Source organism: Gallinula chloropus, assembly GCF_964237585.1.
Source record: "Gallinula chloropus genome assembly, chromosome: 4".
NCBI lineage: Eukaryota > Metazoa > Chordata > Aves > Gruiformes > Rallidae > Gallinula > Gallinula chloropus.
The window spans coordinates 38,172,486-38,298,593 of NC_140088.1; the positions used below are offsets into that span (position 1 = coordinate 38,172,486).

Sequence of the window (126,108 nt, forward strand, 5' to 3'; positions counted from 1 at the left end):
AACAGTGTAAAGAACTCCTGACTTGCTTGCTGTGGAAATGCAGAATCCAGAGTTTCCAATTGCTCCTAATGAATGGCTCACTGCAGGATTTCATTGCACTGTTTTCCTGAAGTCACTTTATTTAGCTCGCTCAGAGCAGCACAAAATAAGCAATGTCGTAGGGTCAGTGTAATTAAAGACAACTCTTCATGGGGGAAAATGGGAAACAAAGTTAAGTGGTGGGTGCTTGAGGAGACTTCTCCTGCTTACTAGTCAAGAGTACTTGAAACACAGCCTTTACTAGGCAGTTCTGAGCTGAAGACAAGTCTTGCCTGTACTGGCACCTTTGCCTCATTTCTGAGGTCATACCCATTGCCTACCTGCATAGCCAGATGTTGAAGCCTCTAGATTGTAACGGGAGGAGGAAGAAAGTATCTCTGGTAGCTGTTGTGCTTACTGAAGCTCAGAGAAGATAATAGGAGGGGAACTTGGGGAACCCAGATCCTAGGTCTGGGTCTTGAAACATGCATTCAATTCTGTTTGGTGGACACTCCCAAGTTTTTGAGGGTACCTAAATGCTTGGTTATTTGGCTTGAAGAGGCTTTGAGACTGATCTAAAGGACTTTGCTCCCTAATGGCCTTCAGGTATTTACAGCCAATCTGGTCATGTGCTTTCCCCTTGTAGAAGCCAGATCGTGATGACTGGGAGAATGGACTGACTGCAATGGAGTGTGCTCTGCACCTGGAGAAGAACGTGAACCAGTCACTCTTGGAGCTGCACAAACTGGCAACTGAAAAGAATGACCCACACGTAAGTAGATACTGAAGCTGAGGGTGTGTGTCTGCCATTCCTAAGGATGAAAAAAGGGTTTGAGCTGGTGGTGCAGCCCTTCTGAAGAGAAGGTCAAGGTGTCAGACACTACCCTTTTTTCCAGGAGCATTGCTTGTGACATGTTAGGGTGGCTGAGGCCTGCCTTGCAGAACAGTGGGTGCATCGCTCTGTTCAAACCCTTCTGTGGCTGTCATGTGAACAGCACTTTGGAGAGAAGAGGAGATTAAATGTATTAAGGTCTATGGAGAAGGCTGCCTTCTGTGGGGGATGAGGTCTAGTTTTAGACCAGTGTGTGTCTGGAAGGCTTTTGGCCTAAAATTTTCAGGGTTGCTTCCTCCAAATGTTAAAAACCGTCACACCACTGAGGGCTGAGACTTCTTAGTATCAGAAAGAGATGAGCAGGTGTCTGAATCTAAAGACTCTTGGAAGTGTCTCACAGAAGTTAGGGACTCTTACTAACACCACAACTGGACCCTTCTGGAATAGTGCTGTGCAATGGGGTTCCAGATACGTTAGAAACTTTCCCATAATGAGAAAGAGGGGAAGCTGCTTGAGTTGATGATGTACTGCAAGGTTCTGTAGCAAGTGTGCCTTGTTTTGGTCTTGTTCTGGCATCCCTGAGGTAAAACTAGAGGCTTCTTCCTCCAAAGTCTTTGCTGCAGCTGTACAATTGTCATTGCACATCTCCTCCTTTCCCTACCAGGGATTTGTGGGATTTCAGGTCCCAGATAAGCTGTGAACTTGAATTCCTTGTCTCCCTTTTCAGTTGTGTGACTTCATCGAGACCCACTACCTGGATGAACAGGTTAAATCCATCAAAGAGCTGGGTGACCACGTGACCAACCTGCGGAAGATGGGGGCACCAAAATACGGCATGGCAGAGTACCTCTTTGACAAGCACACCCTCGGGGACAGTGACAATGAGAGCTGAAGCCTTGCTGCCAGCCACCCCCTGGGTTTCAGTGGGACTCCTACTTTACTGTCCAGCCATGCATGCATCTTCAGCTATCTAGATAAACAGTTCTCATGTTCTGTACTGAGATCACCCCTCTTTTCTCTTGTGTTTTGTGTATTGCCCTCCATCCAATAAAGTGACTTGGTTCAAGCTGGCTTTTCCTGTTTCTCTGAGGAGCAAGAGGGCTCTGCTTGCAGGGCTGTGCTTCAGTCTCTTGTGACAGCCAAACTGGGCACAGATGAAGGAATACACCAGAGGGGATAGATTCTACTTGATGTGTTTACAAAACCCAGTGTTGTTCAGATCCCTCTGGATCAGCTGCAGGAATTGTTCAGTGACTGAAGTGTTTAAATGGCTTTGCCACTGAAGCTGTTCCTGCAAGGAAAGGCTTGAGTACCTGGGCTTGTGGAACTGGTCCCTGTGAGTTTGGATGAGGCTACTAAGGGGAGAATTAGTGTGCTGTGCCTGTCTTTAGTGGCACTGCCCTTGTGGGTGGAGACCATGTACCAGAATCAAGCCTTCAGAGCTGTGTACTGTAACTGGGCTGAATGGCAGCAGCAGTGCTGCAGGAACTGCCTTGAGGAGGCTGTCAGGAGTTGCAGGGGATGGTGGTGATGAGCAGCAATATTTGGAGGGGAGAGAGGGTAGGCAGCTGTTAGGAAAGGGAAGTGGGAGGGAAACTTGTCTTGTGCTGCCTGCAGTATGGGTGTGTTTGCAGGGTTTTTTACATACAAGTAGCAAAACTACTGTGGCTTCTCTAAATTCTAATTGCATGGAGACTAAAATGAGGAAACAAAACAGGTGGTCCTGGACTTCAGCCTTGCTTTTATTTTCTTAGGGAAGACAGTAAAACCTAATAGCTGTAATGGTGCCTGCTACCATCCAGAGGACTTCTCTGAACACTCTAATCAGTGGCAAGTGTGATGTGGGGAATAAAACAAATACATTAGCTGCGGCACTGGTTTGAGTGGACTGGTGCTTAGTCCATTATTTTTCCAGTGCTGGAAAACAGCAGCTAGATGTGACTTCAGCAGCACTATGGGTCTGCATCACGAATGATGCCAGTCCCTCATTTTCCCTGGGGTATCTTGTTAGTAGTGCAAGTCCTACCTGAGACTTGTAATGGGGTTTGTGACTAAATGGTAACAAAAGGCTCAAGTTGGAATTCTTGCTGTGATGAGGAAGGGAGAAGTATCCTTATTAACCAGATTCCTCTTCTGTTTGGGGATCTTGAGGCTGGTACCTGCTGAGCTACTGCTGTTTGGCACCTGCAATACTTAATGCTCAAAGTGTTACTTGTTCTTTTGCTACAAATACAGAGGGGGTTTGGTTGGGTGGTGGCTGTTACAACACTGAAGTTGTGCCTGCTACTGTGCCCAAGGCAGGTACCAGTGTGTCCTTAGTGCTGGCTTTAGCCTAGGCTGGGCTCTAGCTGTATGTTCCAGCGGGAGGTGGGTGAGTGCTGCTGTGGCCAGGTGTAAAGATACCTGCGGTATAGAGATACTGCAGTATCTCAATAGAACCGTGTCTTTCTTGGTCTCCTCTAGCTGTACTGGTTTGTCTGCTCTTCACATGTGCTCTCACTGGTCTCCATGATGACCTCCATCAGCCCCACGTAGTCACCTTCAGCTAGGGAGATGCCAGAGTCATTGGGGGATGGACTCTCTGCCCGTCTTGGCTCTTTTATAGGGGGACCGTTAGTGCTTCCACTTCCAGTATCTCTCGTGGTCCTGGAAGCTTCTGCTGAATGCTGCTCTGGAGGGATGGCTGTATCTTCTAAGCTTAGGCTGTGAGTGTCGGAGCCCATGTTCCCCATGTGGGATCTCGCCAGCACTGGAGATGTTACGGGGGTGAACGAGAAGCAGAGGGTGGCACTGCTGCCGGGGGTCTTGTTGCTGGGGGTGTGAAAGGCGCTTGAATGCTCAGAATTGGGGGTGGCTGAGGCAGAGTTCTCCAGGGTTAGCCAGGGAAGGTAGGAACCTTTCAAGCTCTTCAGGCTCTTGAAGCTATCCTGCTTCTCATGGTCTGGGGACTCTGCCAAGAAGGGGAATTTAGGGCTGTCTGACGCTGCGGACTGAGCTCCTGGGCTTCCTGTGGTGGCAGCTTCTCTGCTTTTGCTGTTAGAGTTGCTCTTTTCTCCTACTGTTACAAGCAGTGAGTCAGGACCTTTGCTCCGATCTGTTGGCCAAATAAATGTTTCCTTTGCACCTGAGCCAAGGGAGCTCTGGCTTTTATCCATGTCACTGACTCTGGAAGGTGAGGAGTTGACGATGACATCCCTAAGAGAGGTCGAGCATGCAGCGATGCTGGAGAGCGCTGGGGGCTTCTTGCGGCCTTGGCGTCTAGAAGGGAAGATCATGGGGATAGAGCTGATGGGGGTCTGTGGAGCACTGTAGAAACCGGGTCTCTCATAAAACGGTGTTGACATGAAGGCATCAAACTCCCTCAGTTTCCCATCTTCACTGTCCCACTGCTCCTGTGAGCTGGAGTCTCCCCTTGGCTGATTGATGCTGCAAGGGCTGCCAGACTTGCCCATGTCTTGGTATATATAATGGGCGAAGGGGGACGTGGGGTCTCCTCTCCTGCGTAGCAGGTTCATCCGGGAAGAGGACCTGGAGAAGCTTGGTGACTGGACACCGAGGAGGCGGCCCAGGTGTCCCAGTAATGGTGTGGAGTGCTTGGCCTCCTCATTCTCTTTAATTTGCTCCAGGGGCTGGAACTCCATCTCTTCTTTCTGCATGCTGGGGGAAAGCAAAAGGGACGGTTACACCGCTCTGACTGCTCAGGTACTCAGTCCTCCTGTGGTTGCACTCACCTGATATCAAAAGTTGAGCCAAGGAATGACGGGCGCTTGTACTCAGCGGTGGCTGCGGTGTAGGGTGGCTGAGGATCAGGCTCGTTCCAGTATAGGTCCTTCTCCAGAATGGGTAAATCCTGATGCATCTCATCCACTGCCATAAGGGAGACCTGCAGGGGACATCAGGAATGTGACACAAGGTAAGCAGCATTATCACTTAATTAATATGTTGTTACTATGTGTGCCTGCTATCAGTGAGCAAAGGGGTGAACACAGGGCAGGAGGAAGCAATGCAGCACAGGAGTGAGGTGAGTGGCTGGGTTTGCTGTGTGGTTTCCTGTTGCTTGGGTTGTTTTTCACACAGGGAAATCTGATGAGTTGGAAAGAAAGTGATGCTGAAGGGGATGGGAGAGCAATACAGTCCCTAGGACAAAAGGGCTCAGTGCTGGGGAGGGCTGAAGGTGGAGAGTTACTGTGTGACAGAAAGTGGAGGTAGCAGTTTTAGATGGGTGGAGAAAGCTGGGGAGAGTCAGGAATGATGTCATCAAAAGGTGGGAAAGGAGCAGCCTGGATCCATCCTGTGTGCCAGAGCACAGACTAAAGCTGTAATCGCTCTCTGTGTACAGAGACGTGCCAAAACCCCCGTCTGCTCTGGTGTGCAGGCTGCTTCCTGGCACAGGTCTTGTCACACGTTTTTCTTGGAGCCTGGCATATCTCCTTGGCTGCTGAGAGGAGGCCACCTTCCCTCTCATGTTTGTTGGGAAGCCTTGTGCTCTCTTCCTGCTTTTTTAGCCGTCTCCCTTGGGAGATTCTGGGCCCCTTCTTAACGTGCAGCCGTGGACACCTCAGGAGAGCACAAGGATAACAGGGACAGCTGCTCGGCCCCATTGCAGGCAGGGAGGTGGGTGACTGAGATACTGCAGGAGAACTTTGTGACTGCACAGACCAAGCTTGCTAAAGCCTCAGGTGCAGTCCTGCCTTAGTGATCCTCTGCAGGTTAGGCTTGTCTGGAGACTCCTGCCTTCAATGTACCTGCAGGTTCCTGTCGATCAGCCAGTTGGTTTCAAAGTCATCATCGTCCTCCCCAAAAGGGTTGATGAGTTGCTCAGCCACCTGCATGTGGAGAGCAGACAGCAAGGGTCATCACGGTCATAGCTGCCCCTTTCCCTGCAAGAAGGAGGCCTGTGGGACAGGGGCATTGGGTGTGGTGTCTCTTGAATTCAGAGCAATGCTGTTCCTCCCCAAAAGGGATGGATTAGCAGAGGCTTGCAGTGGCTGGGAGACTTTGGTACCCACAGAAACCCACCCTCCTCACCATTGCTGTAGAGGAAAGTGTAGCCCGCTGCCCCTCTCTTTCCCCAAAGTAGTTAGGACCAAAGCTTTTAGAAAAGGTGAAGCTGATCTCCAGGGAGAGATGTTGAGAAAGTCTTGGCATTACACTCAGCCCCCTTTGGCCCCATTTTTTGTCTGCCAGCATCTGGCATGTTGCCCATAGGCTGCAGCTGGGTCCCTGGTGAGCACACAACTGGGCAAAACCCTTGGCTGGGTCAGTTGCCAGCTCCTGGCGTATTTTCTTGAACTTACCTTTAACCAGCCAGCATAGAAGAAGAATTGCAAAAACGTAAAGACAGGCACGAAGAGATCCAGTTCATGGCCAGGATATGCTTTTTCTGGATCCAGGAACTGTCGCCCGATGAGACAGGCCAGGAAGAAGCTGTAAACAGCCACGGTCACCACCTGGGAAAGACGCCAGGGGACACAAGAGGAGCTTGAGTTCCCAGCATCTCCCTTCAGTTCCACCCCACACATCTCCAAACAAAGTCGCTGGAGCCTTTTGAAAGCCTTGGATTGAATTTATGAGAGGCTTCTCCCCTGTTTTTTGCAGGAAGGTACATTTTCACTGCAGAAAGCTTTAGGTGTGCCCTTTGCCCGTAACGTGCGCAGCATTTCATTCCATGCTGTCCCTGGAATCGCATCTGTGTAGGGGTCACGGAGTGACAGAAGAAAGCACGTGACATCCTGGATTGAAAGAGCTTAAACAACTGACATGTGGCTGAGTGGGGGTTCTGTTGCTGAAGGAAGGGGTGCTGTCAGCTCATTTTAAGCTAGTCCTTGCCTCTCCTGAAAGCTGTCTTGAGCCCCTTCTGGCTCAGTCCACCCTGGCAGGCCACTTCCAAGTCAGAAGAGACTGCCTAGGAGTGCTTCCTGCTCCTCCTCATATTAGACCTTTTTTATATCTGCCTTCTTGCTCATCCAGGTTTCAGGCCATAAAGAGCTTGGTGCTTTCTCTGTCACCATGGAACTGGAAACTTCCCCTTTTCTACCTAAAAGCAGCTGCGAATCTCACATGGTTTCTTGATGCAACTTGCAGAAGGGTTCAAAACAAACACCCAGCATCACAAGACTATCGAGCCAACCGCGCAGCTCCTTGCAGGGAGCGGCGCTGGGCTGCTCTGTGCTGGGCAGGATACGGAGTGTGTGGAAGGACAGACTTGGCATGGTGGATATTAAGATAAAAAAAAGGGTGGGATACTGCAGAGGGGGCACAGACAGGCTGTGGTGCTGCTTTTGCTCCTAGTGCATGGGACACCAGTCTGTGTGGGAATAGAGTTTCCCACTAACCTTCAGCGCTGCCTGAAGGGAAGCAGTTCCCATTTCACAGAGGAGGGCATTAGTGTTACCTGAGCAGCTGGGTTGCGTGAGGCATAGGAGCGAGCTGGTGCCGAGGTGTCTGTCTGGGTTTGCATTGAGAGAGCTGTTCATCAGCTGAGTACGCTGCACAGCTCGCTCTCCTGCACATGGCACATCTCCGCCAGAGAGGCTCTGCCTGCCGCAGCCGTGCTGGCAGAGACATCCCAGCTCTGCTGAGGAGCAAGAAGCTGCTTCAGGGACACGTGGCGCAGGGCACGGATCCGTGTGGGTCTCCGTGTCGTGGTTAGTTACCCCTGGAGAGCGTGAGTCTGTGTTTCGGAGAGGCGGCTTCTGTTGGAGCTATGGAAATAATGCTGGGCTGGGTTGCGTGTGCGTTGCTGAGCTACGTCTGTGTAGGTGAGGACAAGGGGTCCAAGTGTCCCTCGTGTCAGTATGGGCTGTGTGTGGGTCAGGTGTAATGGGGGTACCCCTTGTAGCGTGGGGCGGTGCGTGCAGGCGGGCAGCAGAGCCCAGTGTAGGGGATCCCTTCTCACCTGAGTGTAGACCAGGGGGATGCTGATCCAGTCGTACCCGTAGAGTCGCCCGCACTGGCTGCGTAAGGTGTTGAGCTCCTGCAGTGAGGAAAAAGAGTGGTCTGTCTGCATAACTTTATGTCTCCTTGCTGAGGGTCTGCGGCCCCATTTGTTGCTCCAGTCCATGCTGCTCACACCTCAGCTGGGGGTGGACAGGGGGATGACAACACAGCCCCCCTCAGCCAGGACTCCTGCTCTCTTAGTACCCAGCCTCACCACAGCAGAGCACCAGCAGAGTCTCACGCTTGCCCTGGAGTTGCTCCTTGCTGCCTGGGTGTCTCCATTTGAGCCCAAGATCCTCTCCTGGCTCACTTCATAGCAGAGTTTTTCCTCCTCACAAAATGAGCAGCCAACAGGTTCGACAAAGACTGTCTCAAGGGCATCAGCTTCTCTCTCCTGACTGTATGTTGTCTAGATAAATAGCCCAGAGGGAGATCTCAATCTCATTCCAGGCAACAAATGCACTGGGACTTTCTCTGCACATGAGTACCAGGAAGAATGGGCTGCTCCTGGACCTTTTTTCTCTACAGCTGGGTGTGGATCATTGCCAGGTCCCTCCTGTGGAGCATAAGCCTCCTTCCCAGGACTATCTAAGAGGTTTCAATAGTGAAGTTTTCTACAGGGACCTTGGCTGTTGGGATGCTTTTGACCTCTCCTGGTCTCTTCCAGATACAGGCTTCCTGGTGATCCCATCACTTTCCATCTGTACCCTAGAGATCTTCATTGGCTTCTCTGGAAAGCATGAAGGCTGGAGGAAGGCTGATCAGGGAGCTGTCTCCTATTACCACACCTAGATGTAAGTCCCGTGGTTCCTCCCAGTCCCACATTTGAGAGACATGTCACATTCCCCGCGCTTCTAATATATATGACATCACTCCCACATCAGCAGGCCATGAAAAGCTCTGTTCTGTCATGACCTGGAGTGTGGCAGTGGGCGTATTTCCCATCAGAGTTAACCTAATATCCCTAGGGACAACCTTGGCTTACTGTCCTACCTCACCGTGCCTATTCCTTGTCTGACCCCTGGAAATCCCTGTAGTTTCACTCAGAGGATGGGATGAGGGTTTCAATCAGTTGCCTATTGCCTCTGTCACTCACATTCAGGATGCCTTGGAGCAGCACGCTGTCCCGGATCCTCCCTTCGTTCCTCGCCTTCACAGCCAGGTTGGAGAACCACACGCATGGGATCCAAAACTTGTTGTGGGGGGAATTCAGGCTCTCAAATTTCTTGTGTTCTTCTGGTGTCATAAGGCCTGGGTGGAAAAGAGCAGGTGGGAGAGCAGTGGCCACAGAGGGCAGAAAGGAATTGATCTGGTCTGAAATGAAAGCATCTATATGGTCACCTTAGCTGTCCATAAAATTCAGAGGACAGACTCAGGCACTCAGCCTTTGGAAGACACACAGGAGGGAGAGCAAGTCATCTTGTTAAAGCATTGAGTCATAGAAGTGTGAGAAGCAGCTTTATCTTGTTACCCTTGAGTTCTCTGCAGTGTATCTGATCAGATCATGGTCAGTAGGAACATAAAGTACTGAGGGTGCAGCTGCCAGGTGTACCTGGACGCCTATCTGAGTGATATGTCCTAGGGAGCCTGCTTTGGCAGGGGGGTTGGACCCGATGATCTCTTGAGGTCCCTTCCAACCCCTACAATTCTATGATTCTATGATCTGTTGAGCACAGGAGAATGTATGTCCTCAAAGTGCCTGCTTCTCCCTCTTAGATTGCAAAGGGAACCTGGTTGAGCAGGGCCGGTGCAGACCTTTCCTTTTGGGCAGACTGGGAGATGTTATACCTCAGGGAGAATCTTCAGAGGGGATTCAGGGAACCCAGCAGGTAAGGTCAGAGGTTCCAAGTCCCAGTTGCCCACTGGAAAGCTGTTGTCCTGAGGGAGGACAGACATACCACTTGGCAGGGTTCTGCTTGTGCTCTGCCACAGATCTGTGTACAGGGTCATCTAGTACAGAGAGCTCTTATCTTCCCATGCACAGTTCCAGTGCAGGGCGAGCAGCTCCCAGTGAAGTCACTGCACCACAGTTACCCTAATCTGATCAGCCAGGGCTGCCCTGTGACCTGCAGTGTAGCTGTGCTCACGATCGCATCTTGGCGCTCTCCTTACCTAAGAAATTTGGGCAGAGACCCTTCATCTTTCAAACAAGCCTGCCAGCTGCTATAGGAACAAGCATGCTGCGCCACGGGGAAACAAACAGTTGGTTATCTCAGAAGAGCAGAGCCAGGGTGTGAGCAGATGCACTGCAGACATCAGCTGAGCACATTGCAGCACTGTCCCGTCTCCAATCTGGAGGTCGTGTGCCTATTTCCAGGGCTTGTTACCCCCCCGAAACAGCAGCAAGATGCTGCTGCCAGCTTGGTGCCAGAGCTGCGCAGAAGGCAGCACCGGTACTGACCTGCCCTCACGACGTGCTCCATGCTGGGGAAGCGCTTGTAGACAGCGGTGCTGACTGAGCGCAGGATCAGCACGCTGCAGAGGTTGCTGTAGCGCATGAGGGTGCGGCGCAGGAGCCGTCCGTACTCGTCCTCCCCATCCACGTTGCAGGAGACCAAGTTCATGATGCGGTCAGGCCAGGGAATGCTCTCATACTGAGCCCACCAGCGGGACACCACCAGAGCCACGTAGAAACCTAGAGGTGAGCTGAGCAAATTAGCTGTCCTAAAGGAGTGGGAGATGTAAATGCTCCTGTGTAGGAAGGCTGGTACTGCTCATAGGGGGATGCAGGCCTGCCTGGAGGACAATTTAGCTCCTCATGCTGAAGTTAGAGTCAGGATTTCATGGTTTATGTGGTGCTACTGCCCTCCTGGCAGAACACACTGGTACATCTGGCCACTGCAAGGTGCGTGCTGGGGGCATACCTCACAGCTGCAACGTGGCATGATGTATTGTCGTAGATGTATTTTGCTTGAGGAGTTATACAAAGGCAGAAGAAGGGATCTGCTCAGCAAGTCATGCCTGCCTGCAGAGCTATATTGGTCCAGGGAGATGCTTCCCTTCACTTCCCTTCCCTGTGTGTTCCCAGACAGAGCTCCTTACCCAGCACGAAGGACACGGGGATTAGCTCAGCGTAGCTGTTGCAGTAGAGCGCCAGCTTCTCAAACATCAGCCTTTGGCTCTCACTCAGGATCAGCCTAAAAGGGAGAAACAGAGGCATAGCTGCAAAAGTAGAGTCTGTGCCTTGTTTGGAGGGCTGGGTTAGGAGACCGGTGAGGGAAGCCAAGGATGGGTAGTCGTGACACTGCCACGCTGTCAGTCTGGGCATGATGTGAGCAAACAGCCCTCGCAAGCCTGGGACATCAGCCCACCTCCCCAAAATGTCCTGCTGACCAGTCCAGAAGAGCCAGAAGAAGTCACAGACAGGGGTTTAGTACCTGATGCAGTCTGACACCAGGGACCACCCCTATTGTTCTCAAGACAGTGCAATATGGTATTGAGGTGTTGCCACAGAGTTTGGATGCTCACCACACTTCTCTCAATAGCCAGTCAGTCCCAGCTCTGCTCTCATGTGAGCTTCTGCCCCTTTCCTAGAGCCACTCTTACCACTGTGCTGCATCTGTGCTTGAACCAGCTAAGGGAGCTCCCTGCCTTCCCTCACCGGAGCCAGACCAGCCACCGAATACAGTTGCATTATCAAAGACATGTGGTTCCAGAGGTGATGTCTGCTCTAAAAATGTACCTAAGGCATCACCTGTTGTGTGACAAGCTATCTCCTAAAGCTCCAGTACTAGCTCAGCCTTGAGCTCCACTGACGTGTGTAATGCATATCATCATCAAATACGACTCTCGGTCCCAGGGAATAGAAACTCTGTTACTTCTCAGGACAGAAAAAGATTTGTCAGATGCTAAGCCATACTGGAACAGTGAGGAAGGACCTTTCCTTCCAACTCCTCTTTACCAGGAACACTGTCCCAGTCCTGTGTTGCTCAGTTGTCCTGGTCTGGGCCAAGCTGAAGGCTGTGTTAGTGGCATGGTGTAAGGATGCTCACCTGTAGACAAGACTGATGGTGAAATAGAGGGAGATGAAAATCAGAAACTCAGAGTAGAGAAGTTTGTAGATACTTCCTTTCCATTGGAGTAGGAGCTGTGAGAAGGTGCCTAGGCGGGCATCAGCCACACGGTTGGTGTATGTCACTGTCATCACAGATCCTGGTGGAGACACAAAATGAGCAGATGTTGAAGCTGCCAACAGGCTTAGAATCATAAAATGTGTAAGGTTGGAAGAGACCTTTAAAGGGGACACCGTAAATGTTCAGCAAGCAAGGTGGAAGGAAGAGAGAAAGAAAACTAATAGAGATCAAAAGACAGGTAAAATGAAGTTGGTAACATAGAGAACCAGGAGAGAATTTATGGTAGGCAATAAATTCAATGAGCTTGCCATCTTTTCCCTGTCTTTGAGCTGCAGGTGAGCTGGTTACAATGAAAAAGGTTATACAATGAAAAGGTTATACTTTCTGGTGGAACCCTTGGTTTCTAGTGTTTGATTGTCAGCATTCAAGTGAGGTCGGTTGGTTGGAGTGGACAGAGCCCACGTTCTGCTCCCTGCTCCTTCCCACAGCAACATTATTAAATTCTCAGAGTCTGAAGTCGCTTCCCTATCCCACTCCCCCTCCCCCCCTTTTTTTTCTTTTATTTTTTCCTTCAAATACATTATTTCTGACAATCTGTGTGTTGGGAAGTGGTTTCCTGGAATACTGATGGATAAAAACCACCCCACCCCACAAAGCAAAGGAAAGCAAAGTGCGGCCACCCACAAGGAGAGATTTCCTGATGCTGATCCTGGTGAAGGTACCCCTGCCCATTGTCAGGTTTGCTAACCCTTGCCCAACAAGTATAGCTGCCTTTAACTTTGGGCTGAGGGTCTGGACTACGCTGGTCCTAGTCAGGCAGGGAAAACAGCCCTCCCTGTTAGAGAACTGAGGGATGGAGTTTGGCCACAGTGCACAAATTCCAGGAACTCCACCTCCCCTATCCTTCAACCATACATTGCACAATAAATCACACTGGATGAAAACAGGCATTCAGGCTTGTGAAATGCTTCCCAGCCATGCAGCGTCCCGATTGCACTGTTCCCAGACTAACCCGGGATAAGTAGTTCTTTATCATCTATTCCTAATCAGACTCACACTCTGATAAACCTGAATTTGTCACAAACAACCCCAAAAACCAAAATACCGAACAGACAGACCAGTGTAATCTAGGCCAGTCAGAGAGGTAGGTGACCTTTTGGTTAGGAAATAATTACCCAGTGTGAAACTATTGGTGTTTCCAGATCTGAACATGTTACTAGGATGTTACTAGACATTGCACTCTAACAGGCAATAATGTTAATAGTTACTGGGTTTGGGGCTCTTCCCTGAATGATGGAGGTAAAGACACTTCCAAGGGCAATTCAGACCTTACTGCTCTGTAGCAGAATCTGGAGGCAGGTAAGTTTGTGTCCGTCCTCCTCATTTAAGAGTCTCAGCAAAAGATTTACACTTAGGTGGGGACAACTCAGGTCTCAGTAAGAAGACAAACAACAAACTGTTTTGCTGGCTTCTTCAACCAAATAGCATCTTTGTCTTGGGTCTGGCTTTTCTGCCCTGCTCCTCCTTTGGTTTTTCCTATCCCAACTCCCCTCTCAAGGTTGTATCGGAGGAGCAGAGCTGGAACCTGCCCTGCCAATAGCTTCCCAGATGCACAAATGCCCCATTCACTACAGCCTCGTGGACATTCTCATGCTGTTTCCGCAGTGCTGAGGACTCAGGAGAGCAGTTTTTACCTGCACACACATGGGCTGTACAGCTGAGAAACATCTGCAAGCACACGTAGATTCATCGGGGGCTGCTCACAGAAAGCTGCCTGTTTTCTCTGCGCCTTCAGGTCCTGAAACTGCTCAGGGAGGTTTCGTTGCGTAATTCAAATACAGATTCACTTTTTACCAAACATGGAAAACTTCAGCTCGTGGCCATGTAAATAATGGATGTCACCCACATCTATGAAATTCTGCTCCAGCACGGGATATGGGGTTTTTCCCACTGCTTTTTCCTCCAGCCCTGAATGGTTAAGGCACTTTCCTGCCAGCCTGTGCGGGACTGCCCCGGGGTGTCACTCAGCAGCTGGCACGCTCAGAGTACCATTTGGGGGTTGAGGTTGGTGATGGGAGGTGACTCACCACAGCACCAGCACTGCCACACTGGAGTTGGTATGGGGAGGAAGAGACATCCCTTGTGCCGTGTCTACACAGCCCATTCCCCAGGGAGCTGCTGCCTGCATCCGTCTGCCTGATCCATCCGGACTAACCACTGCAGATGGAGGTCGACTGATGCTAATCAGACTGTGGGAGTCCACAGCAACCAAGATCCCGCAACAGCAAACCTGCGTGGGGTGTGTCACCCACCGCGTGAGACGGCAGACAGGCGCGAGCATCTATCGCGAAGACGAAGAACCAAGCAGGTAGAGTGGACAGGTGGAATGAGAGGAGGTCACAGGCAGGAAGATAGACCCTTTGAAGGAATCTCTCTGCTCTTGGGAGGGCTGGATACTTACAGTCATGGGCTCCTGAGCTGCACCGGAGGCTGTGGAGGTTTGGTCCTGCACGTGTCCTTGCTGGGTCCTTTGTGGCCCACGCCACCGCCCGCCTCCTCGTGCCCCCTCGGCTCATGGGGGGGATTGAACCTGACAGACACAGCGTGCTAAGGAGCCTGAAACCCACTTGGGAGCTGCAGCCGGTCACTTGATGCCGTAATCCTTCCTCATTACAAAAGAGACTTTGTTGTCTTTTGCCCTGTTCCCTTCTAATCTTCTGAGTAAGCCCTGAGTGTTTATAGAGGCGGCCGGAGGAGGGGGAGGCAGGGCTGGCTGCTCCGCAGCCGCTGCTGCGAACTCCTGGCACAGCCATGGCAGCTGCCAGGACAGAGGCATTTTTCCTCTAATTCTTTCCTGTTTGGTCCCTTTCTCCATGTCACAATCTTACAGGAGCCCTAGGAGATTAAGTAGGGCTGGAATTTTCCACAAAGGCTGTAAAATGTGTCACCCGTGGGAGCTGCGCAGCCCCCTCTTCCCTGGCGCAGGTCCGAGCTCCTTGGGTCAGTGAAAGACCTGGCCCGTGCTCTGCCTGGCTCTCACCAGGTGTTCCTCTCAAACTCCTTGCTGTCTCTTTTGCCCTTGGATAAGTTGGCCACTTCTTGGGTTGGATGCTGGGGACCTCCACTCTGCTGCCAGCTCCCTGAGACCCTTTCTGTGTCTCCGCCTCCTGTGTGCTTGGGGCTATCGCTGCTCCTGCTTACGTGCTGCACTGGGAAGTACATTTCCTTGCTGTTGTCCTCAAGCCTCCACCAAGGCAGAGAACTCTTTGTCTCTCCAGGGTCTTCAGTCCCTTTTCTGCTCCCAAGCTGTCCCTCACAGTTGTGACCATCAGTCTCTTCCAGCATCTCCTGCAATCTCTCCTGTCAAGTCCTTAAGACATTCCCCTTCCATGAGGCTCTGAATCCAGGTTCTTTCTCACCAAATTAACCTTGCTGTGGCACACACTTTTCCCTGTCAGCAGGCTCCTGGGTGGCAAACATACCAAGAGGCACAGGACTTCACACAGCTCACAGCTCTTGAGGCGGACCTCCATGTCTTCCCATCTCCTTTCTGCTCACTCATTTCGGGAGCTGTATCTGTCACCCAAGGTAATAGCATCTGTCTCCTAAACACCAATATCTCCTCCAGTCAGGTCTTGCTGAGCTGCTTCAGCGTTCAGTGTCCTGGAGGCAAGAAGTCTCCTGGCTTCCATCACTTGGCCAGCTGTGGGACACTGTGGAGGAGGACGGTAGGTCTGATCCCTGCTGGTCAGAGCAGCTGAAGATCCAGGCTGCCCAGTGAGGCTCTGTGGATTTGCCATGTGTGTTTTTTCACTGCTCTTCCCAGCAAGCAGGCAACAAAGTCTCCACTGAAATGAAATAAGGAGTTAGTTCTTGTTTTCTAGCTGGCTTTCTCTTGTGCTGGTCCCTGAGCCTGTGTCTTTGACGCTTGTTTAACATCAGTGGTGGGGATGAATTTGTCCAGACTGTAGGTTTCTTCTTTCTGTGTGACTGAACACAGGGAAGGTGTTTTTCTTTCATTCTCCTCTGAAGCAGGTGCCTGGCATCTGTGGAATGTGGGGGTTCTGTCACGGCCCTGGGAATTGCTGTCAGTGGTGGGGAATTGGTAGTTAGAACATGGGAATTGGTGCCAGCATCTGAGTGAGGTTTTAGTTCTGGTGTGGGCTGTAGTGCGTTGTATGACCTCTGGTCTGGATTCCTTTCCAATAGAGACAGAGGGAATGATCCTTGCTTCTTCTGCCTGGCACCAAAATGATGGAGTTCTCCTCACTTCTCATCTCTGTACTGAATTGTGTGATATGTGGAAGGACACAGGCACACATCTGGTGGGAGTAAGTTACCACATCTGGCCATGCAACTGGGAGGCTGCCACCCTATGTGTTCGGAGAATAGGTTTAATTGCAGGGGAAAGGGATGGACTTGGAACACTTGGCCTTCCCAGAGTCTCTCCTGCATGAACTCATGAACATATGTCCCTGGGTATGCTGCAGGCTCTGGCCCTAGACCCCCCCAAACAGGGATGTCTTGATCGGAGTAGATGGGAGGGCAGTGCTGAGGAGAAAAGGCAGTACAATGCTTCTGCAGCATGAGATACAGAGCTGGCAGGAGAAGCAGGGGCACATGGAGGGCTGCAGGGAGAGCCCCACATTCAAGGTGTGGAACTAGATAAGAGCTTTTATCAGCAGCCAGAGGCAAGTGAGTATGGGGTTGTCTCACTGGCCCAACCACAGCAAACTCATCATAATGATGAAGGAGCGTGTAGGTTTGTACCTCCCATCATGAGGAGCTCAGGGTGGGTAAGAAAAGTGTCCACCGGGGCCAAAACATGCCAGCTGCCCTCCTTTCCTGCATCCCTGCATCTCTGCCCTGGGTGAGTGGTGAGGCTGGGGTGCTGTTTCAGACCCTGGCGTGGTTGCCCCTGTGGACAGGGATGGGAGGTGGGGTGCCCCAGTTTTGCTGATGCTCTGGGACAGACTTGTCCTTCAGAGGTGAACTTACTCTGTCACTTGCTCTGTAATGGGGCTGGGTGTGCTATGAGGTCCCTGGCATTTTGCTCCTAGGTTGCAGCTACTCCCAAAAGCCTTTTTTGTGACCAAGATCACAGGGTTGGGACAGAGTCCCCAAGTCATTCAGGATCGTGACAATGTCTTGAAACACCAAAGAGCACTGTGAATGGGGGTAAGCACAGGGGTGGGCCCTCTCCAAAGGCAAGATCATCCATTCAGGGTACCTTTGGGGAGGCATTCGGAGAGAAGGAATTAGCGGACAGGCAGGCGGAGACAGTTCCCAGTGCCCGAACCTCATCCTCAGGCATGGCAGCGGGATGAAAATGCTTCAGGTGAGACATTTGCTGGAGCTGCTGGGAGTGGTTTTGGGTGCTCCTGGGCACTCTAAGACCAAACAGCGGAACCTGAAGTGCCCTGCTCTTTGTGGAAGGGTGTGCTGGCATTTGGGGGACTTTGCTGCCCTCCTCTGAGAGTAGCTGGCAGCTCTGTGGTTCATAGCTGCAGGAAATATTTCTGGAATTTAATACGAAGCAGCGTGGCAGCGCTGCTCGGATCTTTTTCCATGTCCCCCGTGGCCTCAGGCCTTGAGGAAGATGCCGGTCTGAAAGCCTGCTTGACACGAAAGCAGAGGGGAAGCAAGGGGGTGCTGGCATCCGCCCTCAGTCTTGCAGCCCTGGCACTGTTTTCATTTTCTCCATTTTACAGATGCAGAGGTTTCATTACTGTGACTGGAAGTGAATCCCGACTTTGGGAACCCCGAAGAGCCACTCTGTGTGCTGAGTTAGCTCAGCTGTCTGGGAGAGGCACAGTGCCCTCCTTTCAGTCTCCTTTCAGTCTCCCATGGAGTGGTTTTCTCAGAAGGCCGCTGTGGTTCCCGAAGCTTGGTGAAATCCCTTTCCCTCCTCTGTACAGACACACTGGCTGTACCTCCCTGGAGTTTTATTTTTACCATCACTCCCTGATGCACCTAGGTACCTCTTTGCCCAGAAGACATCAGCAGTAGGTGAGAATGACATCTCTCCATTGCTTTGAGGCTTCTTTTCCACGCCTTGTATCTCCCTGCAAATCCTGTATCTCCCTGCAAATCTGTATCTCCCTGCATATCTCCCCATCTCTGCTGGACCCTCTACACTTCAGGGGCCTGGAGGGTGATGTGCCTTCCCCTCTGACGTGACAATGAGTTTCCAGGTCAGTTTGTACAGATGTGAAAAGGACGGAGAGGTCCTTAGCCAGGTCCCCCCTTTTCTTGCCTTTGTCACCACGGTGGGGATTAGGTTTCAATGGGGGAACCAAATGTGTTGGTCTTGGGGGTCACTTCTAGGGACTGCCTGCTGCCTCCTTGCAGATGCTGTGGGGAGGATGCAGGACTGAGAAGTTTCTGGTTGGATAAACAGCGTCCAAAACACAGTGGACCAAAACAGCCAGAAGAAAGGAAGACCTTACTAAAAAGCTGAGGGATGTTCCTCCTTTCTCTCCGAGTTTCCCAGCAGCTCTTCTTCTTTTCTTCTTCTTTTTCTGCCTGCTGTCTCCTTCCCCAGATTCAGGCTGAATCCTTCCTTCGAGAGGTACTGCTGAGCGTGAGGTTGCTCTGTCAGCTGCCTGCAGCTGCCACCCAGCAGGAACAGGAGTGTTTTTGCTCAGTGCCACAGTGTGACTGCTCTTAGCAGCATCTATCCGAGCACTGTGGCACTGCTGCCCCAGATGCTCCCCCTCACTCCCCCCCACCTCTTCTGTTGCCCCAGAACAGGGGCTGCACTTTGGTGGGTGGTCAAGGCAGCTCCTGTCTGTGAAATGGGAGATCGCAGACCCAGAGATCCCGGAGGAGCTCTGCTGAGGCCCTTCCAGCCAGTTGAGCAAACACGCCACACAGCTGGCTGGGCCAGGCAAGAGGGAGGGAGGGGAGGGAGTGGGTGGAGGAAGCCTGGAGTTTCAGGCCATTTGTTTTCATTCTCATGGCAATAACATCCAGGCTGGGTTTGCTGGGTCAGGGTTGTAGTCCTGCTTTCCAAGCTTGAAGATAATTCTTGTCCCTCCTCCTTTCCTTCCCAGCCTGGAGCTGTGGTTGGTTTATTGTTTTGGGTTAGGTTTGGTTTGGGTTTTTTTTTTTATTGCAGTGGGATCTGAATCCATGAGGAAAGCAGCCCAGAGGAGGCTCGAGCCCACTCCCACAACCGGGAAGCGTCTGTGGAGGGCAGATTGTCATAGCTGAGAGCTGCTTTTGGTCTGCAGGTCAGTCTTGCACTTTGTTCGAACCAAACTTGGGATTTTGAGTCCTGTTTTTCATTTCTCACCCATTTAGAGGAAGCTGCAGGCACTTTGGAAGGGATTATGAATGCTGTGGAGGCAGAGAGCTTGCTGTGTACAGAAGGCAATTAGGAACACCAGAAACATGTCCCACTAAATGGGAGTCTCTGCTTTGCTTTGGTGGTTCCCCAGTTGCTCAGTACACAGTCTGGGCTGGAGGAGGTCACTGTAGAACGGTCTGGGGGAGCTCCAGAAGTGACAGGGGGCTGCTCGGGGTGCCAGAGGAGATGCAGAACTGGGTGTGGGGACCAGATGAACTGCCACCAGTGTACTCCCGTGTCTGAGAAACCCAGGGGAAGGGTTTGGGGTGGTGGTGGGGTGGTCTTTTCCTTTGCGAAAGAGCTGTGGGGAGCAAGGACCTTGGCTGGACCTGACTCTCAAGAAGACATAGACAGCATTAGCTTCTTTGCCTGGAGGAGGTGGGAGGATGAGAGACAAAAGGTGGGGGGGGCAGTAGCTTGGCAAGGTGGCTCTGCAGGAGGGATGCGAGGGGAGTGGGGCAAGTGGTAGAAGTGATAGAGCAAAGGCAGTGGAGGTGGGGAAGATTCGGAGGGGATAAAGCATGTGGCTGTGTCAGGGCCTGCACAAAGGGTACGTGCCGTGCTGGGAGACTCTCAGGGGGCAAAGTGGGTTTATGACACTTCATTACCAAGGGTCTGTGATTTATCCAGCTTCCATGAACCGTAAATGGGAAATAACGTGGGAGAGAGCAAGGTACTCCCATGGTGTGAGATGAGGGTGCTGGGTTAGAGCTTCCTACTGCACTGAGACTTGAAGGTTGGCTAGTGGTTTGTTGTCTCTTTAAACCAGGGGTGGGAGATGGGTCTCTGCCTCACCAGCTGCTGGGATGGACACTTTGGGGCACTTCACAACACAGCCTGGGGGACAGCTAGCCTTGTGCAGCGGGCAGGGAGAAGGCAGCAGCTTTTCCTGTCTCAGGGCAGCTTGCTTGATAACCTTCAGCTTGGGACTGATATGTGCTGAGCTTTGCTCTGCTGGGCCAGCCCTTTTGCCTGGTGATGGAGAAATCTCAGGGTCCCTCTGTAGCTCTGTCTGTCCTTTGAAAAGAATTCCCACTCTCACCTTGTGACAACTTGTATTTGCAAGTGGTTGGGATTCAGCATCCCCAGGACATCCCCTCTTAACACATCCTGTCTGCATTATCAGTTCTCATTCTTCCTGCCATTGTTGGATCCTGGAAGTTCTACCTTTCTAATCTGAGGACCCTCTGTCCCAGCCAGCCAGGCCTTGTGAGTTAATTATTACAAAGACTAATTACTCCTGGTGCTGCCTTGCAAAGCTGAAAATCTTTCCCCTCCTCCCAAAAGCTCCCTGGAGATAACAAAGGTTACAGCCATCGGCACAGATCCCTTGGACACTTTGGTCTGAGGCTTCAGTGCATGGGGTCAGCCTCTGCTGTCGCCATGGATCCTGGCTACGAGGCAGGGCAGGTCTGTAGATAACATGGACACCCAGGAGAAGCTGGGACAGGGAGTTTCTCCCTGTGTCGTATCTACAGGAGGTACCAGGATCACCATGTCTAACCTGCCTGCCTTTGGTGGTATGTCTGGCAGAGAGGCAGAGGATAGGGCAGCTGAGACCAGGGGGAGAGCTAGGCCTGTGTTCGAAGGCTCAGAGGAGATACCACTGCCTGAAGGAAAGCTCGGGGCAAGGTAGGACACGATGGGAAATGTGATGGGAAGACCAACCTGGAGAACATACTCTGAGCTTGGCCTGGGAGGGCAGGGGCAGTTTTTGTCCAACAGAGGCACTGTTCCAAAAATTGCGGCGCTGCCAATCCAGAGGTGGCTGTGGGATCAACCGTGGGACTGGGGTAACAGCAGGAGTGGTTTGCCCTCTTTGTTTCCAGCAGGCAGACATGTCTGTCCCCAGGTGTTAACAGGGGCAATGGGCTGCGCACGCCCTGGAGCACTTTCTGGGGAGGTGGGAACCCCACAGTGCTGTTAGTGGCAGTTGTCTCTCTAGCTCCTCTTGGTATGAGTGGTGGGCTGTGGAGTGGATCGGTCATCACCCAGGGCTGTCCCTTTCAGCCCCTTTGTGCTAGCAGAGCAAGCAAGAAAAAAGCTTTTGAGATGAATATGTCCTGGACAATGGGGCTTCTCCGTGTGGAAGTGGTGAGGCAGCAGGGAGGAGAGTGGGTGGGCAGAGAATGGTGCTCTACAGAGAGGATGTAAATCTACTGGGAGAGCTGCCCTGCTCCCTCAGCCTCCTGGAAGCAGCAAGTGCCAGGATGAGCTTGCTAAAAAATGGGACCACAGCATCCAAAGCTCAGTAACAGTGAGACCAAGCTGTATCCTGCGCAGAAGGGTATGGAAAGGCCAGGGCTTTCCCTGAATGCTGAGTTTAAAAATCCTGGTCCAGAGCCTCTGCTGCCTGAGCAGAGCCCTTTCCCTGCCCAGCCAGACTTCCCCTACCCTCGCACTCTCCTGTGCCATATAATTTCTTCACATCCTGGCTTCCCCGGGCAGCTGCTTCAGCATCGGCGGGAAGGATGATGTGTTTATGGGAAGCAGAAGGGCCCTGTCAGCTGTGTGTACCGGCCTGGATCCCAGCTGTGCAGGCGGGAAACCCACCAGGACATGGCAGTGTTGGGGACATGGCAAGGGCAGGGACACGACAGGGACACAGACACGGACACGGACACAGCAGGTACAGGGCACAGTAGGGACACAGACAGGGCAGGGACACGGACAGGGCAATGGCAGGGACACGGACGGGGCACGGCAGGGACAGGGCAGGACAGGGCAGTGGCAGGGAGAGGGACACGGACAGGACACAACAGGGAGAGGGCAGTGGCAGGGAGAGGGACACAGGGCACGGCAGGGACAGGGACAGGGCAGTGGCAGGGAGAGGGACACGGACCGGACACGCCACGCACACGGCAGCGGCACTATCCCGCTCGGCACCTTCCCCCCCCTCCCGGCGGGGCGCAGTGCGCAGTCGCGCCCCCTGCCGCGCGAGCCGCGACAGGATCACGTGGTGTCCCCGCTGTTCCCCCGCCGTCCTTCAGGCGGTGAGGCGCCTTCGGGCTCGGCTCCGGGCATGGGGGCGGCGGCGGAGGAGGGCGCGCCTCCGCCTCCGCCGTGAGCAGCAGCGGCAACACCGGTGGCAGCGCCGGCGGGACCAAGCATGCCGCGGGGGTAGGTCCGGGAGCCCGGCGGCGGGGCCCGGCTGGAGGCGGGGGGCGGGCGGCCGGACCTCAGCCCCGAGCGAGCAGGGGGTGGGAACCGGCGGCTCCGCGGGGGCTGCGGCGAGGGCGCCTCGGTGGGGGCGGCCGGGCCGAGCTTGCCCTGGGGGCTGGCTGGGTCGGTTTGCTGCGGTGGTGGCACCTCGCAGCCGAAAACCTGACGGGGAGGGTAGCGTGGAGGCGGGGCGGCGGCGTCCCAGCGACCCGCCGAGACGGGGACGCGGCGGGTGACCGAGGCGAGGAGCGCAGGCGGCGTGTTAGGGTAAATCAGAGCTCTGCGGGGACCTTCTGGGGGTGGCGGGCGGGCTGCGTGCCCGCAGCGCCCAGGCTCCCGTCCCGCTCGGGGAGAGGGGGAAGCCGAGGCCTCCTCACCAGCCCCAGGAGAAGCGGGACCCGCAGCCCCTGCACGGGAAATGACCCCGCCGGATCGGCGCTGCGGGAAGCTGCAAAAACTGCGGACCCGGCACATTTTTTTTTTTTGCTGCTTCTACAGAATCCAACTTTAGAAACTTGCGGGGTGCTTCCCCCCCCTTCCCCCTCTCTCTCCTCTGTCCGTTCGCTTTCCTCCTGTCTGCACAGCACCTTTTATATACGGTGCGTTTGACTCCGAGGAAAACAGGCACCGGCCAGGCCGGCGAGAGCCAGCGGGTGTCCGCGGGGGTCCCCTGGTCCCTCGGGGGTGTCCTTTGAACCCCCAGCTTTGGAGAGCTCTGGGCCTGGCAGGGCAGAAGTGAGCACGGCCAAAGCTGTCGTGAGGAGTCTGGTTTTGCAGTGTGGGGAATGCGCGGGGCTGGCGCGGAAGACAAGGGTGATTTCTTCGGGATGGGTTTTTCGGTCCCGTGGCATGTCCACGGGGCTGTTCCGTCCCTCTGTGTGCTCCGGTTTCCCTCTGTAGCAGGGGGGACACGCTGGCATCCCTGCCTCTCAGGACAAACAACTTGAGAGACATAAAGAAAAGGATTTTGGGTTTTTTTGTTTGTTTGGATTTGGGTTTTTTTTCTTCCTGATACATACAGGTTATGTTGGCTGTTTAGCAGTCTGGCAGAGTGCTGATTGTCCCTTTTCCTGGCTTTTTTTCTTTTTTTCCCCTTTTTTTTTTCCCTGCCAGCTGCTTGAATCCAGCTTTTCCTTTTTTCCCCTGTGTTGCTGGTTTTTCCCCTTCTGATCACAGTAGCTGGAGGCTCTTGAACTGCCTGAGGCCCTTCTGGCCTGTTTCCTCTCTGATGCAGGAGAACCTGGAGAGATGTCTTCTCTGCAGCTCACCCTGTGTAATCTCAAAAGCCTGCAGGAGACCGGCTTCCACTGTGCCACCTGAAAAAGGGTTTAGCTGTTGAACAGACCTCTCTGGCAAGCTTCTGCTGTGCCGTGGCAAATGCCCTACAAAGAGAGGAGCACCTCCCCTATGGAGAGAGGCTGAGTGAGCTGGGCTGGTTCAGCCTGGAGAAGAGAAGGCTGCTGGGGGAACCTCACTGCAGCCTTCCCGTTCCTGAAGGGAGCAGAGAAACAGGAGGGGAAGCAGCTTGTTAAAGGGCAGACACTGGCAGGACAAGGGGGATGGAGTGAAGCTGAAGGAGGGAAGGGTGATACGAGATATTAAGGGGAAGCTCTTTACAGAGAGAGTGGTAAGGGGCTGGAACAGACTGCCCAGAGAGGGGGTGGGTGCCCCATCCCTGGGACTGTTCAAGGCCAGGTTGGATGGGGCCCTGGGCAACCTTGTGTAGATCCAGGCTTGAAGGTTGGTGGCTCTGCCTGTGGCAGGGGCGCTGGAGCTCTGTGTTCCTTGGAGTCCCTTCCAACCCAGATCAGTCTGTGATTGTATGAAATCCATTGCAGAGGACCTCCCCTATCTCTGGGAACAATTGATCTTATTAAGTGTCTGCCTTCCTGTAATGGGTCTTATTCCTTCCTTTGGGTCATTTTCTTGCTTGATCCTTCCTCTTCCTTCGCATTTGGAGTCTTCAGAGATCTCATCCTGTTAATGATGTCACTGTTTAGGTAATTGATCCATGCAAGCTAATCTTCACCTTTCTTAACCAATTTTTTTTTTGACTCTCTGCAGTTCTGCTTTTCCTCTGATTAACCAGAGCAGCCTGGCAGGATGGAGCAGGCGCTGCATGCTCAGGACACCACACAGTTTGCACTCGTGCTCTCTTGCACCTCAGGCTGCTCAGGCTGAGAGCTCCTGCTGGTTGTGGCTCACTCAGGCGTATCCCTCCATGTTTCTGCATATCTCATTTTATCAACAGTCCCAGTGTGCTGAATAATCTTTGCTTGGAGGCACTGTCTGTCCTTTCTCCTTTGGCCCAAGCTCGTTTAATTTTCTTGCCCTTTCCCCAGGCACCCTTTTAGATTTCCCACACTTCCCAGGACAAGCCTCCCCTTCTAGATCTTCCTAGTGAACGTTCAGTAAAACCAGGTGAAGTTGATGGGATGCCAGTTTGTTCCTTTCCTACCCTATGAGTGCTGCTGCCTGCCCATCCTTCTGGTGCTTTTGCTTGTTCTTCCCAAACAGGTCAGCAAAATGTATGATACTCACTGCATCTCCTCCTCCTAACCAGTTCCATAGGCACAGTGATGCCATGGCATGATGGTAGGGATGATCCTGTGCTTTTTGTCTTCCAAGGATCCAGAGAATTTTCCATGTGTTCTTTTCCACGTGTTCTTTTCCACATGCTTCCCTGTGGTACCTGAACTGAATTAGCTGGTGGCTGCTGCTTCTTTCCCTGTTTGGAAAATGGCTGTGGACACGAAACAGCAGCCAGAAAGAGTGTGTAGGAGGTAGGATTGGCACTGTATGTGGAAGGGGATAGTACCACAGCTCAGCTAAGGCTTGTGACCCAGAGATAACTGGCAGCAGGTTAATCTGTAGCACAGTGTGTCTGTCCTGCTGCGTGGCTGGGCGTGATACAGATCCCATGTGTGCAGGGCTTGGTTATGCTCCTGCTGCCTTCAAATGGCAAGTGACTGTGTGAAGACAACTCAGTGCATGAAGAAGAGGTGATGCACAGGCTCTTGGCATTGCTGTGATTGCAGTGCCCTACCACTCAGACCTACATTTTGCTCTTGCAGGATGCCAGCAGCTGCAAAACCTCCTAAATTCATCCTCTTCCAGGGTTGTGCTAGGCTGCCCAGTTAGGCTGTTCAAAGAAAAAGTTAGAAATAGGGATTCCTCTCTGATCAGTGGGAATACAGAGCTCTGCCTTTGGGTTTTAGTGGGAAACCAGGAGGTTTCCCCTCTGAAGCTGAGGTGGAGGAGGGAGAGGAGGGCTGGGAGGGGATTAGGGGCTCTACTGGCTTTTCTTGCTTCTCTCCTTCAGCTGGGGAAACGGTGTCTCTGAACTTAGATTTCCTGGCATCCTGAACAAGCCAGCTGAGTCTGTTCCTCTGGAAGCAGGCAAGAACAGGATTCCTACAGCAGCTGTCTGTAGTTCTCCTGCTTCCTCCTGAGTTAATAGCATGTGGGATATGCTGGTTGAGAAGGGTAAACCCTCGAATTACTAAGAGCTTTGCTCTGCATACTAATTTCTGCTTATCCAGAGTCAGCTAACTGAGTACTCACTGCGGAGTGACCAGCCCTCCTTAAAAGGGGTGCAAGCTGGGCATCTCAAACTAGAGTTGGTGTGGTTCTAAAAGATCCCAACATAGAAGCAGAGATTTCCCCCAAAGTCTTTATTTTAGACTGTCATCTCTTCTGTTGCTGGTCTGGAAGTGATCCATGCCAAAAGGGTGGAGCGCTTCAGTAGGGAGGTGGTAGCTGCCTGGAGGGTAAAGGAACTGATGTTGCTGGACACAAAGTGGGTCCTCTGAGCTATTCCTAGCCTCTTCATACCCTGTCACCCTCCCTGCCTCACTTCAGAGGTGAGAGGCTGGAGGTGGATGAGCAGCCAGTGTTAGAGGAAGTCTGTAAATCACCCCCTTAAAGTTTCGCTGTGCTGGTACCCCACAGCCAGGCCAATTTTGAGGAAGACAGCCAGGAGCAACCCGCTGTGGGACATTGGAAGCCACTAATGCCATCCAAAGGCAGCAAGGAGGAACCAGAGACTGAATGCCAGGATGCTGGAGGTGTGGACGAGACCCAGTCCGCCGAGCAGCTCAACGTGTCTCGTCTGCGCAGCTCTTCAGTGGAGATCCGTGAGAAGGGCTCTGAATTCCTGAAGGAAGAGCTGCACAAGGCACAGAAGGTAAGGCCCAGAGTTGGTGAGTACACCTGAGGATGGTGGCAGCAGGGGTTTTCCTAGAGGAGGTGCTGAGAGGAGCAGGGTTTGAATGTGGCTGTGTCGCAGTCTGAAGCAGGCAGAAGAGGGGAGAGATCGAGCTGTGGTGGCCATGAAGCACTTTGGAGCAGCACATCAATTGCTAGGTGGACCTGAAGCCTCTGTGCCAACTTCCAAAACAATTAGCTGAAGGAAGCAGCTTCAGGCAAGCAGTGGAGCCTCCTTGCTGATGGCAAATGAGCAATTCCAGTCTGAAAAGCCTGGTACAACTTGTGGAGGGGTTCCTTTGGTGACACAGATCCTAGTGACAGGAGTCAGGCAGGCATCAGCACTACTGGTGCATTCTGTGAACTCAATTATCCCTCTCCCATTTTCTCAACAGGAGCTGAAGCTGAAGGACAAAGAATGTGAGAGATTGTCAAAAGTCAGGGAACAACTGGAGCAAGAACTGGAGGAGTTAACAGCTAGCCTGTTTGAGGTATTGCCTTCTTTCTTTTCCAATAATTTCTGAAGCTAAGCTTACAGCCAGCTCCTTTAAGGCAGGCTCTCCCTGAACTTCCAGCCACCTCCTCCCACAGTGTCCCCGTTTCCCCTGTTGTTCTTTCCCACTTGGAGAAACAGAGCCTCAGAGCAGGGGCTTGTACCTCCTGGGAAGCGTTTGCCTGTGTTTCTTTCCCCTTCTCGCAGCTGTGGGGTGGCATGAAGAGCACAGTAGTTATGGGTCTCTACATCTTGATAGCAAAGCTGGATGTGGGGGTGGCTGTAGCTGGAGGTAGGCATGGCTCGCTCTCCTTTTCCTGTGCCTGCTCTCTAGTCTGGACAGCACCTGCTGTGCAATAAAGATGATTCCCTGGCTTGTGGCAGCCCTTGCTTGGGGTGGGAACAAGCCAGATGTCCTCATGTACTCTGCTCCAGTGGCTGTTCAGAAGGCCTGTTGGTTGCTGTGTTGGGGGTTTTTTTGTTACATGATTTAAACTGCCAAGTTCTGTCCTGGCAAAATCCCATTTACCAGAAGCTCTGATGTTGGGATCTGACTGGGCAGTGTGGAAAGGCAGAGTCCATCTGTACTTTTGAAACACCGGCTGGTGCTGAGCATGAGGGCCAAGAGAGCATCCCCCTCCTGGAGATTGGGCTGCTGGGGCTCAGGGAGAACTTGGAGATAGCGAAGTTGGCGGCTGCCCCTTCCTTTGGTGGCTGTGGGCAGTGTGCTTCCAGGCAGGGCTGCAGGGAGGCATCTCCCTGTGGGAGATGATGCTTTTAAGCTAAGCTACTACCATGTCTGAGCTGCAGCCCTGGCTGTGTTACAGCCATGCCCAGGGCACTGAGGGCTGGCAGCTCAGCAAGGGAAGTGGGAGCAAAGTGCAATAACAAGTCTGGCAAGAGATGTGACCTCCAAGACGTGGAGCAGCAATCTGGATCAGGATCTGTGCTGTAGACAGTGATTGGGGTCAGAAAACAGTCCAGTGATCAACCAGCACATCTGTGGTGACAGTGCAGGCCTGGGGTCAAGTGAGGATGCCAGCCCAGTGAGCCCAAAGCAAGGTCAGAGTCACAGAAGTGGCTGGACTGGGTGCAGACACAACTGTGATGTAGCACAGGTGGGTGTTGATGTTAAAGCCTCAGTTTAAAGCGATTTCTAAGGGTGAGGAGGGGCAGGCCCTTGTTTCTAGCTTTCTTCCCAGCAGCCCGTATCAGTGGAGCAGGTAACCTTGGAGGCTGCCACCTAAACGCTTTAATTTAGCCAACTACACCCGTAGAAGGGGGATGCGCTCCAGGCCCTGGCACCAAGAGCCTTCTCTGGGAATTCTCAGGGAAGGCTCTTCACAGCTGGCAGTGAAACTCTCAGATTTGGCAGTGACGTCTGTCCCTCCTGCTTGCTTGTGCAGAGCATGTGGTATGGCAGAGCTCTGGCTTGCCCTGGTGGCTTTAGGAATTGGAGCTGGGACAAGCAGACTAAAATTCTCTCTGGTCCAGGAAGCGCACAAGATGGTGAGAGAAGCAAACACCAAACAGGCGGCGTCGGAGAAGCAGCTGAGGGAGGCACGGGGGAAGGTGAGAACTGCGCTCTGCAACTCCCATCTCTGCTCGGTTGGTGCCATCCCTGCCCGGGCTGCCCATCCTGCTGTTTGGTTGGAGGAGAGTAAAGTGCTGGCAGTTGAGTCTCTCTGAGATGCTGCATTAACTCCCTTCCCTCTCCAGCAGACTCTGACTGAGGAGAGAAAAGGCATCTGAGCAGACAGAGAGCAGTCTGCTGCTGGTCCAGCTCCCCTTAGAGAAATGGATGATGCTAGAGGAACCACAGGGTGGTGATACGCTGTTTAATTGCCACAGTGTGGGGATGGTTAGAGCAGGGAGCTGGGGGGGGGCTGGGATTTCCTATAAAGCTGCATCACAGGGCTGCTCAACTGGTCGCCTCTTGAGGACAGAGACGTTTCTTCTGGGTTACTGGGTCTAAAAAAAGCCCAAGTTAAAATGTACTCAGACTGAGGAGCAGAGGGCTGGGTTCTCAAATAGCTGCGCTTTAACCCTCTGTAAAATTCTGGTTGCTGGTGGGTGTTTGGGAGAAGAGGGAGGCAGTTTTGTGAGCGGGCTTGTAGTTGGTTCCCTGTTGCTGTTCCCCTGTGCTTGGTGGGGTGGGGCAAGCTGGAACTCAGGAGGTGCTGAAGGTGCTGTTGGCTCTTGCCTTCTCTCCTCAGATCGACATGCTGCAGGCAGAGGTGACAGCCCTGAAGACTCTGGTGATCACATCCACACCCTCTTCTCCTAACCGGGAGCTGCACCCTCAGCTCCAGAGCCCCTCTAAAGCTGTCTTCAGGAAGGGCCACGGGAGAAACAAGAGCACCAGCAGCGCCATGGTCTCTGCTGCCAGTCAGAATGTGACTCCAGAGCCAGTCAGTCATGAGTGCAAGGAGGTGGGTGAGGGCTGTTCGCTGCATCGCCCTTGGAGCCACTGCCATCGCTGTGCTCTGGGAGCTGTGGGGCTTCTGAGTTGGGCTTCCTGGGGAGCTCTGTGGTTTTGGCATTGGGAGCAGCTGTCTGTGCAGTAATCTGTCTTGTTCCCTAAATTTGTGCTGAGGCAAGCTCTGGAGGATTGCCATTTGCGGAGATTTCCCCTTCTGGGGAGCAGCATGTTCAGGGCTGTGTTGGGACAGCTGCTGGAGGAAGTGTTTGAGGGATCCCTGGAGGGCATGGATGGATCCAGGAGTTACCAGTGCTGAGGGTGGATGTGTCAGGAGTTCCTGAGCCAGTTGTTTGCTGTGTCTTGGCAGTTGATTCCACTACCTCTTCTGGTGTGATTTGCTGTTGTTTCTTCTCTTAACCTACTCTGTCTTGAACACCAGGACACCTCTATCAAATTGTAGTCTCTGTCACATGTGTTCTTGGGCATGTCAACCATTCTTCCTCTTTTTTGCAGAGGATACATTTGATGAATTCTGTTTATTTCTTTTCTCACTGGAAGTAGCTGGGCAGAGGAGCTTACAAAGCATTTGTGAATATTTTCCAACAAACCCTGTTTAATTCCTTTTGGTGATCCTTTGATAGTTCCCCACCTGCTGTAACCATGAGTCTAAGTACTGCTTCTTCCTGCTAGCAGGACCTTTCCATCTGGGAACTTTCCACTAGCCAGATGTGTACACAGCTGTCCCAGGGAGCAAAAAACGAGGGAGTTTATGGTACTTGGTCAGGAAGAATGAAAATAACTCCTGCTGGAGTTTGGATGAGATGCTTCAGGCAGCACTGGCTACAGCCATTGCCCTGGGACAGCAATAGCAAAGAGAAGTGAAGATTTTTAACTGGCCACAAGCAGAGACAAAAAAAGGTGGTGTCAGAAAGAAAGCCAGAGGAGAAAATCAGTTTGGTAATGCTGCAGACCTGATGCACTGGTTTCTCTGGGTCAAACAGGGAACAGGCCAAATGTACTGGAAGCTGAGGTCCAATGCAGTTACCTAGAAATTGCTTTGAGGGCCAGGAATAAAAAGGTTTTAATTTTTTTAAGGTTCCTGTGGCCTCTCCCAATATTAAACGTTCCTTCTGTCACAACAGAGGAGCTCCAAGCTGAGAGCCCACTTTGGTGAACCACCAGCTACCCTGCAGAAGTTGCCCTCTGCCTAAACTAAGCAGAGAGGGCTTTCCCTACTGCCTGGCTGGTTTTGGGGTGCTGGGCTCAGCCTCAGAACGCCTGTGCTGATGACCTTCAGAGGAATGTTAGCTCTTGTGATTTGCTTGTGAAAGCCTTGGACCTGATAGTTCTTTGTGTAGGTCACTTCCACGTGGTGCAGATATCCTGGGGCTTAAAATCCCAGGGCTGCAGCTTCCAAAGTGACTGATAATTGTACGTGTCAAGCTGGAATATTTTTGTTGTTGTTGTTAACTAGTTGATTTCTCTCTCTCAAACTGCGTAGTGCCCTATGTGAGGGGTGATAAAGGGGAACCTGGCATTCAGAGAGTCAGTGCTCGGTGCTCTACAGGAAAAACATGCCCCATCTTAAGTTGAGCCTAAAAATGACAGAATTTCTCTTTCTTTTGCCCCCACAAGCTGAAGTCAAAAGGGGTGACTTGTGGCCCTGTGATGTTTTGAACAGCATGTGTAGTTCCCTGGAAGGGAGGACCTGAGCCTTTCTTTGTATCTTCTGTTTTGTCTCATGGGTTGTGTTGGGGTTTACCTCCCTTTCTCACTTGTCTCTAAACCTTTTCCTTCACTGTCTGTCTCTTCCTCTGCCCTCAAAGTCTGGGTTACCTGCTCTCCTCTCTCTGCTCCTTTGTATCATCCCTGGGAAGGCTATCCACTTCACCTATGAACCAGGCTGGCAGGCCTTGGGGACAGATCCTTCCTCATCCTTGCAGCAGGTAACCTTTCTGGGCAGCACTGGGGAGGGGTGGGGCCCATCTGCCTCTTCCATTTCCAGCCTTTCAGTTCTAGCTTCCTTTTATGCTGACTTCCATGTTATTTTTTTTTCCCTCACTGTTTTTCCATCCTGTGGCTCTGAAGCTTTCTCCTGCTACCAGATGAGCAGTCCCTGTAGCACAGAGTGAGTGTGCTAGAACCCAGAAATCTTTCAGCTTTGTTCATTCATGTTCTTTGTGTTGCTCAGCAGGGTTTCTTTAGTTGTGTTTTTCCTTTTGGCAGCTTTAACAGAATTTGCTGCCTTCTTAAGGAGGTGCCCTGTCAGTCAGGTTGGTGGTTTGGCTAATGGTCCATCTGGGATTTGAATGCCAAGTCCCAGAGAACCTCCATGACTGCAGTATTTCCAGCCAGAGATGGAGAGAGTGACCTTCCTGCTGGCTCAGGGGATGGGAAGCAGGTCTGTCCTGGGTTGCTTTCTGCTGAGCATGTGATGGTGATGCTTGTGGCCCACCTGTAAAAGGCACTGTGCAGACATTAGCTTGGGGAAAGCTGTCCTTACTCTTAGACTCTCTTTGAAGGACCTCCTTTTCTACACACAGCTCACCTCTGCAAGCCTGTGGGGCCTCCCAGTGTTCCCGTTACTTCTGCAGCTCCCTGAGAACCAACATTATGGGCTTGGAGTGGCCTTTAGAAGGCTGGCCTACCCTGTGACCTCATACCAGGGCTCACTGAACAGAGTCCTGCTCCTGGCTGTTGATTAACAGCTTTTCCCAGTTCACCATTCTCTGTGGCAGTCCTTTCCTTGCAGAAGGGTTCTACCTTCTGCGTCGTGGGTGCCGCTGTCGCTGTGCTTTGCCATTCAGCAGCTCTCATCCTTCCTGCCGTGGGCCGAGTGTGAGCTTTGTTCCATGGTGGTGTGGTGGCTTTCCTGCTGTGGAGGTGTTGAACGGTCCTGGAGGAAGGTGGGATAGAGAGATGCCAGTATAAGCCCAGTCTGACTGAGAGTCTGGCATAGGCCTGCTGATGGATGGGAGATGAAAGGTCCTTGGAGGAAGCCAGCTCTCCTCAGACGTTTCTGTGATGTCTGAGCCTTTCTAGCCACAGAAGCAGATGTTCCATAGTTAGGTTACCTGCATAGTAACAGCCACCTTCTGATATGGCATCTTTCCCACCACCTGCCTTCCCGCTCTTCCTGGACGCTTGCCGCAGGTCGACTCCATTTTGTTCGCTGAGTTCCAGGCCTGGAAAGAATCTCCAACTTTGGATAAATCCTGCTCCTTCCTGGAGAGAATTTACCGAGAAGACGTCAGGCCTTGTCTGGACTTCACTAAGCAGGAGGTGAGTGCTGGGAAAGAAGGGCAAAAGCTGCGTGGCCGGTGCGCGCCGGCGTCACAGCCTTGCGGAGGTGACCGCCGCGCGCTGATGCCTCCCTCCCTTCTCTCTGCCGCAGCTGTCGGAGCTGGTGCGGGTGGCTGTGGAGCAGAACACACTCACCATCGAGCCGGCTGCCTCCCAGGCGCTGCCTGCGGTCAAGGTGGCAGCAGAAGAGTGCGGTGGGCCGAAGTAAGGAGCTGTGCTTGCGCTCTTGTCCCCTCCTTGCTGCTGTTTGTACCCTCCAGCGGAGTCTGACCGGGCCTTGTTCGCTCAGTTGGATGTTCAAAGGGCTGAGCCCAGAGCTTCCCGAGCCTGTGGCCGGTGGTAGCTCAGCTCGGTCCTGCGTGAGAACGGGGCTCGGCTCAGCTCATGTTTGGGGGATAACCTAGTGATGTGTTAGTGGCTGTGGCTTGGGAAAGGTTTGGGGTTTGGTGGGGTTTTGGCTCGTTGGGTCTTTTTTTCCCTCCTTAAGGTAGCAGTTTGTTTAATGGACGTTCTCTGAAGGCATAACCTAGGGTGACAGGATCAAGTCAGAGCTGTGTTGTCTCATGTTGTTACATCTTGCAAGGCTTGAACTTTCCCTTGCTGGTGGACTGGGAGGGTTGGAGCCTAGGTCAGAAGAGGTCTCGTGCTGCATATCATCTTCCCCGTCCGCTGCTGTCACCTTGCCACCAGAATTGGGGCTACGGCTGCTCCAGAGCTTGTGTGATTGTATCTGGTGTGCCAGACAACTTGAGATTGCCTCAAAGAAGAGGAGCTCTAGGGCTCTAGGAGGACTAACAGCTAAGACAGGAGATTTTACTCAGCTTCTGAATTCAAGTTCAGTCAAGGCTCTCTTTGTTTCTCTCTCCCTTGCCTTCAAGCAGAGCACCTTCTAAGCACATGTGTTCCCATAACAGTAAGTGCTGGTCGTGTGCAGGTTTCCTGCCACTCTGTCCTGCGTTTTCTGTCATCTCTAGGCAAATGTTCCATGAGTGTGTGTCAGGCCTGTTCCAAGAACAGCCCATCCTGTGTTTATCCTTACCAGTTTCCTTTTGGTGTTGTGTGTGTGTGTGTGTGCGTGTGTCCTCACAGAGGGTTCCAGTCACAAGTTGTAATGCAAGTGAAGTGTTCATTTTTTAATCAGTGATCAAAGCTCTCTAACCCATTAACAAGTTACTAACTTAGTATGACTTAGCAGCTTTGAGGCTGGAGCTGAAATAAGCTGTTTAACCCTGTGTGATTTCCACCCAGACAGCAATGAATCTTGCTATTGGCAGTGAAGGACCCAAAGGAATTTGTTCCCCTTTGCTTCCCAGATGCAAAACAGTGATTATCACAGAATCACAAGGTTGGAAAAGACCTTTAATATCAAGTCCAACCGTTCCTGTTCTATGCGAAACCATATCCCTAAGTACCTCATCTATCCATCTGTTAAACACACCCAGGGGTGGTGACTCAGCCCCCTCCCTGGGCAGCCTGTTCCACATCCCCAGGGAAGAACTTTTCCCTAACATCTGATCTGACCCTGCCCTGGTGCAGCTTGAGCCCATTTCCCCTTGTCCCATCTCCTGTCCCCTGGGTGAAGAGACCATCACCCACCTCTCTACAACCTCCCTTCAGGTATTTGTAGGTGGTGATAAGGTCTCCCCTTAGCCTTCTCTTCTCCAGGCTAAAAATTTTTTATGGCAACTTTGGATATGCTGTGGACCAGAAAGGAGAAAGCCAGGGGTCCCTGCCCAAGCTGGGACCCACCAGACCTGTAACCCACTGTACAGACCTCAGTGACGCAGGTGGAAGAGTTGAGACAGGCAGGGACTGAGTTTGCCACTAAGTGATGTTGCCTGTGTAGCATTAGAGCAAAATGCTGGCCAGAAGGTGCTGAAGGCCACTGGCTTTCATGATGGCATGTCTGGCAAAGTGCCCTGGGGTCTCCAAATGCTGTGGTTTATGTTCCTTCTAGCTATCTGTGATAGCTGGGGTTGCACCCAGTGGTACCAACCAAGCCAAGAGTCACCACCAGCATGAGTCTCTTTTTCTTTTCCAGTGTGCTGCAATGCTTGAATTTAGGACCTTTAAAAGTATCTCACTTACAAATCTCATTCTGTACCTTCTAAAGGTTTGATCCCTGTAAATCGTGTTACTGTTTGGGCTTGGATTGCTTCTTGTATCTGAACACTCAGAGCCCATGTTTCTGCTCTTAGCTAGGAGTTTGCCTTGCTAGCAGTGGAAAGCAAGCAGAGGAACATACTTGGAAGCTGTCTGGAACATCTACTCCCCTGTGTTATAATCCTCTGTGGCCCCCAGAGGAATTTTTTGCAGCTGGGTGGTGATGTCCCACTTCCCACCATGCAGGCATGAAGTCTTTGGGGAATGTGATGATGACTCTGCAGCAGAAAATTCTGCTTTCCCACATTAAGTGCTGGTGAAGGAAGGGTACTGGCTGGTGCTGGTGAAGGAAGGGTACTGGCTGGTGCTGGGAACCACGAGTCTTGCAAATAACAGAAGGACATGGTAAGAAAATAGAGGCATACTGCACCTTTGCTGATTAGATCTTTTGGTGGTCACCCTGGGAGCTGAGCTGTCTCAAAAAGACTTATTTTCTTCGCTTGGTCTGAAGTTTTCTTAAAACTGAAGCCAAGCTTCTTCCCTGCTTGCAGAAGAAGGGATTGGTTTGTTCTTAGGAACTGCAAGCCTCACCCTAAGTAACTCCATGTGGCTTCAACTAGAGTAGCTTCGAATCAGGAACAAATTCATTAACAGGTGCCCAGGATAAAGACTATTGTGGCTTATTTTGAGTTCTCAGCACGAGCAAATTCTGCTCAAATGCTGGATTTACCTGTTGTGAGCCCAGGTTTGGTCCTCAGCCATCAGGAAAGCTGAATCACCTAAGCAGAGCTCCTTCAGCAAAAGCCTTGCCTGGATCATGGAGGAGATGTGCAGAGACCAGGTGACATTTATTACACTGCTGCAGACTCATTTCTTCAGCATTCTCTGTGGTGGTGGTGTGGGCTGTCTGCCAGGGAAAGGGTACAGCCTTGGTTTGCTTGGGCATGGAATAATTTTGGTTCCAGTTATTTAGCCAGAGGTCTTCTGAACTTGCCATTTATGGAATCTTTCTGGGAGCAAAAGGCTCCTAACAGGCCTGGTTTGTTTGGGATGGGGTTTTTTTGGTTTGTTTCCTTTTTTTTTCTTCTCCTTTTTTCCTCTTCACTCTGACACAGGTCTGGCTTCTGAGCTGCTTCTGAGCTCCCACTTCCATCTGCTTGGGATAGTCCTGAAGTGCTGTGCTTTGCTGTTCCACTAGATTGTTGAAGGCTGAAGTGTTTTTTTCCTTGCCTGCAGGAAATGTGCCCTGAGTGGCCTCTCCAGGACCTGCAAGCACCGCATCATGCTGGGGGATTCTGGGAGTTACTACTACATTTCACCATCCTGCAGGGCCAGGGTGAGTCCTTCACCTTCCCACTCCAAAACTGTTCCAAGCCCTGAGGTGGAGGTCTTGGGGGTCAGCCCTCAAACTGACAACGACCTGTGGGGCTTGAGTTTGTTTTGAGCTTGAGCCTAGCTCTTGGTGGAGGGTGCAGGTCCCCAGCCCTGCCTCAGGCCCCAGTGCTCTGCCTTATGTTCCTTCAGGCAACCTGTCTTCAGTGTGCTTGCTGTCTGTGGTTTGGTTCAGGGCTTTGATTGGTTTGCTTTATTATTGTTTTTTTTAATTCTCCTGTGTAAATGACGGTAATTTTCTGCTCTTTAAATGCTGGCTCTGGTTACAGTTCCAGTACACACCAGTGACTCAGATGGGTATGAGAACAAGCTGCCCTTTCTTTTGAGGGAAGGGAGAAGGTGAATGATTTGTTAATGTTGCTGCTGGGGCTTCAATTCAGTGGAGCAGTTCAGAAGTTTATTCTGTCCCCAGCTGCATATCAGAAAAGCTGGTCCTGCAGCATGGAGGGCTGCTGAGACAGAGTTGGGTGTATGCGTGGACTTAAGTTGACTTAATTTTTGTCACTTGCACCAAAGTACCCCCAGTGTGTCACGAGCACACTCACCTCCCTACACCCACGCTTTCTGCCCAGGCTGTGGTTTTCATTCAGTCAGAGAACAGTGCTCTTTGAAGGAAGATTGTGGACTTTGCTGCCACGTCAAGTAGCGACTAGTTATGTCTCAAAAAAGCAGTAGACTGGAGTTTTTCCACAGTGCCTCTCATGGGTAGTATGGTATCTTGGGATGGGATTGCAGATGCCCAGGATTTTGGGTTTTTTTTTAACCAGCTTGCTTTCCTATCTCTTTCCATCTCTTGGTTTGTGGTACAAGTTCTTGTGTGCTGAACACCAAGACCTCTCCAGCTGGGTGCTGTGTGAACTTCTTGGCAGGCCAAGCAGTTCTGTGGCTGACTTCTTTTTTTTTTCCTCTTGTTCTTCTCTCCCTCAGATCACAGCGGTGTGCAACTTCTTCACATACATTCGCTATATCCAGCAGGGCTTGGTGAGGCAGGATGGTAAGAGTGGGAGAGTAGCTGGCTGCGGTGGGGGTGCCTTCTGTGGGTCACTGGGACAGGAATGGGGCCAGCTTGGGGTACCCTGAATTCCCTGTGTCTTTGGATGAGAGGAATAGACGGATCTTTTCCTTGCTTATCAGCTTGTTGGGAGCTTTGCCCTGGGGTGGAGCTGGTAAGGGGTGACCTGATGGGTCTGTCCTGCTGCACCCTGTAGCAATGTCTGCTTCCCTTGCTCTGGGGATGAGCCTGCTGGGGCTGCACTCTCAGTGCATGACTCCCAGTACAGCATAACGTGAGGTGGTGTCCAGTTGTGCCTTGCTTACAGACTTCTGGTCTTTTTTTTTCTTTTATTTCCTTTTTTCCCCCCTCTCCTGTTTTGCCTTGCAGTGGAACTGATGTATTGGGAGGTCATGCGGCTCCGGAGAGAGATGTCTCTGGCTAAACTGGGCTTTTATCCCAGTGACATGTAAGCAGATGCCCGAGCATGGAAGGAAGCCGCTGCTGTGTGGATGCCTGTGAGATGTAGTCTGCTGAACAGAGGAGTGCAGTGCCTCTCTTGCAGTGGGCCTTGCTGTGTCCCCACATGAAGCTGATGAAGGAGCAAGACGCACAAGTTCCGCCTTCAGCTGTCGCGCTTCTCCAGCTGTGACTGGAACGCAGCTGCCAAGCTACCCCCTCAGAGCTGGGCTGGCCCTGGCTGCTCTGGGGTGGCCACCGATGGGCTGTCCTCTGTGGAGTCTCCTATATGCAGTGTATATCCATTACTTGTTTTTAAACTCTTGGTTTTATATGCAGTCTGCTTTGGCGTAGTCTGAGGCCAACCCTGTGTGAGGCAGGAGCCCTGGACCTTCTTTGTAAGCACGTCTTTGAGGACAGATGCTGGCTGTCTGTCCATCTGCTCCATTCATTGGGGTGGAGGGTGCTGTGCCCAGCCGTGGGCCCTGCTGAGCGCTTACTCCCCTGACGGCCCTGTAAATGCCAGCAGCACACAGTAATCTTATGGAGAGCCATGAGCAGCCTGTTTCCAAGTACTTCCTCCTCAAGGAGCCTGCAAGAGAAGCTTCCTGCCAGCTGAGTCACAAAGAGGGATTTGTGTTTGTGATTTGGCACCGGGTGATCCAGGCTGGGGAATGGCCGGAGCAGAGGCCAGAGCTGTGCACCTGAGGCATTGGGCAGAAGAAAGTGAGCAGGGAAATAGCATAACTCACAGCTGCAGGGTGTTTTCTCCTAATCCAGAGAACTTCTTGTGGTTGTCACAGATAGATACGGACCTTGGTGTGTGGTCCCCTGTGACAATATTTGGTGCAGAAGCCCACCATGGTGCTCTTGGATACAAACCTTACTCCCAGACAGATGCCTCTGCGCTGTTCCTGCACTCAGGGTGGCTTTGGGTGGTGCTGGCCCCACTGTTCAGATAGAAGCCATGGTCCTGTGCTGGGTTCTTACTGTCTCCAGGAGGAGCATGCTCAGGCTGGGTACAGTCCAGATGCCCCTGGATTTTACTCCCCAGTATTTCTCAGACCTAGAGATGCATGGCCACTGGGAAACCCACCTTCCTCTGGGCTGCCATCCCCAGTGAGATCTGAGACCTCTTTGTGTGCATGAGGGATGTGGTTACTGTTCCTGTATGCCTCAGATGTGCTGGGAGGGCTGTCACTAAAGCTGTTGTCAAGTGGAGGTGCTCTGCAGTGCAAGCTCAGGCCCAGGTTTGCACAGAACGGCATTAAAGCCATGGCAGTTTTTTGTAGCCAGTTTAGCCACTGTGGATTCAGCTCAGTCACCACCCACCCTGGGGGCTTCATCTCGTGTGGTCTGGCTTGTCACCCTGTTCTTCTGCCATCATTGTAACCCCCATCTTAAGCTGGTGCCCAGAACTGGATCACTATCAACTCCCAATTTTCATCCTCTCCTGGGAGATGCTATAGTAGGACCTCTGTCTTCAGTGGAAGAAAATTAACTCAGCTGCTGTAGCTTTCTCCAGGAGAGGGAGGACTAGCCAGGTAAGACAAAAGGGTTTGGTTTGTACCTTAACACAAGGACAGCCTCACAGCAGGTCTGAGAACCCTCTGGGGAAGACCCCTGTGAGCACAAGCTTTCCTGCCCCTGAGCACATTGGCAGTAAGTTGCTCCTCAGGGGACTCCTTTCCTCACAGCTATACTGGCCTATGGTACTGTTTGCCAAGGGTTAGTAGCTATGTGAAACCCGAGTCCTCATCTCCAGAGCTGGGAGAACGTGTTCCTGACAATACCTACGGCCTTCGACTTGGGAAGGGCTGATCTGTTCAGTCCAGGTTGTTAACCCCACCCAGCTGGGTGTCCAAACTCATGCTGCTCAGCTTAGCCACAAGAGTGTGTACATCTGCTACTCTTCACCAAAGGAGTATGTTTCAAATGTGGAGTAAAAGCTTACAAAGCACATGTTTGGTCAGGAGTCAGTCTGGGTCTTGAGCTAGCGATACATCTGCATCTCTTGGTGGTGTCTGCAGATTTTTTGATACCAACTTTTCTAGAGGAGAAAACAAAATGTCTTTTCCCAGCTGCAGGTTTCAGCTCAGGTAAATTCTGTCCTTGGCAGTGTCTCCTTGTATCTGTTACCCCTCAGCTTTTGATCTCTTAAGTGTCACCCTGTGCCACCAGCTGCTACATTGCATAACAGATGTGGCTGCATTGCAGCACTGGGAATGAGGTGATCTCTCTGTGTAGGAGATGGGTTGGTGTGTGGGGTTCCCTCTCCCCCAGTGTCACTTTGTAAAGCACTTTGGAGATGGAAGGAGTTGGGGAAATGCATTGTATAAGCTTGTCTTACATACAGAACAAAGCAGAGAGAACAATGTGTAATTGAGTATCAGTCACTCCGTTACCGGCGGGATGGTTGCACCCTGCTCTTTAATAATGGAAAATAAACATTTGCTATTAACCTCTGCCAAGGTGTGGAGCAGTTCTAGGGTTGGGTCAGGTGGGGGAGTGCACAGTAGCCAAGAGGAAAAAACACGGCTGGCATTGTGCTCTGTGCTTCTCTTACTGCTGCTCGGTGTCCTGGGGGCCCTGAGGCTTCATGTTCTGCTTCTTGATCTGCCCCCCCTGCAGCTGGCTGCTCCCTGGGCACTCAGCCACACTTCTCACACAGGTTTTTCTTGTGACAAGGCCTGTGTGGTTCTTGCTGAGTGATGCCTCTTCCTGCTCACTTCTGGTCTCCTTCAGTTTGCTGCCTTGAAGCGTTGCCTGGGACATGCTGGCTGTCCCAAAGGCAGGGCAAGTCAAGGATCTTTTTCCTTCCTTTCCACTTGCAGGGCTGAGCAGTCTCCTGCTTTTCCTGTTGGCAGGTGGAGGCAGAACTCTGGTGGGAGTCTTTCCAAAGCTTCTGTTGCCAAAGGGTCTTTAGTGGTGTAGAGTGAGTGTCTCTTTTCTGGAGACTTCTGAATCGTGGAGCCGCCTTTGGCAGGTCTCTTCTTGGCTGCTTGGGGCCCTGGCGCTTTGGATGCGAAGGCAGGAGCTGGCAGGTGTGAGTCCAGCAGAGCTGGGTGCTGAACAAGCTCCTGCTCCTCAGGTAGCTCCCCCTGCTTTTAGCTGCAGCTGGATTTGAAAACAGAACACCTTATCTTATTGAAAGGGAGGTCCAGCTCCTGCAGGCCCCTTCTTGAACTTTACTGAAGGAGAAGGGGGACTCTGGCTGGCTTCCCCTGGCCTCAGCCCATGCCCAGCTCCATGCCAGAGCAGAGGCAAACACAAGTGAGTGATGGCAGCTGGTTGTGGGTACAGTATGTGCCTGCCCTGCTGTGATAGCTGCTCTCCAGCTCTTCCAGGTGGGAAACGGGGTCAGTCTGGCTTCACTCACTGTTTTTCTCTCCTCCACGAACTCCTACAACATGAGCCCTTTCTCACAGGGATTCAGCTTTTCCTCAGCTGCCCCAGCATTGATCCCTTCCCTGGGGTGCTGACCTCCAGGACCTGACTGCTCCATCCTGATTCCCCACGGAGTCACAAGTCCCCTCAGGAAACCTGCTGGCTTGGTGTCTCCACAGGCTGCCAGTCCTGCTACCAGGATGTTGCTTCCCACAGAGTCACAGCATCCTTCAGGTGTCTCTACCTGCTCCAGTGTGGGGTCCTCCATGGGCTGTGGATGGGATCTCTGCTCCCTGTTACCATGGGCTGCTGGGGAACAGCTTGCTCCACCATGGCCTTCTCCATGTCTCTTCTCCCCAGGGCTGCAGGGTAATCTTTCTCTCCAGCACCTGGAGTGCCTCATCCCCCCACTTCTTCACTGACCTTGGTGCCTAAACAGTTCCTCACATCTCACTCCCTTCTCTGGGAGCACAAAGCAGCTGCTTGTGGGTTTTTCTCCTCACTGTGACTCCCAGAGGCGCTGTGACCATTGTCGATGGGCTCAGCCTTGGTCAGCGATGGGTCCAGCCTCAGACCCAAGGGAAGCTTCTAGCTGCTTCTGGCAGAACCCTTCTTCACCAGAACCCTGCCACATGCAACCACACCACCATTCCTGTATAAACATCACAATTCCTGCCTTCCTCTGCGGGGATGAGCCGCCCTTTGCTGCTGCTCTTGGATTTCCCTGTGCAGGTTGGTGAGGGTCCATAATTTATCCAGTCTGGATTCGCACTTGTTGGCATTTGCCACTGTGGGAAGGAGGGAAGAAGGTTGCAGGAGGCCGCTCGGTTCAGTGAGTGCCCAGAGGAAGGGGCTTCCATCTCTGGGATGTGGAGAACTGGGACAGAGCAGTGGTGTGTACCCATAGGTCCTGTGCTCCTTCTGTATTTCAAACAGCGTCACTGTTCCATAGGGTGAGTCATCTGGACACAGAGGGGGAAAACAAGTGGCTGGTGCACTTGGTGGTGGTGTCTGCCCATCCTGCTTGTGCCCTCACTTCCAGGGCTGGAGTGGAGCAGGGCTGGGAGCAGCAGGGAGCTGCCTGAAGAGCAAATTCCCCTGGAGAGGTGGGGGGGTTCAAGGGAAATGGCAGGCAGCCACCAGGAGCAACAGAAGATCATAGAATCATAGAATGGTCTGGGGTGGAGGGGACCCCAAGGAACACAGAGCCTCAACCCCCCTGCCACAGGCAGAGCCACCAACCTCCAGGCCTGGAGCTACACAAGGTTGCCGAGGGCCCCATCCAACCTGGCCTTGAACACCCCCAGGGATGGGCACCTACCACCTCTCTGGGCAGCCTGTTCCAGACCCTCACCACTCTCTCTGTAAAGAACTTTCCCCTAATAGCTCATCTCACCCTTCCCTCCTTCAGCTTCACTCCATCCCCCTTGTCCTGCCAGTGTCTGCCCTTTAACAAGCTGCTTCCCCTCCTGTTTCTCTGCTCCCTTCAGGTACTGGAAGGCTGCAATGAAGTTTTCCCACAGCCTCCTCTTCACCCGGCTGAACAAGCCCAGCTCCCTCAGCCTCTCTTTGTAGGGGAGGTGCTCCAGCCCGCTGATCATCTTTCTGGCCCCTTCTGAACCCTCTCCGACAGTCCCACATCTTTATTGTATTGGACCCCTCAAATCTGGACACAGGACTCCAGCTGGGGCCTCATGAGGGCAGAGCAGAGAGGGACAATCCCCGCCCTGTCCCTGCTGCCACCCCTCTGCTGCTGAAGCATTTGATGAAGATATGATGGAGCATTTAGAAGGGCTGCCCAGACTCAAAGCTGCACATCCCTTCCCCACTGGACCCGGAGTGGGCTGTTCCCTGTGCTCAGAGGACTAAAGTCGCCCTGTGCTTCTCAGCTCTTGAGCTTCCCTGCGCCAAACTGTTGAAGGTTGGATTGGAAGCTGTCTCCAGAGCGGGGTATCAATCTTGGCTTGGTTTTGTAGGTCCCCCCGCAGCATGGCCAGGCAGCCACAAGAGGGCAGAGGAGACCAGAGCTGTGCTCACCCCTCTGCCCTGCGAGAACGGGGCAACCCCAGGGCTCCTCCCTCTCTTCTGCTCCTGCCTCTGCCAGCATCACACCCACCGCCCTGCCTTCTGCAGCCCCTTCTCCGGCGTCTTTCTGGAGCCTTCCCTCGCTGCTGGCCACAGGGATTGGTGTTTGGTGGGAAAGGAAAGGAAAGGAAAGGAAAGGAAAGGGAAAGGGAAAGGGAAAGGGAAAGGGAAAGGGAAAGGAGTTCTGTTTCTTTAAAGGATCCTTGGTTAAGCCTGAGGAACGTGTGGAAACACTGAGGGTGGTGGGGTGAGAGACTGAATGCTTCACTGTGCCTGGGCTTTTAGGCATCACGTCCTTACTAGGATCAGTAGGGATTACTGTTCAGGAGCTGCCCCAGGGTGGGGGCTGAACTTCGAGCTCGGCTCCTAAGCTTCTATGGTCTGAGGAGACATCAGCCCTGTCCTTATCCCCAAGTGCCCACCTCGCCTGCCAGCGCTTTCCCTGCTGCTTTTTCTCTCAGGAATAAACTAGAGGCCAGTTGTCAGACCATCTCCATGTCTTTTGAACGGTCTCTGGGTTCATTTGTATGACAGACATGTCTTCTTGCAGCCATTTGCACCTCATTATGGGGCCTGTTAGCCCATCCTGGGCCAAAAAAGAGCTTCAGCTGGGCGGTAGTTCTAACATCTACCTTTGTAGATGTGTTTGACTTACTTGAAAGGAGCAAAATCTTTGGAGAGGACTTTGGTTTTCTTCCTCTCTCCCTCCTAAATCCTTTCCCCTCCATAAAACATACAGGTGGGTTTGTATTGTATCTGGAGCAATGTGTCCATACATCAGCCTTTGTGCAATCCCCTTTTCTGTGTTCTGTAAGCAGAAAAGCACATGTATATGACATCAATCTCTTCTTGGGGTTCATGAGGGTGAGATCAGGTGGGACCTGACTATGTTTTTGCCCTGGAGATGCCCTAGTTACTGCAGGACCAGAGAAGGGTGTGCTGTGAGGGATTGAGATCCTCATTTGTCCCTGTGACAATCCACGCAGAGGCCTGGCCAGCTCAAGTAAGGATGTTTGTGGTAGTACTATAGAGGTATAGATGCACCAGGAGAAATGTCCATGAAGCTTGATAGTCTATTTGTTGTGCTACTGGCATCTTCAGCAGCAGCCTCTGATGTTTGGTAGCATTTTCAATAACCAAGCTTGCAGGATGTGCAAACTTGTGTTCGCGGTGTGACACCAAAACACAGATAATCTGGCAGTTACAGCAAAAGGAACCAGAGACCTTCCTATGCTGGTTTTTGTTTGTTTTTTGGGGGGTTTTGTTTCCTGCACCAGTTCCAGTGTAGGTTATCTGGGTGGTGTCAGTTCAGCCATCTGTCTTGGAGCTTTGCTTTCCCCATCAGACTTGGAGATGAACAGTTTCTACCCGGAGGTGGCTATTTGGGGCACACCATTTAGGACAGCTTCTAGTAGAGCTCTAGTAGGAGTGATAAGGTGGGTATATATGTTTGAGATATTTGGTCTACTTCTGTGTGGGGCTCTGATCATTTGTACATGTATTCCTCGCTGGGAGGAAAAAGGGGCTGCAGGTCTGGAGTGACCTGGACTGCAAAGGAGCTTGAGTTTGGGACAGAAAAGGGATGTTTTACATCTCTTCTGGATGTTAGTGTGGTGTGTGATTAGGTTCTTTTAGGGATGTTAATATGTGCTTAAATGCAGGATCTAGGAGACAGAATAGCAGGAAGACAGAAACCAGGGTACCAGACCTAGGGATTTGGTTGCTCATGGCAGTTCCCTGGGTCCACTGGTCCTGTCCTTTACCCTGCCTTTAAAGTTACCTGGGGTTTGCACAGGGCTGTAAACCAGGTTGTCTTTGTGCAGTCGGTCAGGCTGTCCCCACATGCACAGAGAGATGTATGTTTCCAGGAGCCAATACATGAAAGGGCTTTTTGTTTGTTCCAGGTGCAGACAAGGACAAGGTAAGTAGATGACCTCAAAGAAGTCAGTTATTTCAAAGCTTTCACCACGACTAGCAGCGCTCCTTTAAGATAAACGTTTCAAACCAGGGAGGATTGCTGCAGAACGGGCAGCGCTCCATCAGCCGTGGGGGGGGATTTCCAGTTGCTTCAGAATTTCAGGGAATGTTGCCCTGCTAGGAAGCAGTCAGTGTCCTGGCACAACTCTAAATGTGCACGTGGCACTGAGGGCCGGGGCTGGTCAGCTCTGCCAAGGCAACACGTTCCTTATAGGAGCAGTCCCAGTGGTGCCACTGGTGCTGGAAGCCAGGGGGTCACTTTGGCTGTTTATCGAGTCAATATGTCAATGTTTGTGCAAGGGTTATTGGGCTGAGCTGAGAGGAGATGACACGTTGGCTTAGGCCAAACTGCTACTTTAGCTGGACTTTGTGTGGCTTTACGTAACTTTGGCAGGATGGTCGGGATCCAGTTCCCAGTGGGGTAATTCCTGTTTGCAAGGGATGAGTTGGAGATAGCAAGATGCCTTCTAGCCCTGCTTGCTCTGTGGCTGTGATGATACCCTTCAAATTTTGGTCATCAGTGAGATGCTGTAGTTACACACCTGTTGCTGGGGGCTTGGTCAAGCCTAAATTTAGATGAGGCATTAGGAAGAAGCTCTTCACTCTGAGACTGGTGAGACACTGGAAGAGGTTGTCTAGAGAGCCGGTGGAGGCCCCATCCCTGGAGTCATTCAAGATCAGACTTGAGCAATCTGATCTAAAGGTGCCCCTGCTCACTGCAGGGGATTGGATTAGATGGCCTTTAAAGGTCCCTGCCAACCTAATGCATCCTATGATTCCGAATGTGTCACTATCTGCTTTTTGTTTGAGCTCAAGTGAGCAGCGCTCAGAGGACAGCGAGGTCCCTTACAGCAGGGCTGGTGCCACAGGGAGCTGCAGTAAAATGGTTGCAAGCCTGTGCACCACAGAGCTTGGCTAAACAGCAAAGGATCTTCAGCATCTTCTTCACAAAAGGTGTCCAAAGAGACCAGCCCCTCCTTACTTCTCAAGTAATAGTATATCCCGTGGGTCCCTCTGTCACAGGGGATCTGGGCACAGTGTGGCAGAAGACACTGAGGTGAAGAACAGGGAAAGCTTTAAATAGGGTGTTTAGTGGGAAGTGTCAAGAGACAAGACAGGGAATGTTAAAGGAGATGAAATTAGAGAGAAGCACAAGGACTACTGACTTGCAGAGGGCAATAATTTCAAGTCAGAGTGATTGATCTGGAATTGCTCATAGGACCAGGAAGGAGGAGAAACTCGCTTGAGCTGAGAAAGCAGCAGCATCTCCTGTAGATTCAGAACCCAAATTTTCAGGCTTTATCAGGCATCTGTAAGCAAGGATTCATCTATTTTTTTAATACAAGTTTTCCAGACTAATTCTAATGGTATAATCATCAGTCTAATTGCAATGCTAAGCATGTTCTTCTGACCTCAGCTGTCATTTTGCCCACTCATGGGCAGTGACTCCCCAAATCCCTTGGAGATCTCTTCGCCAGAGCTGCTATGCTTTCCTGATTCGGGATGATGTTCAGCACGGAAGGGACCTGAAACAATTTCCACAGCTGCTCTATGGACTTCTGGTAGAAGGGCAGTGAAACGGTGGAGACAAGCACTGACATGAGACCCGTGGGGATTCCCAGTGAAGTAGGTTGATTTGGGCTGCACCCAAGACTGTCCAGCATTCTTTGTAATCGGCCACGTGCACACGGGCTCTGCATTGGTGCCAGTCACTAGAAAAACAAGAGGAAAATCACAGAAGAAAACGTACAGTATGGTTCCTACATTTTGTGGAAAAAACAGGTCACAGAGGAGTGCTGATCTGAGCGCAAGATAATTGAATTAAGCAAATCAGACAAGTAGACCAACCACACCCATGTCAATTAGGATGTGTGCAATCACAAGCAATTACTGTGATGAATCTTCTCATTGGCATATATGATTTCAGCACATGGCTAACAAGTGGCCTGGTAGTTTAATTGTGCCAAGAACAATGCTCCAGGTAAGGGTGGTGCTGCTTATGCGAGGATCCTTCTCATTGAGCTTCTTCCTACTTATTTCCTGAGAGTCTTGTCTTTCTGCTGAGCTTCCCTTGGCTGCTTTGGCTTGACCTGAGTAGCTTGTGCTTGAGATTCAAACCTTGGTTGTTAGCAGTGCTTGAAAGAGCTCTGTTACAAAACCTCTGGGTGTTTAAGAAAACAGTCATCTTTCGCACCAGTGGAGCTCATATGTGCAACCAAGTGACCTTGATAGGGGTTAGATAGCACCTTTATTTACAAAATGCAGCTTGCTGACTTGGATGGAGTCCCCAAGTATAGGTACAGCCTAAGAATAACATCTTTGTCTCAGGTTGAGCACTGCGTGTTGTTGTAGGACGATGTTATCTGTTAGTATCAGTTGGACTGGATGCTCTTATCTTTCAGCCATGATTAACTCCAGGCTAAAAAATACCTACCACTTCCCCCGAATTGCATTTCTTGGTCAGAATTAGCCAGACAATGGGAGTTACTGAGAGATGACTCTTCTTAAACAAAATTGGGCTTTCCACCAAACATCTGGAACTGGGTATGCATGCTGTGGAACTCTGCAGCTGGCTGCTGAGCAGTTTGTCTCCCTGGGCTGCTAGGAAAGGCATTCCAATAGAGAGAAAAACTGTGATCCAGAACTTGGTCAGCAACTAGAGAAGGCTTTGAATCCTAATGCTTGCTTGCCAAGGAGTCCATCTTCTTGCTGAGGCTAGAAAAATCTTTGCCCAAAGGTAAAAAACTGGAACATATCCATTGTATGGTTCAATTTTATATAACTGTCAACACATAGCACTTGTTACCATGAAAGCCAATTTATCATCAATAATCCATAGCCCATAATAATCATATTTGTACCATGATATTTCAGGAGACAGCCTTAACTTTCCATGTACATCACGAGTTGGCCTGAATATAGACTAGGATCCCAGATATGAGTAGTTTTCTGCATTCCATCTTGCTGGTCCCAGCTGGGTGGTAGTGGGTTTTGCTGGAAGGGATTTTAGCAGTTGTTCCCATTTCCAGTAGTGCCTGGGAATGCTGGTGCTTCCAAAAACACACACTTTCAGTAGCAAGTGACTGCATTTTTAACCAACCGAGGTAGCTGGGGATCATGGAGGATCTTAACGTCTTCCTGAAGAAAAGGAATGACATCTGGATTCAGACCTTAGTATGCTGGAATGGCAGATTTCCAGGATGTTGGAAGCATTGTGCTTGTTTCTTGCTGCTGCTGAGCTATGCACAGGAAAACTCTGCTCAAGAGATCCATCCCAGGGCAGTCTTAGGGTTGCCATGGGGGGATGATTCATCCCTAGCTTGCTTTTGAATTCTGGAGTTCTGTATTTTTTTCCCTTAATGTTACAAGATGCTTTTCAAATGGATGATGATTCTGTGGCTGGAAATGTGATTTAGAGGTTTGCCTTCCAAGAGGCTAGCAGCTTCACCTATAGCCCATTCTGTAGGAACTTCAGACAGCCAGGAGAGAGGGACAGTAGTAGTATGTGCAACAAAAATGTTTCTATGTTGTGTTTGAGGAATTCAGGCAGATTTTTCAAGCTTCCCAATAAACTGTACAATAATAACATGGCAGAACCTCAAAAACGCTGAATGGAAATCTCAGGTTCTTCAGAGGCTGAGCTTGTCATTGCCTTTTCTGAACAGAACTTGAAAAACCTGTTGCAAGAAGGAAGCCATGTGACAACGTCCCTTCGTTCACTATCCAAGCAAAACCTGTATGTATGAGCACCATGAACACCTTCCTCACCACACTGATGCCACATACCAGGTATGCTGTGAAGTGTGCAGTTTCCCAAGAGATCTGGAACTGGGCTGCTGTGAGGTAAGTAAAACAGATTATTTTTTTTTAAAGCCATATTGCTCATGGATGAAGGAGTCTTTATGGTCTTGACAATATCTGTAGAATCACAGAATCTCCTGAGCTGGAAGGGACCCCTAAGGATCATCAAGTCCAACCCATGGCTCCACACAGGCCCTGCCAATCAGAGCGTGGGACTGAGGGCATTGTTCAGATGCTTCTTGAACTCAGCCAAGCTCAGTGCTGTGACCACTTCCCTGGGGAGCCTGTGCCAGTGCCTGACCACCCCCACCCCCAGTAAAATCTCTTTCTCATATCCAACCTGAGCCTCCCCTGTCAGCTTCATGCTGTTTCCTCAGGTTCTATCACTGGCTGCCAAAGAGAAGAGATCAGAGCCTGTCCCTTCGCTCCCCTCATCAGGAAGCCACAGACCGCTGTGTGGTCTTCTATCAGCCTCCTCTTCTCCAGGCTGGACAAACCCAGGGCCTTCAGTCTCTCCTTGTAAGCCTTCCCCTCCAGATCCTTCCCCATCCTCGCTGCCCTCCTCTGGATATTCTCTAATAGTTTTGTGTCCCTCTTGACTGGAGGTGAGGCCGCCCCAGCACAGGGCAGAGCAGGACAGTCCCCTCCCTGGACCAGCCATGCCGTGCTTGATGCACCCCAGGATGCAGTTGCCCCTCCTGGCTGCCTGGGCATGCTGCTGGCTCACAGGTAACTTGCTGTTGACCAAGACCCCCAAATCCTCCTCAGCACAGCTGGCCTCCAGTGTCTCATCCCCCAGTCTGTATGTGCAACCAGGGTTGTCCCTTTCCACGTGCTGAATCTGGCACTTGCCCTTGTTTAACTTCATGTGGTTGGGGATTGTCCAGCTCTCTGATCTGCCCAGGTCTCTCTGTAAGGCTTCTCCACCCTCAATGTAGTCAACAGCTCCTCCCAATTTGGTGTCATCTGCAAATTTACTTAAGATATTGTCTAGTCCTGAGTCCAGGTTGTTTATGAAAGTGTTAAAAAGAACTGGCCCTAAAGTGGATCACTGGGGAACTCCACTAGTGACTGGCTGCCAGTCTGATGTTCCCCCATTCACTATCACCCCCTGGGCCTGATCCTTTAGCCAATTGCCCCCTCCATGCATTATGGCTTTGGGCACTTTGTCCAGCAAGATACTGGTGAGGCACACTATCAAAAACCTTACTGAAACCCCAAAAGGTAACGCCAGCTGGTTTCCCTTGGTCAACCAGCTGGGTGACCTTGTCATAAAAGGGAATCATGATTGGATAGACAAGAACTTCCTCTTCTGAACCGGTGTTGGCTGTGACCAATGACTGCATTGTCCTTTAGGTATTTTTCAGTAACTTCCAGTATGAGTTATGAAAATTCTCCAAAATTTTACCAGGCTCTGAGGTGAGACTGACAGGCCTGTAATTACCAGGTTCTCCTTTCTTACCCTTCTTGAAAATTGGGACAATGTTTGCCAGCTTCCAGTCAACTGAGACCTCTCCAGATTCCTATGACCATTTGAAAATTATTGAGAGGTCTTGCAATTACATCAGCCAGCTCCCTGAATACCCTGGGATGAATCCATTGGGGTCCATGGACTTATATGTACCCAGATGGAGCAGAAAATCACCCACAAGTTCAGGGTTAAATAGGAATTTATCATTACCCCCATCACAGTCCTCCAGCTCAATGTGGAGCCCCAGAGCCCATTGACTATGTTGAAGACAGAGGCAAAGAAGGTGTTAAATGTCTCTGCTTTGTCTACATCCCTGTCAGTAAGGTGACCATTCTCATTGACCAATGATTTCTCTGGTGCTCCTCTTAATGCATTTGAAAAATCCCTTTTTATTGTTTGCTATAGTATTGGCCAGCCTCAGCTCTAAGTGAGCTTTGGGCACATGAATTTTCTCCCTAAAAAGGGATTTCTGATGTTGTGGATTTGCTTGTTCTTGTGCTTTTAGAAGGCAGTACTTAAAAAGTGGCCTGGATTAATGCCTTCAAAAGCAGTTTCACAGGGGACCTTACAAACTAGTTCCCTGAGCAGTCCAAAATCTGCTCTCCCCATACCCAGTGTTGATGTTTTGGAGGCAGTTTTCCTCCTCTCGCCAAAGATTTTAAATTCCACTACTTCATGGTCACTGTGGCCAAGACAGCCACCTACCACCACTTCCCCCATGAATCCTCCTCTGTTTATGAGCAGGAGACTTAGGAGGGCACCTTTCCTCATCAGTCCCCTTAGAACATGAACAAAAAAGTTATTTCCCAGTTGCTTTTGGAATCTCCTGGACCTGTTTGTGTTAGCTGTGTGGTGTTCCCAGTTAACATTATTCTTTTAAAAACTATTTTATTTTATTTTAATTTATTTTTTAAGCCATTAAGTAGCTTAAACTAGAGTTGGAATTGATAAGCTCAATGCTAGGCATATGAGTATTTAACATAAGAATATTAGGCATATTTCATGTTGATTTTATATTAGATTCCTTACCATTCACATGCTAATATCAACAGAGGGAATTGAAAAGGCTCTAATTTCAATTAGCCCATGGAAAGTTTAGTCTGTTACAACTTACTGATACTTCAAGTGAGATAAACTAAAAAAAAAATTAAGACATCCCAGCCACTACTGTGTTCACAGGGTCAGTATGGTTTCCCAAGTTCCCAGCTGGAGGATAAACTGAACTTTGGATAAGCTGAGCTTAATCTTGTGGAAGATAAAACTTGGAAAACTGGCCAGCTTGATGCATTTGGACTAATGCTTGTGGATTCCCAGCAGAGGAACAAGCCCTGTGTAAAAGTAGAGAGGGTTTTAGTATGGCTGTGTGATGTGACTGGAGTGTGGGCATCTTCATTCAGAATGGGAACTCAGAACTATCCAGTCCTTGTTCCCCTCCAAGCTGTGTTGCCTTAGGATGCTCAGAGGTTCTGGGAATGGTTGCACTCCCAGGGAAGAAAGACAGGTGAGATATCAATTTGTAACAGTTTATTTTTTGTGTAAGAGTTCTCTGTATTTGTAAAAGGGAATTGTGTTTATTCTAGGATCAAATAAAAGTCCTAATAATGGGGCAAGGTAGGGTCATTGCCTGAGTTCTATGACTTCTCATAGAGTGCTTTCTGTGCAGAATGAGTTTACCTATGAAGCAATTAATGTGTACTCTGGGAAACAGTAGTATTGATTTAAGGTAACAGATACACAAAGACTGGCCTTCCCTGACCATAATTTTGTCTCCTGACCTAGGACAGCCTATGTGATTCCTACTGACAGCCTCTGCCCGTTGTGTGCTCCTCCATCTGCCGATACAGTTCAAATGGGTTTATTTGCCAGAACCCACAGTCTCCCAGTTGTGTTAAAGCTCCCAGACTGACCTAAAGCCCACTGATGGTGTTGACCTAAAGCCTGCTGAAGCACTGGATCAAGTTGTCAGTCAGAACTGCTACTGCAAGCTGCTTACCATACCTTTGGATGAGCCATGAATGGGCAGAGAATTGAGGTCTAGTCAACTTTTAAGAAGCTTATGCAAAAGTTTTCGCGTAAGTTTTGTTCCCAGCTGGTCTGGAGTTTGAATAGCTGGGCAAATCTTTCTACTGGAAGATCTCATTTTCTTTGGTGTTTGTTTCCAAGATGAGGATAAGCACCACCAGCATTGCCAGGCAATGGGAAGACTGCCAAAGAAATCTGTCTGTCATCAATGCCATAAAATTAATTTCACTCATTTCACCCTAGGATGTAGAAAATCACCATCTGTAACAGTTCCTCTATAAGAGAAACTACCGTTAGGAAAACAAGGGAAGCTGTAATGAGAAAATCTGATCCCAAATCCTTCTCTAGAGTTTGCTACCCCAGTGTTTATAGGTCTTGGGCTGGGCTCTAATTTTGAATCATTAAGAACAGCAATTACAAGATGAAAGCTGAAATTCAGACTTGAATCATAGACTGGTCTGGGTTGCAAGGGACCCCAAGGATCACACAGTTCCAATCCCAATGCCACAGGCAGGGCCACCAACCTCCAGGCCTGGATCTACACAATGTTGCCCAGGGCCCCATCCAACCTGGCCTTGAACATCCCCAGGGATGGGGCATACGCCACGTCTCTGGGCAGCCTGTTCCAGTCCCTCACTACTCTCTCTGTAAAGAACAGCCCTCTGATATCTAATCTAACACTTCCCTCCTTCAGCTTCACTCCATCCCCCTTGTCCTGCCAGTGTCTGCCCTTTTAAAAAGTTGATTCCCCTCCTGTCTGTATGCTCCCTTCAGGTATTGGAATCATCCTCTATGCTCACCCTACCCTAATCCTTTACGAATTCTGTATTTGAACATACATTCTTGATCTCAGGGTCAGTCCTGGATGGTGACATTCACACCTTAGAAATGTCCTAGCAGGTTTCACTGGCTTTCCATGCTACCTGTTAGTGGGTTTGTGTTGCAGAACATGCTCCAGATTCTTTGAGCACCACAGTGGCTCTGGCTGTGACTAGAGAAAACAAAACAGATAAAGCATTTTTATAGTCAACAAATAGTTACAATTTTATTGAGTGATAGAATACACTAGGAAATAAAAAGTTCCTTTTGAGTTACTGAATTTTTTTTTTAAGAATAAAATAATCAGGAGCTGTCCTAGAAGGAATGTAGGTTTTGATGTATTAACAATCCCTAGAAAGCTTTTGAAATATTAGGGCTTTGTTTCCTAACAAAGGCTTTCCTAGGAAAGCATCTATTGCAAGAAGCTGGGGCTAGAACACGGGCAGCTTGTTACAGAAAGAAAAGGATGTCTTTGCCCCATGAAGTCTTCAAATCCAGCCAGTGCAATCAGCCCCTGCAACAAGGAGTGCTGGCACCTGGAGACATGTCCTGGTGAGGCTCTGCTAATGCTCTGAGCCTCCCAAGACCTATTTCACTCAGTAGTTGTGATCTTGGGCTCCTCAAATCCATGCTGAAAGGAAAAAATCTCAGTGTGAGTCCCTTAATTCCTATTGTGCATCTGCCTGGAAACATGGGGCTAGATTTCATGTCAGTTCATGAAACTTGCAGAGCCCTGTGTCCTTCAGTGGAGTTAATTTTGTGTTGCTGAAGGTTGTGGCTGCAGCTTTAGCCTACCTTAGCCAGGGAGCAGGAGGAGCATGTGGAGGACTGACACGCTGTTGAAGTGCACTGTGTGTGTCACCCCAGCTCACCACGAGCAGCCTGATGATGCTGCCAGCCTTTGCTCTGCCCTTCCTTGCCCCGTGTCTCCAGCACCAGCTGTTGTCGAGGCAGATACCAATAATGAATGGGAGAGTATGGGGCATCTGACTCAAGTTGCTTTTTCTTCTCTCCCTATCCTCATGGTACTTTTTTTTTTTCTCCAGCTCTGTCGTGCATCCCTCCCAGACCGTTCCCTTCCTGCTTTTCTCCTGTCTCTGTACTTCTCCCAAAACCCATGCTCATCTCTCTCCTGCCCAGATGATTCCCTTGCTGTTGCTGCACTTGCTGCAGTTGATGTCTTTCCTTGCCAACCATCTCCAAGTATTCTGGTCCCCCAGCTTCTACTCCAGTCCCCACTAACAAAGGGACTGGAGAAGCAAAGCCGGTCCTTTCCGGCCTTCTGGTTTATTATCTGCCCTGAAACAAACTCTGGTGTTTCCAGCTTGTGGCCTCTCTCAGTTGCCAAGTGCTCTTGCAGCCAGTGATGTGGTTTAACTGGGTTAAATAAACCCTGGCAGGCTCCCAGCATGTTTTCCAGGTTATTTTTTGTGCATGTTTGTGTTTTATTACAGTGCAAATGAATGACCTTTATCAGGAGAGAGAGAGCACAAGGTTTCACCTCATTATTTTCAGAGAAACTGGTTAGCTACAGCCAAAAGATGGGTGAAACTGAGCTTATATGTCTGTGTTTCAACCCTTGTGTAACCTGATAGTTGTAATGGGATAGTTGCTGCCTGCAAAGGGATGGATGTTCATCTGTGATTGATGGCTGTGTTTTGCCCAGCTTGGAGTCAAAGCCAAGCAAGGTCACATTAACCTTCAGTCTGCATTTTTGCTGAAACTTCTGGAACATCTCAAATTAATTTCACTGTGGTGCTACTTAAAATCATAACAAAGCAGATTGCTCTGGGCATCTGGGGCACTATGTCAAGGATCTGTTTGACCTGCTCCAATTAAAGGATGGAGAGCTTACACATCAAGGTATGGGTTATTTTGGAGGGAGGGGAAGAAGCTATCCAAGTCCAAGAGACTTTGCCTGAAAAAGTAACCAGCAACTTACATTTTCACCAAGGAAACTTTTTTGTACCTATAAGTTAAATGGATAAGAAAAACACATAGCCCATTGGAAAGAACTGGTGACCTGCTGTTTGGAGAACAGACCTTTTTCTCTTGCAGTACGATGCAAGAAGGATGCATGACGCTTGGACATCGGTTCTTACTATAACATTGCACAGTTTTTATTTCTGGATTCGAGCAACTGAATATTCTTCATGAAAAGGGAATATTTTTTTGAGAATCTGAAAGAAGCAAGTAGCTGGGGGGGACAACATCAAGATCTCTTCAGTTCCCCATCCCTCTCCCCCCACCCCTTTCTTCCTTCAGTATCTTCTGCAAAGGTCTTGGGGGAAAAACTGCCCATTTGCCTAAGAGTTGGTCTTTTCTTCTGCAGGTCATTGTGGCATGCTTGGTCTCTTCAAATGTTACAAGTTCTTTCAGCCATCATCAGTAGTTGCTGCTGTCTCCTAGGCACTGCTAGGCCAGGCTTGTCCTAGCAGTGCTTTGGGTTTTTAGCAGAAAAACAGTTCTTCCAGTAGACTGGAAACCAAGCCGCTGAAGCAGGACTCTACCTAGGCTGAGCTACCAGCTCCTGCTGTTTCTCTAGGTGTTAAAAAATGCTTTCCCAAGAAGAAAGGTAAGAGAGAAGAGGCAACAGTGCTGAGGAGGAAGAGGCAGTGGTATTGAGGAAACATTTGCTCTGGAAATAAGAACTGTAGGGGTGAAAAAATATGAACTGTCAAAATAATAAGATGAATATTTCAAAGATTGCACTGCTGATGCTACTGTGTGCTTGTGGTCATTCTTGATGGAGCAGAGATGGTGAGATACATTCAAGGAGTCACAAAAAGATGCACATATTAAGGCAGTTTTAAAAATATTAGCCACAATCCCTGGCTAGTCCGTTACTACCTGTGTGGGAAAATTACGGCATCCAGGAGGATGTTGTTATTTATGCTGTTAGAAATCAACTATACAATTTGCTCAAAATCTGTTGGAGCTTCAGACAACCTGAAGACAGTTGCTTTTCTTCTTACCCATTTGTAGTGCTGTTCAGGTATCGCCCAGGTGGGCAAGAAGGCCAAAACAAGCCCTTCACAAACCTTATGTGTTACTAGCTAGCTTAGGTTGCAGTCCTGCCTAGGAATTTCCAACCTGTAAGCAAACAATCTCATTTTATTCTTCAAAGAGGGGAATGGGAATTCACTTTTTTAAAAAAGAAATTCCAGTGGCTGGCTGCAGTCCTGGAGTTGTCTGTTCACATAGAACGTTGCTGATTTTGTGGGGCTCTGTGAGCTTTCAAGGACTTAATAGAGAGGATCCAGTTTCATAGCTGAGCAAAGTAAGGAGGCTTGGAAAGTCCTGGCCTAATAACTGGAATATCCCTATTGAGTGTTTCGAGTGAGCAATGAGACAGCTGTTCCTACAGCTGGAGAGACCTTTTGCAACCATGGGTCTTTATCATAAACTAAAGAGTGTGTCTCCTCAGTTGTATTAGAACTGAATCTGAAGTCCTTGATTTATTTGGGATCAAGTTGCCTGTTAGAGAAGCACCTGGAAGCTGTTCAACTCTATTTCCTGATAAGCCATTCATGGGTTTTGGTAGTTAGGTATTGGGGCAGAAAATAGAGCTTTAGACAACTTATAAGTGGGTTCTGCAGAAGTTTTCTTATTGCCAGCACAGTCTTGTCAATTCTGTTTTCAGCTGCCTCCGTGCAGGACCTGGAGCCAGATCGAGTGGGTGGGCAGCTCCTCCTTTTGCTGGAAGAACTCATCTTCTTTGCTGATTGTTCCCAGGAGTGGGGTAAACAGTGCCATTGCTCCTGGCCTCTGGCAAGCAGAAGGAGGTTTGGTTTCTGCCCGACATGTGTGAACAGGGAGAACCATGTGTTTTTGGAGAATGCTGCCCAACTGTTGTGCTGCAAAGACCATTGGTGGTTACACCCAAGTGCTTGTGAGCAACTAGTAAGTTTTGCTTATGTGGCTTATTGTGGTCTTTCAGGTAAGTTACTGACAACCATAATGCCATACTGGACCTGTTGCTCGTCAAAGAGAAAACAGACCCTCTCCTAAAGGAAACGTTTCACTGTTTAAGCCCCAAAATCTTCCACAGACCCCTGGAAATAGGGGCTGGTTACACCTATATTAACCCTGCTGAGAGGTGGTTAAACGTTAGTTGTGCAGGGTCAGCGTCACATCTTTTACTAAGGTGATCAAAGAAAGAGTCTAGGCAGAGAAAGGAGGGAGCCCAGGACCGCTCCCTCTGTCCGTGATGCTATGGCAGCTGCTAGTCCTTGTGGGCTGCAGTTCCCATGGGGAGGGCTGATGGGCATTGGTGATCATGGACTGTGTTATTTTTTCCTTGATAACAAAAGGAAACTGTGTGCCAACCTCCTCTTTTATGCAAATATGAGAAAGAGGAATAAGCTGTCTGGGGTGTCCTTGTACTGTAAATACTGAAACCTAATCAGTCTTATGCACCTGTGAACCAGAGGCTTGTGTGTTTTAGGTAGAACTAGAATGAATTTTGTGAAGAGAAGGTCAACGTTGGATATTAATGCCCCCTTTTAAATGCTCCTCCTCTCCATCCTCTCCCAACCTTCTGTTTTGTGCAATGCTGGCATTGCTTTTCATACTCTGAAGCACGTTTTAAATCTGTCTGGATTGAACAGGTTGCCTGAGCCCATACCAGTAGCAATTCACAAGACAGGAAACTCCCCTCCAACTCTGCATATAGATATAGACCGAAATCTGAGAGTGAAAGACATGTATGATTTCCCCCCTCCCCGCGCATCCCCCATCCCTCCCTGTCACTCACACCTCCCCATTAAGATCACATTCACTTATGAAGGTAAGCATCCAGCCATAGATGTCCAGATTTCTTTAGGGACCTGTGTAAAGAAAATGAAGAGAAGTTTGGCATCTGAATCTTCCCTCTGTCAGATTTTTTTTTTCCTCCACAGCAGCATGTTACTGAATTTGAATATGAATCCTTTGGGCACTCAATGTTTTTCCTCAGTATGGCATATAGAGCAAGAAGAGTTACCTGTTTTGCTCTTCAGATGACCAAAACTATCAGATTTTGAGACTCAGTGAGCAAGAACTTCACCTGATACCCACTGTGTTATCTGTAGACCCTCTGGTGCTGAATAAACAGAACAGAATTGCCTGAGCTCACTGTGTTGTGGGAGTTTCCCACTTTCCCCCAGGGATTCTCCTGCAGAATTTCCCATTTGCATCATCTCTGCGAATATTATGTGACAGATCAGAGCTGGTTTGGGCCCAAAAGTCCTCTGACAAACAGAATGCGGTCTATGTGCTGGAAATGTGGGTTTATATTGTTTACAGGAGATGATCTTTCTATCACGAGGGCACACAATTGCTGAGATGTTTTCTGAGAACTTGTGCAGGGACATGGGGATGTTGGACATCACCCCCCAGGGCCTCGGTGTCATCTGCATTTTCCTGGGCTAGTTAGATAAGAGGCCCAAAGGAGTTGAACCAGTTTTCAGCCCTTCTGCATGTTGGGGCCAATCTGCTTTAATTTAGGTTTGCTTAGAATGGTTTGTGAGTGGAGATTCCTGGACTGCAGGATACCTTCTTATGTTCCTTGTCATGAATTACTCCCCTTGGAGTAACTGAGGCAGAAACACGGAGGTTTTTTACACTGAGTCTGCCTGACGAGGACTATTCAACTAGTCTGCAACTATGTTTATAGAGGATAGCACTTTGCTGCTGGCAGGGCTCGAAGGGGAATCAGCATGGCCTGTAAACTGACTCATTTCCCTTTGATTCATCTCACTTTGCAGGCTGAAGTTGTGCTGCCAGCTCCTGAAAGCAAGAATCATGAGCTGTCAAAACAGTATTATAACAAAGGCCCCTGTTAGACCAGGTCAGTACCCATTGTAGGCATTTGGTACTTCAATAGCAGTGCTCTGGTTGCAGAAGCTACTCTGTGGGACAGTTATTCCTTTCCCCCATGATGCAATGAAGCAGCTTCCCATCTGTTTTAAGCTGGTGTTAGTCCACTGAATCAGTGGAGCTGTGTCATTTCTGTTGTGGGTCAACATTAGTGCTGGTGTTCCTCGTGCTGGGTCCAGTTCTGGGCCCCTCAGTCCAAGAAGGACATCGAGGTCCTGGAGTGTGTCCAGAGAAGGGCAACCAGGTTGGGGAAGGGGCTAGAGGGCAAATCCTATGAGGAACAGCTGAGGGAGCTGGGGGTGTTCAGCCTGGAGAAGAGGAGGCTGAGGGGAGACCTTATCACCGCCTATGCTGACCTGACAGAAGGGTGCAGAGAGGTGGGCAATGGTCTCTTCAGCCAGGGGACAGGAGATGGGACAAGGGGAAATGGCCTCAAGCTGCACCAGGGCAGGGTCAGATCAGACATGAGGGAAAAGTTCTTCCCCAAAAGAGTTGTCAGGTCCTGGAACAGGCTGCCCAGGGAGGGGGCTGAGTCACCATCCCTGGATGTGTTTAGCAGACAGGTAGATCAGATACTTAGAGATATGGCTTAGCATAGGAGGGGAATGGTTGGACTTGATGATCTTAAAGGTCTTTTCCAACCTTGTGATTCTGTGATATCGATGAGGAATTTCTGAAGGGTCCCAAATTCTCTGTCATAAAAATGAATTGCAACTGCAGATCATACTTGAAGGACCTTACCCAACGATGTCTACGAATGCTTTTCCAAGAGGCTTCTCTTCATATTGGACTCCATACTTTGCACATAATGACTTCACCAGAGGTTTCACCTTCCAGAAATTGTGCCGTGGCATTGTTGGAAACAGGCTTGAGTAGACACAGAGAAAATAAACCTGAGAAAACTCGAGGGACTCACCCCAAGGGATAAGCATTGCGCTCTGCCTGCTCACTGGGGCTAATTATTAATGCCACCTTCTCAAGCTGTAGAAGCAGACACCAGAAAGAGGCATCACTGCTTTACAGTCCCCTGTTTCAAGGATGCTTGTAAAAACTGAGTGCATCGATTTACCACCTCTGGAAGCTCATGGAACAGAGAAGCAGGTAAAGAAGAACTTGGGATCACTCTAAAATCCACCTCTTTTACACTTTGCGTTGTCACTGGCCACAGACTATCCATCTGGTTTCAATACCTCTCTTGCAAATTGGCACCCAGGATGTGCGTAGTCCCATACAGCTGCCACATGCTGTTGAACACTGAAGTGCTTTTAGTTAGGGAGAGGAGATTTTGGAAAAGGGTACTCTATTTCAAGTAGTTAGTGTAGGATTTGAGTCTGTAGCCACTGTAACTGGTAGACACATACCACTGACTCCTAATTAAAACCCCAAATGAAAATTGCCAGAGTTAAATATGAGTATTTGGTAGCAAGAGAGAAAGATGCCATGCCTGTAGGAAGGAGCAGACTATGACCCCTGTTGCCTGGGATTCTTTCCTTAGCATATAGTAGCACTCTGAAAATCCTGCCCCATCCTGACCATGCACCTTTAGCAGATTTTCCCTCCCCCCAATTCCAGTGTTGTGACAACCACATAATGGCCAAATGAGTCCATACTTACTGGTGCTCAATTTGGAAATTCAGGTGCCCAGTGAACCAGTCATTGAAAAAGGACTGCTCGATATTGCAAGTGGCTGCCAACTGTGAAGGCAAAAAAGAAGCTGTGAAGATTAGCAAAGCCTCACCCTAAAATCAGAGAGAAGCTCCTCTTGCCTGTGGCAGGGGCTGATCTGTGTCTTACTGCCCCATCAAGCTGATGGCAGCAAGAGGAGCTTTCATCCTCCCTCGGGGCTTACTGTCAACTCTTGCACTGGCCATGTCTCCACAGGTTTGACAGGTGGTAAAGGGGACAGTGTAACGAGGCAGTTTGTGGAGATTTGGTGACAAGTGACGTGTCAGTCTGTGTATAGACACCTAATTCTCAGCCTCTCCTGTTGAATGATGATTGGATCATTAATGACGGTACCAAGACGGAAAATGGGGAAGAAAAAAATGCATAGAGGTGGAAAACCAGCATTCCCTGTCCTGCTTAGCTGTTGCCCAGTTTGCCTTAAGTGCAAGATTTGGAAATATTTCTTAGCTGTTCTTGCTATTGATGATTATAATATTAGGTGGCGTAGAAACTCTTTTATACTCTTAACAGCCGTGCTGTAATTTCTACATAGTAACCCCTGCGTAATACATCATAAAGCCACCTCAGTGTCCAAGAGGTTTACCCCTTTCTCTCTAGTACACACACCTGCCTCTCCCTCCCACCCAATATATCTCTCTTACCTTACCCCTCCACAAATCTCTCGCTCTTACCATCTCTCTCTGTCTACAAATACCAGTTGCATAAAGTGCTTACACAAAAGCTTGAGGTGAACATCTGAACACTCCCGTGACTTCAGTGAATCTATTCACGTGCTTAAGTTTAAAAAAAGGCTTTGGTGCTTTCCTGAAGAGTGCTTTTAGCAAAAGAGACAGAAATTGACTGCCAGGCTTTAAAAGCTCACCCTTCAAGTTCCCATTAGCAAATACTAATTATACTAGTTAACACATGAGATGATTGCTGCTCTCAGCTCAGTTATACTAAATTCATATGGCCAGTGTCAAAGTTGTCATTATTGTATAGGTCTGAACAGGCCTTGGACTGAGGTAAGTAAGAGGTGTCCTTTCAGCAGGGTGGATTTCTAAGACCAGGCATTGACAAGCAGCTGAATTTCATTTCAGTCCTTAGTGCTGAAATATAAACTTCAGAAATGTATTGAACTCTCTCTTCAGCTTTGACTTTCATTGGGACTCTTCTATTTGCTCGTATGTATATGCAAAACATACACCACAAGGAAAGCCACATCATGCTCCTTGAACCGCCTCAAACCTGAAAGAACTTTTTGATTGTCAAATTAGTTACAGAGGTTTGGACCTTCATGTCTTGACTCAGCATTACTGGCATGGGGACAACATCTTTATGTGAGGGGTCATGGACAGAGACTGTGCACCAGTACATGAGGATAATGGTAACCCACCTACTCTTTGAGTAAATTTCTAATCTGTTTTGGGGTGAGTTGGGGCACTTTTTCCCCTCCCAGTTACCTGAGAGCTAAGCCAGTCTCTGTGCTTCTCACAATCAATTTCCATTGGAATGTGATTCATCTGGGTGACCCACACAAACCAGTGACTCTCCAGAAACCTTCAAAAACAAACAGGTGGAAAGCATGGCAATCAGTATCGGAGACCAGGATAGGATACAGGCAAATAGAGTGGGGTACATGGGGAGCAGCAGGAGACACATCATGTGAGGATTGTGTTTCTGTGAGGTATGGAAGTAAACACCTTTCTATGAGAACCTAGAGAAAATCATTTCTGTGATGGACTTCCCTTTCCCTCATTATACCTCTGGGACTGACAGAACTGGGATACAAGTGGGACATTATACTGAGTTATCCCTCTTCCTCAGAACTGGATTGACCTCTCAGGCTACTTTTGCTTTTTGGTAAATAACAGTGATCAAACTCCCTGAAAAAAAAAACAAGCCTTGATTTAGAAAACTGCTTTCATCTTTCCCATTGATAGATGCGTATATATCTATATATTTTAGACTCTGCCTGCCTGTTGGTGATAGCTTTCTGGGTGTTATGCATAGCACACCAGGGCTCCCAGCTTCCTTTTGCTCTCAGTGCCTTTACCATAAGTCTCAGCTCTGTCCGGAGCTGAGTGTCACTTTAGAGCAGCTTGTTTATGAATTATTTTCTAAGCTGCAGTTTTAGCATGTGTACAGCAGCAATGCACTTCTCTGTACCCAAAGTAGTTTCTCTGTGCAAAGTCTTAGATGTGTGTTGATAACGAAGCTGGGCAGAAGCATCCTTGTTCTGTTCTTTAGACCAGAATTCAGGGTTTTGCCTTTCTTCTTACACTTCTGGCTTAATCAAAATATTAGTTGGAAATAATATGTTGGTTGTAATGTTTTTCCACTTGATTTCAGACTGAAAAGGTTGTCTGGGCACTTACACAATGTACATCTTTTGAATCTCCTGTTTTTCTTAGGTCCAAAGTTGTTTTGAAACTTGGAAAACTTAAGTCATTAAACAGTGATATGAAATTTTGTGGAGGGAAAAGGTGTAATATTGGGAAGGGGCTTGTACCTCTGTCGCCTTTTCACTCAAATTATTTCTATTTTTTAGAAAATGTTCTCCTAAAACCAATGCCATCCTTTGGTACTAAATGCTGTCCTTTGGTACTTGCCAGAGTACAGGCCATGCAGTCTTCCACACTGGAGAAGTAGTGAGCATTTCACTTCCTGGGAAGCACATACAGTGCTCAGGAGTGCTCATGAATTACCTTTCCAGTAATCTGAGAAGAGGGTGGCCTGAAGTACTCTGGAAGAGTCCAGCCTTGACCAAAGTGGAAAAAAATGCATAAATGTGTTGGGATTGGGCAGCAGGTGGGAACAGGGAATGAAGAAAGAAAGGAGAATCATGGCTGAACCATTGCTGGGGCAGGGAAAGATGCCGAAGCAACTCTGCCGTGGGGAGGTAGAGTTGAGTGAAGCAGTGGGAACATCCAAGATAACACACAGTCAGGTCAACGATTCCAGAGAACCTAAATAGGGAAGGCCTGCGCAGCACAGCATGGCTGAGACTTTGTTTGTGTGGTGCTGGAGGGAGGTGAGGGCAGCAGGGAGACCCTTTATCTCCTACCTGACAAAAGTGAGGAGAAACAGGGATCCCATAACACCATAGAATGGGATGTATGTGATGAAGTAGCGCATGTAGTAGCTGATGGCCCAGGCTAGGTCCTAGGGGAAGAGAGAAGACATTAGGCGTCACTTTGCCTATTTCGTATAACATGTCCTTGCTGGTGGTGTTAGAAAGACTGGTTAGTTAATACAGCAAAGTGAGACCCCTGCCCACTGGCCTCCTTCCTTACTTGTGTGATTTCTTATGAGCAAGCTGGACCACATAGAGATTGAGGGAAGGTTTCACTCACCGCCCAGAACCTGCGCCTGATCATGGTCGAGATGATTTGGATTTGGAAATACACGGGGATGAGCAGAGGCGGGAAGACTGCAAAGCAAAGGGAAATGTTTTGGCCATCAGAGGGGTGGAAAGGCATGGGATGTGAGAGTGAGCCAGTGATTTAGGACTGGTTCTAGGGAAAGTCTACCTAGCACTGGTGAGAGGGGTGAGATGAAGAAAGGAGGTTCTATTTCACACCCATTCATCTTGATTTATCAAAGAGCGTTTACTGGCAACATGCATTTTTTTCCATGGAGTCTTTCACACAGAAGTTACTTCCCAGTCCCAGTTGTTCACCTTGCTTTACACGACCATGCTGACAATGTTCAGGATGCTTAGATATCACTGAGAATATAATGAGCTGGTTTTGGGACCTGAATAGGGGATGGTGGTCCTGAGGCAGAGAAGAATGTGTTGAGACTTAAGGAGCTGCTCTGCTAACATAGTAAGGGCTGGAAAGGTCAACTGGCAGTTAGGGAAAAAAAGAAAAGAGTGCAGGGCAGATACTCACTGAGGAAGAAGTACTCGTGCTGGTGGTTGTAAGGCAGGTACTTCAGCTTCTTCTTGCCATACTGCAGGGCACAGAGAAGAAAGCTCAGACTTGGATTATGACACTCCCATGTAAGAGAAGATTCTCTGGGATAGCTCTTTATTTATTGACTGGAGAGTTTTGATTCAATTCCCTCATCAGTAAAGGTAAAAAGTGTTTGGGTATGGTTAAATATCTTGACTTGTGCAATTGTGGTAGGTGTAAATTAATTTTTAAAGTCTTCTGGCCTCATATTCAGATAATGTCTTTTTACTTGAGAGCCCGATGGCATGTTAATGCATTTCCCCACCTCCTGCCATGTGTGTGGCAGTGGTAAGGGCTGCTGTCCTCTCCATCATTATCAATGCAGATGTGATAGGCATGAAGTCTGACCTTTGGTAAGTCGCTATGTGGGATGCCACTGCAAGACAATGACCCTTGGGTAGTCTTCCATGCAAAATGTCCCAACCATAGATCCTTTTTGATTTCTGCAGCCTGTAGTGCCCATGAACTCTTGCCATTTGCCAGCTTACTTTACCAACAGTGGGGAAACTAGTGTGGGTCAAACACTACAGCTGTGTTACTATAGCAAGTCACACAGCCATGCTGAAATCTATCATGTCATGTCACTATTTTGACATGTAAATGATAGAAAAGAGAGTGCTGTCCTTGAGAACTATTCTGCACTGATTTCTGTATTATTACAATCTACCTACATAGAGTAGGTACAAAGATACTTCTCCAAACACAGGTTTGGACCTTGGGTTGTTGCCCATTTCCCTTCATGGAAAAGCAGCAGCCAAGAGCACCTGGTCTCCTAACCTCATCTCCTTAGTGAGATATCTGGAACTATACAGGAGTGGCTTTTTTGAGCTCCAGGAGCGTTCACACAAGGAGGTAATGCATGGAGAACCTGGATTGCTGTGAACTTGCATTTCTGCTTCCATTATAGCAACTTCCCAATGAAGGTGAGTCTTGTAGCACCAATAAATCAATCACATCACTCACCCTGGTCTGAGCTCTGAAAGGGTGTGTCCTTAGCATCATCTTTAAAAGGATTATATACTGATAGATTGATGCTGACCTAATGCTTCATAGGATTAGGAGGGAGATCCAGTTTTCCTTGTGGCCATAAATTCATTTTAAGTGGTAGAACCATGGTCTGCTTTTAAACCTAGTTATCAAATGCAAGGTCTTCCAATGGGCCGTACCCACACATTTAAGAGCATGGTACCAATTTAAATCTAGATAATGGCTTTTTATACCCCTGGAGCAAGTTTTAATTTGTCATAGATAAGAGCCCTTCTGCCTCTTGAAATTTCTGTCTGTGCAAGACATTGTCTATACCAGCATGTGTGTCCCCTACATGTGTCTGGAGTTGCTTTCTCCATAGTTTAAAAGCTGGCTGAGAAACCATTAAGTTTTTAATGTTGTATTCCCCATGTTGTACTTGCTGCAAGTGTGTCTTTGTTTTCTTCGGTTTGTTTTTAAAACTAGAAATCTTTGTTCAATTGTAAAGAAGACTAAGGACAGTAGATACTGTATATCCCTTGTGTAGGTTTTTATACAGTAGACAGTAAATATTTGGGCTCCAGAAGGGCAGATTGAATTTAGATCCCTTGACATGTTCAGCATGTCAGTACATGGTTAATGTAAGAAAGTATTATGCAAACAATATTCCCTCAACTGCATGGCAAATGCTTCAGTGCAGAGACCTTGTACAGATTATCTGGGACACAGCTGGGCTGACTAATATTGGAAGATATTTTCTGTGGAAATGGAAGATCAGCGTTGAAATGTTTTTGATGATGTACCAGGGAACACCATATTTTCCCCTCATGTTGATATTTCAAGCGAGCGGGATGAAGTTGTCTCTAACAGCTTTCTACTTTCTTTCCAGCCCCACCTCATTGCTTTTCCCAAGCTATCCCAAAAGACTTTTCCCTCTGGGATATACAGGAAATGGATAGGGAAGTGTCCATATCTTGCTTCTGAGCCCAAGGTTTGTGAGGATACAAGAGCCAACAGAGACAATCTGTCTGTTAGACAACAGAGACAGATTAAATCCCTGGATGACTTATTTCTTTTTTAGCACTCCAGGAAGTCTTGACCATGTAAGTCATATCTACCAATACTGGACAACCTCTGGTTTTGCACAAGCATTCTTTGAAGCCCTTTAGGACAATGGATTTCCATGTTTTACCCACTTTACCTTACCTCAACAGGCTGTGTATCTCCAAGGACAAAAACATGCAGCATGTTCACATCTGGGTCCTTCTTGAATATGTTTGGCTTGGCATGGTGTTGGAAGTGACGGTGGTTCCACCAGTTTGCAGAAGCACCCTGGGCAGATACAAGAACAATTTGTTAATCCATGGGAAAGTACAGTTCCTCTGATGATAGGATTACCTTTATATAAACTAAACCTGGCCAAACTGTGCTTCTGAAACAGCAATAAGCTGTAAGTGTCTCTGCTGTCAATTCCTATGAGACTACTGGTTTCAGAGAGCTGTTTTGCCCTTGCTAAGGGTCATTCATATTGGAAGGACATGCAATAAATATACCCTGAGTAAGTTGCGTGTCACAACTTCCCACATTTGAAGTTGTTCTCAGAAGCTGGATCAGAATCATAAAATCATTTAGGTTGGAAAAGATCATTAAAATCATTGAGACCCACTATTAACCTAACACTACCAAGTCCACCACTAAACCCTCCTGCTGCCTTAGTGATTATTACACCAGTTTATCTCTACAGCCTGTGCTGTGAGGTGGGTTTGGGAGAATGGGTAAAGCTGTGTCCCACCCTCTCTAAGTTCCTACTGCAGGTTGATGCTGAAATGCCTGGGCTGCACCAAACCTTGCCAGGATACAAGTTCTGAAGGCATCTTGAATGGATGGGATGGAGCAGGATGAGACATTTGAAAGATACCGTACCTAAGCAGAGCACGTGGTGAAAATATGGCAGGGTTTTATGCAATGTGAATAAGCTTTGTCCTCAGCTGCTATAAACTGGTGTGGTTCCACGGAAGCTTGTGGTACTCCTGTGTTCTCTAACAGCTATGCTTATGATCTCTGATCTGTTCTGCACAACAGCTCTGTGTGCAGTAGTTGCTATATTCTCCTCTGTGTGCTGCTCACTGGAAGGTGTAGAACTGCAGCTTCCTACTTTGACATAGTCAAAGTGACTGCAGCTGTTTCCACAGGTACATCACGTCCTTTACCTTCAGGTGTCCAATGACAAACTTGTGGACGATGTGGTTCCAGGAAGACTTCTTAAAGACAGAGAGGTGTCCAAAATCATGTTGAAGCCACCCTGCCTGAGCCTGGAAGGAAAGGAAATCAAGTAGTTAGGAAGCCGTTGAAATCAGAGTTAAGCAGAAAAGGACATGGAGATAGAAGGCAAGTTGTGAGTGTGAGGGAGAGAGGGAATTAACTGAATTGAGAAGGTGAAGATCTCTGTTTTCTTTCTGGAAGACAACATAAAATCTTAGCATCATTCAGGTTGCAAAAGACCCTTAAGATCACCAACCATAAACCTAACACTGCCAAGTCTGCCAACACATGTAAGAAAAGGCCAAAGAGGTGAGAAAAAAGAATAAGACACTCTTGTGGGCTTACATGGCAAGAGTTCTGGTGGGGGAGGGGGTGGCTGCTGGGTGGCTTCTGCAAGAAGCTGCTAGAAGCTTCCCCTCAGAGAGGCAGAGTAAATATCAGCTGGCTGAAGAACAGACCTGCTGCTGACCAAGGCTGAGCCAATCAGCAATGGTGGTAGTGCCTCTGTCATAACATATTTAAGGGGGTAAAAAACCCACAAGGGGCTGCTTTTTGCCACCAGAGAAGGGAGTGAGATGTAAGAAACAGTGCAGGCACCAAGGTCAGGGAAGAAGGGAGGGAGGACATGCCCCAGGTGTTGGAGAGAAAGATCAGCAGTAGGTAGGGGTGGCCAGAAGACACAGGTGGCAAGTATGCTGTTAATAGTTTTCCCTGGTGTGAATGTTTTGCCCTGGTAATTGATCCAGTATGAAAAGTTTAGCACACACTGGCCTTCTCCTGAGTAGCTTGCATAGCCAGTACGTACGCTCTGTGCCTGCTGCTTCTCACCTGGGAAGTCGTAAGGATGCAGGCGAGGATGAGAGTTGTGATCCAGCCAGTACCAAAGTATGAAACCATTAACCAAGCCAAAACTTCCATTACAATAATATGGCCCAAGTAAAGAGAGAAGAACAAGGGGCTTGCTCTGAACAGGTCCATGTCCTCTGCTGTCTTCCGTAGGGTCCGGAAATCCTCCACCATTTGGGACTGCAAAATAGACATGCAAGACACAAAATGCAGCTTCTAAGTAAGTCTAACTGTCTGAGGAAGGGAGGCCAAGTTGCATGTTAAGGGCCCTGGCTGTTTCTTGCATTGGTTGGCAACTTCAGAAGTAAGGAAGGACCTGCCTCTATATTCACATTGTATTCTAGCTTTTCATAGCACTTTCCTATGAATAAACATCCTGGTTGGTTTGAGTCCATGTCCTGACCTTTTATACCTTCAGCTGGGAGGGTAATTCAAGCCTGCTGTTGTGAATCAGCAGCACTACCTGGCTCTCTTGAGAGTTACATCAGCTGATGACTCCTCTGAACGAGCTTTACAAGTATTAAAGGCAACTGGAGAAAGAGAGAATTCAGTCCTATTAATTATGCATAATTGCAGAGACCTGATGATGAACACCCATTATCAGAGCACCCATCGTTTGTTTAGTATGTGGGTCAGCACCTGGACAGTCATTCACACCGAGCACCCCCGGGTTAATGCGGGTTAGCGCCGTCTCCTCTATTGTGATACAGATATATCATAATCATGGCCAGTCACAAACAACGGGACAGGATCGAGTTTCATGGCAAGAGCTGGTCATGCCATACACTGTGCCTGAATAATGAATGGACTGTCTGGGAGGGAAGCAGAGCTGCCCAGAGGATGCGGAGTGGGTGGAAAAGGTATTTGCTGGGTTGAGGTTCCTTAAATGCAGCCACCAAAGTGAGACCTCTGGCTCACCTCACCCATAGGTACCTACTGCTCGTGCCATGCATGGTATAGATGTGGCTGCTCTCCAGAGCTTTGCTGGTCCAGGGCTCAAAAGGGTAAGTCAGTCTGAGGCTAAGAGATTTCCCTGAGAGTGAATCTGTCAAAGGCAGCTGCAGAGCAAACAGTGAGAGAGATTCAAGTCTTGTTGAGGCAGTGAGCAGCTTGTTCAGAAGTCTTTTCAGACTTCTTTGTCTACCCCCTCCCCCATAACAGGGAAGTGGTAACATGTGAGCTTGGTCACCAGGGAAGGACTAGCAGGAGGGACACCAGCCACCTTCCTCCCTCTCTGGAGCTCACTGCAGTGAAGACACCTTTATAATCCACCTGCCTCTGACCCTGGAGGATAGCCCAAGGAGCAGAGGAGGGGCAGAAACTGGTGGAACATACCCATCATAAGCCCCAGCTCAGAAACAAATACTCACGTTTTTATCTCGATCCTGGCTGGGTTCCCCAGGTGCAAGCTCTCCAATAAGTAATGGCTTGAGAAACTTTTGCACCAAGCTGGGATTGATATGGAAGGCCTGGAATGCATCCTGCAGTGGAAATATAAGTAACAGTGAGATTCAGGAGTAAGCTGGTGCTTCCGACTCACTGTGTCATTCCCACCCAACTCCAGAATTATCCTCGTCAGTCATCCCTCCCGTGTTACTGTGAAAGGCTGGTGCCAGATGGACTTCCACCTCTGTGATCACTCTTCAGTGCAGTACCTCTATGAGAGGCTGATGAATATGCTTATCTAGTTGGAAGTGAATGGTGAGATCTGGGATTCTATCCAGACATATGGTGAAAGGCACCTCGAGAAAACTAAAGCAACTAAATACCTAAATCCTTTTAATTCCTTTAGAAGGTAGCCAGAGAGTAATTTGTGCAAATCCCTACTAGGATATAAATACCCTTGGAAAGTCTGCTGCCTGGAAGCGATTCAAAAGGGGGGATGTGCCCATGGTGACTCAACCTGGATATGACTGCTGATACAAAAAGTATTACTGGATGGTTTTGCCAGACCTGTAGATCCCGGCACTATCACAACTGGGAAAGAAGTGGTGACTCTTCACTTTGGAGACTGGTTTATCTTTTTGTTCTGTAAGATGACTAATTGAATGCCGTCTTGACACTTCTTTTTTTCTAGAAGCATATTCTAGCTGAGCAGGCAATTCTATCTCCATGTCACACTGCCTAACAATAGTAGGGAGCAATGAAAATCTCACTTCTGGCTCTAAACAGAAAGAGCAGGCTGGAACGTGCTCACCATATCCAGCTGATACTTCTGGGAATTGACTTCCATCAAAAATCTAGTTAGATTCATAGAATCACTAGGTTGGAAAAGACCTTTGAGATCATAGAGTCCAACTGTACGTATCTGCTACTAGCCCATATCCCTAAGGATTTTATCTACCCATGCAGGGATGGTGACCCAACCCCCTTCATGCGCAACCTGTTCCAGTGCCCAATAACCCTTTCAGGGAAGAACTTTTCCCTAACATCTGATCTGACCCTGCCCTGGTGCAGCTTGAGGCCATTTCCCCATGTCCCATCTCCTGTCCCCTGGCTGAAGAGACCATCACCCACCTCTCTGCACCCTCCTGTCAGGTCAGTGTAGGCGGTGAGAAGGTCTCCCCTCAGTCGCCTCTTCTCCAGGCTGAACACCCCCAGCTCCCTCAGCCGTTCCTCATAGGATTTGCCCTCCAGCCCCTTCCCCAGCCTGGTTGCCCTTCTCTGGGTACACTCCAGGACCTCAATGTCTTTCTTGTAGCAAGGGGCCCAAAACTGAATGCAGTATTTGAGTTCTAGCACTCAAAAGCACTAGCCAACAACCTTGGTCTCAAAGTCCACCAAAATCAATAGAAATTTTCACCTGAAACAAGACTTTGGATTGAGCATCATAGCAAAACTCTGACCACAGGTTTCCTGTGGGAATCCTACAAGGAGAGTGAAAGCTGACCTAAGCTGTTTAACTTAAAGTTAACCATATAGGAGAAGGTAAAGATGCAGCTTTGGTAGAGGTGGGGCAGGGGGGAGGAGAAGGGCTGCTACAGGTGCAGGAGAGAAACAAAGCTCTGTGGAATTAAAGATTATAAAAGCCATAAAATCCCACAGGATACGGGGAAAGGAATAAAGAGGGTGGGAAAAAGGTCAGTTCAATGGGGGAGGCAAACTGAAATGCCAGAAATTAAACAGGTGTCCTTCTGGAACACACCAGGATTCCCTCTCTTAGTTCAGCTCTCACGCCAGTACCAAATTGTCCAAACTATCCCCATTTGTAACTAATTCCAGGGACAAAGTGATCCATGTTATCATGGTGGGAAGTTTGGATCAATTTGTCCAGGTCCACTCGTGAAGACTGGATCACCACCCAAACCTTTTCCCAGCATGAGTGAGACCAGTGTTTTGTGGCTGCATTGGGTTAGTCACGGGTGTTACTTTACGGGTGCCAAAATTAAGATGAAACTCTGGGGCCAGCAAAGCTGTTTCTCCAGTCCTGTGCTGCAGAAAGTTTGGCATTTCCCATGCAAAGAAATCTTGGTCCTGAATCATCAGCTTCCTTCTCCAATTCAAGGAATTTAATTTGCTTTACCATAATTTCTGTATTCTTCAACCTCTCTGGTGTTATCCTTATAGCTCACCTGAGGTTAAAACAATACGGTCCTCTGCCTTCTGCAGACAGGGACTGGTGCACTGAAGGACCGAATTGTCCAGAGTTACAAGGCAGAACTGGGAGCCCACCAGCCCAACGCCTCTTGTTACTAGTGCTCCAGTTATTGTAGCATTTTCCACTCTTGGAGCCATAGATATGACACTGAAATATTAGCTCTGGTTGGTGGTTTCCTTCCCTGATACAATTTGCAGATGATGTGAAAGAAGTACAGAGCAGGAGGAGTGGGGAACAACTGACTGTACCTGCTGCAAGGTTTTGCGATTTTGGGGAAAAAAAGGGGGGGAAGGAGGGAGAGGGTGAACACATAAGAAGCATTACACAATGTTGACTTAATATTGACTAAACTAATTGGGGGGGGGCGAGGGGGTGGGGCAGGAAATCTTTGGAGGTCTGACTGGGTACCTACTGCCTGATCATTGTGATGGAGATCTTGCTTCTTTGCATTGTTTTAATGGGGGGTGACTCAAGACACATGGTTCCCTGTGACCACCTAGAAGGTACTTTTGTCTGCCTGGGGCTTCTGCACCAGTAGCCCATCGGTTTCCTAAACATGCTCTATCATGACTTTTCCAGGGAGAGTTCTCCTCTGCCTCTGAACACAGCCTCACTTCTTTCTGGATGGGATGAAAAGCAATCACACACATCAAAACACAGTTGTTACTGAAAACTACACTACCTACCACTTCTCTGCTATCTCAAGATTATGCCGTGAAGGAAGTACTGGCAGCAGGTAAGTTTTACCTTCACTGAGAAGTAATACACATATATGTCATCAGCGTATGGAGAGAACGGGTTTTTTCAGTACAGGACAGGACAATAACCTCTCCTGAATACACTTACCATCATCAGACAGAAAGCTACAATGACAGAAATACTGCTTTTTTATTAGCTACATCTTGTGCATCTCCTTTACCAACAGATCCTGACCATGAGATACTGCCTGAACTTTAGACTTGTCCTCAGTTCTGTACTTGAGGAGATAAAGCACCAAAGGTGAAAAGATTGGCTCTGGGAAGTGCAGTGAGATATTTACACCTGTCCTCCCAACTCCCCTTTGCATGGGAAAGGCCAAAGAAGCTTAAGTGTCTTATGGGAAATGGGCAAATGGGAATTGTTCCAACTGCTTTTGCTGGGAAAAAGAAAAAGAGGTTCATATTCTTGAGGTCTGAAGTGCAGTTGGTGCAAAGATGTCCTTTCACATCCTTGAGTACCTCTGAAACGGAGTTTGCACACACCCTTGCACACTTCTCGTTCATTTTCTGAAGGCAGCTGTGCATGGTGTGATACCAGAATGGGTTGTCCCAGACTGGTATGCTGTCTTAGCATGCTAAACCATGACCTAACACAAATGAATGCTCAGTGTTGTTAGTACATGTAGGGGAAGTTCGTGCGTAAGCTAGCCTGGGCACTCCTAACCTGACTGGCACAAGCCAAGCGTGCGGAACATAACAGCTTCTCGTGAGCATCCTGAGATTAATTAGCTCATATGTCACCAGGCAAGGTATCTTTAGGGTAGCCTGGCATTAGGTGTGGAGCTCAGTGAGGCTGTCAGCTCGTGGTAGATTGTTACACATGGTCCCCTAGAGGGTTGGTCCATGATCAATGGGCAAGATGCATGGTGCATGGTTGCTGGACGGGAGGCCCTAACTACCTGTAGTGTCAAGGAGAATGCAAGAAAGATGGGAGTCACGTAAGAACTAGGAATGTAAACACATTGCAGTGATTATTTATCACTGCCTTTTCTCCCTCCTAACTTCTTCGGGTTGTGGTATCTCATAACACAGAACGAGAACCTCCTAGTTTAAGCCCTGACAGGGTCAAGACCAAAGTTTTCTCACCCTGAATAAGACAGAGGGGTTTTTTCTGGCAGTAAACTGTTATTCACCACAGAGAATCTGGAAACCATATGCCAACTCTGTTGTAGTGCTCAGAGTGGTGATGAACAATTGCAGAGCGTTCTTAGGACCATGAGTTCACAGAAAGTGCTCTGAGTATAGCAGGATGCAATGAACCAGGGGAGGTAGGTGGGAGGAGGACCAGCAATAGTAGAATCACAAATTCGTGTTTTGGTCTCCTCTGTAAATATTCGAGACAAATACAAGAGCAGATGCTCTTTGTTTTCTAGTGGAGATACTGGAGTTAAATTCTTGGGGGCAGGAGTCCAACGCCTCCAGTTTCGGCAGGCCTGCGTTCAAGCAGTTGAAAGTAAAACCTGGCCTATCTTTTTGACAGAGAAAGTTATTCATTCAGAGGATTTATCAGAAGGGGACAGGAACACCAACACGCATCTCGGTGCTTCGACGAGAGTAACAGAGAATAACCACAGGCAAAGGGAGTCGTGGAAAGTGTCACTAAATCCTGCCAATGAGTTCTGCCATACACACACAGCCTATGTCCTCGCTAAGGTGTTAGAAGCCGTGGGAGAGGAAGAGTTAATGCTACAGCTTGGTCTCTCCAGCAGCTTACCATGCACATATTCGGAAAAACTCCGAGGCTCTTTAAATTTTATTAACTACCGGCTAATGCCCTGGGGGGGGGGGGGGGGGGGGGGGGGGGAACTGCACTTCTGGCAAGGTGGCTTTGAGAGAAACTGCAATCTCTCAGGCAATTTGCTCCTTTTGCAAGGTTTTTTGTGTTTGGTTTGTTTTGGTTGGTTGTTTTTTTTTTTGGTTGCTGAAACATGAAAGGTAGCTGAACCCAGTTATGAAGTTCAGGAGCTGCTGGAGCAGCAGCAAATGGGTGGGGTTTTGGGTTATTTAATGTAGAAACCTGTAGCTAAATTCTCTAGAAAATCTCTCCTGGGGAAAAAGCTAAAAAGCTCCTTGTTTTAAAGGCTGAAGCTCCCCACCCCCCCCACCCCCTTCACAGAAGCAACTTTGAAACCCAGAGCAGTCTCTCGTTAACCCTGTCCTGTGCTTGGCTGCTGTGGTTCGGCACGTCCTAAGCTACGCGCTGAAAAGGGGAAGACTTGGGAAGGCTTTGGTCACAGATTCAGATCTCCAGGCACAGCACAAACAAGAGACAAAGACGCAACAGCAGGACTTAAACCTGAGCCGAGCAATCTCTGCCAACCCATCCTCCAGATGCTGGGAATTGCCATGGCTCCAGGGAGTTTGGCGTCAATTTGGACCAACCTTTTCGCTCCTAAAAGCAGCGAAAGAGATGAGCTGGGCGTACGGCAGGTGTTAAGAGAGATGGGGAGAGGGAGGCAGGCTGCACAAAAGCCGGCTCGTTTCTCAGTAACCTGTCAGAGGTTGCTGGCGAGCCGCCTGTGTGTCCGTGCGTGGGTCCTTACCGTGGCATCTTCGCCGGCCCAGTGGCTGATCACTCGCTGACCCCCCGGGTGTCTGTTTGCCCACCTGGTGACATTATAAACCTTTCGCTCTATCACCAGCCACTTGTCGGTCCTCAGAGTGTGCTTCTGGATCTCCTCCCAGGTGTAGAAGCGGATCTTCGCCTCCGGCTCCCCCGACTCCCCTCCTTTCTCACCACCTTTCCCCATGGGGCCACTTGCTGCTTTGTCCTCTTGCCAAAGAGCGGGGGGGAAACCTGCCCCTCCGTTTCTTAGGGATGTGCCGGAGGAGAAGAGCTTTTCTTGCGTGGTCTAGCTCAGCTGATGCCCTGTTCGCTCTTGCTCATGTCCTGGTTTCTCTTTGTCTCTCACTGCCCGGCCCTTGCGATCTCCCCGCTCCGCCGCCTGCTCGGAAGTGCCCCCTAGGCAGGTTTCCCCCGTTCTGATGCACTTTCTCCTCGCACACAGCCCTGTTTTGTGGGAAGCTCGGCCCCTTTCCACCCCCACCCCCCCGGCATCCTCCTCTCCCCCCCCTCCAGCATGCTCCTCCATTCAGTACCGATGAGGTTTCCACAGGGATCAGCAGAGCTCCTGCACCAATCCCGGCCCTCCCGCCGCCGAGCTGGTCCCTGCCATTGGTCCTGCTCGATCTTTCGAAGGGCAAAGCCGGCTGCCGGCCAGCGCTGCCCGCTCCCCCCCGCAGCGGGGGCCGTGGGACTGGGGGTGCGGGCACCCCCTCTCTCTTCTCCGCTTCTGCCCTATTTTCTTCGGGATTTCGGCTCCTGCTTAAAAATTAAACCAACCCTCCTTCCCACCACCCCTTTTTCTTTTTAGTTTTTAATCCCATCCTCTCCCCCTCCCCCCCCAATTTTCACCTTCCTTTTTAGCGGTGCATTTAGAACAGAGATTTGGGTATTCTGCCTGAAATTAGCACTGTTTTGCTCAATTTGGTCCTGCTGAATTACTGACTCGATGGCTGGTCCCACTTAACAGTTTCCTTTTGTCTCAGCCAACGATGCCCTGCTCATTGCTCCCAGCAATGCTTTTAGGAAGGGGTGGGGCAGTGCCATCTCCCCTTTGCCGTAGGGCGCTTTATAATGAAATAATTCCCCGTCATTAGGTTATGCAAGGTGTTGCAGTGCGAGGGCAACAACAAAGGGAAGAGCTTCTTCCCTGCTGTCTTTTCTCCTCCCTGAGGGTATCCAGGGCAAGGCAGCTGTGAGGTTTTCCTGCATCTTTTCTTGGGACCATTTTGTATTGATAAGTGGAAGGCTTAAAGCTAAAGGAGGGAAGGTTTAGATTTCTTTACAGAAAGAGTGGTGAGGGGCTGGAATGGGCTGCCCAGAGAGGGGGTGGGTGCCCCGTCTCTGGGGGTGTTCAAGGCCAAGTTGGATGGGGCCCTGGGCAACCTTGTGTAGATCCAGGCATGGAGGTTGGTGACCCTGCCTGTGGCAGGGGGACTGGAACTGTATGATCCTTGGGGTCCCTTCCAAACCAGACCAGTCTTTGATTCTATGATTCTAAGTCTTATTAATCCTCTCTGTAAAGACACTGGCTGATTCTAGGTAGATTTCGTATCCATTTCATATCTGGGTACAGGCTGCACACCCCAAGTTACAGCACAGAAGCATTTTTCTGTTGTAAGATCAAATCCAAGGACTGGAGCAACACTGGCTTCTCATAGCTGAGGCTTGGTTTGCCTCATCTTTCACCATGTTCTGATCTGATCTGGAAATGCAGGAGAAGCAACCCACATTCTTGCCCGGCAAATATTTTAATTCAAAATGCTTCTTTGCCCTCTAGCCAACTAGTGTAACCAGGCCAGGTTGGATGGTGCTCTGGGCAACCTTGTGTAGATCCAGGCCTGGAGGTTGGTGGCCCTGCCTGTGGTGAGGGGTTGGAACTGTGTGATCCTTGGAGTCCCTTTCACAGACCATTCCATGATTCTTGTTGCTGAAGGATAGCATAGGATAAGAGCCTACCCTCTTCAGTGAAAGCAAGAAGTGCCCCCAGTCCTGGAGCTGTTGTGCTTCTGTCTGGACCCAGCCATAGTTCAGAGCAGGCACAGACAAGGTTTTGCCTGCTGCCATTAGCCTGAAGGAGCTGACAACAGCGAATATCTAAAAATTACGTCCTCCTCTCTGTTTCTCTACCCACACTCTCTACAGGAATGGAGACTTCACTTCAGAGTGAGCGTGCATCACTTTTCCAGCAGCGAGGATCACTTTGTGCCAAGGCATGCTATAGGCTTCCCCCTGTTCCAGCCCAATCTTATGGTTGCACAAGAACTATTAAACAGTCTCTTCCTGTGGTGGGGGTGATGAAAGTCAGCAACGAAAGGAATGTTTTCCTAAGACTTGCAAGTTTTATTTAGTTTGGTTCAAAATAGACTTCCAACAAGGATAATAATAGATGTCAGCAAGACACTACATTAAGGTGGACCTGGAGCTCATGGCTTGTGATGTGGGAGAAGTTTGCCATGACACTTGCTTTGCTGTGTTCTTTGAATTTCAGTAAATGATTTGTCTCTCTTACCCAATTTTTTTACCCTTTGCCTTGCAGCTTTTAGTTTAGAACTTTAGTGCCTGCTAAAGTAATTTACATATCAAATAATTACTACCTGTACATCACATGTGCATGAAGCATGCAGTTCCTGTACCTCCCCAGGTGTGCTCCACTTAGTACTAATATCATCTCAGGCAGGAGCAACCAGCACTGAGTTTAATTGGGAAACAGCAGTGAAGGTCATGGACACTTGTCATGAGCACACATCCTGCCTTTATTTATTTTAATGTTGCTTCCAGATCACCACTTCTCCACCTTTTGCATCGTGGAGATCTTATTTATAAGGCAGCACAACCAAGGAAGCTGAACAGAAGGAGGTAGGGCAGATACCATGGCAGAGTGTGTTTAATTTAATGACCTCAGCTTGAAAATCACTGCATACAAAGATCTATTATTGCTTTTCAGCTGTAATTTATAGCACATCTCACAGTGAATTACTTGACATTTGCACTTCAGGTAAGCAGTTTGGAACAAAGACCTAATAGCATATCTTGCTCTGTTGCTTCTGAGGAGTAAAATCATGTACAACTGTAAATTGGTGAATCTTAATGATTTTCCTGTTAATTGCACCTGAAGATCTGGATCTCTGAACTCAATGACTGTGCTGAGAGGGACAGTAGCTCTGCTTTGTGCTATGAGGTTGGACTGAGCCCTCCAGAGGTCCTTGGCAAACTATGTTACTTTATAATGCCCTATAAAAGATTGCAAGGCTGAAGACTGTAGCGATGTCTAAGAAGATGGAGGGGCCTGCTGGGCAGCACAGAGAAAAGAATAAGAAAACACACTAGGAGTGATTATTTTATGGTATATTTCTTCAAGCTTCACTAATGATTGCATCGGGACAATCCCCATTATCCATACAGGTTAGGAGATGATGTGCCCTGAGGAAAAGGACTTGGAAGTACTTGTGGATGAAAAGCTGGACATGAGCTACCAATGTGCATTTGCAGCCCAGAAGGCCATTTGCATCCTGGGCTGCATCACCAGAAGTGTGGCCAGCAGATAGAGAGAGGGGATTCTGCCCCTCTGCTCTGCTCTGCTCTGCTCTGCTCTGCTCTGCTCTGCTCTGCTCTGGTGAGACCTCACCTGGAGTGTTGTGTCCAGCTCTGGAGCCCTCAGCACAAGAAGGACAGGAACCTGTTGGAATGGGTCCAGAGGACGCCACAAAAATGATCCAAGGGTTGGAGCACCTCTCCTGTGAAGACAAGCTGAGAGAGTTGGGTTGTTCAGCCTGGAGAAGAGAAGGCTCTGGGGAGACCTTAGAGCAGCCTTCTAGTCCCTGAAATGTGCCTGTAGGAAAGCTGGGGAAGAACTGTTCCCGAGGGCACGGAGCGATAGGACGAGGGGTGATGGCTTTAAACTAGAAAAGGGGACATTTAGGTTGGATATTAGGAAAAAGTTCTTCAGTTCCAGGGTGGTGAGACACTAGCACAGGTAGCCCAGAGAGGTGTTGGAGGCCTCATCCCTGGAGACATTCAGGGTCAGGCTTGCTAGGGCTCTGAGCGACCTGATCTAGTGGAGATGTCCCTGCTCGCTGATGGGGGTTGCACTAGATGGCCTTTGAAGGTCCCTTCCAACCTTACATGTTCTATGATTCTATATTACCATTAGAATGCAGGAGGGATCAAAAGGCAGATGTTTTGAAAGGAATTTAATTTCCACATCCATGACATAGTTTTACACAGTTCAGTGTTCTAATTAAAGGTTGTGTCCTCTATGTCCAAAACTTGATTTGAAGCCATATGCCTTCTCTTGACTTGCAAAGATAAAGGCAGGAATTACTGGTAATTCACAGTATTATCTGATGTTCATAGTCCATTGGGTGACTGCTCCACTAAAGAAGTGTGTCAGTGTTACTGAAGTCGGTGGTTGTTTTGTATATAGCCCACTTTATCAGTCAGTCCATGGAAGTACATCCTTCAGAGCTGATGACTTCAGGCAGCAGATGATCTATGCAGGGCTGACTCCATATGAAAATGCTGGGCTTGAAGGGTCTCTTTGCCTGAGCGTGCCATCCCTCCTGAGAAATGAACTGGGAAAGAGGTGGGCATGGTTTGGAATTGGCTCGTGTACCTGTTAGATGGACATAGATGTAATCATGGGCTGCTTAGGGACATGGTTTAGTAGAGGACAGGTGTGGTTGGACTTGGTGATCTCAAAGGTCTTTTCAAACCTAGTGATTCTGTGATTCTGTATAGAGGACAGGAACAGTTGGACTTGATGATCTCAAAGGTCTTTGCCAACCGAGTGATTCTGCAGTGTCTGCACACACAACTCCTCACCTGGGCATGTCACATCAATAATTGTGGAATAACATAGTGACAAATCATTGAAAGGTGCCTAGGAAAAAAAAAAGCAATCCCATTGCTGTCATCTTCTTGCAGTCCAGTCTGTAACGCTGTCACAGCTTCACATGGCAGTTGCTCCAGGTTTTGTTTGGCTCCTGGGGCACCAGCCAGCTATGGCAATGAGAGGAGAACAGACTCTCTTCTGTGGCCAAGTAGGTGAAAGGCTGCATTTGGTGCACGGTGTAGCTTTGACAGCACAAAGGGCTTGTGTAAGGGACATAAAAGTCCTGAGTTTAATCGGGTAGTCACGTGATGGGACAGGATGGAGAGGGTGGAAAAGGGGATTGATGGAGAAGTGGAAAACGGGGGGAGTTTTTGTAGGGCCCACGCATGGAAGGGGTATGTCTGCTCTTCAGGGTCACGTAAAAATACTTAAACTGGCTTGAGTAAGTGGAGGACATCTTGCTGGGAAAAAAGGAGGGAAAATTGGTAGCTCAGGTAGTTTATCCAAACCTTTTAAAAGTGTTTTAAAACTGTAGTAGAAATCACAGATTTTTTGGCATTTATTTTCTTATCCCTCATAGACTTTTATGTAGGAGTTGGTAAAATCAGAGAAGGTTCTTTTAATCTGTCTTTTTGAAAGGACTAGAGTCTCCATTAGTACCTGGAGGATGACTTTGACAGCAGCACTCAGCACATGGAAATGCACTGTAACCGCACAGCAGTCCTGATGGATGCTGGGAAAATCCTTTTTCTTCCCCAGTTTAAAAAGCAGGAGACCCATCACTGGCCACTGGGTAAGGCTGGATGGCTCCATGGCACGTGGTGGGAAAAAGAGGGGGCAGGAGAGGAGTGAGCGAGGGGTGCGTGGGAAGGACACAGAACAGGGATGTGAAGGGGAAAGATGGGATGGGGACTGAGGACATCGGGAGAAAACTAGGAGTGGAGATAAGATTTAGTTGCATCTTTAGATCTGTAGCTACCTTTAGCTATTCTGCCAAGGAAAAACATATGGAGGAAAGAAAGGACTCCCGGGTTTCCCTCCCTTTCACTAGGAGGAAAGGCTGAGGAGCTCTGAACTTGGGCTGAAGTAGGTGAATAATAAATTCAGACACAGTGGGACCCAGAAAAATGATATCCTGACCGGGGGAAAGGGTGCTGGAGCATGGAGCCTGAGATGAGGGAGCTCAATGGTTAGGTAGGGATGCCACTGCAGCATCACTAGTAACAAAAGTACTCCTCCATCCCTTGGGGGCAGACACACACTCTTCTGACTTTCCTAACTTTAATCAGAAAAATACCTATTGAAAAATAGTTTTCCATTTCCCCCCCAGTTATTCTGTATAGTACTAGTCATTTTTTCCTCCTCTGCTGTGTTACATAGCTCATAATCATGTGCTAATTAAGTTGATGTATGTTAAGGCTATTGCAATGAAGAGAAAATTATATCAAAGATGTGTTTGATATTTTCCTCTGACATATTCTAGCATTTTGAAAGGAAGGAGTGGCTGAGAGCTGACTAACTGTACAAGGCAACCAACCAACAAACAAACAGAACTTGCCATTGTATTGCAATTGCTGGCATGAATTCCACATTCCATAGTGAATCCTGGATATGGCCATGTGGGATTATCCGGGTCAGGGCACAAACTGGTCTGGATGCCAAGGAAGCAAAGTACATAATCGCACTTGTTTTGTACAGAAAGGAGCAGACATTGCAAGTCAGGGCAAGAGTAAGGAGATAAATGTTCTCAATGCTGCCTTGTCAGTATAATCTCATTTGTAATAATTTGAAATGAAAAGTCCATCCTGTTGATGTTCTCCTGTTATCATCAGGTTCTTCCCTTTCTTCTTTGCTCAGATTTTCCCTTCAAATGTGAAAAAGTAAACAATTACTGCCTTACTCCCTCAGTTACTAGTCTTAAGTAACAACTTCTGGAGGACAGAAGGAACATCAGCAGCCCCATTCTTTATGTATAGTGATTCCTCGTTGCTTCTTCTGGCAACATGTAAACTCCTCCCAAATCACAACCTCCCTCCAGTAGTCCTCACTATAACATATCCTTTCCCTCTGTCACTTATAATTTTGGCATCTGAATTTCAGCAGTCAGTCGGCAGAGCAGACTATCAGGGCTAATACTCCACACAGCTAATTCAGCTCAAAGAAACACTGTTTTTATGCAAAACTGAGAATTTATTGTCACTATAAAGTGTCAGCAATCCAAAAATAATAGTTCTAGGTACAATACTAACTCATCTAGTCAAAATTATTCAACTACTCCATCTCACTCCCAATCACGTAAGCTGATGAGAAGAAAGGAAACATATCCAGGATCTACCCCTTTTCCTGGTGCTATGCTAATCCTTCCAATGCACCTGTGGATCCTAAGCTTGGTGTGGGAGCTGTGTTACAGTGAGCTCTCAACAGTTTCAAGCTCTTTGGTGTGGGAGCTGTGTTACAGTGAGCTCTCAACAGTTTCAAGCTCTTCCCTGTCAGGAGTTGGATGGTAAAAATCAGTGGATTCCTCCTGCATTTGCTTCATCAGCGTAGTTGGTTTAATTGCACTGGGGGCAGCCTGCATCTTGTAAATCTTCATATGGCAATTCCCATGCACCCCCCATCTTAAGCTTTTCTTTGTTTGAACAAAAGCCAAGTATTGATTCTTCTTTTAGACTTTGTTATTTTAAACTGCTTTTCAGCATTTGTTAGTTTTCCTTTAAAATCTCCTGTTTTCTATGGGTCCAGACCTTACCATCCATTATTCTAACTCATCTTTCCCTGCTTCAGGATGGTAAAAGAAAGGCTGCCATCCTTTCAGTCCATCCCCTCTATTTCCCTATATTACTGGTTTGGTCGTCATATTAATAGAATCATAGAATCACAGACTGGGCTGGGTTAGAAGGGACCCCAAGGATCACAAAGCTCCAACCCCCTGCCACAGGCAGGGCCACCAACCCCCAGGCCTGGATCTACACAAGGTTGCCCAGGGCCCCATCCAACCTGGCCTTGAACACCCCCAGGGATGGGGCACCCACCCCCTCTCTGGGCAGTCCGTTCCAGACCCTCACCACTCTCTCTGTAAAGAGCTTCCCCCTAATATCTCATCTAACCCTTCCCTCCTTCAGTTTCACTCCATCCCCCTTGTCCTGCCAGAGCCTGCCCTTTGAAAAAGATTCCTTGGTACTTAGTGATCCCTCACCATCCAGGTCACTTATGTCTTTTAAAGCACATTACAGACAAATCCCAGTAGGGACATAAGGAGTTTTAATGTATTTTTGGTGATCTCCACTCACCTTGGCTGTTAAGAATGAATTGCAGGAGAATCAAAGAGCGACTCTTATCTCCCCTCAGATTTCCAGTGATCCTTGATAGCTGAGGAAGCTGGGGCACAGCTGGATAAGGAGAAATGAAGGTGGAATTAGTGAGGGTACAACAAGGAAAAGCAGCGTAGCCAGGTCTGGTTTTACTTAGTTAATTGTTTTCCTGCAAAGCTTGTCTCTGTTAATGCCTACAGTCGCAGCTGGATACAGGATGCTAGTTAGTCTATCACAGCAGATGGTTTTCCCTTTCAGTCATCTTTACAAAGACATCATTCTTGCCTCTGTGAGACACGCTGAGATGCTGAGTAGGGCAAGTGTAGGAGAGCCAACCACTCTTGACAACCGACAGCTTGTAGCAGGACATGAAAAACTTCATTGCTCAGAGCCTGGATGATCTGAGCAGCCGCTGTGATGTCTTGGGCTGAATTATCTACTGAGAGGAAAAGAAAGAGAGCTGCAGATTTTGTATCAGGAAAAGCTCTGAGGTAATTCCAAGGAATGCTGTATCATTTGTCCGGGAAAATATGTTAATAAGGTGTTAACGTCCCTCAAAGCTTCTGATCCTGCTGAAATCAGAGGAGCCATATGAGGGGAACATGACTACAGTTTATCAGGCTCAGTGATACTCTTGGCTATTGTTATGAGCCCTTAAAACAAGTTTCCAAAGGTTTAACATGTATTGTACAGGAAAGAGAAAACTAACCAGTGCCTCCTGTATTCATGATGGAAAGTCCAATTGCAAATAGCACCTTAATATAGGACAATTATTCTTTTGTGCAACAATAGTCAGAAAAAACAAATTTTTAAAAAATATGGAACTGTACTAACTGTAATGGTTAAATTTTAAAAGCTAGGAGATTTTCTTAATGACTTTTACAGTTATGCCTGTGAGATAGTGAGTGGTCAATATGTAAAACTTCTGATCTTTGCTGAGATGAGGACAGAACCTTTTCTTTCCCAGGTCACAGTGCCACCAATGTCTATAAGCAGGGATGCCTTACTCAGTGCATTAGCTGTGGCATTGCTACAGGGAAGGAAACAAAAGGTGTTCCAGCCAGCATGTTGCAGGCAGAGAATTCCGAGCTAGAAACCGGTGATGTAGTGATCCGGTGATGTTCAGAACCAGAAGGGATGCGATCTGGTGGCTCTTTGTTTCTATGGTTACATTCAACTGGAATTGCTGTAACTAGGTCAGATTGGAAGGTGTGAACGAAAACAAAGAAATAGGGAATCCATAAGGAGAGTTCAGGAGTGATGGGAAAGCAAGATGGGACCCGAATGTGGAGCCAGGCATTTTAATGTACATGTATGAAATCCCACACCCATGGATCTGTCTGTTTTAGCATCATTCACTCTTCTATCGTTACTCAGTGGCTTATTGTATAAAGAATCAGCCACAGACCACCAGCAAGCAGGTGTGTCCTGTGATATACCTGCAGTGACACCTCTCCTCCCTCTGGCTGCATATCCAGGGGGCAGGAGCCAAATGTACCCATAGGGACAGAGGAGGCTGTGGCAGCTAGGAGGGAGATGGGACAGATGGAAGAGATGTGCTGGAAAAGGGGAAACAAATCCAAGGGCAGAGATGAGGCATTCTCAGCCCAGAAATGAGGAGGAACAGGTTGCAGAAAGTGGTCTAAAGAGAAGCAACTTGGGTGTGAACTGCATGGCAGAGCCTACACATTGTTCCTGTGTTGGTGCCTTGGGTCCTTGGCTTTTCCTGCTTTCTCCAAATCCGGTATTTGCGCCGCGTTACCTTTTCCCAGGCTGTGTCTCTCTATCTGGCATTCAGCACTTGGTATTTTGATCCCTTTCCCCTGTTTCTTTGCCTCCTCAGGGCAGGACCTGGCACTTGCTGACTCCTGGGGCAGCCTGCTGGTCTTTCTCGCCCCTCCAGCACATCACCCGCCCCGCAGTTCGGCACAGTCAGAAAATCTCGGGAACGGTTGGACTTGATGATCTTAAAGATCCTTCCCAACCTTGTGACTCAGTGGAGGCGCGTTTATCCCCTTTCCCTGCCACCGGCGTCCTTCGGGAACGCGCCTTGGAACTGGCTGCGTGTGGACCAAGCCGGGACAGGGTCTAGAGGGTGCCCCCAGGCACGTTCAAACTAATTTTGTCCCGAACACGGGGGGTTCGGCCCACAGCGTGTCACTGCCCGGCGGACGAAGATGCCAGGGAGCTGCCTGTTGCAGGGGCCCGGGGGTTCCTCTTCCTCCGTGATTTTCCATGCTTGCAGCCGGGCTGCCGCCAGCTCTGGGCGCGGCGGTCCCGGGGAGCACCGGGGGGCACGGCGCGGCCGCCCCGGCCCCCCTCACAGCGCGGAACCCAGCGGGGCTGCCGCCGCTTCGAGCGCGCCACGGAGGCCACCGCGCGTCCCCCCAAGGGGCGGGCACAAGGCGCCCCGGGGCCAATGGGCGTGGGGGGGTAATGGAAAGGCGGGGCCTGAGCGAGCGGCCAACCAATGGGAGGCCGGCTAGCCTCCAGCTTTCAAATGGAGGTTGGGAAGGAGCGTGAGGGGGGTGGATTGGGGCGGTGTTGGTGGGGAGGGTCCGGCTGGGGGGGTTGAGCTGAGCCGGGGTCGAACCGAGCCCAGCCCAACTGAGCTCGGCTCAACCCAGCTCAGCCATGGCGGGCTCCGAGAGCGGCCGGGAGCTGCGGCGCTTCACCTGGGCGGAGATCGGGCAGCGCACCGGCCGGGGGTCGCCGCCGCAGGAGCGCTGGCTGGTGATCGAGAGGAAGGTGTACGACATCAGCAGCTTCTGCCGGAGGCACCCGGGGGGCTCCCGGGTCATCAGTCACTACGCCGGGCAGGACGCCACGGTAACCCGGGGAGGGACGGGAGGAGGATGCTCGGGGCAGGGGCAGGAGTGGTCCAGGCAGCGCGAGGTGGGGTGGCGAGCGGGGCGGGGGTCGCGCCGAGGGGAGGGTCGCGGGGCGGGGAGAGGCTGGGCTGTCTTACGTGCTCGGTGTGAGCCCGTACGCGCACCCAAGGGCTTCCTGCGTCGCGGGTGACCCGTTTTAACGGGGCAACGTTCCCGACGGAATAACTAAAGCGCAAGCGGGGGGTCTGCCACCGGGCGTAAATCTGGGGGGAAGCCCGAATCATTTGCACGTGGGACATAAGAGTCCTCTTGGTTTACACACGCCTAGCCACAGGTCAGACCTGAGCAGATACCCCAAGTATGCACAGCGACGCTGCTGTGTGCACAGGTAAAGTAGCTGTAAGCAAACATACGAACGCAGTCAGTGTCTCCTAACTCTAAAAACCCACTATAGCCTTTCCAAGAGATGGCACGAGTGGAAAATATTACTGGAAGTCATATTTTGGTCCTTAAAAAAGCCCCATAAATCGTTCACATCTGAATGCTGGTGATTATTGCAAAGTAATTGCAGTTCAAATTGGCAGCAGGGTGGGGGTTAATTTTTTTCAGTGTATTCCCTTCCTTTACCTGCTTATGTCTCTTACATGTCTCCAAATACAAGTATTTAGACCCAAGGGCAGGTATGGGATGGTGAAACTACTTCCAGAGTGGTTTCGATGGGTGATACCTCAGTCCAGTTTTATCCCCAGCCACAAAGGCTGGAACTTGCGCTGTGGTGCTTTCCCTCACTTCATCAGACTCGTGTAATGTAAAGCTGAAGGTAACACGTGAGTTCACACGTACTTCACGCGGTCAGGCTGCACACACGCGTTTTGGCAGCTCTGTTGTGGTAAGAAATGGGTAGTCACAGTGGCCAGCGTGTAGGGGCTGAACACAGATGCTCCCGTTGCAACCAGCTCTGTTCTTTAGATGTTATCATCCGTGTCGCTGCTGGATACAACCAGACTGCTGACGGCTCAGGAACCTGAGCCAAGTAAATTCCAATTTTTTTCTAATGGCTTTGTCCCGGAAAGAATCAGGCTCCCCAAACCCAGAAAAACTAGGAAGTAAAGGAACAGTTTTAGTTTGCCCAGTGCTGCGAGAGCGCTCGGATTTCCGGAAGGTGCAATCAGAGGTCTTTTAACCTCCAGTCAGGATTGTTCTGCCAGGTTTTACAGCCTCCACGGAAAGGATTGGTCTAAATGTGTGGTACCATCCTCCTCTGATCTGACCATATACTCCTCCCCATGTTTTTCCGCTTCCAACGAGAAAATGCAAATGTACGTTCTCCTCCTCTCTTCCCCTCCTTTATTCACATCAGCCTGAGCAGAGAGGATGCTACCTCTGGAGTACAATAGGGTTCACCCAGAGCTGGCAACCTCAGCTGGATTTTTAACCCCTTTCTTGACTAGAGATCTTTCAAAAGGATAATTTATTTTAAAAACATGCAACAATGAGCTAATAATTACAGTTCTGAGCAGTCTGTGGTGCAAGAAGCTTCCAAACTGATGTGCAGTGGGCAAATACTGTCTCAGAAGAGAAAAAACATCCTTAGGCTGAGGGAGAACATAAAGTATACAGTTTATTTGGACCGAGGGAGAGAAATATGCAAAGGGAAGTAAAGGGGTATCTTTGTTAGTGATAACAATCCCTAGTGATTTTCTTATCTGGCTGCCTGGTTATCATGGATATTGACATTCTCATTTAAATGGGAATTGTCATTTAAATGAGAAAATGAATGATTTCCCTAATGGGCATCTTTTGAATGGTAAAGAGAGGAAAAGAAGGTCTTTTCACGGGACCCTTGGGAATATGTGAAGGGGAACCAGATGGGGAACAGGAGACAGGTAGCAAGAAACCAAAACTATGCTAGGAAGATGTGGCAGGCTGGGGATTGGGGATTGCTAAGGAAGCATGTTTGGAGCAGCATGAGGCTTTTGAGAGATTGGTGTGGGTCATCAGAAGGTGCTATCACCTCTCTGTGTCCTCCTTGTCCCAGTATTTTTCCCATTTCGGCTAGCTGTTTGAACTAACATCTTGCCCTTTTCCCTTGTCAGACTTTCACTTCAGGATATAGGGCCTGAGGAAAAAATAAGATAGAAACTAAAGATAAAATAAAGATAGAAAGTATGTGGTTGAGATGATGTGTCTTGAGATTCAGCAAGGTATGAAATTACCAGATTCAGAAGTAAGAGGGGAGTGAACCCATATTTCTTGGTGACCTGCACTTCAATGCATCCAGATAGAAAATGATCCAGAGAATTCATACAATCATGTATGCTGTGAAGAAAGCAGTAAGATTTGTGGCAGTAGGATCTGGCAGAGCTAGCTCCATAAGTTGGGTTGCTTTCTTCTGACTCCAGGATATAATGAAATTAATTCCTTTTGCTGCTACCTGAATTATAGTTTTTACTGTCCTGTTCAAATGTCTGTATTTCAGGACCCCTTCATAGCATTTCATCTTGACAAGGCACTAGTAAGAAAGTACATGGCCCCACTGTTAATTGGGGAACTGGCACCAGATCAACCCAGCTTTGAGCCCAGCAAGAACGTAAGTATTTTTAAATTTTGATTTTTAGGTTGAAATTGTGCTATTTAATGTCTCTGCTAAAGGAAGAATTGCCCAGATGTGAAAGTTATAGTATCTCCTAGAATCACTGAATTGGTTTTAAGCTTTGTGTCATTATGAGAAGCCTCAGTGAAGAAGGTGGACCCTCAGCTTTTCCCCATTGTAGCTTCTTTAGAGGGGAAACTGAGCTCCAGTTTGAGTTCCTTGAGGCATTTTGAGACTCTTCGGTCTCCCCACAGAAAAAGCTGGTAGAAGATTTCCGTGAACTCCGTGCAACCGTTGAGAAGATGGGGCTTCTCAAGCCCAACCACACCTTTTTCATCCTGTATCTCTGTCATATCTTGATGTTGGATGTTGCAGCTTGGCTCACCATCTGGTATTTTGGAGCATCCACAGTGCCTTTCCTCTTCTCCGCGGTGCTTCTAGGCACTGTCCAGGTAAGCAGCTAGGCAAAAAGAATCCCCAGAAATACCACACCCCCCAACCCTTTGAAACATCGGTTCTCACTGCCGTAAGCACAGGAGGAATCTTTGTGGACTTCCCAAAATTCACCCTCTCCCTGGGTTCCACTGAAGGGGCAGAACTGCAGGGCCACAACATGTGTCTTTGAGATAGAGCCGTCTTTGCCCGGCTTTTTTCCTTCGCGCAGTCCCTGAAAGCACTCCTTATTCCCAGCCTTCTCCATACAATGAAAACCACGCTGGGCTTCTGAGGTCCCTTGTGCCAGAACTCTAAGGCCCTGTGCAGGGGCCAAGCCACCGTGTTTCCATGGGAACTCGCAGTTAGAGAAGAGAGCAGCTCTCAAATCCCCAGCTATTCCTCCTGCGGCCAGCTGATCCCCTTGGAATTACAAGTACTCTGAGGAGGCAGCCTCAAGTTGCTTCTTAAAGGAGACTTTGTTGCCGATTTCAGTGCAGTTTTGTAAGAGAATAAATGCTGTTTCTGAGCTCCCTGACTTTTTTTTTTTTTTCCCCTTCTCATTTTTTTCCTTCCTGAAAACAACTCTCTGGGACTAAAAGTCCTTAGGAAAAGTCCAGACTGCACTGATATATGGCTAAAGATGAAGTGTTTGGATTCTTAGTAGCAGAAGTGCTCTTGCCATCTAGGGATGTGTTGTGAGGAGGGTGGGAATGGGAGAAGAGAAACCCCTTTTCAGATGCAGAGCCTCCTGACTCTTCTTTTTTCCCCAGCACCACCCTTTCTTTTTTCCTTCATTTTTTTTTTTCCCCCTTAATCCAGGCCCAGGCTGGTTGGCTCCAGCATGATTTTGGACACCTTTCAGTCTTCAGCAAGTCCAGATGGAACCACTGGGTGCACAAATTCGTGATCGGCCATCTGAAGGTGGGCATTCAGTGCTGAGTGGGACTGCTGGGGCCTCGCCCAGGATGCTCTGCAGTAAAATCCAGTCTCAGTATAAGAAGAAAGCAAATGCAAGGAGCTACTGGGGAGGGAGGACTAAGGGCAGAAGATGCACCTTCTTTACAGCACTCTCTTCTCATCCCTTCCTGCAGGGAGCACCAGCCAGCTGGTGGAATCACCTCCACTTCCAACACCACGCTAAACCAAACTGCTTCCGAAAGGACCCCGATGTTAACATGCACCCCTTATTTTTTGCTTTGGGAAAAACACTCTCTGTAGAGGTGAGACCTGGTGAAAGCTGTGAGGTTGCAGCATTAGGATTCAAATTTGGAAAGCTGCAGAGAGCTTGGAGACTTGTGACCAGTTGGTTTGGTCAATGAGCTGTCTCGGTAATATGGAAATTTGGAGAAGGTGCAGCTCAGCATTAATGGCCTTTGAAATTCAAGAAGAAAAAAGATCCTGATGCACCACTAGCTTCCATATACTTAATGCTGCAATAGGGTTGGTTTTTTATGGTTTTGCCCTAAGATGGGTTGAAATTTTCCAGATTTATCCTGGAGGTTTAAAAAAATTCCACCTAAACTGCCTCTGTGAAATGAGAAGTACATCCAGAAAGTGGTTTGCGTTGATCTGCTAGTTTATACAGTGCTGCTTTGCCTTCCACTAGTCCCCAGTATTCCATAGTAACACTTAAATACTTCTGAGGTCTTTTACATTCTTAGAATTTCAATAGAAGTTTTTTTTTTCTATGTTTTAAAATAAGACTGAAGTATTGGTGACAACTATGAGTTCATATTTGTCTGATGAGAGACTTGTGGTTGTGTGAGTGTAAGGCTGCAAATTGTTCCCTTTACCAAGGTCAGCTCTGGCTAACTGTAGTGGTTTGGGAAATGAAGCAGCAGATGACAAGCAAGGACTATCTGGAACATTTACATTTACTGATCAAGGAAGCTATTTAGTGTTCTCAGTTGACAGTGGGTCCCATCTCGAGTCTAATTCTAGTTCTGTTACAACTGTGAAGTTAACTGAATGGCTTTAGCACATGCTGGTCCTTTAAGCAAAAAAAGTTATATAAATTCATAATGTCATCTGGCTTAAATGCACTGGAATTAAGGGAGGGCTGTTATTTGGAATTGGTTTGGACATGTACAGGGATATAATGGAGATCCTCAGGGAAGTCAGTGACGTGATCAGTTACGTTTATACAATGAACACTGAAATATTAGCAGTCTCAGAGGGAGGATAATTTAGTCACTCCTGTTCCTGTGGACACAGTTTGACATCCAGATGCACATTTCTCTGTTTTGGACACCAATTGCAAGTGGATGGGAATCTACAAGCTGTCATCTTTAATAACAGTGTCGTAGGGTTATTTCCTGAAGCTCTGTCTTGGTGGCAAACTGTTCTTACTGCCTTATGTGGTTTTCAGTGTGTTAGACAACTGTGCCCTCTGTAGGGAAAGAGCTTCCAGTGCACGCTGGGTTTTGTGGTGCAAGGGACTACCCAGCCTCTTCTGCATCCAGGGCAGGGGTGGAAACTCATCATAGCACTCATAGACTGAATTTCCAGGGGATGATGAAGCCAATGGCATGGTGGATGCTGGCATGGTTTGATGGGGCATCTCTTTCAAAGGTTAGGAGATAGCTAAGTATGGATTACTTTGAATGTGGATGCAGAGATATCTTTAGCTGTCTTCACGGCCTGAGTAATTTGCTTATTTTAACAGCTTGGTGTACAAAAGAAGAAATTCATGCCTTATAACCACCAGCACAAGTACTTCTTCATCAGTGAGTAACCCTACCCTTTTGCAGTTCTATGGACAGCATTGACTGAACCCCTTCCTTTTCCAGTCTGTCTCACTGGGGTAAGAGAGCACAGTTAATGTCTCTGCAATCTATTTCTCCACTCCAGTTGGACCTCCAGCTCTGGTGCCTCTTTACTTCCAGTGGTACATATTCTACTTTGCGGTGCAGCGGAAACAGTGGGTGGTAAGTCATCTCTGCACTGTCAATGGTGACTTCTCCTTTTACAGACATGTTTAAGTGCAAGAAATTGCTGGAATGACCGCTGATCTGTGTATCTCTGCAGCAAGGGCTGTGTGTATGTGATCTGGGAAATAACATTGGCTGGGGTTGAGGAGTGAAGGGTTCCTTCTACACAGCCCCTCTTTGTAACATATCCATTCACATTTGGGTAGCAGAAGGTGTTCCCTGATGTTCTGGCTTGGTCCAAGGTGTGTGAGTGTCTGGAATCATTCCTCCTTCTGCAGAGTTGATGTTCATACAGAACTTCTCCTTCATGAGAGTCTAGTTTAAGGTAGAAGTGGTCATTCTAGCCACTCTTTTCTGTTTTTCCCAAGCTAATACAGTAAAAATTTACAGCCACAGAAAAAGGGGGAAAGTAGCAGGAGGAGGAAGATTCAGTGCACCTCCATTTTGCACAGTGGTACATTAAAAATCAAGTAGCTTTTAGGGGGCCTAAAACTGAATCCAGACAGTTCAGTGTGAAGTGGAATAGGGGATGTGTAGTAGACTTTTGGAGTTGTTAGGAGTTTGCAAGAAATGTGAAGAGGGACAAAACCGGATGAGGTGGAGGTAAACCAGAGCTCTTCATGCTTTTCATTGGCTATGTTTTTGATTTTCTTACTGCTTGCTTTCTCTTTAGATCTAGAGGAAAATGTGATGTGTTAGAACATGTCCTCTCTGGGGTTTGCCCTGTGCTGGGCTCATAAGAACCAGATAATTCCCGAGCTCAGGAATGGCTGGGGAGAGTCTGTCTGTCAGATTGTTTTGTGATGGGGACAGGGAGGAAAACTGTATCAGTGGAAGATGTTCTGGTAGGTGCCACATAGAGTGGACAGTAAATTCAGAAGCCAGTGATTCATGCTCATAATGAAATTTTATCTGTTCCCTGTACTACAGGACCTGGTCTGGATGCTGAGCTTCTACATCCGATTCTTTCTCACCTACTTCCCCTTACTGGGGGTGAAGGGTATCCTGGGGCTTCATCTGTTAGTCAGGTATTATTCAACTTAGAATTCCTCCATTTTCTCCACACAGTTTCTATAGATCCTTTGTGTCAGCTTTTCTTCAGACTCCTGATTCTTTCCCATCAGCTCCCTATTCTTCTTTCTCCTTGTGCCTTTCAGTGAGGCAGAGGTTGTAGCCTGTGAGGCATGTGTCTTGAGAAGGCAGAAGGTGTGTAGGAGATGTTTGGGGTTCCTGGTGTTTATTTTATCAGGCAACGACTAGCTTGTATGCATACAAGTATTTTATAGTGACTCAAAGGCTGAGTGAGCTGGGACTGTTCAGTCTAGAGAAAAGAAGACTAAGGGGGGACCTAATTAATATTTATAAATATCTTAAGTATGGGATGCAGGGGAAATGGCCAGCCCCTTTTCAGTGGTCTGTGGGGATAGGACAAGGGGCAATGGCTGCAAGTTGGAGCACAGGAAGTTCCGCACCAACATGTGGAAGAACTTTTTCACAGTGAGGGTGACAGAGCACTGGGACAGGCTGCCCAGGGAGGTGGTGGAGTCTCCTTCTCTGGAGATATTCCCTATATTTCTATGATTCTGTGAGGTGTGACATCAGTAATGGCTTTGTGTGTGTCTGTGTGCATAGGTTTATAGAGAGTAACTGGTTCGTCTGGGTTACACAAATGAATCACATCCCAATGCACATCGATTATGACAAGAATGAGGACTGGTTCTCTACCCAGGTAAGATCTTCTTTCCAGACACCTCTGACTTTGAAGGTGAGAATTTATAGTTCTGAGTACATAACGCCCAAGAGAGCTGGTTGCAGAAGTGATGGGAACTGAGAGAGGAAAACATAAGCAGCTTGTCCTTGCTCTGTGAAATGAGTGATTGGTGCAAAGAAAGAAGGTGCAGAAGTAGGATGGAGGCTTCAAATGCATCAAGGACAATAGAGATGCTACAGTGCTCTTCAGATAGAGCTTTCTGTGCATGAAAGATGCAGATCTCTTATGTGCTCTGTCTTCTTTTAGTTCTGAAACCATTACACATTTTTTTAAGTGAAGGAGGTGAAAACCATGGTTGTTATAGCCTATCTCACTGGGGAAAACAAGTCTGTTCTCCTAAATTATGTCCCTTACAATTGTATCTCACAGCATGGCCATCTTGTGACTAGAGAGCTCTTGGAGTTGCTGTATTCGGCCAGAAGGCACATGATGATAAGGAACTTGCACCTGTTTAATATTGTGTTTAGCACATGTAAGAGGAAAGGGGCATTCCTAAAACAACACTTAAATGTTACTGTTTTTCTTGCAGCTCCAGGCAACCTGTAATGTTCATCAGTCCTTATTCAATGACTGGTTTAGTGGACATCTGAACTTCCAAATCGAGCACCAGTGAGTTGAAGCATAGGTTGGGGATGAGAGGGAATTTCAAGGAGCAGTAGTTATACTAGGACTTAAGAGTCTACAAGGTCCCTGTCTCTCTAATGCAGGAACAATAGATAGCATGGGTAAATTTTGTGTTCTTTATATGGGGATGGAATGGGAACTCCAAGTGATGGATCAGAAAATTTCTGGAGCACTGGTGAGCACCAATACCCCTTTGGATATGCATAGCATGGCACAGGAGTGAGAATTACCTGTTTCAGTAGAGATTGTTACTGAAGTGACAATGAGAGTGACTACAAAGAGCAGTAATGGCTGTGGGCACAAGGGGAGGTTGAGGCACTCCAGGGCTCAGGCATAGAGGAGGGGCGGGCAGGAATTCTGCAGGGTGATCATGGATGCCACTGAATCACCCTGTTCTTTTTCCACACACAGCCTTTTTCCTACAATGCCTCGACACAACTACTGGAAGGTGGCCCCTTTGGTGAAGTCCCTGTGTGCCAAGCATGGTATTGAGTACCAGTGCAAGCCATTGCTCACCGCCTTTGCGGACATAGTGCAGTATGTATCAACCCACTGCCTTCCCTGAGTGAAAGGTTTTCCAGTATTATGGAGTGGGCAAGTGAGGGATATGGGAAGGGGGAGGGGCAGCCAACTTGGATCACAGAAAATCTATGAAGAGCTGTAGATAGCATAGATGACAGGGAAGAGGATTGGAAAACTTTGTTCATGGTGCTGGTTATAGTAGCAGCAGGCAGAAGGCGTCAGTAGGAATGACCTAATGGAGAATTCCTTTTCCTCAACTCTGAAGAGTTAAGAGGCCAGTAGGATGCCAGGCAAAGATGTGTTTTCATAAAAATGAGTTTGAACTGTCATTCATTCTTTATTTTTTCTTCCTTTCTTCCCCTCCTTGCCCCCCAGATATTTTTTTATTTCATTGAAAAGCCATGTGGCTCCCTTCTGCCATTGCTTTCATTCTAATTAAGTTGCTTACTTTAGCCTTCTGGTCTTTGTCTGATGTAGCTGTAGTCTACATTGCCTTGCTGCTGAAGATGTCCTTTGGACTAAATGACCTTCAAAGGTCCCTTCTAACCCAAACTGTGCTATGATATCCTTTGCTTAATCTATAGAGAGGAATTCTGCCCAGAAGGTCCTGTTGTCTGGATGCTGTATGTCATTACCTTGTTTCTAAGGAAATGTGTTTTTTCTCTTGGCAGCTCCTTGAAAGATTCAGGGGAGCTCTGGCTTGATGCCTATCTACATAAATAAGCAGCAGTGGATCCTTATGCAGTTGTTCCCCACCCTTGTTGCCTCCTGTGGTGGTCACCATGAAGATACTGCGTAGAGAGTGAGATGGCTAAGCCAGAGGTGGGGAGGTGTCACAGCCTAATTCCATGGATGAATGTGATTAATATGATTTTTTTTTTTTAAAAAAAAAAGATGTGTTCTTAATTCTTCTTGTGTTTCTTTCATTCCTCTTCTCTGGTGCTGAGTTACAGGGAAAAGCTGAATGGAGGATGTTATGTTCCACCAAGCTGGAGGCTTGGGAGCAGATTCCTTTTTGACTGCTGCTAACTTGGTTTGCTGAGTATATAGAGGGGAGGCTCTTACCTAACATAAGCTTTTGTGAGGTGGCTCTCATTCTAAATGTAGTAAGAAATTTGAGACTGTTTGAGATCGAAGAACACAAGATTTATTAAATGTGGCAGCAATAAGGAGTTGTGTAGGTACAGTATTTTCAAATACCTATATGTAATTAACAAACTGCCCAAACCAAGGGGCGGTGGGGAGCTTCTGAGAGCCCTAACCAATTTGTATGTGGGTGAGGTGCAGAAGATGCAGACAGCGGTTCTGTAGGAAATAAGCATGAGGAAAAAGATCTAATTAGAGCCCTAACTGAGGTAGAGAGACAGGAGACTGGAGGATATTCCCCAGGCATGTAGATATGAGAGCTCGGCATGCCTTATTATGTGGGAATGCTGCTCTCCGCATCTCTTCTGTAGTAAAGGCCTCTGGGTTATTTAAGCATTTCTAACCTCCCACTGGAGTCTCTGCAAGTGATTTCCCCAGTGATGTACTTCTGAGAGGTATTGAACACATTGCAGAAAGTCAGAAGAGACAGAAATACAGGATGTCCATACCTGGGTTCCCTACAGGGGTGGCTAAGGAAGCAAAACGGTGATTGGGTTGTGGTCACCTGAAGCTTCACTCTTTTTTGTGTAATTTTTTTTTTTAAGTGGAGAGAGCTCATAACTTCTAGCCCATGGAGCTGGAGGTGTTCCTCTGTAAGCTGCAGACAAATGAAATGAAGTTGTAAAAACGTTAGGGGTTGAGGTACTGTTTAAACATGTTCAACTCTTCAATCAGCAGAAGTCAGCAAGCTGCTTACCCATTGGCAAGCATCAGCCAATACATTGCTGGTCTTTGTTGGATGAGGTGCCTTCAAAACACACCCCAAGAGGGCATGTGCTGTATGATTTATTTGATTTATAGCCTTGCTGCATTTCCTAATGTCTTTTCATTCACTACACTTATGGATGCCAAACTAGGATATAGCACTCATGAAGATGGTGCCATCAACCTCTTACCTCAGTAGCAGGCAGTGGTGTCTCCAGCAGGATGGGTTGATGTTGAGGAAGATACGGCGTTTTTTCTGATTTACATTCAAAAGGAGAATGGCTTGTGAGGCAATGAAAAGTGCATCTTCCCAGGCCAAGAGTGTTGTTAAGTGCAGAATTGTAATGGAAAAAAGAAAAATAATTAAATTGTTGATACCTGTTGATAAAGAACAAAAAGAAAATGGGCCTTAGCTACTCTTTTGCATTGTTTGTTTTTTTTTTCCTGTTCTGTTTCTCTCCCTCTTATTAGTTGAACTGTTGATGGATGAAAATCTAATAATAAAATTCCTTATCTTACAAATCATTGCTGTTACCAGAGTAAAATATGTCTGTGCAAGGGTCCACGCTCTTTAAAACACGGAACAAATGCCTGTCCACTGTTGTGGAGAGAGTACTGTCATGAACCTCAGCATTTGTATTTTGGGGGAAGGGAATCGGCATGTGTGAAATATGCAGCATAAACAATTAACTCAAATTAATCCTACCAAAACAAAGCCACGCACAAGTTCTTCCTACAGAATGAGGAAGAAAGGTTTGAAAATAAAGCCTGCTCCTGGTCTGTTTCTGTAGTGCAGTGAACCTTTAATTGGGACATGAAAGTTGGTTTCAACAGGCAAGGAAATCACTCTTCTTCATCTAGCCATGGAGGTACTACTTCCAAGGTGTTTTAAAAGAAGACAGCCAGGCTTCAGCTCAGTTCGTGAAGCTTTGAAAGTACTTCCCAGCCAGACTGTGATGAGTTAGGCAAGTAGAAGAAACTCTGCTTGTAGCAGAAGTGGGCTATAAGCGTTCAGCTATATTGAGGTGCTTGGTGTTTCCCAGCAAGTCTGTTTTGGTTTTTATTAATGCTGAGTCAAAACATTAATTATCTGGCTGTTAATTTTGAAAATATAAATACATTTAAGCATCCTCCAGGGCTATGATGTTAAGAGGTTTGAAGAGAATAATGTGTCTAAGTTTCACCTTAGTGCCTGACACCATAGATACTCTTGTCTTTTTTTCTCCACCACAGTAGAGAGGAAACAGCCACAATACAGTACCAATTGCCTGATTAGCCAGGAAAAAATAATATGTGCTGAACTGAGTCACAGTCCTAAAGTTTAAGACCAAAAAGTGAACAGAATCAACATGACCAGATCAGCTTCTGTTGAGTTTACTGGAAGTTCTCCAGGTCTTTGACAGCTCAGTAGGAGAAATAAGCTGTATGTCAACTTCTTCAATTTCTGTGAGTGTTCTTGGCTGCTTAGAAGCCGTAGTAGCAGATTACTCTGAGGCTTCTAATATTGAACTTTTATAACAATACTCTAATGCAAGTCCAAAACCCCTTTCACAATCTCTGAACATGTATTGGGATGACACCATTGGACCTAAATTTACCGTTTAGTGAAAGTCCTTTGACTTCACAGTTCAGCCTTAAAACATGGATCTTCAATATTGTGAAACAGCCACAGGATGGCAGTCAGGCATCAGGAGGGAAGGACACAACTTCACTGGCAACTGAAGCATGGATGTTCAATGGCTCCTGTCTTGTTGCTACCTACTTTTCTGTTCGCTTAAAGGAATTAAATAGGAAATTAATGCACAGTTCAAGGCAGCTTTTAACTGCTGTGACACTGGAACTCCTCACACAAACCAAAGCATTGTACCCCCTTCTTACCCTGTAGAATTGGCAAGCCTGTTAAAACAACCTTTGTCTGTAAGGGGGAATGGCTTGTGGGCTTTTTGTGTCTTTATTTTAGTTCAGCCTAAATACTAGGAAATGAAAGGTGTATTAAATATCCATTACAGCTTTAACAAACATAAAACTTAATTCTCTGAAGAGGTGTCCAGTGGATCTGATCACGAAGTAGGGGAAAGTAATTAACCTTCTGCTGTCAGTAACTGTTCAAAGCCAAGTGACTGCTAAGATGGTAGTTCCGAATTTCTGTACGTTGCATTCACACGTCCTGTACGTAGCAAGTTCTTTTTCTGACATGGTTGTGCCAGGTTAGGCAATCAAGTATTTGAATTGCATGCTGTTAGGAGAGATTTAATGACTAGGATAATTGTTAAAATAACCCAGTGCTGCAGCAAAGCTTATTTAGGGATGAAGACAGAGCATTTACACCCAAGGTGAAGCTTGCTAGTCTTCAGGCTCTCCATAGGATTTGGATGTTGGGAGAAGATATGGTCCTGAAAGACCATAGGAGAAAGAATTCATCAGGCATTTGTGGTCTTAACCACCACAGCCTGAAGTTCCCAAGGCTTTGAAGATCATCCAGTTAAGTGAAGTATCATTGGACAAGGAGGTGTCTCCTGCCCAGAAGAAATGAGTTTTTCCAAATCAGGGAGAAACCTTTTCAGCATTGGGATAGCTGGAATTACAAGAACATTAAGGTAATGTTAAAGCATTTAACGGTGATGGGGTAAACCGGAAGAGGAAAGTGCTGTAGTTTCCCCTTCCCAACACCCACTCCTTTAGACTTTTAAACATAACAAATGTTCTGGATTTGCAATCCTTGCCCAACACGTGCATTTGTTTGCTTCCATTATCCTGAATTCCTGAAGAGGTAGAGTGTGGTATTTGTAAAAAATCCTTAATCTTTAGAAAAGGAGAAATGACAACTGTAGGTCCATACAGGATAGTTAATGGATGCAGCTGAGCCACTCAAACCCAGGATGATTTGTTCCTTCCCAATAAAGGTTCTTTTATAAGGAATATAAAAAGATTTCTTAACAGATCAGGTGAAGAAGACTAATGTACTGATGCAACACCACCCATGGGTGTGGAGAGATGGTTGTGTTGCAGTAGAAGAGAGTTCGTTGGCCTGAATGCGGTTTCTGTGTGATTTACATCTGCTACAGAGACTATATTAAAGTGTTGAGAAAATGGCAAGGAATTTCTACAAGGAAAGTTTTGAAACAGCAATAAAAACTAATGCACGGATGAGTGGTTATATGAAAGGCTGATTATGAGGGTGTCATTTACACAGTTGTTTGCTTCTGTGAAAAGCATAGTTTTGTAGAGTCAGAGGATCAAGTGACACAAGATTTGTTCAGGAAAATTAGCTTTAAAAATACCTCAAATTAAAAAATAACATTTAACAATCCAATTTTAGTCACTGGAATTCTTGTTTAGGGACAAGAGAGTCTTTACAATATCAGTTTTATGTGTGTCTGATACCTCCACTAGATGTTCTAGGAATACTGTGGACACGTAGTCATGGTGAAAATTGCCTTTCCATTTTGGTTGCTGGAGGCTTCGTTTCACAGGTTCTGTAATACAGCAGTAGCAAATTATGATCTTCCACCAGAGATAAAAGAGCTGACAGGTAAGTAAGTATCAGAGCTACATGTCCCAGCTTAGCTACGTCCGGATTGGTTGTTGATTTTATTTGAGAGCAAAATTTGAAAAATTAAAGAACCTCCTAGAGTAAGGACCTCAGCCTAGAGAAGAGAAGGCTGCAGGGGGACCTCATTGCAGCCTTCCAGTCCCTGAAGAGAGCAAAGAAATAGGAGGGGAATCAGTTTGTTAAAAGAGTAGACACTGGCAGGACAAGGGGGATGGATCAAAGCTAAAGGAGGGAAGGATTGGATTAGATACCAGGGAGATGTTCTTTCCAGAGAGAGTGGTGAGGGGCTGGAAAGGGCTGCCCAGAGATGGGATGGGTGCCCCATCCCTGGGGGTGTTCAAGGCCAGATTGGATGAGGCCCTGGGCAACCTTGTGTAGCTTCAGGCCTGGAGGTTGGTGGCCCTGCCTGTAGCAGGGGGTTGGAACTGTATGATCCTTGGGGTCCCTTCCAACCCAGATCAGTCTGTGATTTTATGACATGAGTGTGGAGGAGTCTTAGAGTGTTACACCTTTATGGGACTTAATGTCACTAGCATGTAGGGGGGAAATGAACTCAGAGCATTTTGGATTGATAAGGAACTATCATTGAGACAGAGTGCGGAGAGAAAAAGTCATACAAGTGCAAGTAGGAGTTGCTAAAGCGTCAAAGAAAATGAAACTTTGCAAAAGAAGTATAAGCAAGTAGCAAAAGCTTCTTCAGCCATATAAATGAAAAAATATGACTGACCTCCTTGTGGGTAGGACAAAATAGAGACGTTTAAGGTTGGTGCACAACTCTGAGTCAAAATGCATATGCTACCCTGCTAAGAATATGCACCCTAATGTGTGTCTGAGGAAGAAGGGTGCAAGAGGCAGATGATGAAAGGCAGGGAATTGAATTATTGTTTGAATAGTGCAGGAATCAAATAGAGGAGAATCCCTGCCTCATATGTTGCAGAAATTGGAAGGTGGCCCAAGACCCATAAAAAGGACAGAAGGAAGAAGGTGTTCTGTGTGTAAGCTGTGGAAACACTGTGGGTGTTTTAATCCTTGCTTATGCCATGTTGTACCTAATTGGTGTTGCATCAGCCACTCATTAAAGAAACCCAAAGAACACACCACCTTTCAAGCATGGTCACATTTTGTAGAGTCTTTTGTCAGTGGATGCAAAATTTTCAATAGCTGCAGCATTCAGAAATGGGTCTGTAATCAGTGGGTGCCCTGCACTGAGCACAGAAGAAGCTAAAAAAATGGGCTTGTTCAGCCTAGAGAAGAGAAGGCTGCAGGGAGACCTCATTGCAGCCTTCCTGTCCCTGAAGGGAGCAGAGAAACAGGAGGGGAATCAGCTTGTTAAAAGAGTAGACAATGGCAGGACAAGGGGGATGGATCGAAGTTAAAGGAGGGAAAGATTAGATATCAGGGGGATGTTCTTTCCAGAGAGAGTGGTGTGGGCCTGGAACAGGCTGCCCAGAGAGGGGGTGGGTGCCCCATCCCTGGGGGTGTTCAAGGCCAGGTTGGATGGGGCCCTGGGCAATCTTGTGTAGATTCAGGCCTGGAGGTTGGTGGCCCTGCCTATGGCAGGGGGTTGGACCTGTATGATCTTTGGGGGTCCCTTCCAACCCAGCCCAGTCTGTGATTCTATGAAAATGCAGAAAAAGCCAATCTGAAATATATGACACTAGAAAACCAAAATGGGCTTCTTATTGCTTGAATCATTGTGTGTCTTATTTCTCTCTTTGTAATAACATATAATGTAACCTGTGTGCTTGAGAGGGGCTTTTAAACAACAGTTAAATTTAGAATTTACAATTTTAGACCAGATGAATTTAGATCAGAAGAATCCCCGGGATTCTGCCACCCGTGAAGTTGGAGAATCCGAAGCATATGTTTTGTAGGAATTGTAGATTAAATGGGATACACAAAAGAGAACTGGTAAGTACATGGCGATTGTTGAGTTTAATATTGACCCTTTTTAGAAAGGATTTGGGTGTGTATTTACATATGATGTGTGTATGAGAAGGCCATATTGTAATAGCAAATCGCATCAGTTTAATTGCGCAGCATTGCAACATCTGTGTAGGGGGTTTAGTACCTTCTATAGAAGAAATTTATATCATATAGTTCAGTGTCTCAATGCAGCTTATTGTTCTGTGGGGATTTTTGTATGAGAGGGTTCACAGTGCTTATTACAGAATCTGATTTTACAGCTCATCATAGTTAACATGACATCCATCTGGGTTTTTTTTATTGTTTACCCATAAAATACAGCTCAAAGCTAGGAGTGAAAGCAAAGTTTGACACCACCCAACTGGTAGTATTTCATAGGTGTTTTCTCTCTTTTGCAAAAAGATATAAAGATTGCTTTCACAGTGGAACCCCCCCCTCCCATGTGTTAACTCACTACTGAAATCTGAACTAAGGAATGAAATAAAGTTAATACAGACTTTGAGCCAACTAAACCTCTGAAGGCAGTGAAGAGAGCCTCCACCACAATCTTGACTCAGTGCACTACAAAAAAACCCCCTTGGTTTTTCTTTTGTTTTCTCTTCCAATTTCTGAAAGCAGATGATGTTCCTGAAAATTAGCCCCATCTGAGATACAGGGTTGTGTCTCATTAATTTAGGATGTACTAAAAAAAGGAAAACCTGGTCCTTTTCTCCTCCTGACTGACATCCCATCTTTTGTTGTTCTTATCAAGCAAGTAGTTACTGTTGGGGTTTTTTTTCCAAAGCAAAATTTTTCAGTCTGCAAAAATTATTGTCTCTTGGAAAGACTGGGGAGATGTTTCAGACTGTAGCCTTGAACAGTTTGTGCGGGGGGGGGGGGGGGGGAATGTAACAATTTCAATTTCCTTGCTGTGTTTGGAAAGAGGGATGTCATAGTCACAGAATAGTCTTGAGTGAGGGTCCATGAAACCCATGAAGGAACATTGTCTCTGTCTACACAAGTGGGAGGAGATGGATGCAGGTCAGCTCCCTGACAGAGGTCGGAGTGTCTTTAGTGCAGAGTGTCCACGAGCCCTTCACAAAGGCAAGGTGCTGTTTCACCATGGCTTCAGACTGGCCAGGGCAGGGCAGAGAGACTCAGGCCTGCCTACATAGCAAAGTGCAGTCCTTATTGTAGATGCTTACTCTCAAGGTGGCATTTTTCAAACTCCCTGTACTGTTGACATCTAACCTTGGAGACACGTACAACCAACCACATCTGATTTGATTTTGTTATATCTACATTCTGCTTCTGAGTGAGACCATACAGCTTATAACATAGATGTTCTTCATCCAGACTTGCCCAGTAGCCTCACTTGATAGGTGTTCTCACAGCACGTGTGATGGGCTCCATGTAAAATTTAGTTTCCCTAGAAAAGGTGGTCAGAAGAACCGTATGTGGCACCCTGTATGACAAAATTATGCACAACCTAGAGGATTACTCTGGAACAAGAGATTTTCTTAGAAATGAGGTGCTTCAGTGTATTTCAGTACCTAGGCTGCTCTGTGTTGTGTGACTTTATCTCCAATGAATTGTGTAAACTGCAAATATTGTCATGATATGGGATAAAAATCTTGATGCAATAACTGCCAGTTCAGCAGTCAAGCACTGGCTTTCTGGAAGTCTGGGAAACTATGTCAAGTGCCTGTGCAAAGAGAATTAGTCACAAAACCAGTGGTGTAGAGTAGCTCTGTGCACATGTACAGCTCCCAGATGCATATGACAAGGATTTTGGCAAGGGTGTGGGTAGTTGTTGCAGAACACTGAGTGTGGTGTAAATTCACTTTAGCTGATTTCTCAATAGTTTCCTTGGGTGAGCACGGCTGTGGCTTTCACTATCCATTTGGGCTTTTCCACGCAACACTGAAATTTGTTTGGTGACCTGGATAATACAGACAGAAATGCCTTCTGCTTTCCAAATGGGAAAAGGCTTGTTTGAGGCTTTTTAATCTAATGCAGTATCAGTGGGCAGTACAGGACCATCAGGATGGGATCCAATGACAAATCCATTCAGATACGAAATACTGTTAACATGCAGGACAATTATTTTAGAGCTCCCAAACTTAATTCATTGAAGTAGCAGCAGTGGTTTGGTGGATACTGGCACCCACAGTGTGGTAACAATGATTATTACTGACTGCGTGTGTTTAGGCAGAGATATTCCATCTTTGTTCACTCCAGCGTGTTCCTGGCTCTGTATTCTCCTACTCCTTGAAAACCAGACTCTAACCACGTATTTTTATCTACTTCTTTTCAGGTAGCTGCTACATTTACAAGCCTGATTATAAGACAGTTGGAAGTGTTTATTTTAGCCAGCTATGGAGTCACTTGAAATTTTTTGCATATATATAAAAAAACCTTGCAAAAACTATCACGTGTTTTATTACCACCACCTCAAGTGCTGAATAGGATTTAGGTAAGACCCTACACATATTCCATGCTAGAACATGAACATATCACTAGTGCAGACACTCTTAACTTTTATTTAAAGCAAGATAAAGCATTACAAAATCCAATGTGACAGCACAGTAAGAAATTATTCCTCCCATTCTTTTATCACTGCCTTCCAATGAATACCAATAGTCACATTTTGCTTTTACCTAGGGTGGTTCAGACGTTGCTACATGTCAGGAACTTTAAAAGGTTGTTTTGGGCTTGACTGATTAATTTGCAAGACGTTACATGATTTGAAGAATTAGAATTGCATAATTTACAGCTGCCAGCCAGAAAGACGGCTCAATCCATGCAGTGCTGATGGCAAGGTGGGTGTCTCTGCTATGTGAGATTTCAGCTGTCTCTACCTGGCTTTGGGCTACTGGTATTTCACTGGGAAACACAAGGAAGACAAAACCCAAAACACATTTGCCACTGTGTTTACAGTCTGAGACTTTGCTAAGAAAAGTAACTGTAAGCTGAGGAGATTCATCACCACTTATAGCACAAATATCTTGTAAACTGTGATCCCTTAAGGACAAACTCCTCAAAATGAAGTCATTCTATATAAATTAATTGGTACCTTTTTCCTGATGCAGAGCCCTATCCGATCATCTCTACTTTGACCATCTCTTGCCTAGGCTTCCTGCATGCCCTCTGTTTGGGAGACAAATCATTTCACCTCACCCTGCTGTGGTACCCTGATCTTTCTTATGTTTTCATCCTATGGCAAGTCTCCAACTTCAGCTGAGTGTTTTCAATCCTTCCCAGAACTGGGAGCTCACCACACCCACCAGTTTTCTTTGAATCACAACATGTGAATTGCTTGTGAAACTCACTGTCGCGACAGATAGCTGAGACCTAGAGCTGTTAGGCTTCAGGCAGGGACTGGGCATTGTTGTCAACAATTTTTGTGGTTATAAACAAAATAAATTTAGAAACATAAAAAGTTTGGGATAAGGAGGAAAATGCCTGATTCAGCATTTAACTCAGTATTGCATCATAAAGGGATAGGATGGAAACCTAAAGAGGACAGAAGATGATACCATATCAACCTACTGCTTGTTCCTTCTTCAAAAGGATCCAAAACTAGAAATTTTGGATTAGAAAAAATGTGCAAGATTAAGAGAATCCTAAATCTCAAGTAGGGCAATGTTTCATATATGTGGGCTTCTGCATCATCTGCAAAATTGATGTGACTTCACAGGAAACATGTCATTGCCTTCGCTTTGCTATTTATTACAGCTGAGAACTCTTACCTCTCTACTGCATAGCAGACCCTCTCTAACATGAGAGATACTTAGACTTTGCCTCTACAAGACTAATACTTAACTAAGGTTAATTATGTAAATAGTACTGTTAAACATGGTTTTAGAAACTGCTAATCTATAGCCAAACTCGGCGTTAACAGTTGTTATTGTTACTGTTATCAACCCCAAAATCTTTTAATGTCTTTTGATGACTTATGAGTTAATTAATTGAACAATGAGATGAATGAATGGCTGGAGTATACACAGGGGACTCAGAAAACAGCTGTATGCAAAGTGTGGTCAATGTGCAAATTAATTTGAGATAAATAACATTTTCTTAATGTGTTCTTTGATCTGGTTGTGTTTTGATCAACGATGCTTTTAGTTAAGCTACACACATGAGTTTAGTGTGCTAGGGTCAACACAGAAGACCAAGGGCAACCTGAAGTTTTTGGGTAGCAATGACACTGTTAAAAGATACCTTGTGGAGAGATTGCAGACCATGGAGCATTCTGCTGTTTTCGCTATGCCAGTGTACAAGGTGGCTCTGTGTCTTGATGGCAGGAATTGCAGTTGAATGAGAGACATTAGAAAACATACTTAACAGCAGCTTTTGGCTCTTCTTCAGCTTTACTTTTTGACACTGTAGGACAGTCTGAAGCTCTGCTGTATGGCAAATGTGGGATTTCCTGATGTTAACAACTGATTAAGGGATTACAGGATGCTGGAAGTGCCTCAGTTTTCTATGAAGGTCACTGAATATTTGCTGCAGAAGAGCTAGCTGCCCATAGCCTTCCTCAGGTTTCTCTCCTGGCGAATCCCCATATTGACTCAGCAGTATGGAAGCAAGTTAGCAGCTTACCTTATCTAGTTCCTAATGCTCTGTGAAGGTGCTCATGTAATGGTCCTTTCTGTCAGGCTGCCATCTCATTTAACTGAATAACAGATAACTTTCCTAAGTCTATTTATGCCAATTTGTATGCAGTTCTCACGAATAATCAGACCTTCTAAAGAACAAGAAAGAACATGGCTTGTATTCAAGGGTGTGTCGAAGTGTCTGGTGTGTACGTAGAAGAGGAGGGAGCAGTGGAAGGGTGTGTTTGGGCGAGGGGAGACAGCCAGCCCTAGAAGCACAGGGAGTGGCTTGGAGTGGGACTGTATAACGGGTAGGTTGAGATGGTACACCCTCTGCCTGGACGCAGTGCTGCAACGTTTAAGACGGGTGACTCTCAGCGCTGACTGCACATCTGCCAGCGCCGATGGCTCCACAGACTGGCTCTGCTGAAAAGGAGACGAGACCTGTTACAGCCTTTCCACAGCTTTTCACTTGGGAAGAGATCAAAGTCCACAATGGCCACGGACAAGGCCAGGAGCGGTGGTTGGTGATTGACAGGAAGGTTTATGATGTCAGCAGGTTTTCCAAACAGCACCCCGGAGGGAGCCGCGTTATTAGCCACTATGCTGGGCAAGATGCTACGGTAAGGTCTGGAGAACAGTGGAGGAAGGTGGTTCCGTCCTGAGGGCAGGATGACATGGTGGGACTCCAGTGGAGAGTGCTTGTGGCAGTTGATGCTCTGCTTGATCAGATGATGCAGTGGACATGTCTGTGCTGGGTGTAAAAATGCACGTCTGGTTGCCGTCAGGGTTACCTGTTATGCTCTGTTTAGGTTCATTACACCCTGTTGTGAACACAGCAATATCCATGCAGGTTGTCCTGCCACCAGGCATGATCAGGCAAGCTGATTCCAGATGCCTGAAAAGTGCCTCTGTTGCAGCAGCGGGAGAGGGAAGCGGGTAGGAAGCAGTGTGCTCGATGTGTATTTTTACTGCAAAGGCTGCTCTTTCAGCGTAACGTGGATGTGAGCAGTGATAAGCAAACTATAGAGCATGGGTAGATGATAAATAAGATAAATAAAGAGGTGTTAGTATCCAAACATAAACTAATTTGGGGGGCAGTGAAGCAAGAGGAGGGTACCCAAAGTAGTGATGTTATTTTGCAGGGAGTAAGAGAGTGCCTCAGGCAAAAAAGGTTGTTTCAAAGAAGGGGAGAAAAGAAAGAAAATGCAGGAAAATAGACTCAAGAAGCAGCAGAATGACAGCTGGCTGCAAAAGAAGAGGAAAAATTCTACAAATAATCACTATTTGAAAATAGTTTGCCCAGAGATTCCTGCAAAATTCTTTGCTTTAGAAGATTTCTCTAAAATAGTTTGTCACTTGTTGGCAGAAATAATAAATTCTAAGCAGATCTCACAGGCTATCTGCTGAAAGTAGATTTAAATTTCTGCATGGTCAGAAATGTGCACGTTAGGAACACGTCTAGGATTAGGGCATGAAGATGTAATATGGGAGACACAGATTTAATTCTTGTCACAGCAAGGCTTCTTGAGTCCAAGGAAGTTGCTTAGCCTGTCGAATTCCTCAGGCTTCAGTTTGTAAAATGGAATAGCACTTGTAATGGATGGCCCAAAATGGATTGGATCAGTTATTTTTCAAATCTCATTCCTTTTACCATCCCAGAAATGAAGGCAGAAATATACTGAGTGTTCTCAGTTGAATTAAAATCCATATCTGAGTCTTCTTGGTTTTCTTCCTCAGCTCACTGACTGGCAGAGATTTAAAGATAGAGTTTTGTGTCCATTAGGCAGCACCCACATAACATGATGTGAGATTGCAAACAGTGCTGCACCAACAGTTACCCGAAGAAGGGACACTAATGCTACCCACCATATCAAGCTGGTCCAGAGATGCCTGTGGCCTGCTGCCATATCCTGCAGTTTCTATTTTACAAAAGGAGCCAAGGAATACAGAATGCATGGAATTATTTGTCCCCAAGCTATGTCCTCCCAGCTTTAGCAGCCACTAGTGTAGTGACTTGTATTTAGACTATTGTGCTTTAGAGACACCTGGGTGTTTTAATCGCAGTAAATTTGTCTGGACTGAATGAGTTTAAAGAATGACCTTTGATCTTATTTGCATTTATTATTGCAATAATATTACAGCCTAGTTTTCCTCATTATTACATTTGTACATTTTAAACTTACTTCATGACAATTTAATTACTGTGTTATGAAAACAGTGCATAAATTTTCCATAATTTTCTCAGTGCTACATTATGGATTTTTAAAACTCTTTAACTTGTTGCCTCCTTTCCAGTTTTCTAGTCTGAAAGCTGTTCCAGAACTCTATTAATCTTTTTTTTCCTGTGTAAAGTTTTACTACATCCTTAGAAGACACAAGGACCAGAACTACACACAGTAGTTAGGATTGTGGGTACACTGTGGATTTATGTCACATCACAATGATATTCTTCTCTCTTGCTCAAAAGTTTTATTTTGCTCATCTTTACCATTCTTTTTTTTTTGCTTTTTAAATGCTGCTATGTTTATGTATTCTGAGAAATATACACTTTTACAAAAAGGCAGGACTGGAAGGTGTCTCAAATGATCATCTGGTGCATGAGTTTGTCTAAAGTGAGGATCCAAGATTCTTTTCCAAGTACTCTTGACTACTCACTCTAGAGCTCATAATTGTATACATATGCTGAGAATGCTCTTCCTCTAAAGGTCACAGTTATGTATTTATATATATATAAAAAAATGAGAATTTTCTTCCTCTGTGTGGATTACTTTGTGAATATAGGCAATATGCATTGCAAAACATTACATTGATGTCATTGATGTCAAATGTTGGAGGTTGGGTGTGTTGCAGATGATAGTACTTAAAGGTAATCTCTCATAAGATGATAATCATGGCCTAAGAGCAGGGAGGAGAAAGAACAGGTTGCAGGACTGAAAGGCTTGCATTTCTGTGATAAGAAACTATGATACTGATATGGTGGATAGGATATGCTGCTTAAAAGCTTTCTGGCTCCTTTTTCTAAGCTGTGGTATAGATACTTACAGCTTGACTCAGTTTTAGGATTCCTGGCAAGAGGGAGCTACGTAAAGATGCATAAAAACCTGCAGGATGAGGGACACAGAATCATAATGGGAAGATTTCCCCAGTCCTCTGGGTCTGGATGGAGTTACACATTTGTCACTGTGACAAAGAGCCAGTAGATATCTGTAGAAAGCTTATCTGTCCAAGAAGTCACCTTGCTCTGATTGCTATCCTAATGTACTTGGAGATAAACTGTCTCTAAACAAGAGACTCCAGAGAAATGTCAGATGGCACAAGGAAAGTCCTCTGTCCCCTTACAGGGACTTAATCCTGACACCTGCAGAATTTTTTGTGTCACGATCACCCACATTGATTTTCAAAGCCAATGTCAGCAAGTGTGAGTCTGCTCAAACACTAACAGTGTTGTTGTGTCTACTCTTTCTGGATGACAAAAGTGTATTTCATCAGCCTTTTTAACCTCTCTTCTGGAAAATTCACTGAGGATATGAGCTAAACCAGAGTTTTTATTTATCTGGATTTTCATCGGTTATTCCACAGATTATATTTGATTTTGAAATGGATATTTCTTTTTGGACAGACCCATTTGTGTCACTAGTGTTACCCAGTTCCCCAAAATATCAATTAGTCTGCAAACTTACTGTAAGAGATACCCAGTTAGTCCTGCTGTGTATGGAGCTTCAGCATGGATTTCCTATGGCCTTAGTGTAGTAAAGACAGGATTTAGAAAACGATTCACTTCTAAGCATGGCAAAGAGACACCTCATTCATTGATGCATTTTCCTCCTCCTGGGTCCTATCAACAGGCCATTGCTGCTGGCTGGAGCCTTCTAGGGAAGGACTGTGCTGAAAGAAGCAGGTGAAAGACTTTGTTTCCCTCTGCAAGGAGTTTTTCATCAAACACTTTCATGTTCATTACCAGCCTCGCCCAAGTACTTTTATGAAATCTAGTTTCTTGAAACTTCTCCAGCTTCCTTGGGCCAAGTTCCAGTTGATGGCAAAGAGCTAGAGAAGCAAAAAAAAGGGACAGAAATCCTGAAGCCTCTGGACAAAGAAAACTGGATTATGTATTATATCAAAGACCTGGAAAAAGTAGCAGCTCGGCACTTGGTGTTTAGTCACATACCTTTTCTTACCCCCTTCCTTTCCGTGTTTCTCAGGATGCCTTTGTAGCATTTCACAATGACAAGGTTCTGGTGAAAAAATACTTGAAATCTCTGCTGATCGGGGAGTTGGCGCCAGATCAACCCAGCTTTGAGTCTAATAAAAAAGTGAGTGTCCTGAAATCCAGCTGTGGGAATGGCTTGGGCTCCAGTATGGGGGAGGAAGGAAAATACGAGAGCTGGCAGAGATAATTTCTGAAGCAGCATGCCTGATGCTGTGCCATGGGAGGGTGTGTGTGTGTGTGTGCAGCTGGCAGAAGGGATGTATGGAAACATGCACTATCCCAGAATGACTAAATCCATACCTGGGTGTGAGGAATGAACCCCAGAGGCCCAGATTCTGCTCAGGTCTTCCCAGTGTGGTGTCTCAGTAACAGACCCCATCAGCAGCTTGTCTCCCAGCAGCAAACCCAAGATCTCTTGATCTCATGCTCATCTTTGCAGAGAGATCTGGTAGTATATGTTCTCTGACTTCCAATGGCTACTGCAGGGTTTGGTATGTTACATTTTTGAAGTAGACAATGCATTAACATACACTTTACCCACAGAAATCACTTCTAGAGGATTTTCGTGAGCTGCGCTGCACTATTGATAAGATGGGACTTCTGAGGCCAAACTACTTCTTTTTCTTCCTGATTTTCCTTCACCTCCTGGTACTGGATGCTGCATCCTGGCTTGTAGTCTGGTACTTTGGGATATCCTTAGTGCCTTTCTCAGTTGGCATTGCATTCTTCACCATCGCTCAGGTAAATTGCTGACAGTTGTTCAACACTGCAGACATGTTTGGTTTTTCCAGATGGAGAGGATTAATAAAATATTCCTACTCCAGTTATCACTTAACTGCCTCTTCTTAGACCCTTTCATCTGGCTGAAGACAACAGGCATGTTCTATATGACAATTTTTATTGCTTCCAGCAAATCTCCTTTTGCTGACGGGATCCTCACTGGGGTTGGTGGGATGTTGTGGAGCCGGGAGTTTCACAAGATGATCTAATCCCTTACCTCAGCAAAAAAAGGAATATTTAATTCTCAACTCCACTTTTGGCTCCATGTTCCTTCTGTTTAATGTCTGACAGCTCTGGTATTTGTGAGGCAATGACAGCCACTGGGATTGAATAGTTTTCTGCTGGATTAGTAAACTGAATCATGGAAGGGCACATGACATGTCAGGGTCTGTGTAGGGAAGGAGGGAATAGGCTTTATGGCCCTTAAATGGGAAAAATTGGAAGGCGATGGAGAAATAATGCATGATTTTCTTAGTAGTGCTGAAACCTTAGGTTTGCTCAGATGTTCATGGAAGAAGAGCAAAACAAATAATTTTGAAAAATTAAAAATTCTGTTCTATTTGCCTAATACCTGCTAAAGCAGATGTTCATCAAAGAGCATTCTTGTATTTCCATGGGAATGTGACATGCAATAACATTTTTCTACCTTACATTTTCTATCTGGTTACATGGAAATTATATATTTGTGATGGGAACAAAATATTTCTATGCTGTAACAGTCAAATGAGTTGCAATGATGTTTTGTTACTTTAGCTGCTAAAATAAAATCAGTATCTGGTATTGAACAGCTTTAGTGGGCAGTAGCCTGGAAGGAAGTTCTCAGCACTGGGCATGTAAGACAGCAGGTAGTGTTTGTTCCCCAAACCAGAAGGAAGATGCACTGACACTATAAAAACTGGAGAGACTTCTGAGACAAATTAATGCAACACCACTGTGATACTGCTTCCTCAGTGATCCCTTTGTCTTCCAGATCCAGATGGGCTGGTTCCAACATGATCTGGGGCACTGCTCTGTCTTCAGGAAGCCTAAATGGAATCGACTTCTGCAGATTGTTGTGATAAATATTCTGAAGGTAACTGCCATATGGTGGGAATATTCTCTGGGGCTAATCTGGACTAAGCAATGAGTAAGAGCATCCCTACATTCAGGCAATATCGCCTGCGAGAGAAATGTAGTACAGTCATCAATAATAGGTGGATAAACAGTGATGTAATTGTTGATGCTGTTTGAGCTTGAATCCCGAGTCTTTAACTCTTCCTGCAGGGTTTACCTGCCAGCTGGTGGAATCACCTGCACAACCAGCACCATGCCAAACCCAACTGCTTCCGCAAAGACCCCGACCTCAACATGCACCCTCTCCTGTTCAGCTTAGGAAAGACACTCTCCGTGGAGGTGAGCAAGGGGATGTCTGGAGAAGCAAAGAGCCATTGGGACAAAAGATTTGAAAGACAGAAAGATGTAGAATGAGGTATAATCATAACTGAGATTGTGCCTTTCTGCATAAACTCACGGTAGTTTTCATAGTATTACGAGGTCTGAGAATCTCATGTACTGGGTGGTTGTTGTGATGCTTATGCACCAGCTCCTGGGAAGCAAAGTCTTAAAATCAGCGCTTAAGTTCTCTCTGTGTTGCTAGAAGAGCAGTGTAAGCACCTTGAAGGCAGTCCAAAGAATGAGTCAGTCCACTCGCATTATTGTTAGATGTTCTTAGTGATCCTGTAGATAGTGAGTCAGATGTTCCCTCTGGGTCCTTTTGGCTGTGGGAGCTGCTTGGCACTGAAATCCTTTAGGACCAGTATTGCAGCTATGCACAAAACAAGCACAGCAAATTATTTCTTAATCAGAAATAGTATGGCTTTCAAAAAATAAAAGCCACAAACAATCTCCCAGCAGCCTTATGATTTCTGATATCATCAGGATAGGCAAGGTCTCTTTTGCCTTTTCTTTCCCTGGCACTTCTGTTTACCTGTGGGGTGATGAAATGGCCTCTTCGTTAGATAACCAGCCTCTTAAAATAATGTCTCGCTCTCCTTTAGCTGGTGATATACAAAGAAATTACAGCTCTCCAAGGCACGTGGAAAATTCCAACTCTGGTGTCTTAGAAGAACTCCTATAAATAGTTTATTGAAAATACTTATTCATAGAAAATCATTTTCTGCAACTGGGAAGGATTTTGTCAGTGGTCTGAAAGATCTCTCATAGCTATATATTAGCATGAGCATCTAAGGTGGGCTGACTGTACTAACTTGTGTTTGATGGACATGAAAATGTAGGAAATTAGTTCTCATGTCTTCTTGATTTTTTAACATGAAAGTCAGACGCGTTGTGAGTAGTTTAATTTAGTCCAGTTTGTTTGTTTTGTCGCTATTTTGATCCAGTGAAGCCATTTTTGGGGGGTTCAAAGTATTTTTTTCTCAGTAGTAGGGGATCTCTGGAAATAGGTTGCTTTACATCCTCATTATTTTATCCTTTGAAGAATCATAAGCACAAAATTTGCAGATGATGTTAAGAAACCTTTCATGCAAATAGTGAAAAAATACACTGTGAGGAAACAAACTTATTTGCTCTTTCTGTAAACACTTCATCTCTCTGCTATTTCATGTACTTTGAAGGCAAAACATTCAACAAAACAAAAAGACAGATGTCTTTGATCTTGCAGTCATTTTAGGATGGCACCCAAATGCTTGTGTCATTCCTGGCCACTATCCCCTTTATTACTCTAAAATATGGGATGTCTGCATCCTGTTTCTGCTGATACAGAAATTCACATGTAGCTTTCACAGCAAACGCATCCTGCATTCATCATCCATCAAGTTTCTTGTCTTGGTTTTTATGTTAATAGCCTGTTCCTACTTGAGCACCAATAGTCTTAGCACTCTGTGATGAATATGGGGATTTGGTTGGTTTGGACTTTCATTACCATCACTGGAAACTTCCCCTACAAAATTCAAATGACTTGTGAGCATTTTTTCTGATTCTTGAGCATTTTTGTATCCTGCCTTGAGTTTTGGAATTCTCCTTAAAAAATGGCTCTGTTCTGAGAGCATGAGGTTGGTATATGAGCTATCAGTCATCTACAAAAGCTCAAATAATATCTGCTTCTCTCCATTGCTTTGGAACCCCAGCACCAGCTTTTCAAAAGGAGGGGTTAAATTAGAGATACTAGGAGGTAGTTTTCAATGTGTTCATTAAGCAAGAATAAGAAATACCTTATGAAGGGTCTCAGGTCTTCAGCTGGCCTATTACAATGCCTTTCTATTTTTCAGCTTGGAAAAAAGAAGAAGAAGTTCATGCCTTATAATTATCAGCATAAGTATTTCATCTGTGAGTATCCCTGCTTCCTTGCCATGCCATAGGAATGTGACCTAAAAACCATGACTGCATCTTCTCCCCAAAATAAAGACTTTTGAAGCTTATTCCATTGAAGTTGCAGTTTCAGGAAGCTTCCTGCATGTTAAAGAATGTTCACGTGAGGAGGAATTGCACCATCTGTCTCTGTTAGGATTATGTGATGTTGGGTACTAGGTAGGAATGTGAGGAAGAAAGAGATGAAAAAGACATGAAGAAATGGTGAACAGATTACCTGAACAGATGAAAGTTAGTGTAAATGGAAAACAGTGATTTTTTTTTCCCCTGGGAAAAAAAAAAAGTCTTCTTACAGAAGAATATTCTGTAAGATTTATGATGCAGTGAAATTATAAATGTCTTTGTTTTCATTCTTTTCTTCAGTATTGGCCCCGCTTGCACTTGTACCCTTCTTCCAACTGTCTATATTCTACTTTGCAATCAAGAGGAAGAAGTGGCTGGTAAGCACTATTTGCATTATCTGGGAAACATAAAAAAAATGTCACCACTCTCTAGCTATATTAACCTTCACCTCAGGTGGTTGTGGGCTTTAAGATAGAAAACGTTGATTCTAGGCTTGCTGCAGCAGGAATGCAGTCAACAGGACCAGCAAGAGGATTTTTAGGCTTTTTACCCTAAAATAAAGGGGAGAGAAGGGAGTGGAGGGAGTTCATCAACAAATGCTTATTTTCTTCTTGTTGCTTTGTTTTGTTTTGCTTTACAGGATCTGATATTGGTCGTGTCTTTCAACATCCGAGTCTGTCTCATGTATATTCCTTTAATGGGATTTAACAATTTTATGGTGTACTACTGGCTGTCCAGGTAACACACAGCGTACCTAATCACTACTGTTCATTAACAATATTGGGCTTCAGTGGAAATAAATGCAAACTAGTCATATGCACTAGAGTTTTCTCAGAGATAGTCAGCCAAGAAGAAGCAGTATAACTTCAGGGGGGTGGTGGTGGCTGCTCAGGAGCATCTGCAACTACAAATTGAGTGGTTCTCAGAAGAAATGCCAAAATTTAGGAGGTAAAGGGATGGAATAGAAAATCTTGTATTATGTTAAATGACTCTTTTACCTAAAATGAGACTAAGGACAGTGTTTTAATGGTAAATTTGGATGGGATTAGAGAGATGATAAGTGTTTCTGTGTTTATCTGCCCAGGTACCTAGAGAGTACCTGGTTTATTTGGGTGTCACAGATGAATCACATACCAATGGACATTGACTATGATAAGAACAAAGACTGGGTATCTACTCAGGTGAGAATCTCCTTTCTTCTGGAAGAATGGTTCTGCAGCTCTCAATTATGGGACAAAACCAACACTGTTCTTCTAGCTTCAATGCTGTGCTAATGAGGTTTGTCCTTGCTGTTCATTAAATAGGGATGCACTTCTGTGGTAGTAAAAACATTTAAAGCTTTGGTTGGAAAACAGGACATCTAGATTTAAAAAAACACAACTTTTTTTTTTTTTTTGACTGAAAGGTTTTGACTGATTTTCACAACTTTTCCCTTCATATTGTGAAAAAATACTGATGGAACAACAGTGAATTTCCCTTTTTTTTGCTAGAGAGAAGCAAAGTGGGACTGGATATCTTTATTTTTTACCTTACAGGTTATTGGTTTATTACAGATAAGAGAAATCTTACAAAAATGAAGTCTGAGAAAAATGACTATGTAAATGTAACGTTACTTACATCTGTGCTGCCTGCAGCAGTTTTGTCACACAGAGTGACTTTGAAGCATTTTTCCTTATATTAGAGGGAAAAAGACCCAGGTTGGTATTTATCGGACCAAATCTGGATGCCTACATCTCAACAACTGCTGGATAGACATCTAAATCAGATCAGATGAATGGCACCTTAAAAATGTCAGTTTTTCTCCATTGACTCTAAAGTGATGAGGTCCAGATGCAGATTTTAAATTAAAGGTGTCTAAATTAGGTGATATAGAATCATAGAATATCCTGAGTTGTAAGGGACCCATAAGGACCATCAGTCCAACTCCTGGCTCCACACAGCCCAGCTCAGTCAGAGCTAGCACTGAGGGTATTGTCCAGACGCTTCTTGCCCTCAGCCCAGCTCAGGGCTGTGATCCCTTCCCTGGAGACCCTGTACCAGTGCCCAACCCCCCTCTTAGTACAGAATCTCTTCCTGACACCATGCCTCAACCTCCCCTCTTGCAGCTTCATACCATTCCTTCAGGTTCTATCCCTTGTCCTTAAAGAGAGGAGATCAGCACCTACGCCTTTGCTCCCCCTTGTCAGGAAACCAGATCATGATGCGGTCTCCCTCAGACTCCTTTCCCCCCTACCCCGTCCCCCCCCCCCCCAAACACAAATGCTTGTACTCATATTTTTTCATCTGACTCCAGTTTCACTAGTTTGAGGAGGCCAGAAGAATGTTTTTTGTTTCTTTACTTGGCATCTTTTCACCCATGTGAAAGATGTGAGGAAAACCTCTTGAAGGCATCACAGTTGGGGTTGTGGGCATGCCAGCAAAGGAGTTCTTTCCTAGTGAAGAACTAGCTAAATTAAACTATACACCAAGAAACCATTTGAATCTAGACGTTGTTTAATTAGGGGCAACAATGGCTATAATCCACGAATCTAACATGCCTTTTATGCTAGATGTTGGTGGGTAATGGTGTCTGGGTTTCAATTATCAGTCTTGGAGGGAAATAAAAGCTAAATATGTATTTCTTGGGTCTTTTTTCTTCCCAGCTCCATGCAACATGCAATGTGAAACAATCTTTGTTCAATGACTGGTTCACTGGGCACTTGAACTTCCAAATTGAGCACCAGTGAGTATGATTATGGGGAGAAGAGTGGGAATAATATGGATCACTTAGAAGTGAGCTTTGACATGTAGTCTCACATGAAACCATCTCAGGAGACCCTTTGCTCTCCTTCTGGGGTAGGGCAGGGAAATATTTTGAGCAGAAAGAACAGGGAGTGGTGCAAGCAGTGTTCTAACAACTGCCCTTCAATTCTGCAGCCTTTTCCCCACAATGCCTCGACACAACTACTGGAAAGCGGCTCCTCTGGTGAAAGCCCTTTGTGATAAGCATGGCATTGAATATAAAACCAAGACTTTACTGACAGCCTTTCTAGACATTTTGCAGTAAGTATCAATTAAGAAGATGATAGCTTGGCACTGTAATAGTATGCAAGTGAGGGACTTAGGCAACCATTTCAAATCAACAGCCATGGAGAGATCAAACCTAGAGTTTATTTAGGTTGTTCTAAAGGTACATTTGATTTTCAAAAACTGTTCACAATTTCAAAGATTTATTTCTCTTCCTTAAATCCTCTCAGCTCATTCCCTGCAGTCAGATTTTGCTATTAGATGTTCATATAGTTTTTAATCCTTTTTTTCCACTTCACTTCTTTTTACATCTGAACTACAGTTTGCTTGCCATGAAACTGAATATTCTCTCCCCATAAGCGATGTTTTACTTTCTTGCAGTTCACTGAAGGATTCTGGGGAGCACTGGCTTGAAGCGTACCTACATGGATAGCAACTGTCAACTCTCAAAGGGCACCTCTCCACCAGACAGCTGCTGTGAAGAGTCAATGAAGACCGACAGTGTGTGTGTGTGTGCGTGTGTTTCTTCTGGCATAGAAACTCAGGAGCAGGGCAAAGCTAATTTCAGTAAGAATGGGTGGGAAAGTGAGTTAAAGATGCATTTTATTTTCTTGTTCCAAACCATGAACCTTTCTTTTTCCTTTTAGACCCACGATGAACTAGGCCTTTAAACTAGGGAGAAGTAACTCTCTCTCAAATCAGCTTGGTCAGTTAACTTCATTAGAGGCACCGGTTCATTGCTTATGGAAAAAGTTTGAAAGGAAATTCTTTGTAGAGTCACAGAATCAGACAATGATTTGGCTTGGAAGGGACCTTTAAAGGCCACCTAGTACAACTGTCTGCTATGGGCAGGGACATCTTCAACTACATCAGGTTGCACAAAGCACCATCCAGCCTGACCTTGAACATTTTCAGGGATGACGTATCCGTGACTTCACTGACCAACCTGTTCCAGGGACTCCCAGCCTTCATGGTAAATAATTTCTTCCTTATATCTAATCTGAATCTACACTCTTCCAGTTTTAAACCATCACCTTTTGTCCTATCACTACAAACCCTGATAAAAAGTCCCTTCATTATAAGCTCTCTTTCAGTATTGAAAGGTGGCAATAAGGTCTCCTTTTTAGTGGCTTTGGCTCACTGAATCAGTGAAAATGGTGTAGAACAAAGCCAACTCCAAGAAGTCAGGACAGGGGGCATCTTTAAGGGACATTCTAGAATAGATAAAATATGCAAAGAACATGATGGCCTGGGGTATGTCCTCATTGCTATTGATCATATGTACATGACTTGCTCTAACTACTTGGGTGTTACAGTTAGTACTCTTCATGGATTGCATTGGGAGGCAGATAACTAGACACTAAATTTTATACCTGTAATAGCTGGTATGAATACAGTCCATAGAGTTTGTTTAGCATGTATTAGTTATATGTTTAAATACATGTATATATTTTAATTGAGTGGTGACTATGCTGTCTGATTAGCTTTCTGATGTAGACCAGCTTTGAATAAGACTGAGAAGTCTGGACACTGAAGAATAGGTCCAGATTCCAAGGGTAGTTATGGTACTAAACTGACTTTTGCATACATTATTTTTTATCTAAATGCTTACTACCCAGTGATTCCAAGTACCTGAGGGCATCTATGTTGGTTGTCAGGTGACAGACTACATTTGTGGCTCTGTTCCTATATCCAGAAAAGAAATTAACTCATATCTAATTCTGTCATCACATGCAGACCTCTTTGGGCCTTGCGAACTTTTCTTTCAGCGCGCCCAAGAACCAGCTCCCTTCCTGGAACTCTCTCTTAATGGTTTTGTACCAAAACAATAATCAAGACTGCCCCTTCATAGGCAACTCCCTTCTGATGGGAACAGAGGGGACGAAATGTCATCCAGACCCTACAGGGAAGGCTGCTGCCTCGCTGGTGCCTGGGTCAAGGACATCACTAGGCAGCTCCCTAAACTGGTATCTCCCTCTGACTACTACCCACTTCTGGTATTCCAGGTTGGAGGTGATTAAGTGGCAGAGAGAAGCCTGAGGACTATCAAAATTGTCTTTAGGGCATTTGGGCAATTAGTTAGAGGGGCAGTAGCACAGGTGCTGTTTTCCTCCAGCCCTTTAGAAGCAGGGAAAAACACTGAGAGGAGCAGAAAATCACCCCTGATCAACTCGTGGCTAAAAGGCTGGTGCCATCAGTGGAATTTTGTGTTGTTTGATGTTGAGATGGTTTATTTGGCCCTGGGATTGCTAGTGGCAGATGGGGTACACCTGTCCTGAAGGGGGAAAAGGGTCCTAGCCAAGGAGTTGGCAGGGCAGGGTTTTATACTAGATCTGAGGACGGAAGGGTAGCTAGAAATGAGCTGAAGGACAGCATGTCAGAGTCGGGAGTGGGATCAAAAGTCCAGTTGAAGTGTGTCCACATGGCTGTTGATAAAATATAGATGGCATGCTGCAACTAGAGGTCCTGTGTGTTAGTGAGTTCCATAAGTCTGCTCCAAGAGGTGTGGCATATGTCAAAGCACGTCTGAAGTGCTTGTATACCAATTCATGTGGCATGAGGAACAAGCAAGAAGAGATAGAAGTCCTGGTTTGGTCCCAGAGGTATGACATGTTTGGCTTAAGTGAAACCTGGTGAGAAGAGTCCTGTGACTGATGTGCTGTGATGGATGGTTCTTCAGAAGAGCTGGCCACTTTTTAAGTACCACCTTCTAAAAGCATGAAACAAAACATCAAAAGTCAAACAGGTGGGGCATGAGGCTGCCTTGGCTGACCAGGGCCTTCTTCTGGAGCTTAAGCAGAAAAAGAAAGTGTATGGCCAATGGAAGCAAGGTCAGGCAATGTGGGAGGATTGCAGGGATGCTGTTTGCCTTTGTGGGAAAAAAATTCGTGTGGCCAAAGCTCAGTTAGAGCTGAGGCTGCCCACTACTGTGGCAGACACTAAAAAGGGGTTTTTCAAATACATTAAGAGCAAGAGGAGCACCAGAGAAAACATCAGTCCGTTACTGTGTGAGAACGGTCACCTTACTGACAGGCATGTAGACAAAGCAGAGCTTTCTACAAAGCAGAGCAGTAGCTTTCTAAGAACATGAGAATTTGAGAGAGACAACAAAATGAAGAAGCTAGGAGTAGGCCTATAGTACTGTATCTTCATTGAAAGACCTTTAAACCTCATGGGAAAGGTAAAAAGTAAATGAGGAGAGATGAATGTTGAATAACACGTGAAAGAACAAGGACATGAGTGGGTATCAATTAGTAGCAGGGAAAAAAGCAGAGGCGGGAAAAAGCTGAGTATGATGACATGCTTATTAGGAAAAGTGAGAATAACAGGAAAGAAGCTAAGTGATAATATCAATGAAGTCCATCTTCATGATTTTTAGATTGTAAGTCAATACTTGTTTCGAAAGAATGCATGACCTCTGATTAGTCTCGCTGATTTTGCAAAGGAATGATGATTCAATGATGACATTTTCTAATATAGTTTATAGCTAACATAGTCCACTATGAGACAGTTGAGCCATACCTACAAAACCTGTTTTGAACTGTGTTCACCTAACTGATATAAAACCACAAAGTTAGTCTGCAATGACATGTAAGCAGACAATTTGCCCTCAAGAGCAAAGACCCTGTGGAAGAAAAGTGGTTCTTCTCCTCTAACATTCACATCCAGAACTCTATGCCCCAACTTTCAGTGGACAAACCACCCAAAGAAGGAAAACATGAAGAATCTTAAAAGGAGGTGTCATCGTGATCAACATGACTCATATGCAACACATATGAGCACTTTGTATGTATTATAAGCTACGGAGAACAGCATCCACCTTCTAGGTAATGAAGCCTAACACACAAAGCAGGAGTTTGGACTTCTTATTTTTGCCTTTGTTTTTTTAAAGAACATCTCCATTTATTATATTTATTTACATTTTTTGTGTGCATGTGCAGGTACTAATAACACCATTCAGGTTAATTCCTAATAACAGATGACATGTAATTGAAAAGGATCCTGATTAAGAAAGTAGTTATTAAAAAAAACCTGCTGTGAATGTAATTTTAAAATCCCTCCTAATGAGTACCTAGAACAGTTCTGCATTCCCAAATTCAAGGCTGGTTAGGATGCTGAGATCCACAATTGTATGTAACAGCAGTAACATTTTACAAACATGTAAGTGATGGTACCGTCTTAAGAATGCAGGGATTTCACTGTATGCTCATGGTAAAGCAGGAAGACATTTTTTAATGAGTGTCTTGGAAAAAGTAATATAAACATTAAGGATTCCTACATTTTTTTGCTGAAAACTGTGTTGATTAGATCCTGCATCACACTGAAATCCTCTAAGTGCAAGACTGACACAAAATAGTCCTTTCTGCTCTCATAAAGCAAACTGATTATTTATTGTGTTGAGTTAGTATTCTACTCATTTGACCATAGTAATTTATTGTGTCTGTCTTTTGCAACCTCATTTTAATTAAAATGTTTCTCTCTCTTTAATTAGCCCAACAGGCTGCCCTGCGTGACTATTAATTTGTTTATCTATTTCATGAATTTTATTAACAATTAAGCTGGTTTACCTTTATCATAGTTTAACATGGTTCACAAACTTCAAGGTGTGAGGGTAACACCTGTTGAGAAGACAGCAAGCAAGGTACTTCATTTGCAGCTGCACTAATAGTCTGATCTTAATGAGTTATAACTTGTGACATGGGTATAGAAGGAGAATAAGATGTGATCAGTGAAAAGAAGATTGAAATACATGCTTTGTGCTTAAACAACGTTCTGGGGACTGCAATCTTATTCACGATGTTTTCCATAAACGAATTGTTCCCTGAAAGAAAGTATTTGCAATGAAGAAACAAGGAAAATAGGGAAATAGTTTGTAGAATCCTGCTTGTTCCAGGAGTTTATGCTGAGTTTCTGCTAGCAGTGGTTTAGTAGTGGTTTTTTCTTATACAGGTAGAGCAAAAGAGAAGTGTATCAGTCACCGACTTTGTTAGGAACTGAATTGTGCTTTTGTAAATCCAGTGTGTCATTCGGAGTCCTGCACCATGCTCTTTATTCTGCAGTAATCCTATGCCCATCTTCTCACAGTAATCTAATCTTTAATTCTAATTCAAGTGATGCAAACTAAACCCCTTGATATTGCCCAACTTGTATATCCAACTGTATTTGCATCCTCAAAGTTCCTTAATTCAGGGATTTAAGATAACCATACATCCATAATCAGTCTGCCTGTCAAAAATACTTTTTAAGGTATTGCCTTTCTGAATGGTCAAATTTCAAAGAAAACAGAGACTTTTGAGAAGAAAAAAACCCTACTATCAAAAGCCCAACCTCTATTGAAATGCACTTTTGAAGAAAAATCAAACCAAAGCCAGTCTCCAGTAATCTTGAGTAAACATAGGGATGGGCAAATAAGGTTGAAGATCTAGGTCATATGCCTGGAAGTCTTTCTGGTTTTAAATTATCAGAGTGAAATGCAATGTTCTGGAGGATTTTTCAAATTGATACGCAGAGAGAACTAAACCACTGCTATTTTTTCTCTTTCTACTCCAAATGCAAAGTCAATTCTTCAACCACTGTTCCCTTCATCTCTTCTTCTAACTGATTAAGCAGGGTCATTTTTCACAACAAGCTTCTCTCTCACAGTGGTAATGAACAGTCTGTGTTCATTACCTCCTTCCATCATCAAATACTTCGCATACTTGATGATGTTTAGGTTTTTAATATGAAATACAGACAACCTTTTATAGTAAAACAGGGAAGAATGTCATATATCTCTTGTTTCTTCTTCCATTTACTTTCTTGTTCTCATATTATGCAACTCTAGTATTTTCCTTTCACTTCTCAGCTTTTCCTTTGCTCTCCTCATGGGTAATTATCACTGCCTTTTTTAGCTCTTTTCCAAATGGGTTTCCATCATTCTTTTTTCCACCTTGAACTCGTGAATATTTCATGTCTCCTGGTGATGAGACAGATTGAAGGCCTTCTACCCTATAGGTTCTCTGAAAGATTTGAAGGATGCTGACTTGATGCCTGTTGGTATGGATAAGTAAAGTCAATACCAAAAAGAATTACAAAACTTTGGGGATAAGGGTAAGCTCGACTTAACAGTGATGAATTTCATGATGGAGGCATTCCCTCTCCTAAAGTTGTGTCTCTACTTTTGTTCTTTACTTGGGCTCTAGATTTAGGAATGCAATTGGGTAAGATAGAACCTGAAATATTTTAGAAATGGAAAGAACAACTCCCTTTTCTACTGATGTCTTACTCTGGGTGGCAGGTCCTCAGCTTAGCACCTGCCCTCTCTCCTCCCACCAAAGGGTAAAATGATTCCCCTATAAGATTTCCTCTTAACACCCGCCCCTTGCAAAAAAATTGTTCAACTTCTTCAGTGTTGTTTTAGAAACTCTTAAATAATTGATTGGTGGCCAACTTGTTTGTTGCCTGACCTGGAGGAAATGACAATGTGTATATATAATGTATATCTATTCAGGGACAGCCAGAAATAGAGACTATATCTACAGTCAATTCTGACGACATGGGCAACTATATTCCAGCTTGCCACTGAAATAAAATGCCTTTTCTTCAGGTGTTGTCTACAGCTGTCTCAGTAGGTGTGTACTGCTGTTACTTTAAAGCTCTTCAAATGCTGAGCTATACTCCTCTGCATGTACAGAACTGCCTCTGTCAGAGCAATTTTCATCTTATCACCCACCTAAGGGTGGGGCATGTTCAGTTTTCCTGTCTGCCATATCCCCCAAGGGGCCTGATCCCACAGGCATGCTCAGAACACACCTGACATACTGGCAGGGCCGTGCTCTTAGGAGAACATACATGTTTTGTTTTCTTTCTAAAATGGAGCTGGAAGAGGTGCTCCTCCACTTTTTCCTAAGATGGTGGCTATAGAGTTGTTACAGCAGTATAATTAAATAGGTTCGATTCTCTCCCTAGCAGAAGGGATTCGAAGACCTATGGCCACCTTTCACCTGTGTATGGACAATGGTGACATATTCCCCGCCTCTTGGAAGGCATACAACAGTGCAACACAGAATTCAAGACTGACAGAACTGGCCTCTCATTTATGGCATTTCTTATCTGGTTTTCAGAATACTTCTTGGGCAGGAATTCAATACCCATTTTAGATGC

At 47.0% G+C, this 126,108-nt stretch overlaps 6 protein-coding genes across 6 annotated transcripts in view; 4 read left to right on the forward strand and 2 right to left on the reverse strand.

Moving 5' to 3' along the window:
- FTH1 (ferritin heavy chain 1) overlaps positions 1–1,916 on the forward strand; it is a 4,531-nt gene extending 2,615 nt beyond the window's left edge. The window contains exons 3-4 of the mRNA XM_084263050.1: positions 665–790; positions 1,578–1,916. Of these exons, the coding sequence (XP_084119176.1) occupies positions 665–790; positions 1,578–1,742 (291 nt within the window). The 3' untranslated portion in view covers positions 1,743–1,916. The remainder of the gene's footprint in view (positions 1–664; positions 791–1,577) is intronic.
- A 1,393-nt stretch (positions 1,917–3,309) lies between these two features.
- Positions 3,310–11,933, reverse strand: BEST1 (bestrophin 1; the record flags this gene model as incomplete). The annotated part of the gene is made up of 9 exons (XM_084263980.1): positions 3,310–4,507; positions 4,582–4,733; positions 5,596–5,676; positions 6,148–6,300; positions 7,749–7,826; positions 8,886–9,040; positions 10,191–10,424; positions 10,832–10,926; positions 11,782–11,933. The coding sequence occupies 9 exons, from the start codon at positions 11,931–11,933 to the stop codon at positions 3,310–3,312; spliced, it is 2,298 nt and encodes a 765-aa protein (XP_084120106.1).
- A 14,185-nt stretch (positions 11,934–26,118) lies between these two features.
- RAB3IL1 (RAB3A interacting protein like 1) lies at positions 26,119–38,459 on the forward strand. Its single transcript, XM_084263631.1, has 9 exons — positions 26,119–26,561; positions 26,977–27,072; positions 28,569–28,646; positions 29,291–29,506; positions 32,650–32,778; positions 32,891–33,003; positions 36,139–36,238; positions 37,222–37,288; positions 37,676–38,459. Exons 1-9 carry the CDS (start codon positions 26,388–26,390, stop codon positions 37,756–37,758), a joined length of 1,056 nt encoding a protein of 351 aa, XP_084119757.1. The 5' UTR covers positions 26,119–26,387; the 3' UTR covers positions 37,759–38,459.
- A 19,596-nt stretch (positions 38,460–58,055) lies between these two features.
- Positions 58,056–76,184, reverse strand: LOC311190723 (acyl-CoA 6-desaturase-like). The gene is made up of 12 exons (XM_084262737.1): positions 75,763–76,184; positions 70,234–70,344; positions 68,846–69,043; positions 67,966–68,067; positions 66,962–67,087; positions 64,727–64,787; positions 64,187–64,263; positions 63,898–63,995; positions 62,294–62,390; positions 60,780–60,859; positions 59,907–60,032; positions 58,056–58,135 (listed from the first exon to the last, which is right to left on the reverse strand). Exons 1-12 carry the CDS (start codon positions 75,967–75,969, stop codon positions 58,084–58,086), a joined length of 1,335 nt encoding a protein of 444 aa, XP_084118863.1. The 5' UTR covers positions 75,970–76,184; the 3' UTR covers positions 58,056–58,083.
- A 10,377-nt stretch (positions 76,185–86,561) lies between these two features.
- On the forward strand, positions 86,562–98,009 carry LOC311190724 (acyl-CoA (8-3)-desaturase-like; the record flags this gene model as incomplete). Its single annotated transcript, XM_084262738.1, has 12 exons — positions 86,562–86,756; positions 89,238–89,348; positions 89,606–89,803; positions 90,606–90,707; positions 90,878–91,006; positions 92,452–92,512; positions 92,637–92,713; positions 93,647–93,744; positions 94,349–94,445; positions 95,017–95,096; positions 95,523–95,648; positions 96,305–98,009. The coding sequence occupies 12 exons, from the start codon at positions 86,562–86,564 to the stop codon at positions 96,354–96,356; spliced, it is 1,326 nt and encodes a 441-aa protein (XP_084118864.1). The 3' UTR covers positions 96,357–98,009.
- Positions 98,010–107,944: 9,935 nt separating this feature from the next.
- On the forward strand, positions 107,945–119,398 carry LOC311191572 (acyl-CoA (8-3)-desaturase-like; the record flags this gene model as incomplete). The annotated part of the gene is made up of 12 exons (XM_084263788.1): positions 107,945–108,163; positions 111,743–111,853; positions 112,294–112,491; positions 113,501–113,602; positions 113,794–113,922; positions 115,797–115,854; positions 116,260–116,336; positions 116,600–116,697; positions 117,044–117,140; positions 118,602–118,681; positions 118,876–119,001; positions 119,347–119,398. The coding sequence occupies 12 exons, from the start codon at positions 107,945–107,947 to the stop codon at positions 119,396–119,398; spliced, it is 1,347 nt and encodes a 448-aa protein (XP_084119914.1).
- Positions 119,399–126,108: the final 6,710 nt, after the last annotated feature.

What these genes read in the sequence shown, in the direction of transcription:
- RAB3IL1 (XM_084263631.1), top strand. Translation starts at nt 26,388, where the DNA reads ATGCCATCCAAAGGCAGCAAGGAGGAACCAGAGACTGAATGCCAGGAT. An exon ending in AGCTGCACAAGGCACAGAAG is followed by an intron (nt 26,562 to 26,976) that starts GTAAGGCCCAGA and finishes TTTTCTCAACAG; the next exon opens with GAGCTGAAGCTGAAGGACAA. An exon ending in CACCATCCTGCAGGGCCAGG is followed by an intron (nt 36,239 to 37,221) that starts GTGAGTCCTTCA and finishes TCTCTCCCTCAG; the next exon opens with ATCACAGCGGTGTGCAACTT.
- LOC311190723 (XM_084262737.1), bottom strand. Translation starts at nt 75,969, where the DNA reads ATGGGGAAAGGTGGTGAGAAAGGAGGGGAGTCGGGGGAGCCGGAGGCG. An exon ending in GCCAGGATCGAGATAAAAAC is followed by an intron (nt 69,044 to 70,233) that starts GTGAGTATTTGT and finishes TCTATTTTGCAG; the next exon opens with TCCCAAATGGTGGAGGATTT. An exon ending in GCACGAGTACTTCTTCCTCA is followed by an intron (nt 64,264 to 64,726) that starts GTGAGTATCTGC and finishes TTTGCTTTGCAG; the next exon opens with TCTTCCCGCCTCTGCTCATC.